General features: G+C 42.4%; 4 protein-coding genes, 1 non-coding gene and 1 pseudogene across 8 annotated transcripts; 3 read left to right on the top strand and 3 right to left on the bottom strand.

The window, feature by feature from the left end:
* Nucleotides 1–24,476: 24,476 nt before the first annotated feature.
* LOC123947256 lies at nt 24,477–25,114 on the bottom strand (annotated as a pseudogene).
* A 34,799-nt stretch (nt 25,115–59,913) lies between these two features.
* On the bottom strand, nt 59,914–99,661 carry HSD17B6 (hydroxysteroid 17-beta dehydrogenase 6). Its single transcript, XM_046011422.1, has 5 exons — nt 99,573–99,661; nt 70,210–70,539; nt 68,154–68,412; nt 63,680–63,843; nt 59,914–60,518 (listed from the first exon to the last, which is right to left on the bottom strand). The coding sequence occupies exons 2-5, from the start codon at nt 70,520–70,522 to the stop codon at nt 60,301–60,303; spliced, it is 954 nt and encodes a 317-aa protein (XP_045867378.1). The 5' UTR covers nt 70,523–70,539; nt 99,573–99,661; the 3' UTR covers nt 59,914–60,300.
* Nucleotides 90,281–90,385, bottom strand: LOC123947772. The gene has a single exon (XR_006819814.1). It is a non-coding gene; the product is annotated as a U6 spliceosomal RNA (small nuclear RNA).
* A 109-nt stretch (nt 99,662–99,770) lies between the features above and the next one.
* PRIM1 (DNA primase subunit 1) lies at nt 99,771–122,561 on the top strand. 2 transcript variants are annotated; one of them, XM_046011419.1, is made up of 13 exons: nt 99,771–99,932; nt 100,595–100,752; nt 106,195–106,301; nt 106,373–106,446; nt 107,813–107,949; nt 108,524–108,582; nt 109,589–109,698; nt 110,383–110,471; nt 110,637–110,778; nt 113,188–113,257; nt 114,153–114,244; nt 120,333–120,431; nt 122,355–122,561. In XM_046011419.1, exons 1-13 carry the CDS (start codon nt 99,830–99,832, stop codon nt 122,372–122,374), a joined length of 1,260 nt encoding a protein of 419 aa, XP_045867375.1. In that variant the 5' UTR covers nt 99,771–99,829; the 3' UTR covers nt 122,375–122,561. The 2 variants fall into 2 exon arrangements, with proteins under 2 accessions (XP_045867375.1, XP_045867376.1); XM_046011420.1 differs by lacking the exons at nt 108,524–108,582; nt 109,589–109,698; nt 110,383–110,471.
* Nucleotides 122,562–127,302: 4,741 nt separating this feature from the next.
* LOC123946165 (nascent polypeptide-associated complex subunit alpha) lies at nt 127,303–140,860 on the top strand. Of its 3 annotated transcripts, XM_046011425.1 has the most exons (8): nt 127,304–127,427; nt 128,221–128,382; nt 138,115–138,200; nt 138,351–138,428; nt 139,293–139,439; nt 139,884–140,012; nt 140,425–140,547; nt 140,736–140,860. In XM_046011425.1, exons 2-8 carry the CDS (start codon nt 128,313–128,315, stop codon nt 140,748–140,750), a joined length of 648 nt encoding a protein of 215 aa, XP_045867381.1. In that variant the 5' UTR covers nt 127,304–127,427; nt 128,221–128,312; the 3' UTR covers nt 140,751–140,860. The 3 variants fall into 3 exon arrangements, with proteins under 3 accessions (XP_045867379.1, XP_045867381.1, XP_045867380.1); XM_046011423.1 differs by lacking the exon at nt 140,736–140,860 and having other exon boundaries at nt 127,303–127,427; nt 140,425–140,589; XM_046011424.1 differs by lacking the exon at nt 140,736–140,860 and having other exon boundaries at nt 127,324–127,427; nt 128,311–128,382; nt 140,425–140,589.
* LOC123946162 (nascent polypeptide-associated complex subunit alpha, muscle-specific form-like) lies at nt 130,476–138,105 on the top strand. The gene has a single exon (XM_046011418.1). The coding sequence runs from the start codon at nt 131,130–131,132 to the stop codon at nt 137,052–137,054; it is 5,925 nt and encodes a 1,974-aa protein (XP_045867374.1). The 5' UTR covers nt 130,476–131,129; the 3' UTR covers nt 137,055–138,105.
* Nucleotides 140,861–143,596: the final 2,736 nt, after the last annotated feature.

Genomic DNA, 143,596 nt, shown 5'->3' with positions numbered 1-143,596 from the left:
AGAAAGATGGGAGAAAGAAAACATGGGAACCATCAGGCCACTGCTCTGCCCCACTTCTCAGCTGAAATCACACCGTGGTCTAGGTCACTCTTAGTTACATTGGCCAAAGTAAGGTCTGTAAATATTGTAAACATTGACTGTACTTGACACTTTTTTTTTCCTGGTAGCAAATGTAGAGTAAGAATTAAATTTGGTAAACTCCTGGGTAGCCCATAGTGTATTTCATTTTGAATATATATTACCAGCCTTGGCAAAGTTTCTCCTCTTTCTGGAACTTCTGGAGCTACAAAGATTAAATTTAATAAGTGTGGTGTTGGGGGATGCCTGGGTGGCTCAGTCATTAAGTGTCTGCCTTTGGCTCAGGTCATGATCCCAGGGTCCTGGGATTGAGTCCCACATCAGGCTTCCTGCTCAGTGGGAAGCCTGCTTCTCTCTCCCACTTCGCCTGCTTGTGTTCTCTCTCTCACTGGGTCTCTCTCTATCAAATAAAGAAATAAAATCTTTTAAAAAAGCAAGTGTGGTATTGATTTGTTAATAAGAAAGGAAGGAGAGGGACTTCCCTAGGCAATTTAAACCCCATGCTGCTTTTGACTCTTTTGGAGTAACTCTAACCAATAACGGAATTGGAACAAACGGTCTGTGTCTTTGTCTGTATGTTCTTAGCATCTTACACATAGTAGGTGCTCAGCTCATGCTTGCTCCATTCAATTAAACCTACAGGGTAAAAAGAAATGTGCTAGGTCAAACACTCAACTGGGAAGAAACACACTGAATCTTATAGCTGAATTTTTAAAAAATATTTTATTTACTTGATAGGCAGAAATCATAAGTAGGCAGAGAGGCAGGCAGAGAGAGAGAGAGGGGGAAGCAGGCTCCCCGCTGAGCTGAGAGTCCAATGCGGGGCTCAATGCCAGACCTTGAGATCATGACCTGACCCAAAGGCAGAGGCTTTAACCCACTGAGCCACCAAGGCGCCCCACAGCTGAATTCTTTTTTTTTTAAGATTTTATTTAATCTTTATTTAAAGATTTATTTATTTAAGATTTATTTAATCTTTAAAAAAAAGATTTTATTTATTTATTTGTCAGAGAGAGAGAGAGAGCACACAGGCAGGGTGGCAGGCAGAGGCAGAGAAAGAAGCAGGCTCCCCGCTGAGAAAGGAGCCCCATGCCGGACTCAATCCCATCAGGACTTGAGCCAAAGGCAGCCACTTAACCGACTGAGCCACCCAGGCTCAGTCCCATCCCACAACTGAGCTCTTAATAGCAGTTATCTTTGGGAGGTGAGATTCGAGTGCTCTTTGTTTTCTTCTTTATACTTTTGATATTTCCCCCAATCACAGCATACGTCCGGCTGCCTCCATTCTGGTTGCCAAATACAGAAAGAAGACTGAGCTCAGAGTTTCAGCACTGACTATGTACATTTTCACTTCATCCCATTTTCAGAACAATATTCGTGCCCCCCACTCTTATCTAAATACTCATTGTTTTTACCCCCTCTTCTCTGGTGTGAGAGGGACAGTTGCTGTACTCATCTGGGAGGAGGTCTGGTGGTCAGTTTCTTAAATAAGTTTTCAAGCAATCCTTCTTTTCTCAGGCCTTGGCCAATCCCCACTTCCAGAGACATCTAGGGCCCTAATTCTTCAGCCCTATGGGAGTTCCTCAATTAAATTGAGATGCTTGTCAACCCATTGGTGACAGACGTGTTCAGTATTTTCAATTCTGTTAAGTCATTTGTCATTTGCCCACTTGCTTTCTCCTAATATTTCATTGCTATGAATCTTCTCTTCTTCCTTATGGGTTTATAGTCTTTATTTTAAAAGGTATCTTACTAGGGTACCTGGGTGGCTCAGTGGGTTAAGGTCTCTGCCTTCGGTTTGGGTCATGATCTCAGGGTCCTGGGAATGAGTCCTGCATCGGGCTCTCTGCTCAGCAGGAACCCTGCTTCCCTTCTTCTCTCTCTGCCTGCCTCTCTGCCTACTTGTGATCTCTGTCCAATAAATAAATAAAATCTTTTAAAAAAATAAATAAAAAATAAAAGGTATCTTACTTCATTTAAGGGGATTTTCGGTGGAGAATAGATACAAATCTGTGTGCTAGAGCTGCCAATATGTATTGTTTTTCTTATTACCCGATTATAAAAGTCACATGTACATAAATAACTTCTGACAAACCGCTTTTGAAGGTGTTCATGACATCTACCCTCAATACGCTGAAAAGCAGAGAGAGGCTGCTTATCACATGGTTTAGAACCTTGCTATTCAAAACATGTTGTGTAGACCAGCATCATTGTCATTACCTGGGAATTTATTTTAAAATGCAAAATCCCGATTCTGCATCAGACCTCCTAAATCAAAATCCACATTCTAACAAGATGACCAGTTAATTCATAGCTGAATGAATAGTGGACCATTACAATAGTCCTTATCATTCCATTCAACAGTTTGGTTTTTTTTACTTTTTTTTTAAAGATTTTATTTATTTATTTGATAGAGACACCCACAGCGAGAGAATACAAGTGGGAGAGGGAGAAGCAGGCTTCCCGCTGAGCAGGGAGCCCGATGAGGGGCTCGATCCCAGGACCCTGGGATCATGCTCTGAGCCAAAGGCAGAGGCTTAATGACTGAGCGACCCAGGCGCCCCCATTTAACAGTTTTAGATTATGTTTGAAAATCAATTGCCCAGGATCTTTCGACTTAAATTCACACAACTGTCTTTAGGGATATGACCTAAGGGAAATAATGGTTAGCCACAAAAATTGAATGCTGATCCAAAAATAGGTCCAGAGACTTCGAGCTCCGACCATAATTATGCCAATTAGCAGGGTAAAGACTGTCTAGGTTACTCAAAAAGAATGCCAAACACAGACAGAGTTTACACTAGCGGAAAAAGTGTAAAGGCATAAATGTCTTATCCATCTTATTGGGAATCAAATTTTTTTTTAAAGGATAGGTTCTTATTATAAGAGACAGATAAATAAGTGAAATTTCCAAAGATTAGAACAGTCAGTCCACCCTTGTCTTTGCCAACACTTTGACTTCTAAGAATTAGAAGAAAGCACCTACTTCCATGAAAATAAATTCATCTATTCTCTCAAATCCAGGTCCCATCCAGATCCAAGAGATCAAACTTCAGAAGAGAAGCTAATAGACTGGAATCTGGTCATTCAGGGCAAGGAGTGGGAGGAAGTATGCTCCAGGAGATCTCCCTGAGCTGGAAGAATGCAGCTATTAGCTCCATACCATTTAGGCATAAAGGACACTAGCTACAAAATGAGTGCATTGACCTTAGATGAGCAAGGCTGGCACCAGTGAGCTGAAGATTAGTAAGATTAGCCAGTTCTCTGGGATAAGGGAGACCATCAGGTTTGCAAGACAAGTTAATGCCATGAGGGTTAGAACTCTTGAGTCAGCTGGCTGAGCTGGATTACTGGCCACCGTGAGTACAGTCGAGAGTAAAGAACTTGTGTAGAATCGGTCTGGAAAAGGCAAGCAGGGAGAGCGTGTGGCCGGAAGTCTCACTGTGAAGTTACGTAGGGACATGGTCAGTGTCCAGTCCTGCCGCACCTGCTGGAAGAGTTCTAGGCTGAGATCTGCAAGAGGGGCTTTTCCTTGAGCCGGCAGAGAGTCGGTGAACAGAAAGAGAACCATGTGATTGGCAGAAGCATGCCGAGGCTGGTGCTTCTGGGGAGTGTTGGTCAGAAACCCGATGCCAGGGTATAGCCAGGTAGATGAGGCAAAGGACAGCCTGGCAGCCCATGGGCAAGGGACGTTGGAGGCATGCTGGACCAGGTATGCGGAGATGGGGGAGAGGGGCACAGAACAAAGACCAGGAGGGGTTTCCCTTGGTTCCTGTGAACTCGGTGGTAGCTACTTTAAAGAGCTGCCTGGGGTCAGATCATCAGCTGATGGGCATTTCCACCGGACAAGTTCCAGAGAAGGAGGGAATGCCTTCTGCGGACAGGGTCTCTAACTTGGAAAATGGACATTTGGTCAACAGAACATTACACGTAATCACCGTGAGCTAGCACCCGAAGCTTATCAAAGCTCTTTTTCAGCGTCAAACCTGTTCCAGATGGAATCCTTTTCTCCCTTGGAAAATGGAAAATGAGTTGAGTCCTCGCTTTAACAAGGCAGAGCATAGGGGTGAAAGGGCGTTTTCTTCCAGGGAAGGATCCCATACCCGTCACCCGGGGATGGAGGCAGTCAGCACTAGGACCATGTGTTAAGGCGAGAAAGCGAGATTGTCTTCATTTGTACAAAGGAAGTTGCTGCTTGTCCTCCAAGGCATAAAGTTATTTTGTTCTTTTATAGAAGCTCAATGCACACAGAAAGATTGAGCGGGGCTGAGCAGCTGAAGGGGCGGAACGCGCTGGTTCTCTGAGCTACGTTCTCTAAGCTTCCACCCGTCTGTGTCTGTTTACGTCGCTGTGCCTGGAACTCTACAAACCAGACTTCTCTTCTGCCAGCTCGCCCTGTTAAGATCTTCTCATAGAGGCTCTACAGGGCAGCCAGAAGCCTGGAGGGGTGAGGGATTTCTTCCTTTCCGTTTGCTTTCTGGAACAGTCATTAGCTGAAAAAGAGCTTCGGTAAACCATGCTAGCTCACGGTGATTACTGCACCCGTTAAGAAACGTCCGTTTTCCCAGTTAGAGACCCTGTCCACAGAAAGCATTCCCTCCTCTGGAACTTGTCCGGGGGAAATGCTCATCAGCTGATGATGTCAGCGCCAGCCTAGAAACCATCCTTCCTGTGCCATCAACACTTGACTTCAGCAGCAATGGTGACTGCAGGTTGTAGCTCTTTCCTACACCCCCCTAGATGGGCCCAATGATGTCCTCAGAGATAACCACCACCAGCCAGCTGGCACCTTCTCCTGAGAGGTCCCGGACCCTGCGTCGGTGAGACCTCCTCAGAGCTGCGACCACACCAGCACCAGCCAGCCAGTGCCCCGTCCGCCAGGGTCTGGCTTCCAGCTCCCTGCGCATCTCTCCTTGGAGCACAAAACTCCACATTATCCCAATGGCCTGGGAGGGGCAGTGGCTTGCTGCAGTTTCCCTCCAGAAAATGGCAGTGTTCCCTTTCATCTTTTCCATCTCTCGATCACTGGTTAATATTCCATATGCTAAATTCTCTCTCTTAAAATAACTATGGTGGTTTCTCTTTTTTCTACTCAGGTCCTAACTGATACTTACACCTCTGGCTTTTCGAACATCCTCACACACTCTTTTAGGAGATTAAGCCCTCCCCCCAGCTGAAAAATCACTGTTATAATTAGGGTACTCACATGTCTCAGTGTCCCTGAAACAAAACTGGTTCATGCATGTTGTCTTAGCATAATTAGTAAGAGCGTCCTGAAATACATAGTTCCCTTTGATCGTGGGAACCACCGTTATTCACAGGAATGTTGGCTATCCCTCAACTATATCATGGAACAAGAAAATAAGAACCACTGCTATAAAGGTATAGTCATCAAAACAGTATGCTACTGGCATAAAAACGGACTCATAGACCAATGGAACAGAACTGAGAGTCCAGAAATAATTTCATGCATGAACTGTCAAATATTTGACAGGGGAGTCAAGAACACTCAATGGGGAGAGGATAGTCTCTTCAGTAAGCGGCCTTGGAAAAACTAGATATTCACATGCAAAAGAATGAAATTGGACTCCTGTCCTACACCAGTCAAAGAAATTAACTTGAAATGCATTAAAGACTTAAATGTAAGACCTGAAAACTTAAAAGCTTCTCGACATTCATCTTGGCCACAATTTCTTAGCTATGACACCAAAAGACAAAAACAAAAACAGGGGGCGCCTGGGTGGCTCAGTGGGTTAGGCCTCTGCCTTCGGCTCAGGTCATGGTCTCAGGGTCCTGGGATCGAGCCCTGCATCGGGCTCCCTGCTCAGCAGGAAGCCTGCTTCCCTCTCTCTCTGCCTACTTGTGATCTCTGTCTGTCAAATAAATAAATAAAATCTTTAAAATAAAAAAAAATAAAAAGCAAAAACAAGACACTGCAATACCAGGGTTAAGTGTTCACTGCCAAAGAACTTGATAGAGAGGTGACACCCAGAGCTGAGCCTCTGTGAGCAGCCCAGACATACTACTGTCTATCAGGCTGTAATGGGCAGGAGAAGCTCCTGGTTGGCTGGGAGACTGGCTTGCAAAGATAGCTCTGTGCTTTTTCATCTCCAGAAGTAAGTTCAAAGGTTGCTTAGGCAAAAATCAGTTATAGAAAAAAATTATGATGATTATTTTTAAATGCTTGACAGGGCCTATTTTATAATTGTACTAAAGGAAAAATGAGTTTAAAGTCCACTATAGAAATTACATAATGGAGAGAGAAAACCACCAAAAAAATGATGGGCAGGAAAAATGTCTCTCAAACAGAGCAGTTAATGCAAATGGATTAATTCTCATGTACAAAAAGGAGAAGTTAAAAATACTTTTTTTTAAAAAGGAAGAGTTAGGGATATTTTTAAGTGATCCAATTATTTGCTGGCAACAAGATTTGCAACTTAGAAAGACACTAACGACAATTAGAAGGTCTAAGATCTATCATGTTGGTATAATTTAAGAAAATCAGGTGTTGTGTTGTGTCCTTGAACAGAATACTACGTGCCACGATCTTTAGGGTTTCATCTGTGGTTTCTCCATTATCTGCACTGGACAGAGCTGGGAATCCAACCTTTCAATGTGTCACTTAGAATTGCACAATGAGGTAACCTTACTCAGCAAACCAAAAACTCGTTCTGTGGGATACTAACGAGAATTTGCAAAATCTCTTCTTAGTAAATGTTTATCACATCCTCCCTCCAGGTGATTGTATGTTGTCAGTGTGTGGATGTCTTGCTGCCACTGCTCTTTCACTCCCACAGCTCTGGGTGGAGTTGTACTGAGTGCTGGCCTAGATACACATGATTATTGTTCTGTGTATTTGTTGTCTGCCCAGTGTCCTTGTACCCTGAATTTCCCAATGAAATCTGCCAATACATTTTCTTTTTGCCTATGCTCTTTGAGTTGGAATTCTGTCACTGGCAAATAAAGAGTCCTGACTAATGTTCCTGGTAAGCCTTGTTCAAGGTCTCTGGCTTTTCTTAAAATGGAGAAAGTAAAATCTTAAAAATTAACATTTATTTTTTTCCCTTGGGGAACATATGTATGAATGTGAAATTATTTTCTTTTTAGTTTTTTAAAAAAGATTTTACCTATTTATTTGACACAGAAAGTCACAGCTAGAGAGGGAACAGAAGTTGGAGAAGTAGGAATGGGAGAAGCAGGCTTCCTGCTGAGCAAGGAGCCCAATGCGGTGCTCTATCCCAGGACCCAGGGATTATGACCTGAGCCGAAGGCAGATGCTTAACGACTAAGCCACCCAGGTGCCCCTATTTTTTTTTTAATTTAGAAGGATACACATCAAACTAATAATAGTGGGTTACTTCTGGAGACAGAGTTAGAGAGCAGGAAAAGCCTTTGGTTTTTTTCTGCAATGTTCCATTTAAAGAAATAAGAATGTAAATATAGTTGTGACTTTTCAATTAGTAATAAAATAACCATTTTCAAAAGCAAGGTTCATTTTCCCTCTTCTGTACCAGCCCATTCCTGAGTCATTCCGTCCTAAAAGAAGGTTAAGCCTCCACATTGGGTGGAGATGGTGGCTTAGAGCAGGATCCACAGCAGCCAGAAAGGAATGTCAGGATCTAAACTGGTTAGAGAGGGAATCCATGAAGGTAGGCTGCCTGGTGTGAGGTATTGGAGCCCAAAGAGGGATGTGAAGGGAATACACACGTAAGAGCGGGCACAGAGAAACATGTTATATAGAAGGAGTTTGCTCAAATAAGTAAGTCTACTAAGGAAAACGAAAACAAGAGTTCTCCCTGAGAAGGGAGTAGGAAATATGGAAAAGGAGGAAACTAGAAGGAACTCGGAGACATTGGACTATAATTGAAGGTATCTGAGTGAAGTCAAGTTTTTCAGTAGTGATAGATGATAGATGATGATGATAGATAGATGATAGGGATTTTCAAATGAGTAGTGTGTGTGTGTGTGCGTGTGTGTGTGCGTGCGTGTGTGTGTGTGTGTTTACATATGCCTCTGTTCCCTAACTGTCTCGCCGAGAGATCCTGGGAGCAGCAACATCCCAATAACCATGAAACACCTGGCACCCAGATCCTGGCTTTAAATACCATTCACCAAAAAGAAACATACTGATTTCAGGGCTGATGCTGGAAAGTACAACATAAGCCTGGGGTAAAATTTTGTGCCAGAAAGTAAGGAAGTGCTCAAAGAATGACAGGGACATGACAGTTGGACACTGAACGTGGTTTGAAGGGAGTGGGGCTCACTGGTTAAACAGATGACAAAATTGAGCATCAAAATAAATATTAAAGTTAATAGAAAAGAACCAGTGGAATAAAATAGGAAACCACAGGGCTCCTGGGTGGCTCAGTCAATTGAACATCTGCCTTCAGCTCAGGTCATGATCCCAGAGTCCTGGGATCCAGTCCCACATCGGTCTTCACTCAGTGGGGAGCCTGCTTCTCCCTCTCCCTCTGCCTGCTGCTTCCCCTGCTTGTGCTCACGCACTCTTTCTGCCAAATAAATAAATAAATGATCTTTTAAAAAAATAAAATAGAAAAAATAGTAATAAAATAAAATGGGAAACCACAAGTCCATATTGATAGTAATTAGTTAATGGGGAATAGAATATTTACCTAGTTTCATAGTCACCTCCCCACAAACTACTTACATGTTATCAAGGAAAAGAAAGTAACTTTACAGGGGAGGAGTTTCTCCGAAGCCACCTGAATCAAGTGATGGAAGTGAGTTTTGTCAGTAATGGGACACCCTGAAATCACGCACCACCTGAGAAGATACAATGAGAGGAACGTAGCTTCACCTGTGAGATACTCCTGCCAATGAAGCTTAGCCAGGATCCAGCCATGAGGAAAAAGCATAACATATCCAAACTGAGGTGCGTTCTACAGCAGAAATGGTTTGGAATCTTCAAAAGTGTTCAGGTCATGGAAATCAAGGAAAGACCGAGGAACTGTTTCAGATGAGAGTCTAAGATTATATGGTGGTACTGTAACAATGTTAATTTCCTGATCCTGACGGCTTATGTAGAATGATGTTCTTGGTACAAAATACAACTAAAGTATTCAAGGATGATGTGGCATCGTGTTAGCAATTTACTCACAAATAATTCAGGAAAAAATTGGTTTTTATACAGTGTTTGGAGGTTTTCTGTATGTTTGAGATATTAAAAAAAAACAAGGTACATAACAGAATGTACCACAAAACAATATTTATATTATCGAAGAAATTAGTAACACTGACTGTTTCTAGGGAAGAGAACTGGGGAGCTAGCAGACAGTTCTGAGGGGAAAACTTACTTATCATTGTACATTTCTTTTATTGAATTTTTTTTAACCATGTGCATGTATTTTCCATGAAGTTTTTAAAAGTAAAATTTAAAAATAAATCAATAATAAATACATGGTTGGGGGGAGTGTGACCAGAAATTCCATTTCTAGGTATGTACTTTTTAAGAAATTGCTATGCCCAACATGGGGCTTGAACTCATAACCTGGAGATCAAGAGTTGCATGTTCTACCAACTGAGCCAATCAGACACCCCTTTTAAAAAAATTAAATCATTTTTCATTTCTAGGTATGTACTAGAGAATCATTTGCATATATACACAATGAGGCTTATAGAAGGATGTTCACTCTAGTATTGTTTATAATAATGAAAAATAGGAAACAAGTTCCATTGACCTAAAAAAATTGAAAATTAATTTAATGGCAAACTATGCAGAAGTTAAAAAAGACACAGTGGATCTACATGTATTAATATAGGTAGATTGATAAAGCTATATTGTTGAATAAAAGTGTCATGCTGCAGAATATGAACCATATGATACACTTGATGTAAAAAAAAATCAACATATTCAGAGTGTATGTGTTTGTGAACGTGTATATAAATGAATAGCAAAGTTTTGACAGTAATGGTGTTTGTCTGACAAAAGAGTGGCCAAGGGGCCATGCTTTAGCCTTGTTACTTACTGCCAAATTGTTTTACAGAAATAGCAAGTCAACCTATTACCACAACAGGGTAATCCTGCTAACTGGACAAAGAAGGACAGAGGCCTGCCTGGTAGGAGGAAGGGAAATTAGTGGAAAAAGTGTAAAGCAGAGGCACCTGGGTGGCTCAGTGGGTTAAAGCCTCTGCCTTTGGCTCAGGTCATGATCCCAGGGTCCTGGGATTGAGCCCCACATCGGGCTCTCTGCTCAGCAGGGAGCCTGCTTCCCTCCCCGCCCCCCCCTCCCCCCGCCTACCTCTCTGCCTACTTGTGATCTCTATCTGTCAAATAATTTTTTTTTAAGTGTAAAACAATCTGTATAAGAAAGACCTTGGGGTGGAGAATGGGAATAGGGAATGAGAGGGGATGTAGGAGGTGATTTGAAATAGCAGATCGGAAGATAGAAGAAGTATCAATGAGAGAGGAGAAAACTGATCAGTCAGGGTCATCGAGGAGCCTGAAAAGTTGGGCTCTGTGTCCAGGGATAGACGAGAGAGCCTGTTGTTCCCTTTTTCCGTGGAAAGCAAGTAAGTGTGAGGAGCTGCTAACAAGTCGGTGGGATACGGAGAGGGAAACTGAGAGATACAGACAAATGGCTCTGATTCCTCAGTGAATTAGAAGACAAAATTGTCTCCTGAAAAAGAAGAGAAATAGGTGGTGGGAGTTGAGAGGAAGGCAGGAGAGTGAACATGTGAGACAGGTGTTTGGGAATGTGATAGGAGCCTAACTAGGGACATGGAGTAGTAGTGTACAGCCGAGGTCCCAACCGTGAACTTTCAATGACATTGACCCCCACATAAAATAGTCCTCTGTCAGAGCTCGGCAGTTGGGATTATAGGAGAGAAGAGGGCTACTGGGTTAAATCGGAATTGAGGTTTTCCTTGGCAAGCGACTCCAGGATGTGAAAGATTTTTGCTGGAGGATTTTCAGAATGATACAGTCTTTGGGTATGGGCTTCAACTGGTCAGGGAAGGGCCAGGAGAAAACTAAGGGCCCATTCAGGTTAAGGTCTTTAATTAACTGCCAGTGAATCAGAGATAAGTTGGTGTAATTAAACTCAACGGGCAGTGTAAATTAGTACAATCCTTTAAAAAAATATTTTGAGAACACCCATCAAGATCTTTCATGTTTTATCATTTGTATTAGCATTTTCACCTTCTGTTATCCAAACTTTGAAAGTATACAAATGGACAAAATATACAATTGCACGAAAGTGTTCATTAAACCATTATGTATTACCTAAATGATCTACAGTACTTTAAAAAAATATACTTATGTAGGGGCACCTGGGTGGCTCAGTCCATTGTGCACTGGACTCTTGATTTCGGCTCAGGTCATGATCTCAGGGTTGTGAAATCTGTACCTGCATTGGGATCTTGCTTAAGCCTGCTTAAGGTTCTCTCTCTTCTTCTCCCTCTGCCCACCTTCCCACCAAGTGTATACACATGCACTCTCTCTCTAAATAAAAACAAAAAACAAAAAATTGTTAATAGATTATTACACAGCTATTACATTCATGGCATGAAAAATAGGTATTAAAATAGGAAATTGCTTCTGTTAACAGAAAAATATCAGGTTATAGAACTGTGTATACAGTATGAGTTCAACTCATAAACATAAGCATTATAAGGAAATCTGGAAAGAATATACCAAAATTTAAATTATAATTATTTCAGGGAACCTGACTGGCTCAGTCAGTAGAGCATGCAATGCTCAATCTCGGGGTTGTGAGTCAAGCCCCATGGTGAGTGTAGAGATTATTTAAAATTAAAAATATATATACAGTAAATAAATAAAATATATCCCAACATTTTTTAAAAATAAAAAAATCATAATTACCGTTTGCTAATAGGATTGCAGATTATTTTCGTCATGTATTTTGTATTTTTGGTAATGCACATAAAAAATCTCATACGTACTTTATAATATAAGATACATTTTCATTTTAATTTTAAGATTTTATTTTATTTGTCAGAGAGAGAGTGAGAGAGAGAGAGAGAACAAGCAGGGGGAGTAGCAGACAGAGGGAGAAGCAGACTCCCCAAAGAGCCTGATGTGGGACTCGATCCCAGGACCCTGGGAACATGACTTGAGCCAAAGGCAGATGCTTAACCAACTGAACCACCCAGACATTCCAAGATACACTTCATTTTAAAATAAAACAATTTCAACTTTTCACTAAAAAAAAAAAACGAAAATACAACTGGTTCTGTATTTAACACTTGTTCTGAAAATGTTAATTTATTCCAATGAGATTAATATGTTGTAGGATAATTAGAACAAAATCCAAATTTCTCATTTGCTAATACACAACGTCCTGTGCCAGAAACAGTAAGTGAGCACAGAAGCTGCATCCAGCTGAGCCCAGCCATGTAGGAATACCAACGCCCACGGGCACAAAAACAGCAATCGTGAACACCTTTCCAAAAATCAAAGAGAAAGCATTATCTATTAAGAACTGCTGAAATGGCTCCTCTGTGTGGCTGGTTTAGTTTAGACACCAGACGACTTCCATCCAACTGCCAGACAAAACCAAAAATGCAGAGGAGAGGGGCACCTGGGTGGCTCAGTGGCTTGGGCCTCTGCCTTCAGGCCAGGTCATGATCTCAGGGTTCTGGGATCCAGCCCCAAACTGGGCTCTCTGCTCGGTGAGGAGCCTGCTTCCCCTACCCCTCTCTGCCTGGGGCTCTGCCTACTTGTGATCTCTCTTTCTGAAAAATAAATAAAATCTTTAAAAATAAATAAATAAAATAAAATCAAGCTTCACTGAAGCTTAATGCAGCCATTAAAAAAAAAAAAAAAATGCAGAGGAGAAAGCCACAAAAGGATTTCCGGCAGTGATGCAGAAGTTAACGGAAGACCAGGTTTATACATTGGATCAGAAGTTCAATTCCTATGAAACAGCTATTTATTAGAAATGCACGCCTCAAAGAACCTACATGCCAAGGTCAGAAAATCATGTCTCAGGATTTAAGGCTAGGAAAGATGGCTTAACCGTATCGTTTAACCTCCATGCCCAACCGAGGGGCATGAGCCACACTGCTCCATATCTGGTGTTAGAACTTTCCTCATATTTCAGATAATCCTCCTTCTATCACTTACCATACCTCACAAACCCCGATTCTTCTACAGCAAATTTCAGATCTTTCTCAAGGTGAGGTGCCCTATTGATTGGAGTGTTTATGCATTCTTAACCATTCCACATGTGTTAAACTGTGTTAGTGTTTTCATTAGATTCCTCTTTTTAAGAAATGTGTTCTAAAAAAGATTTTCAGTGTTGTCCCTAAACCCATTTCCCAATAGCCCTGTGGATTACACCGCGGACTTCTGCATAGTACAGCGATTTTTAAGGAGTATGTATTGAGTTACTGCACAACTGAACATCCCTGGATAGGAGGACACACGGTTATCATCCTGCCAAAGTGAACACACAAAGATAATGCAATTCCATTCACAATTCAAATGTGATTTATTTCGGATCTTGACAAATTGGTAAGAAAGTTAATCTATAAGGCTTTCTCAGCCTTGCCGCAATTGACATTTGGGTCCAGATAATTCTTTGTTGTAGGAGGCTGTCCTGTACATTATAGGATTTTTACAGCACTGGTGGCCTCTACCCACCAAATATCAGGAGCCATCCCCTCTCCTTTGTGACAACCCAAAATGCCCCTGGACGGTGCCAAAAATCCTTTGGTGGACAAAATTACCTCCTTAAGAACTACTGATTGATTGATAGCTTGAGTGATTGATGGGTGAGACTACTTATTTCTTTTATTTAACTTTAATTAATTAACATATTGTGTGTTATTAGTTTCAGAGGTAGAGATCAGTTGTATATAAAACCCAGTGAAGAACTACTGATTTAAAGGAACAAATTTGAGGGCCCGGATAGCTCAGTATGTTGAATATCCAACTCTTGATTCCAGCTCAGGTCATGGTCATGGCATCGAGCTCTGTGTCCAGCTCCCTGCCCAGCCGGGAGTCTGCTTCGCCCTCTGCCTTTACCCTGCTCGTGTGCTCTCTTGCTCTCTCTAATAAATAAAATCCTTAAAAAAAGAAATCACTCAGGGGCAAATGCATGCTAACTTTTATGAAAAAACAAGAGATGACTCACAGGGTGGGCTGCAGGGTCCAGAGTGAGGTACCAAGACCAGACTGTGAAGAGCTCAGAGGATTATTCACAGGCCTTGAAACCTAAGGGAGTTTGCCTGCCTGCATTTCAAAACGACTTTGTCCTGGTGACCCCCCTTCTTTTTTTTTTTTTTTTTTAAGATTATTTATTTATTTATTTGACAGACAGAGATCACAAGTAGGCAGAGAAGCAGGCAGAGAGAGAGAGAGAGAGAGAGCGCAGGAAGCAGGCTTCCTGCCAAGGAGAGAGAGAGAGAGAGGAGGAAGCAGGCTTCCTGCCAAGGAGAGAGCCCAGAACCCTGGGATCCTGACCTGAGCTGAACGTAGTGGTCTTAACCCACTTGAGCCACCCAGGCGCCCCCTGGTGACCCCTTTTTAACCTTCCACTTCCCCTCTCTTGGAGTCAGAATTTCTGTAACTTTACCTTATGCCTCTACCACCATTCACTATGCATTGGGAACAGGTAACTTCTTTAACTACCCAAATCCACAGACAGAGAAGAATTGTGACCAGTCATCTCACCCATACCTGATTCCATGAGACAAAATGTCATGAGATTTGGGATTTTGGAGCTGCCAAAATTTAGATGCGATCTTGTGCTTTTTTTTTTTTTTTTAAGATTTTCTTTATTTATTTGAGAGAGTGCAAGAGAGCATGAGAGGAGAGAAGGACAGAGGGAGAAGCAGACTCCCCGTGGAACTGGGAGCCCAATGCGGGACTCGACCCTGGGATCATAACCTGAGCCTGAAGGCAGTCGCTTAACCAACTGAGCCACCCAGGCACCTGATTTTGTGCTTTTCAACGGAGACTGTGACGGGATGCTACTTTGGAGAACTTGCGATGGGGTTGCATGAGTCTGGCCTGTGGGATGGACACAAAACCACGGCGATGGAAAACAAACCAGTGCTTGCCCCTGGTGTGGGTGGGTGAAGGTGTGACTCTAAAGGGAGTTTTGAGTGTGATAGAACTGCTCTATCTCCTGATTGTAGGATTTGTTTTGTATCCTGATCCATAGGATATGAGAATCTGCTCATGTGTTAAAATCCATGGAGCTGTATACCAACAGAAAAGTTAATTATACTAAATGGTAATTTAAATAATTAAAAAAGAGAAAAGAAACCGAAGGACTAGAGAGCTCCATTAATGCCATTTATGAAGTCCTATTATCTGTGAGTAATAAATATTGGAATCATCTAGAGAAAGGAAAGCTAGAATTGGGTCCCAGCCTCTTGTTCTTTTCTTGCTTTTAGCAGTTAGTTTCTGTCTATTCAACATGAGCTCTCCGGGGGCAAACTTACTCTTGTCTTTTCCTACGGCCCCAGGTCCATGGTATCTGGGCTTATCAGTTGATAGAGCATATCTCCTTTGGTAATATAAAGTCCTCAAGGAAAAGGTCCTAGGAAGGCACCCGGAGCCCAGTGGCTCTTCTCGGATTGCTGGCTTTGGCCATCCACTGGACAGGAAGAAGGAACTGGGCAGTGAATGGGTTTTGCCCACTAGGAGGAAGTGTGGAATGAAGCAAGACAACTGTTGGTTATGTGTGTGTGTTTAAGATTTTATTTATTTATTCATTTATTTAAGAGAGAGTGAGAGAGAGCCAGAGCCATGGGAGAGAGAGAGCATGAGGGGGGGAGGGGGGGTTAGCGGGGAGGCAGAGGGAAAGAGAGAAGCAGACTCCCCACTGAGCAGGGAGCAAAGGTCAGGGGATCAAGACTTGAGGCAGACCCTCAACTGACTGAGCCACGCAGGCGCCCCCTATTGGTTGGTTTTACAGGAAGGCGGGAGTTCAGGGTCCTGATTTTAGATAATTGAGTTAACTTCCTTATGGCTCAGATTCCTCCTCAGAGATAACATCTGTTTTGTTTACCCTAGGGTGGTTGTCAGAAGCAGGTGGGATAATGTGCCAGAACGCTAGTGACACAGACTTCTCTCACTCTTGGGGTACTTAACTTGGTTGGAATAATCACCAGGGCATCATTCCTTTGTCCCATTACAGCTTCTAGCACAAGCAGTTTTAAATCTCTTGAGAGAAGGATCAATGTCTCAGAGACACTTACACACGATTATTTCCACACACGCTCTCCTGAGGGGCCTGCATCACACGGAGATGCAGCCTGCATTCCCTGGGTTCTGTCCACCAGCACAGCCCTGGCACCATCCCTCACCCTCTTCCTCTGGAGATAAGGCTCTCTTAGTGGGGAGCGCCTCTGTGTGGCAGCCAGCCAGCCAAGGGCACAAACACACACTCTCACACACACACAGAGCTCTAAGGAGTGAGGATAAAGGGCACCGTTATTACAAAAGGAAAGGTAACGCCAGTGCGGAGGAGTGGTGTCCTGACCTCCCCTCTCACAGAGCAGCAATGACGATTCAGTAGTTTTGGGTCATGAGGCTGGGGACCAGAGGACCCAGCACTGTGAGGTGAGCATTGTGTGTGGAAATTAAGACGCTTCCCCTTTGTTCCAGTATGTAAATGACGATCTGTTTTCCTGGAGACTTTTTCCCTGCGTCACTGTCCAGGGACAGGACCCTCCCTGTCATCAGGGCCAGTTCACTCTGCACATTGCCCTACACCAGCAATCCTCAGTCAGGGGCTTTATGAAGGCACCAAGATGTGTCAAAAATCACGGGGAGATGCAGCAATGTATTACTTAACAAGTAATATTTGAGTGGCCAAGGCTATCCAGGCTGTCCCTCCAAAAATACATTAAAAAAAAAAGATACTTCAGAAAGGAGTTGAGGTTTCCTATGATGTCACTCTCTGTAGGTCCCTCACATTCCAATAGTTTTAAGTTTTATTTATTTATTTATTTTAGATATGTATAGAGAGAGGGTATGTGAATGGGCAGAGGAGCAGAGGGAGAGGGAGAAAGAAAATCTCAAGCAGACTGAGCCCCATGTGGGGCTCAATCTCAGGACCCATGAGAGCATAACCTGAGCAGAAACCGAGAGTCCGATCCTTAACCCACTGAGCCAGCCAGGCGCCTCTGCAGTGGAGTTTTCAAGTAGAAAGGGAAGGGAGAGACCCTGTTACCACCACCAGGAGCTGCACGTGGATTGTACTATCACCACCACCCGGTGGGAGAGGGTGAAAGTTAATATTGGAAGCAGGATGACATTCTTTTGGATGTTGCCCCCAAGGCTTAATGGTTTTCCAGATCAACAATTCCTCGTTCCTGTAGGTTAACAAGCTCTGCAGGGTTTCCAAAGCAAAGCCAGGCAACAGGGCTTCCCAGAAGCCTGAGTCCTGTCAGGTGCAAGCATCCCATTCCTGCAGCCCTACCCCTGCTCCTGCCAGCTCACTCCATCCCTCCCTGGCATCCCCAGTCTCCTTGAGCCCACCAGGACTCCAGTGCCACTGACCCAACGCCCCTTTTCACTAAGCCCCAGCCCTTGCTAGTCCCTCTTCAGTCCCCACCTACGCTCCCCGATCTATTACTATGATGCCCCACACTGGTCATGCCTGGGACTCCTTACCCCCCTCCCTCCCATCTCTCCCTTAGTGGTACTCACTTGGCCAAACCACAAGCCAGGGTCATAGCCCCTCTCTCTGCCCCAGGCCTGCCCTTGAGGGTGGTTGGAGAGAACAGAGCTCAGAGGCTGACTGGTATCAGGAGAAATCCATGACCACGGATCTCCAGTGGGCTTCATGCTCTTGGCCATGGCTGTTCTCTATTCATTCTCCCCATTCCCAGACAACCTTTCCAAACCCCTCCTCTCTCCTCCATCCTCCAACTTGTCCTCTCCTGTTCTGGCTCTGAGCTGATGAGCAACTTGACTGAGAAACACTGAAGCATTGGAGAAGCATTTCCGCAGAGTCTTCCCACACCCTCGCAGCCACCAGGGCCTGCAGCCACCAGGGCCTGCAGCCGCCAAGCCTGCCCTCCTCCCCCTGAGACCTGTCCCTGCAGCCTGCAGTAGACCACAGCCCCTCGAGCCCTCTCAGCGCACCCTCCACCAATTCCCCCTCCCTGCCCCTCCTAAGCCACCGCTCTCTCGCTGTCCACCACTTATTTCCCCCTCCTGCTCTCCCTTCACCACCACCACCACATCTTTTTCTAGTGGCCCCCAAATTCCTCTAGGGATCGGTCCGGACTCACTGTCTCCAAATCCCTTTTCCCATGTTGGATGAGAGAATGTCCATCAGGCACCCGCACCGACCACTTTTCCCAAACTGCTTCCACGGACGTGTCCAGTGACCTCCTCCCGGACAGCCAGGGTTCACTTCCTATCCTCATGCGACTTCACACAGAAGCATTTGAGTGCTCTCTCTGTCTCCTTCTGGATACACCTTCTTCCCCTGGCTTCCAGGACACCACTCTCTTGCAACTTCGTTCCTCTTGTCTCAATGCTTCCTCTCAGTTTCCTTTGCTAGTTTCCTGCACTTGTCCCAGATCCTTGATGCTGGGTGTCCCGGGGGCTCAGTTCTCCAGCTCCTGTGTAGCTATCCTTCTATGTCAGCCCGTACCTGTCTGCTGGGCCCAGACTCGATTTTCCAATGGCCTCCTCCACATTTCCCCTTCAATGTCGGGGAGACATCTCAAATTTAAGCTTAGTCAGCAAATCATTTTATTTCATGTTCTCCTGAAGGCAGATCTTGTGTAACTCATTCCCACTGAATCCAAGGTAAATTTTTAAAAGATTTTATTTATTTATTTGACAGACAGAGAGAGAGAGGGAGGAAACACAAGCAGGGGTAGTGGGAGAGGTAAAAGCAGGCTCTCCGCTGAGCAGGGAGCCTGATGTGGGGCTGGACCCCAGAACCCTGGGATCATGACCTGAGCCAACACAGACACTTAACCTACTTGAGCCACCCAGGCACCCTGAGAGTCCAAGGTAATTCTTAAGAAGTTTAATTTTCAAAAAGTATCTTTGGAGAAGTCTTAGTATCATGCATCAAGTCACACTTATATTTTGATCACTAAGGCATGTTTCATGTTTTCTGCCTATTGTGTCCTACTCGTGAGTTAAGAGGAGAATTTTTGAGGCAGCCTACAGAACTAGTAGACGCCTTGTGAACCTAATCAAGGATCAGCTTAGGAGAGAGACAGGTGGTGTTGTTTCATGGAAGAAATGTCAAGACTGATCTTGTGATGCCCTCTAAGGGGAAGAGAATACACCAGCAGGACCAGTTGCAGTCAGGAGCTCTACATGCAAATTTTACACATTCCCATGACTCCTTCCTCCTTGCACCAACCTAGCATAGACCTGAGAGCCCGCTGGCATCTTGGACAAATGCTCTGAGGTGAGAAGGATAGAAAACCACGGAGAGAGTCTTAAAGCTAAAAGATGTCCTAGGGGTGTCTGGCTGGCTCACAGGGTAGAGCATGTGACTCTTGATCTTAAGGTGGTGACTTAGAGCTCGGCCGTGGGAGTAGAGATTACTTAAAAATAAACTCTTTAAAAAATTTTTTTTAAATTAAAAGGTGTCCTAGCCCAATCAGCCTGAGATTCGAACCAACTTATAGTCCAACATAGTCAGGTCTTTTGACTTAATGCCACAAGGGAGACTGCACACCAGAAGACCCATGGGTCATTTCACCAAACAAAGGAAGAGTCAGTACAGGATTTAGGAGTGAAGCAATGTGTTGATAGGCTCCAAGCAAAGCAGGGCTGAGTGAAAAGCAGTCTACCTCAGGTCTGAACTGCAAATTGGACCCAGGGTCTCTTACTTTAGAAAGTATAGTTGAGGAGCACCTGGGTGGCTCAGTTGCTGAGCGTCTGCCTTCGGCTCAGGTCATGATCCCAGGGTCCTGGGATCAAGCCCTGCATTAGGCTCCCTGTTCCACGGAAATCCTGCTTCTCCCTCTCCCACTCCTTGTGTTCCTTCTCTCACTGTATCTCTCTCTATCAAATAAATAAAATCTTTAAAAAAAAAAAAAGGAAAGTATAGTTGACCTTTGAACAATATAGGGGCTTAGGGGCACTGACCCCCTGCATAGTCAAAAATTTGCATGTTAAGTTTTGATACCCTAAAAACGTAATTATAAATAGTCGACTTTCACCTAGAAACATTACTGATAACATAAGCAGTTGATTGACACACATTTTGCATGTTATATGTATTATATACTGTATTCTTACAATAAAATAAGCTAGAGAAAAGGACATGTTATTAAGAAAATCATAAGAAGGGGCACCTGAGTGGCTCAGTGGGTTAAGCCTCTGCCTTCAACTCAGGTCATGATCTCAGGGTCCTGGGATCGAGCCCTCTGTCGGGCTCTCTGCTCAAAGGGGAGCCTGCGTCCCCCTCTCTCTCTGCCTGCCTCTCTGCCTACTCGTGATCTCTCTCTCTGTCAAATAAATAAATAAAATCTTAAAAAAAAAAAAAAAGAAAGAAAGAAAAAATCATAAGGAGGGCCGCCTGGGTGGCTCAGTCATTAGGCATCTGCTTTCAGCTCAGGTCATGATTTCTGCTCCCCTCTGCTGGTGTTCCCTCTCTTGTTGTCTCTTTGTATCAAATAAATAAATTAAATCATTAAAAAGAAAGAAAGAAAAGAAAAACATAAGGAAAGTGCAGGAAATGGCAGAAGAGAAGTCAGGGAGACTTCCATGGTGAAAGGCATTTGAAGTGCTGTCGATGGTTCTGAGACATGAGGCACGTACCATTAATTACTGGAGAGGCTTCCAGGACTTTCTCCAAATCATAAGGATGTACACAGACAGGCTCTAGGAGCAAAGACTGGTTCCTGAAAGATAGCCAGCCAGAAACTGAAGATCTCAATCCTATAACCACAAGAAAGTGAATACGGCCAACAGAGTAAAAAGGCTTGGAAACCGATTCATACCTAGAGCCTGCAGTGATCCTATGATGGTTTCATAAATATTTATAAATGTAATATCCTTATGTCATATCCTTATCCTGACTAGCAGAAATAATATATATTTTTTAAATTTGGGGGGTATAGTTGACACACAATGTTTATTAGTTTCAGGTGTACAACACTGATTTATCACCTCCCTACTTTGCTATGTGCACCATAAATGTAGCCATCATCGGCTACCATCTGTCACTATACAACCCAAGTACAATATCATTGACTATATTCCCTCTGCTCTGTTTTTTATTCCCATGACTTATTCACTCCATAACAGGACACCTGGACCATACATAATATTGCATTAACTAAGGGGACCACCTTCTTTTCTCTGAGGTTCACAATAATGCCTCTTCCCAGCTTGAGGGAAGAACCTTCTCCTACAAATGAAGATATCATAATTTCAAACAGAATATTTAGTCTTAGGTACAGAGAGGTCCCTGCTACATCCACTCACAAGGCCATTTGGTACACCAAGTTCCAGCAGCCAAGCTGAAGGTCTGGTTTGAGTTCCCCTGGAAAATAGTCACATTACAGGTAGTGTCATGGAACAAGCAGAACTTCCCACCTCCAGACATCTGGTCAGTTCAAATCAGGCATCCATCTCAAATCCTGGGTTCTGTTATGCAAATTCAAGGATCTGATTTCAAGGGCAGTTATGTTTTCCAGAGGTACTCCTCCCTAATTTCGAGAATAGCACTTATTCGAATAGAGTCTATATATTGAAAAAAAAAAGAAAAGAAAATCATAAGAGAAAATAATTTACAGTACTATATTGTATTTATCAAATTTTTAAAAAATCTGTATGTAAGTAAGTAGACTATGAAGTTCAAACCCCTGTATTTCAAGGGTCAAGCATATAGTTAAGACAGCTGTGAAATGTTGTGTCTAGCACCCGTTATCTGAAGCTCTGTATCTGAGTCGTATATTGAAGCTGCTTCCGTGTCAGAGTGACTCAGAGGCAAGAATGGGACATCCATTCTCACTGACGCAATTTTAAACAGCAAAGTTTTGGATGAGTGATGCTTTTTCAGAGAACAAGGTTTCTCAGTAAGTGAAAACGCAGTAGTCACACAAACAAAGGGGTTGTTAAAACACTTCACGGTTGCAGCAGGTCCTTTGGAGAAAGAGTGGGCCAGAAATTTGGCAAAAATTTACTTTCTCAGCTCAAGTTAGTATTTGCTTTCTCAAGGACCAGGATCGAGCCCCGCATCGGGCTCTCTGCTTGGCGGGGAGCCTGTTTCCTCCTCTCTCTCTCTCTCTGCCTGCCTCTCTGCCTACTTGTGATCTCTGTCTGTCACATAAATAAATAAAATCTTTAAGAAAAAAAAAAAAAGACCCTTTCATAGCAATTAACATGTTTGTACTTGTTTAATACTTGTTTGTACTTGTTTAATATGCCTGTTTAATATGCAAGTTGAAATCTTTTTGAGAGAAGGAATGTTGCCATAAATATATGTGTGCACTTAATACACATAAGCAATCTTTTGGTCTTTCTCGGGAGCCCTCGGCGGTGCTGGGCACAGAAGAATCAGCAAATACCCTCCTACCCAGCTTGGTGCTGCCACTAAGACAAGACCCCTTGTCCTTTCCCATGTGGACAGAAAATTCAGGAACAGGTAGGAGGATAGGGAGACTGTAGAGCCAAAACCATATATTCTGCAAAAGGTTACCCTCTTGGCCTATGAATTTTTAACTCTTAAAAAATGAAAATAGGAAAAAAAAATTAAAAGATGAAAATAGGGAAGGGTCATGAATTTTAAAAGCAAAGCAAGTCTGGTAGTTAATTTTAAAATCAAAGCAGGCTGAGCACAAGTGACCAGACCACCCTAGAGGGGTACAGGGTGAGACACCCCAGCGAGGCCACTCTGGCATAAAGACTATTTCGACTTAAAAGTAACAAAAACCCAGCAGATGCAGGAAAGTCTCTCTGCCTCCCCTGTAACTGCCTAAATTCATGGTGGAAGGGAGAGTCTGCATCAGGAAGGGAAGTGCTCCTTTACCAAAGGAACTCAGCAGCATGAGAGAAAAATCTCGTTTTCCCCAAACATCTCCTTCTACCTTCTCACTAAGGACTTTTCTCGTCTTTGAGTCCTCAGGTCCTCAGCTTTGTCCTGAGCTCACATGAGCTTCCTGTTGCCCCATTACCTTCAGAGTTTCGTGTCTGTGTGGATTCTCCATAGGTCCGCACCTTAAATTTGATTTGCTCCTGTTAATCTGTCTCATGTCAATCTGGTCCCAAGTCCAGCTGGAAAGACCATGGGGCAGAGGAAGGTCTTCCTCCCTGATCATCCCCTACTTGTCGGTCACAAGGAGGTCAGATGTCATGGGCTGGTGGCACGGACGGGAGGATTAGGATCCAATGGATCCCCTTTGTGTCCTCATTCATTTCCTCTTCCTCCTTCTTTGCCTTCTCTTCCCCCTCTTCTGCGTGTTCCTTTCTGCTTCATCCACTCCTTCCTCTTCTTTCTCTCTCTTCTATTTTTCTCCCCCATCTTTGTGGAAATGGCAAAGTGTTTCCCAGACCCACTGCCCAGCTGCAGCATCACCTAATACCACCCCCACCCTGTGTCCGGGTGTCAGGGTGGGGACCAGGGACCTGTGCCATCTGTCCATGCGGGTATGCTCCAAGAGGCGCCTCGCAAAGCATGGCCTGTGCCGCACCCCGTCGCTGGAGTCTCAAGACATTGGTCAATAAAAAGCAGTTGTGGTATCACAATTTACCAAAGGTTTAATTACAAAGCTACAGGAGGAGGCTGACTTATCTCACCAACAACATGAGCCTCATTTGCTTATAATCCAGTTTGTTTGTTTGGGATTTAAAAAATAGGAGAGGGGTACAGGTTACACAGCTAGGAAGTCCATGGATGTAGGTAACACACATGACCGTCACCTCTTAGAGAGAAAAGTGAAGATCCAAGGCACATACTGCCCCAGGAACGTTGCCCTCAACAACGACTTTAAAAGCAAATCATCTACCAGCATTACAGTAATTTAAGTTTCAACTCATGGTTTTTCTCTGTCCAGGTCCAGAACCAATATACTCGGAATTGGGATGACTTTAGGGAGGATGAGGGCTGGGGCATGCCAGCCATGTGCCTCTGATAAGGGTGATGTCCCACAATTTACTGAGCTCAGCAAGATTCCCACAGGATCTGCCACACGCTAGGCAGTGAACACAGGTTCTTTGGAACCATTTCCTCTTGGCCTAGAAAAGTCCCTGCAATCTCCGGTCCATGAATCCTACTCCTATCTTTCCAGCTCACTCCATCCAGTAAGTAAATATCCTTAGATCCCACCAGGATAACACTCAGATTGGGTCTACCACATCCTCACTGGCTCCGTACCACAATGTATTCACTTTGATCTTCATTCTGCTTAAGTTCCATGGACAATCTTTTTTTTCTTTTTCTTTTTTTTTTTTTAATGACTGAAACAAAATAGATCTAAAACCGCAGCTTCGGGAAGAACCATTTGTTCTTGCCGGTCCTGTACCTCTCCTTGAACTTGACCTCCACCTCTCTTCAAGCCTTGTGTTTAAGAGCAGAATCTCTGAAGACAGTGTTTTTGAGGACAGTTTTGTCCAAGGGGATATCCACGGAATACCTTGTGGGCATGAGATGATTGTAGTTGCAAACTTTCATGAAAGACTTGATCTTGGGCGCCTGGGTGGCTCAGTGGGTTAAGCCTCTGCCTTCGGCTCGGGTCATGATCTCGGGGTCCTGGGATCGAGTCCCACGTCGGGCTCTCTGCTTGGCAGGGAGCCTGCTTCCTCCTCTCTCTCTCTCTCTGCCTGCCTCTCTGCCTACTTGTGATCTCTCTCTGTCAAATAAATAAATAAAAATCTTAAAAAGAAAAAAAAAGAAAGACTTGATCTTTGACTTCTTGGTGATTTTCTTCTTGCCCATGGCCGCTGTCACTTTGTATGGGGGTGGGGGGGACAGTCAATTCCAGCCACCAGAGCATGGCTGTAGGGACGGTCTGAGGTGCCATGGTCAGTGCTCTTCACAATGACCAGTTTGTACCTGGAGTGGCATCTGGCCAGGACCAGCACCACCTTCCTGGCTGTCATGAACTTGCCCATCTCAACATCAGCCATGTGAGCTTACGGCAGAAAGGAAATAATGGCACCTCCCCTTGGAAAATCATTTTAATGACTCCTTTGTTTATCCTCAACTCACTTGCCTATCTTCGGGAAAAGTGTCCTCACTCAGCCAAACCACAGCTCTGGTCGAGTCCAACTCTACCTGCTCCACACACTGAACATGGCTGAAGAACAGTTCAGCTGATGCAGATTTAAGCTGACAAACTTCCACTGGGCCCTGACCGAAGCCCCACTAGCATATTATCCTTCTGTAGCCCACTCTCTCCCACACTCCTAGGCAAGTACTTCACACCTTGTCCTCTTTCTTCAAACTTCCATGTCTTCCTCAGCTTGTTTTGAGGAAGTGATCTTGCTTCCTACTTTACCGAGTGAGTTGAAGCACTCTAAGAGATCTTCCAGCACTCCCAGGACCTCAGACTCCCAGTGTCTTCCAGCAAATATGCAGTCTCACCTATCACCAGAGACCATCCCTCCGTGTGCCTGTCAGCCAGTCCTTCCCAGGTCCTCCCACCATGATACTCACTTCATCCTCTCCAACTCAAGCCAGCCAAGTCAGCACACAAACACAGTTGTTTCTCTCACTTTAAGTTCTGCCTATAAAAAGGGTTCATGTTTTTTCCTATAAAAGAAACCATCCAGTCTGAAGTCCTGACTGTCAGTCAGGGTTTTCTAGAAGCACAGTTACTGAGGCACTGCTCCTGCCAAAATTCTCTAATACCCATGTTATGTGGATATCACTATAACGGAGGTGGGGACAATATTTCCACATGGGTTGTTTACACACTCACGCTTCACACTCCCTTCCACACCGTGCAGTGACTTGGGCTCTGTCATTCCCCCATCAGTCTGAACCTTAGTTTCTGACATACACACACACATCTCATGACCATCTTAGGAGAAAGTTTCTATGGAAAAAGAGCTTCAGACATCAGACACCTTTCCACTGTTGCACTGAGCTCCGTGCTGGTCCATAACACCAGGTGTTCCGGAGAACATCTGGAGAGTGAGTCCTATGTACTTGAGGAGTTCATGGCTCACAGAAGAGAAAGCAGGTCAATGATTAATAACTATGCAACAAGCCCACACTCTCTGAATCCAGTTGGGCTCTGAGCTCAGAGAATCAGCGGCTCAGAAGGTAAATGAACCAGGTGACCTCTGGCTTATGAGTCATGAACTCATCTCCCTAAGAGTGTGTTCATAAATTTTCTAGACCTGGGCCCAAGGTCCAGAATAGAGGTGTACAATTATTTGTTGAAGAAACATACGTGCATATATCAACTCCTTGGAGAAACAATGAGAAAGACACTTAATGTCCCTTGGGGCAAAGGACTCACAGAGGAGTTGAGCTCTAAACTGAGAAGCAGGCAAGGGGGTGAAAGGTATTCTGGGCAGAGGGAACTGCCTGTGCAAAGACATGGAAAGAAGGTTTAAAAGAGCTCATGACAGGGTGCCTGGTGGCTCAGTCCGACTCTTGATTTCAGCTCAGGTCGTGATCTCAGGGTCATGAGATCGAGCCCTGCATTGGGCTCCACACTCAGCCTGGAGTCTGTCTGTCCTCCCTCTGCTCATTCCCCTCCCCATCACGCACCCCCCCCCTTTTACATTCTCTTGCCCTCTCTTTCTCAAATAAATAAATAAAATCTTTTTAAAAAGAAAAGAAAAGAAAGAGCTCACGATGCCAACATGGCTCAGTTGTTTAAGCATCTGCCTTCGGCTCTGGGCATGATCTCAGGGTCCTGGGATTGAGTCCCACATCGGGCTCCTTGCTCAGCGGGAAGGAAGCCTGTTTCTCTCTCTGCCTGCTCTGCCTGATGCTCTACTTGGGTTCTCTCTCTCTCTCTCTCTCTCTCTCTGGCAAGTAAATAAATAAAATCTTTAATAAAAAAGGAAGTAAGGAAGGAGCGAGCTCATGAGTCTAGGAAACCACGTGGTGTTCATCATGGCTGTCTCAGGGAGGGGTGTCCATGGGCTAGTAAGAGGCAACACTAATCCCTCTCTCTGCCTCAAGTACCTTCAGATCTGACAAGGGAACTCATTTCCACCTCAGGCCTTCGAGTTGACTTCTTCCCCAGCTGCCTGGGGTTTCTCTTTTCCTATTCTTCCCAAAGCATTTTGCCTTGAGCATCTGTGGGAGGACAGGGCAGCATTTTTCATGGATATTCCTAGGTTTCCCTTGGTTCACACTCTCTTGCCTCACAAAATTTAGAAGAGAGGGCAGTCCTTTTCAGATTCGTGTAGCTGTCCTAGAACTAGACAACTCCAGATCAGGTCTCTCAAACCCGGACTATATATAGGATATTCCAGGGCTGCTGGATCCAGTCATCCCCAGAGGCAAAGGAAAGCTCAGAGAAAAGTTCTCTGAAGATTACGGATTCCCTCCTCAATTCCCCAAGATGGGGTGGCAAATGTGTTTGTTCAAACAATATTTATTGAGTATTGTTTCCAGGGTCACTTGATGCCTCTCCTTCATGCTTTGACGGATCTCTTTTCCCTGTATCTCAACACCCAATACACTTGGGCTATGTGTCAGGCCCATTCTAACCACTTTATAAGAATAACTCAGTACATTTTCACAACAACCCACTAAGGTAGGCAGTGTAATTATTCCCCTTTTGTAGATGAGAAAACTGAGGTAAGAAATGTCAAGATCACCTAGCAAGTCAGTGGCAGAGTCAGGAATAGGATCCAAACAATCCACGTAGAACCTGTGCTTATAACCCTCCACACTGATGCCTCTCCTCACATGCCTTCTGGGCAGCTACCATGCAGCCATCATGCCTGCAACAGAGATAAATTTCCTTTCTCCCTACTACAGGGAATACATTTTTGTTTTGTTTCTTAGCATTTTTTTCTTATGTGCTTTCATATGCACGTGTTAACACGTCTCTTCTAACACTTCCTTTATGTAACAGCTTATACAGTCTGAGCAAGTTCATTTCTAAAATCTAATCTCTGTGGAAGATTTGTTCCTCAGAGCTGAGCCGGAAAGAGTTGGTTTGAACCAACTCATGTGTAACTTCTCCCTGGGGTAACCATGCAGGACGTTCGTCTTCCTCCTCAGAGCACGACCCAGCCTGCAAGCTCACACCTCAGAATTCACAAGCCCCTGGACTTGTATTTGAAACATGTTGAAGAGTGAAACTTTAAGTAGTAGCATAAACAGAGCAGTCAGGAACACAAACTTCAGGTTCAAACTCCAGCCAACTTCATCACTCAGTAACTACGTGACATTAGACAAACTCTAAGCCTTAGTCTCTTTATCGCTGAAAGAGAGACAATAATATTCTTACCCCAAAGACTCTTGGAAGCATCAATCTGACTGATGCATGTGAAGAGCTTTGTATAATGCCTGACACAATAAGTACTCAAAAAAAATCCAAAAAGTTCGTTTTTAAAAAAAACATTCTCCACTCAACAAACTAGAAATAGAAGGAAATCACTTCCACACGATAGAGACCATATGTGACAAGCCCACAGCAAACATCATACTTGACGGTGAAATGCTGGAAGCTTTTCCGCTAAGATCAGGAACAAGACAAGGATGCGCACTCTCACCACTTCTATTCAACATGGTGTTGGAAGCTCTAGCCAGAGCAATTAGTCAAAAAGAAATAAAGGCATCCAAATTAGAAAAGAAGAAGTAAGATTATCTCTGTTCACAGATGACATGATTTTATATGGAGGAAATCCTAAAGACTACACACACACACACACACACACACACACACACACTAGTGAACAAATTCAGAAAAGTTTCAGGATACAAGCCCAACACCGAAGTGTTGTGTTTCTATACACTAACAATAAACAACCCAAGAAGGAAATTAAGGAAGCAGTTCCATTTACGATAGTATCAAAAAGAATAAAATAAGGGCTCCTGGGTGGCTCAGTCGTTAAGCATCTGCCTTCGGCTCATGTCATGATCCCAGAGTCCTGGGATCGGTCCCATGTTGGGATCCCTGCTCAGCTGGAAGCCTGCTTCTCCCTCTCCCACTCCCCCTGCTTGTGTTCCCTCTCTCTCTGTCAGAAAGAAAGAGGAAGGAAGGAAGGAGAGAAAAGATACTTAATAAGGTTCCTGGATGGTTTATCAGTTAAGTGGCCGACTCTTGATTTTGGCTCAGGTCATGTTCTCAGGGTCCTCGGATTGAGCCCTGCATCTAGCTCCACACTCAGCTGGGAGTCTGCTTGTCTCTCTCCCTGTCCTTCCCCATTCTTGTTCTCTCTCTCTCTCTCTAATAAATAAATAGGTTTTTTATTTATTAGATAAATAAATAAACCTGGGTGGTGCCATTGGTTAGGCATCCAACTCTTGGTTGTGGTTCAAGACATGATCTCAGGGTCGGGAAATGGAGCCTGGCATTAAGTTCTATGAGGAGCACAGAGTTGGGTTTCTCTCTCCCTCTTCCTTTGTCCCTCTCCCCCCACCCAAATAAATAGATAGATAGATAGATAATAAAATTTAAAGTAAATAAATAAAACCTTTTTTTATAAAAAAAAAACTAAAATACTTAGAAACAAACTTAAGCAGAGAAGCAAAACACTTACACACTAGAGACTACAAAATGGTACTGAAAGAAACTAAAGGCAACAGAAATAAAAAGAAAGACATCCAGTGTTCATGGATCAGAAGGTGTTAATTCTACCCAAAGAGATCTACAGTCTCAGTGCAATCCCTATCAAAATCCCAGTGATGTTTTTTCACAGAAATTAAAAAAAAAAAAATCCATCCCAAATTCAGTTGGAATTTCAATGGACCCTGAATGGCCAAAAAGATCTTAACAAAGAACAAAGTTGGAGTTCTCACACTTCCTGATTTCAAAACTTATTACAAAGCCAAGGTGGTCAAAATCGTGTGGTATTGGCATATAGATAGACATATAGACCAATGGAATGGAATAGAAGGTCCAGAAATAAAACACTGCATGTATGATCAAATGATTTTTTTAAAACATTTTATTTATTTATTGAGAGAGAGAGTGTGTGTGTGTGTGCATGTGCACATAAGCAGGAGGAGGGGTAGAGGCAGAGGAAAAGAGAGAGGGAGAGGAGCAGACTCCCCGGTGAGCATAGAGACTGATGCAGGGCTCTGTCCCACAACCCTGAGATGACAACCTAAGCTGAAATCAAGAGTTAATGCTGAACTGAATGAGCCATCCCGGCATCCCATGGTCAAGTGATTTTTGATGAAGGTTACCAAAACCATTCAAAGGAGAAAGGACAATCTTTTCAACAAATAGGGCTTAGAAAACTAAATGTCCACATGCAAAAGAATGACGGTAGACCTTTACCTTATACCATACACAAAAGTTAACTCAAAATGAATCAAAGGCTTAGAGACATAACTATAAAACTCTTAGAAGAAAAGACAGGGGGAAAGCTTCCTGACATTGGATTTGGCAATGATTTCTTGGATATGACACCTAAAGCACAGACAACAAAAGAAAAGAATAGATATATCATAATTAAAAACTTTTTTGCACTCCTAACTTTTTGATCATATATTTTGCTATAGAAACAACGGGTTTGAGGGCTTAGTCACTGATAGTGACTGTGGGGTCATGTTGGTAGCTGCGTATGTCCGTCGCAAACACATGCTTCCCTCTGCATAAGAACACGAAATTGTACAACCAGTTATCTACAGATGGCACGAACTCCTTCCTCAACATTTCTCTCTCAGATTTTCAGGGAAGCTTTTAATTTGTTTACTTAATAATAAACCAACCTATGACTATAATACTATAATTAAAGGCAAACACCTTAAAGCACTCCTGCAATGTATTAGCCAAATAGCATTTCATCAAAAGCATAAATGCAAGTTGATGATCCAAGGTCTTCATGTGGGGAAATTATTTTTCCAGACATTATCCAATAGTCCAGACAAAATTCACTTTCCCTACAAAGTGGTCAACTTACTTAGATGTAGTTAACTACTAAGTTAAGTATTAAGTACTTAGATGAAGTTAAAATAGTGATGATTAATATTATTGCTTTTAATGTCCGAGTACATTTTCCCATGTTCCAGATACAGATCTCCATGTTCTCCCAGTTCATGTTTATCCTCCTAGCCTCCCCCATCTCATTTAAACAACCAGATTAAAAAAAAGGTTATGACTTTATCTATGATTATCCAGGATAGGCAAATTGTTTCCCGATCTTCCATTGTTAAAAAACAAAATTCAACTGAGTAAATTTGAAGATCTAATTGGTTTTATTAAATGTGTCATGAATCAGGGGCACCTGGGTGGCTCAGTGGGTTAAAGCTTCTGCCTTCGGCTCAGGTCATGATCCGGGGGTCCCAGGATCAAGTCCCACATCGGGCCCTCTGCTCAACAGGGAGCCTGCTTCCTCCTCTCTGCCTTCCTCTCTGGCTACTTGTGATCTCTGTCTGTCAAATAAATAAATAAAATCTTAAAAAAAAAAATGTGTCATGAATCAGACAGCATCTCTTCTAGCAAATACAGGGGAGCTCCATGGAACTGTACAAAATGGAAGGTTTTTAAAAGCAGTGAAGAGATGTAAACAAGGAATGTATTACCAAGGAAGCACTGCTCTAGGCATGTCAGCCTCCTAAGGGGAAATCAAAGGCGCCGGCTAGGAAATTACCTCCTAGTATCTACTGGAAAATTCCAGTAGAATTGCTAAAAGGTTACATTCAGGTGGGAGTGGGGGTGGTTGAAACTGCCGTTAGATTTGGGATTAAGTCTTCATTTTGTGACATGGGGCCTTAACGTAAGTGACACCATTTGGGGACAATGGCTTTCTTTTTAACACCATCAAGTTTTAATTCTATCAAAGAAACATAATCACAGTCCTCTTAAAAGCCCATCCCAAGTAGTCATTTTTCTATCATGAACTTATCAATTACCCAGTAATCTCAAGGGTTAATCAGCACAAACTTCTTTACTCATTCTTATTTGCATTTAATGAAAAGTCATGTTATTCAGTTTCTGAATATTGGTAGGAGCTGGGAACAGGCTCCATTGAAGGTCATGGGTGGTAGAACTTGTTGGCCCTGAAAGACCTGTAAGCTCCAATGGGAAAGCAGATAAAAGCAGGCCCAAGACGATCCCTGAAGAGCCTGTACCTTGGAGTAGGTGAGTCAATAGATTGTATACATAGATGGTTCTGAGCTAAACAATCACTTCCCCAGGGGAGATTTTCTTCCTCTGACCATTTCAGTTTAGGTCCCAGTGCTTCAAACAGAATGTAAGATTTAACAGAACAATATAGATCAATTACCACCTGAATTCAAAACCACATGGATCAAAGACAGAAAAGACTTGCACTTGAGAAACCCAGGCAGAAACAACTGAACATCCAAGATGAGTTTGGCCTCACCAAGAGGGGAGAGGTAGAGAGAAAGAGCCCAAACTCGAACTCTTCATCCTGAGACAAATTGGGAAAATTAGTGAATAAATTGATTATATAACCTGTGGTTATGCTATGCTTAATCATATTGAAGCTTTGGAACATTTCTTTCTCAAATCCATTCCTTTTTTGTTTCTTAAATACGTTAATCTGACATTGTGTGAAAACATTAATTCTGAACATTAACCCATCCACCCAAGACAAATATCTGACATTAAAGGAGTCTCTTTAATTCAAATGATGCCTTGTGATATGTCTGCCAGGAGCAATGTGACTCCCATGACTAATGGCCCCAAAACCATCTATTTCAATACATTTGTCAATACGTCATGTTTGCAAAAATGTGTCAGTGTTCTGTGTTACATAAGTTGAGCTAGATAGTTTCCTGGCTGGATTTACTGAGTGTCGTCAGATAGTTAACATTTCAGCCTAAACTCAAATTATTTTTTTAAAGAAATAGAAGCAAAGAAATTTGTTCTCATGTGTATATATTAAATAATTTATAAAAGTCCAGAATTCATATGTGTAAAATGAGAATCATGACATTGGTAAAAAGAAACATCCTTTCATCAAAAAGTATATGGTAGGGGTTCCTGGGTGGCTCAGTGGGTTAAGCCTCTGCCTTTGGCTCAGGTCATGATCTCAAGGTCCTGAGATTGAGTTCCGCATCAGGCTGTCTGCTCAGTAGAGAGCCTGTTCCCCGCCCCCCCCACCCTGCTACTTGTGATCTCTCTCTGTCAAAAAAATAAATAAAATCTTTCAAAAAAAAAAAAAAAACAACAGTATATGGTAGGGATCCCTGGGTGGCTCAGTCAGTTAAGTGGCCAACTACACAAATAAAATCTATAAAAAAATAAAAATAAAAAGCTAGGGAGATAGATCAAATCGCCAAGATGTACACTTTAAATATCTTATAATTTTATGCCAATTATAACTCAATAAAGCTTTTTAAAAAGCTAGTGGAATATAAATATGAGAGAGTGAAACTAACATTCACTGACTACCTACTACTTGCCAATGTACTTGGATCTCTCTATATTCATGCTCACACACACATACACACAATCTCATGTAATCTTCAAGCAGTTCCTGCTGCTGATACGTCCCAACTTTTCCATCAACCTGATCTCCCCCCCAGAGTTCCCCAGCACAAACTCTCTCTTTAAGCATAGTCCTGCCCACACACACCCCTGCCTAAGGCTGCTCGTACACTTAGACTCCCTTGTCCAATTTGACAAGAACCGATTGAATAGCTACCAAGATAGATAATACAAATGCATAGAAGACTGAGTCCTTTATCTAAAGAGTTGCCAATATCTGGGTACCTAGCTGGCTCAGTTGGTAGAGCGCACAACACTGTTTCTCAGGATGAAGAGTTCGAGTCCCATGTTGGGCAGTAGGGCCTACTTAAAAAAAATAAAGCGCCATCAATCCCATTTGAGAAAATAGGTAGGCCTTAAAGAACTAGCCTACTCAAGGGAGAAAAGTTACGTACAACTTGGAACATATAATTTACTATCCAAACCAAGTCATTTTGAGACTATGAAGAGGGGGATTAATATGCTGAGGGAGTAGGAGTAAAAACTGGACAGAACAGAACATATAGACCCCATAAGGAGATTAGATCTGGGTAACCCTTTGTGGGCTGAGACCACGACAGACAGGAGTTTGCACACCCAGAACAGGAAGTAGGACCAAGTTAAATCAATCTACATGATAGAGAATTTGATGTTCCCAAAGGAAATTCCCAGAACGATGGGAAGGAGTCACGAAGCTGGGTGCAGGTGGAAGAGCATGAGAGAGAGAAGACCCTGGGATAAAGGTAAAAGAGAAGTTGGGGAATTTGAACCACTTATGGATTTTAAGGTGCTTTCTTTGAGGCATATGAACACCTTCTAGTTTCTCCCAACAAAATCTTCAGTAAAACCTAGGCTGCCCATCACTACTCTTTTGTAAATGGATATTTTGGGGGAAATTGGAGAGATTGAGTTCTGCTTTCAGACTGATGTGGGAGCAAAAACAGACATGGCTACCTGAGGCAGAGCACAAGAGACCACCACACCAGGGTTCATCAACCAAAACAACTCCTTGAGTGTATCCTATATGCTAAACACTAGAGGCTTTATATACTTTTTCTTTTTTTTAAGATTTTATTTATTTACTTGACAGAGAGAGAGAAGCCACTAGCAAGGAAGAGTGGCAAAAGGAGAAGGAAATGCAGGCTCCCCCGCTAAGCAGGGAGCCAGACACAAAGCTCGATCCCAGGATCCTGGGATCATGACCTGAGTCAAAGGCAGATGTTTAACTGACTGAGCTACCCAGGCATCCTCCATTTTCACTCATCTTTAACAAGCTTCAATCCTTGTGCGATGTCAAAGTGTGTGGTAAAGACTGAGTCTCCTTGCCTCTGTGACCTCACTGCCTGGTTCAAAGGAGTGCATGTGTGTTACATGGATGCCAGTTTGAAAAATAAAAGCAAAAAGAATATTAAACAAAAAAAAAAGAAAGTTTAGGGGACATCAGATTTCCTTGGGTCTCAACTAAAGAGACCTCAGCTCTGGGCAACTTTGTTACATAATCACATTAGAAGTTTTTCATGGCACTATTTTCTATTCATTTGCCTCTGTGCCCTAGGTGTTCCATATAAAACCACCCTCTTCTTACCACTTCCACCCACACCAAAAACCTGCAGCATAGCTCCATGAACAACTCTTCGTATCTGTAAAGTTCTGAAGTGTCTGTCTCTGCTTTCTCATTCAATGAATATTTATTAAGTGACTATTGTGTTCAAGGAACAATGTCTTCTGACGTCCCCCGCAACCCCCTTGAGACCCAACGCAAGAAATAAACAAGGCGCTATTACAAATGCACACCCAGACTCTGGATAATGACGGGTGAGGGTGCTTCCCGCTCTGCTTCCCCAACTTCTGCTTTCAAAATGATTACAGCCTGTACTTCCCGCATCCCGACTTTCCCTGTGCCTTTTAAACTCTTATAACTTGGGCTTTCAGCATGATCAAGGCAGCTAGAAACAGCATTTAAAAGTCAGGTTATTAAAGTGTAGGAAAACTTTGTTGTTCTTGGTATGTCCTCATTCCAGCTTCTTTGGCTAGTGAGAAGTGACTACGATACGTGAGAAGTAAAATGTGTCCTCGGACCAGCAGAACCGAGGAACTTGACCACTATGACAAGTTGCATCACTCTTCCTTATAAACCTAAACTGCATATAAATAGAAGTTCAATTTCCAACTCAATGAGGAAGTTTACGGAGTTGGTTCAGTGTAGCGAAGAGGGCTGGTGTGAGGTGGGGGAGCCTGGGAACACACAGGGATGGAGCCCTCCTCAGAGGAGACGTAGGAAGGTGTGGCGTTAAGCAGAAGTCTTAACCTTACAGTGAGGTCAGTCGATGTCAGAGCTGCCTAGCATCCATTAACTTTTTTATATGGAGGATAACAGGAGCCGGCAAAGAAAAGAGCTAGGTTGCACTAGATTGAGAAGGGCATGAGGGTAAAGAAGTGGAGAGCAGGGGCGCCTGGGTGGCTCAGTGGGTTAAAGTCTCTGCCTTCGGCTCAGGTCTTGATCCCAGGATCCTGGGATCAAGCCCTGCTTTGGGCTCCCTGCTCAGTGGGGAGCCTTCTTCTCCCTCTCCCCCACTCCCTGCTGCTGCTCTCTCTTGTCCTCTCAAACAAATAAAAAATCTTTTTAAAAAAAGAACAAAATGGAGTCATCGAAAATATTTATTTAAAAAAGTGGAGAGTGGAATATAAACTACTCTCTTTGAAGAATTTTAACTATAAGGGAAGACTAAGACAGGGCAATATCTAGAAAGAGATGCTAGGGTGAGAGGAAGTCTTCTCAAGATGGCAGATGTTGGGGCACCTGGGTGGCTCTGTGGGTTGAGCCTCTGCTTTCAGCTCAGGTCATGATCTCAGGGTCCTGGGATGGAGCCCCACATCGGGCTCTCTACTCAGCGGGGAGCCTGCTTCCCCCCTCTCTCTGCCTGCCTCTCTGCCTACTTGTGACTCTCTCTCTCTCTCTCTGTCGAATAAATAAATAAAATCTTTTAAAAAAAAAAAAGGTAGCAGATGTCTCTAGGTTTGAGGAAAGAGCTTATGACAGAAGAGGTTGAGGACACAGGCTAGGGAAGGAGTAACTGTGAGGGTAAGATGCAGGAATGGATTGGATTCAGAACAGGGGAAAGAATTAGCCTTACAAGAGGAGGGACTATTCCATGAAACTACAGGGAAGGACATTATGTTGGTCAGTGGGAAACACAGGGAAGGGAGGGTTTCCTCATTTGGTACTTTCAGTTTTCAAGATAACTAGTAGATTGTGGGGTCGGAGCATTTAAAATAATGGTGAATGTTTAAATGAATCCCTGGGGAAATGGGAGACAGCTGGTTAGGGATATAGGCGATGCTGTAGTAAGCTAGCTCAGTGTAAGACTGCAAGCTCAATATTATAGTGGCAAGACTGACTGCTGCAATCGGTTATGTGTCTGTCCTCTCCTGGGAAGAAAGTGAAGTTAACAGCCAGTTGATAGATTGGAGAAAGTGAAGGAAAGGGTCAGCAGACCTGCAGAATACATGAGGCCAAAGAACAGGGATTTAGGAGGACAAAATTGAGAGACCTAGAAATATCATACAAAGAAAGAAACAAGGCTTAGAGAAGGAATGTTAAAAGTCCAGTCTGAGTTAATGACCTGTGGCTGCCTGAAACAGAAATAGTCACGGAAGTTGGGGAGATCAAGAAAGTTCGGGGGTTCCTGGGTGGCTCCATCAGTTAAGTGACTGACACTTGGTTTTGGCTCAGATCATGAACTCAGGGTTGTGAGATCGAGCTCTGTATCAGCCTCTGCACTGAGCATGGGACCTGCTTGGGATTATCTCTCTCTCTCTCTCTGCCCCTTCTTGCCTCCCTCTTCCCTCCCTCCCTCTCTCTTTCCCTCTCTTAAAGAAAAAAAAAAAAAAAAAAAGAGGAGCACCTGGGTGGCTCAGTGGGTTAAAGCCTCTGCCTTCAGCTCAGGTCATGATCTCAGAGTACTGAGATCGAGCCCTGCATCAGGCTCTCTGCTCAGCAGGGAGCCTGCTTCTCCATCTCTCTCTCTCTGCCTGCCTCTCTGCCTACTTGTGATCTCTGTCTCTCAAATAAATAAATAAAAACCTTTAAAAAAATAAAAATAAATTTTAAAGAAAGAAAGAAAATCTTTAAAAAAATAAAAATAAAAAAAGAAAGAAAGAAAAAGTGTGAAACTAGGATATCATATCATCATGGGCACTGACGACATCTAGACTGATGGCAGAACTGTGATGGAGAAGACCATAAGTCAGATGGGAAAAATGTGGTGGATATGGTGGGCATTTGGTTTTTGACTACCCAGCTCTAATTCTTCCTCTTTAAATATAACACCTTGAGGGGCACCTGACAGGCTCAGTCAGTAAAGCACATAAGTCTTGATCTCAGGGTCATGAGTTCAAGCCCCACATTGGGTACAGATTACTTAAAAAAATAAAATCTTTAAATAATAACAATAAATAAGTAAATATTGCATCTTGATTTCTCCTCAGGGAATCACCTCTCATGGGCTGCAGGCTAGATGGGTATGTGTATGCCAGTACCTTGCCCTCCCCTAGCCAAGAGGTGGGCATAGTACCACAGGTTAGACCAGCCGAAATCTCTCTCTCTGTGTGTCTGTCTCTTTCTCTCTCTTGACTTTGAGGAGTACAGGGGAGTACAAATACAGAGGATGATCAGGACACATTTATTTCAGAGTGGCACTCTGACAAACCCATCAATGAGTTCTTGCTACTGAGACTCTCCAAGCCTGGCTCTTTAGCCTGGAGCTCTACACCCTCTGAAAAATTCTTCCCATAAACCATCTTTTTGTTTGGGTTAACCAAAGGTAGTTTCTGTTGCTTACATCAAGAGAACCCTTACTAGGACACTTGTAAGGTGACTATACATCTTGGTTAGACTGGGGCAGTCCTGGCTTATGCCTATGGCCACAGTGTCATACCTGGTTTAACATTTATCCAGGGTTTTTCCTTTTTATTACTTTTATTATTTATTAATTATTAACATAAACACAAATGGGTTTGGAAGAGTTCATTTTGTATTCATACCTTCTGCCATGCTTGTCTAGTAGCATTGAAGAGAATTCTTGCTTTCCCAGATAGTTAAATCTACCAAAAACCCAGAATGAAGACAGCTCTCTTTTCTCAAATCTTCACAGGGTGTTCAATGATAAAACAACGCACCAAGTGTGCTTGGACATCTGCTCGTCTGATGCTCCTCTCTCTCTGCCTGCCTCGCTGCCTACTTGTGATCTCTGTCTGTCAAATACATAACTAAATAAATATTTTTTAAAAAATAAAATAAAAATAAAAAGTTAATGAAACTTGCAAATATTTGTTGATACCTAGAGGCCTTACAAATACCACTGGCCAACCCAGGAAGGTTGAAGAAGCATCTATATCTTCTTGAAAAGTTAGCCTTATTGGGGCATCTGGCAGGCTCAGCTGGTGTCACGTGCAGCTCTTGATCTGAGCGTTGTGAGTTTGAGCTCCACACCATGTGCCATTATTTTATGAAGACTGTACTCAAAGACAAAGACTTAACACCTGCAACTGCAGATGACGCATTTCCATCTCACTGTGTGAAGAGTCACTCTGCATTTTGAACAAATGACAGTTTTGATTCCAAGTTTTCTCATCCACATGCGATAAATGAAACCACAGTTGTTGATGTGTCAACTCATTAGCAGAAGAATTTCACTAATGGCTAATAATGCCATTTCATGTCAGTATTATCATGTGGCTCAAGTAGAAAATGAATTAATTACAATAATGCTTTGATTTTTTTATCCAAGTATTAAAATGAAAGTAAAGTTTTTGAAGTTAATTCTGTCAAAGGTGAAAACATGCAACATTGAAAAAGGAACTGTAAATTCAGCTTAAAAATCCAACATTAGGGGTGCCTGGGTGGCTCAGTGGGTAAAGCCTCTGCCTTCAGCTCAGGTCATGATTCCAGAGTCCTGACATCGAGCCCCACATCAGGCTCTCTGTTCAGAGGGAGCCTGCTTCCTCCTCCTCTCTGCCTGCTTCTCTGCCTACTTATGATCTCTGTCTGTCAAATAAATAAATAAAAATCTTTTAAAAATTAAAAAAATCCAACATTAAAGATAAAATTATTTTTGACAGTAATAATTACAAGTACAAAAGTTGAGAGAGTCCACTGTCATGATGAGAACAATGTTTTCACTAAATTAAAAATCTGTGGTGGAGGGGCACCTGGGTGGCTCAGTGGGTTAAAGCCTCTGCCTTCGGCTCAGGTCATCATCCCAGGGTCCTGGGATCGAGCCCCACATCAGGCTCTTGCTCCGTGGGGAGCCTTCTTCCTCCTCTCTCTCTGTCTGCCTCTCTGCCTAGTTGTGATTTCTCTCTGTCAAATAAATAAAATATTTTAAAAAAAAATCTGTGGTGGAGAAATGCACTTGGTCTTGGTTGTGGCACACATATCATTAATGACTGCTTCCCAAAAAAATGTGATCTGCTACCAACTAATGTAAAAGTTCTATCTGTCAACTTTTACAAATATTTTGATTTATATACAGAGTAACTAAACTAAACTACTGAAATTTGGATGTTAAACAGATGTTAAAAGTAAATACCCATAGAGCACTGGGTGTGGTACATAAACAATGAATTCTGGAACACTGAAAAGAAATTTAAAAAAAAAATTTTTTATCTAAAAAATTAAAGCCAATTTTAAAAGTAAATACCTTAGGGGCACCTGGGTGGCTCAGTCGGTTGAGCGTCTACCTTCAGCTCGGGTCATGATCCCGGGGTCCTGGGATCAAGCCCCACATCAGGCTCCCTGCTCAGTGGGAAGCCTGCTTCTCCCTCTCCCACTCCCACTGCTTGTATTCCCTCTCTCGCTGTCTCTCTCTCTCTCTCTCTGTGTCAAATAAATAAATAAAATCTTTAAAAAAAAGTAAATACTTTATTCTAGTAATTCCATTATAGAGTATTTTACCCAAAGGATACAAAAACACTATTTCAAAAAGATATATTCACCCCATGTTTATCGCAACTTTACTTACAACAGCCAAATAATTGGAAGCAGCCCAAAAGTCCATCAGTAGATGAATGGATGAAGAAGATGTGGTATACTGTACAATGGAATATTATTCAGCCATTAAAAGAACAATGAAATCTTGCCTTTTGTAACAACATAGATGGAACTAGAGAGTGTAATGCTGAATGAAATAGTCAGAGAGAGACAAATACCATATGCTTCCACTCATATGTGGAATTTAAGAAATAAAACAAAGGAGGAATAAAGGCAAACCAAAAAGCAGACTCTTGACTACAGAGAATAATGGTTCTCAGAGGGGAGGTAAGTGGGGGGATGGGTGAAATAGGTGAAGGGGATTAAGAGTACATGTATCATGATGAGCACTGAGTAATATATCGAACTGAATCACTATATTGTACACCTGAAACTAATATAAATCTGCATGCTAACTATGCTGGAATTAAAATTTTTTAAAATAATTTCAAAAAGAAGAAAAATAAATGCATGATTTGTGTAAAACTTGACCATATATAGTATGCCATGAAGCAAGTCTCAACAAATATCAACTACCTCTGCTGGTAGTTCTCTCATCAAAAGATAGTTATTCTTTTTTTTTTTTAAAGATTTTATTTATTTATTAGTCAGAGAGAGAGAGGGAGAGCACAGGCAGACAGAGTGGCAGGCAGAGGCAGAGGGCGAAGCAGGCTCCCTGCCGAGCAAGGAGCCGGATGCGGGACTCGATCCCAGGACGCTAGGATCATGACCTGAGCCGAAGGCAGCCGCTCAACCAACTGAGCCACCCAGGCGTCCCTCAAAAGATAGTTATTCTACAAATCAATAAGCAAATGGTTGCTAGAAAATCCTCATGAGTTGGAACACACGGTAATCAAAGTGAAGAAACTACTTCCATGTACAACGCTACAGGCAAATTGTGTAAGTGTAATCCTGGGTAAGAGAAGCAAGATGTGGGAGAATTAAAATAGGTGAAACAAGACTCTACTTTTTAGGAATACAATCAAAAATAGTTCTGTAAGATCTCACCTACATGTGGAATCTTAAAAACAAACAAACAAACAAACAAAAAAACCGAGCTCATAGATACAGAGAACAAATTGGTGGTTGCCCGGTGTGGTGGGGGTCCCGGAGGGGGTGCACAGAGAAGTGGATGAAGGGAGGCAAAAGGTGCAAACTTCCAATTATAAAATGAGTAAGTCCTGGAGATGTAACGTACTGCAGGGTGACTATAGTTAATATGGTGCAATAATAACGGTATCGCATATTTGGAAGTTGCTAAGAGAGATCTTAAAAGTTCTCATCACAAGAAAAAATTTTTGTCATCATCTATGGAGATGGATGTTAACTAGATTTACTGTGGTGATTATTTCACAATACATACAAATATCAGATCATTATGTGGTGCACCTGAAACGTCTAATACGTGTCAATTATATCTTAATTTTTAGAAAGGAAAGAAAATCGGGAGTAGTTCAACTAAAAACTAAAAAGAAAACCAAGGAAATGATTTTGACAAAAGTCTTGGTAGTGTGTCCCCCTAGATGATCAAATGAGGATAGTATGCATTGGGTAGCAGTGCTCCGAATGTTGACCAAAGTGAGAGTTCCAGGGGTATTCACTTTATATTCATTAAATTATATATATTTTTTAAAATTATATATATATGCATATATATGCATTTCTTTGTATATACATTATATTTCACAGTAAAAAATCAAGTTAAAATTAAAGGAAACAAAGAAATAAATACTTTGAGTACAGGGTTTCCTTTGAGGGAGATGAAAATGTTCTGAAATTAGACACCGGTTGCACACCTCTATAAACATACTAAGCACCACTAAATTGTACACTTCAAATGAGTGATTTTTATGATATGTGAATTATATGTCATTGAAAAGACGTGACCACCGGTTAACCCATGAGGTGGGCCCCGGTGATCACAGGATCCTCACTCCCTCCCCTGTGCTTGGAATGTGGGTTCCCCTTGACTTTCCCGCACCCAGAGGCTGCTCCGAGGACACAGCCTTGAGATAGCGATGTGGTGTTGACAACACATGCACGGTATCCGTGACTGAACCCAGTTAGGGCCTCTTTATAAACCCTAAAGATGCAGTGGATGGGTGCAGGGATCCATTCGTCTTGCTGCCGCCTAAGACAAGTCTCATATGGAAGTTCCTTTTGCTTATCAAAACTGCCACCCACCCCCCTGGAGTGGCCTGCCTCTTTCTTCAGTCTCTCCCCTGAGCTCTGAGCACGGGGCCAGTTTTAGATTTCACCTGGGAAGCTCCCAAAAGGGTTTCAAATCAACAAAAAATCATATAATTTTAAGTATTTCAGCACCAACTTTCATTCCCAAAAATGTCCCGGTTTCAACAATAAATTATTTGTCACCCTATATTTGGAACTATATACCTTTTCACATGTGTTTTCTTTTTCCCATAGACATTATATCCTTAACATTTTTCTATGTTCAAAACCTTGAAAACATCCCATGGAGTTTTCCATTGAAGACGTGCACACCCACCACTCTGTCCTTGTCCCTGTCCTTCCTTGACAGGAGTTTAAAACAAACAGCTTATCTTGAAAGTCAAAGACAAATATTTAATATGCTGTGCCATGTTAAGATTTGTTCTTTTCAACTGACGTATTGGTGCCTGAAAACTGTTCATATCCAAACCATTCCACAATTATTTATTGTGTTTGTATGTGACTAGACCCAGGGCCAAGTGCCCTGTGTACCAGGTACCTGGTCCCTCTCCAGAATGTTATAATCTACTGTGAGAGAGAAGGTGGTGGCTAGAAAACAGTAAGCAGCTCGGGAATAGTAACAGTGTTGATGAAGTGCCACAGGAATTCCCAAGAGGGAGAGGCCACTTGGGCAGGTCATTCCAGACGGGAGGGATAGCATGTACTAAGGGACAGGATTTGGGATATTATTTAAAACCATAATCCAACTCCAAACCCTTATTTAATGTAGGTGTAAGGAGAGAACCAGCTCTATGGTGTTCTTCCATTTTGCAGACTTTTCTTTATCTGTGTGAGTGTATGTGTGCTCTTGTGTATCCTTTTTTATTTCTTTTTTACTTTTAGGGAGAGAGTTATGGGGGAGGGGCAGAGGGAGATGGAGAAAAAAATCTCAGGTGGACTCCCAGCTGATCATGGAGCCTGATGCAGGGCTTGATCCCATGACCCTGAGATCATGACCTCAGCAGAAATCAGGAGTTGGATACTCAACCAACTGAGCCACCCAGATGCTCCACATGAGCATCTTTTTTTTTTTTTTTAAGATTTTATTTATTTATTTGACAGAGATCACAAGTAGGCAGAGAGGCAGGCAGAGAGAGTGAGAAGCAGGCTCCCCACTGAGCAGAGAGCCCGATACGGGGCTCGATCCCAGGACTTCGGGATCGTGACCTGAGCAGAGGCTTTAACCCACTGAGCCACCCAGGTGCCCCATGAGTATTCTTTTTTTTTAAATCAAAAGTAGCAGTACTTGGGTGGCCTCTACTTTCAGCTCAGGTCATGGTCTAAGGGTCCCGGGATCGAGCCCCATGTCAGGCTCTCTGCTCAGCAGGGAGCCTGCTTCCTCCTCTCTCTGACTGCCTCTCTGCCTACTTGTAATCTCTGTCTGCCAAATAAATAAATAAGATCTTTTTAAAAATTAAATTAAATTAAATTAAAAGTATATTACAATATTCAGACTGTTTTGTAGTCTTTTTTCACTTTTGAAGAATATTGTGAATATATTTATGAAATTATTATACTAAATATAAAGGATTTTTTTGTTTTTTGTTTTTTAATTATTTATTGGAGAGAGAGAGACAGAGAGACAAAGATAGTGAGAGAAAGCAGGAGGAGGGAGGAGAGGGGAAAAAGCAGGCTACCTGCTGAGAAGGGAGCCCAATGCCGGACTTGATCCCTGCACCCCAGGATGGTGACCTGAGCCAAAGGCAGTCACTTAACCAACTCAGCCACCCAGGCACCCTGGGTTTTTTTGGTTTTTTTTTTAAAGATTTTATTTATTTTTTTGACAGAGACAGCAAGAGAGGGAACACAAACAGGGGAAGTGGGAGAGGGAGAACAGGACTTCCGTGGAGCAGGGAGCCCAATGCACAGCTCGATCCCAGGACTCTGGGATCATGACCTGAGCTGAAGGCAGACGCTTAACTACTGAGCCACCCAGGCGCCCCTAAATATAAAGTTTTGATCATTTTATTTAATAATATTAATATATTACTTTATACTATATAAATATAAATTAAATATTCTTAAATCTGTGAAATATTTAATATTATTAAATATATTGGGAATATGTATATTAAATAGTCTATGATATAGTTGCTTCATTTTTCTTATAGCTTTTCAGCATTTTTGGAAATTAAAATTATTTCTCATTTGTTCTTTATTATATTTTTAAAATGCAGCCGCAAGCATTCCTTGTAGCTAAGTCATTGCTTGGCCCATACTTTATATCCACAGACTAAAGTCAGTTAAATTGCTGAACGTAAGAGTATTTAAAACATTATAAATTCTAGGGGCGCCTGGGTGGCTCAGTGGGTTAAGCCACTGCCTTTGGCTCAGGTCATGATCTCAGGGTCCTGGGATCGAGCCCCACATCGGGCTCTCTGCTTGGCAGGGAGCCTGCTTCCTCCTCTCTCTCTCTCTGCCTGCCTCTCTGCCTACTTGTGATCTCTCTCTGTCAAATAAAATCTTTAAAAAAAAAAAAAATTACAAATTCTAATGATGTGTAATCAAACCTGCCCCCAACAGGCTTGAAGCGATGTACATTCCCACGAGCAACAGGTGAAAGTGCCCTAAGCAGGGACTTGAGGCTTCCTTACCGACGACGGGCTGCCTCCATTTGGAGAGTGGTAGTTAACTGCGGGGCTCAGAGGTGAACAGTCCAGATCAAGAAAAACCCTGAAGGGGCGCCTGGGTGGCTCAGTGGGTTAAGCCTCTGCTTTCGGCTCAGGTCATGATCTCAGGGTCCTAGGATCGAGCCCCGCATCAGGCTCTCTGCTCAGTGGGGAGCCTGCTTCCTCCTCTCTCTCTCTGCCTGCCTCTCTGCCTACTTGTGATCTCTGTCTGTCAAATAAATGGATAAAATCTTTAAAAAAAAAAAAAAGAAAAACCCTGAAAACCATTCCAGGGCTTGGCTTCTTTTAACTGGAAGTGAAAGTATGAAAACATCTAGACCTTTCTACTTTGTCCTCTTGCAATGAGAAGCTATTGAGAAGGTGGTAAGACATCAGCTTGGCCCTTAAATTATTGCAGAGGTTTTGGGTTATGCTCTCCCCAACTCCCACCCTATCATCAACCCCCAGTAAAAGGCACCCCAGTGCTTTGTCCTACTCCCTAAGAACCAGAGCCTCACCACACTGATTAACAGACTGGTTTTGGGGGCACCTGGGTGGCTCAGTAGTTTAAGCCTCTGCCTTCAACTCAGGTCACGATCTCAGGGTCCTGAGATGGAACCCCGAATCAGGCTCTCTGCTCAGCTGGGAGGCTGCTTCCCCCTCTCTCTGCCTATTTATGATCTCTCTCTGTCAAATAAATAAATCTTTAAAAAAAATAGACTGGTTTTCTGGCCTGCCAGAAATAGAAATATAAAATATCCCCATCATAAACACAACATAAATTATAGAAAACTCGGGGCGCCTGGGTGGCTCAGCGGGTTAAAGCCTCTGCCTTCAGCTCAGGTCATGATCCCAGGGTCCTGGGATCGAGCCCCGCATCAGGCTCTCTGCTTAGCGCAGAACCTGCTTCCTCCTCTCTCTCTCTCTGCCTGCCTCTCTGCCTACTTGTAATCTCTATCTGTCAAATAAATAAATCTTTAAAAAAAAAAAAAAGAAAACTCAAATATTACAAAAGTGTGCAATGCAGAAAGTTTAGTTCCAACCCCCATCCTGCCTCTGAGACAAACCAACAATTGGGATTATTTCTCTCTCTCTCTCTCTCTCCCACACAAACTACATGCTTGCATGTATGTATACATACATGTATAAATTTATTTTTTATGTGTAAATTTATTTTTACAGAGCTTTCATAATATACATGCTACTCTCTTTTTTAATTGATAATGTTCTTGGACACAGCTTTCTATATAGATAAGAAGTTAATGACTTAGAGGTTTTGCTTAAGCCTTTCATTAACAGAAAGATCAATGTTTTGTTTATCCTGCCCAGCACATCTAAATGAATGTCAGCTGTGCAAAATAGTGTAGCCATGGGAAAACTCCTAAACATGCAGAGAGAGTGCTCACTCTTTCAAGTTCCAGACAGCAATTAAATGGATTTTTGTTCCCACAACTGCTAACTTCTCAAAAAAACTTTCCCCTCAAAGCATCAGAAAAACAGCCTTTACACTTCACATAATCTTATACTTCCTTTATTTGCTTCATTCAACAAATATTTATTTAATGACTACTAGATGCAAGGTCCTAGAGATTAAAATTTTACTGTCACATTTATTGATTGCTTTCCTTGGCAAGGAATATTTTGTAATGCTTCACTAAACCAATTGAGAAGATAAATAGGAGTTTCTGTTAATGATCTACTTAAACATATTTTTTAAAACCGTATTTGGGCACGATAAAATTTCCAACGGTATCTACTAAAAGGAGAACCTAGAAAAGTAGATTCAAATTATTACTCCCTTTTGAAAAAATGTGGTTTGTTTTTTACATTCAAGATGTGCTTTTTGACTGTTTATTATACACGAGGTATAGTAATAGGTAAAGATGTAGTTCCTATAGTTTGAGATTATACAGACTATGCCTTCTTTAAATTTCATTTTTGTTATTAAATATTTGTGCCCTATAAAATAGTAAATAGAGTATTAATTAGGGATGCCTGAGTGGTTCAGTCAGTTGAGCAGCTCAGGTCATGATCTCAGGGACCTAGGACCCAGTCCTTTATCGGACTACACACTCAGTAGGGAGTCTTCTTGGGATTTTCCTTCCCCTCTCCCTCTGCCCTTCCCAACCCCATGCTCTCTCAATCTTAAATAAATAAATAAATACATCTTTAAAAAAATAATATTAACACCTATGCCTATATATCTAACACGTAGTTTAAGAAATATAACGTTACTTCAATTGACATCTCCAACATAATCTTCCTCAATCCACAAAGGTAACTACCACCAGGAATTTGGTGTTTATTAGTCTCATAAACATACTAGTTCTTCTACTATATATATTTATATCCAGAAGCAAGATATAGGACTTTCTGCATGTTTTAACACTTTAAACAAAAGATATACTACTGTTCAGATCTTCTGCAACTTATTTTTATCACTCATTATGTTTTTAAATTTCACCCACATTGACATATGTAGCTTAATCCTCATGAAGATTCATGTTAACTATCAGATGAATGGATGGTTGGATGGATGGATGGTTGGAGAGATAGGTAGTTGGATGATAGGTAGTTCGACCAACCATTGTTTGAACATACTACAATTTATCCATTATCCTGTGAATTGACAGATAAGTTATTTCCAATTTATCATGATTCAAACAATAGAATACTCAAGATTTTTGTACAGGTCTTCTTGTGCCCATGTATGATATTTATGGTTTGTGTCTAGAAGTGAAATTGTTGAGTCATAGGGCAAATGCACTTCAACGTTATCAGGTATTTCCCAAATTGTTCACCAAAATGGCTCTACAAATTTAATCTTCCATGGAAGTGTAGAATCTGCCCTTTATCTATAGCTTCTCTTCTAACATTGGCTGACTTTCATTTTTGGCAGTATTATGGATGTGGAACTATATCTCTCTGTGGTTTTACTTTTCATTTCTCTGATTACTAGTGAAAATGAATATATTTTATATATTTATTAGTCATTCAGCTCTTCATTTCCTCTGTCCACTTTTCTTTTTTCTTTTCTTCACTTTTTTAGAGAATTAACAATTATATTGAGTCTTCTGACCCACGTGTAAACACAGTATATCTCTTCATTTATATTGAGGCCTTCTTTATTTTTTTTTAATATTTTATTTATTTATTTATTTATTTGAGAGAAATCACAACTAGGCAGAGAGGCAGGCAGAGAGAGAGGAGGAAGAAGGCTCCCTGCAGAGCAGAGAGCCCGATGTGGGGCTCGATCCCAGGACACTGGGATCATGACCTGAGCCGAAGGCAGAGGCTTTAACCCACTGAGCCACCCAGGCGCCCCGAGGCCTTCTTTATTTTTTTTAATTTTTAATTCCATTATAGTTAACATACAGTGTCAAGTTAGTTTCAGGTATATAAGACAGTGATTCGACAATCTTCTATATTACTCAGTGCTCATCGTGATACATGTACTCTTAATCCCCTTCACCTATTTCACCCATCTCCACACCCACCTCCCCTCTGGTAACTGTTCTCTGTAGTTAAGAAGAGTCTGGTTTTTGTCTCTTTTTTCTTCTCCTTCTTCCCCTGTCTACTTTTCTATCATTGTTTCTTTTCCTTTTCTTTTTTTAAAGTAATCTCTATACCCAAGGTGAGACTCAGACTCACAACCTTGAGATCAAGTCGCATGTTCTACCAGCTGAACCAGCCAAGAACCCCATCATTGTTTCTCTTGCTTATAAACTTCAAGTTCTTTCCATTTAACAATAAAACTTTGTGATATATATGCAACTACAAAAGACCCCTGATAGCCAAAGAAATCCCAAGAAAAAAAGCAGGAGGCATCATACTTCCTGATTTCAAGCTACACTATAAAGTATAGTGATTAAAACATTATGGTAGACATAAAAACAGTCAACTAGACCAATGGAAAAGAATCGAGAGCCCAGTGATAAACCCAAGCATATACAATCAGATTACATTTGACAAGAGAGCCAAGAATACTTACTGGAAAAAAGACAGTCTCTTCAATAAATAGTGCTGGGAAAATTGATTATTCATATGTAAAAGAATAAAACTGGACCTTTATCTAACACCACCCACAAAAATTAACTTGGGGGTGCCTGGGTGGCTCAGTGGGTTAAAGCCTCTGCCTTCGGCTCAGGTCATGATCCCAGGGTCCTGGGATCGAGCCCCATATCAGGCTCTCTGCTCAGCAAGGAGCCTGCTTCCTCCTCTCTCTGCCTGCCTCTCTGCCTACTTGTGATCTCCGTCTGTCAAATAAACAAATAAATAAATATTTTTTTAAAAAATTAACTTCAGGAAAGAGTCAAGATGGCGGAGAAGAAGCAGGCTGAGACTACATCAGGTAGCAGGAGATCAGCTCAATAGCTTATCTAAACATTGCAAACACCTACAAATCCAACGGGAGATCGAAGAGAAGAAGAACAGCAATTCTAGAAACAGAAAATCAACCACTTCCTGAAAGGTAGGACTGGCGGAGAAGTGAATCTAAAATGACGGGAAGATAGACCGCGGGGGAGGGGCCGGCTCCCGGCAAGCGGTGGAGCAATGGAGCACAAAATCAGGACTTTTAAAAGTCTGTTCCACTGAGGGATATTGCTCCAGAGGCTAAACCGGGGTGAAGCCCACGCGGGGTCAGCATGGCCCCAGGTCCCGCAGGGTCACAGAAGGATCGGGGGTGTCGGAGTGTCGCAGAGCTCGCAGGTATTAGAACAGAGAAGCCAGCTACAGAGACAGAGCTGAGGACTGAACTCTCAGCTTGGGGTTACCTTGAACTGGTCGCGGGCCAGGTGAGCTCGGAGCGCAGCTAGAGGCTGGGGACAAGGGAGTGATTGGGTGCCGTCCTCTGGGGGCTCACTGAGGAGTGGGGCCCCGGGCTCTCGGCTCCTCCGGGCCGGAGACTAGGAGGCCGCCATTTTCATTCCCGTCCTCCGGAACTCTACAGAAAGCGTTCAGGGAACAGAAGCTCCCAAAAGCGAACACGAGCGGATTACTTAGTCCGGCCCCCCGGTAAGGGCGGTGCAATTCCGCCTCGGGCAAAGACACTTGAGAGTCACTACAACAGGCCCCTCCCCCAGAAGATCAACAAAATATCCAGCCAGGATGAAGTTCATCTATCAAGGAAAGCAGGTTCAATTCCTAAGACAGCAGTGGAATTCCAGAGGAGGAGAAAGCAAAGCACGGAACTCATGGCTTTCTCCCCATGATTCTTTAGTCTTGCGGTTAATTCAATTTTTTTTTCAATTTTTTTTCTTTCTTTTTTCTCCTTCTGCTAAATTTTTTAAAACTTTTACCCTTTTCTTTTTTAACGTTTTTTGACTAGTTTATCTAAATATATATATTTTTTTCTTTCTTTTTTATATTTTTTATTTGTTTTATTTTTTTAATTTTTTTCTTTTTTTTTTTTCTGAACCTCTTTTTATCCCCTTTCTCCCCCCCCACAATTTGGGGTCTCTTCTGATTTGGTTACAGCGCATTTTTCCGGGGTCTTTGCCACCCTTTTAGTATTTTATTTGATCCTTCATATCCTCTTATCTGGACAAAATGACAAGGTGGAAAAAATCACCACAAACAAAAGAACGAGAGGCAGTACCGAAGGCTAGGGACCTAATCAACACAGACATTGGTAATATGTCAGATCAAGAGTTCAGAATGACGATTCTGAACGTTCTAGCCGGGCTCGAAAAAGGCATGGAATATATTAGAGAAACCCTCTCTGGAGATATAAAAGCCCTTTCTAGAGAAATTAAAGAACTAAAATCTAACCAAGTAGAAATCAAAAAAGCTATTAATGAGGTGCAATCAAAAATGGAGGCTCTCACTGCTAGGATAAATAAGGCAGAAGAAAGAATTAGTGATATAGAAGACCAAATGACAGAGAATAAAGAAGCCGAGCAAAAGAGGGACAAACAGCTACTGGACCACGAGGGGAGAATTCGAGAGATAAGTGACACCATAAGACGAAACAACATTAGAATAATTGGGATTCCAGAAGAAGAAGAAAGAGAGAGGGGAGCAGAAGGTGTACTGGAGAGAATTATTGGAGAGAATTTCCCTAATATGGCAAAGGGAACAAGCATCAAAATCCAGGAGATGCAGAGAACCCCCCTCAAAATCAACAAAAATAGGTCCACACCCCGTCACCTAATAGTAAAATTTACAAGTCTTAGTGACAAAGAGAAAATCCTGAAAGCAGCCCGAGAAAAGAAGTCTGTAACATACAATGGTAAAAATATTAGATTGGCAGCAGACTTATCCACAGAGACCTGGCAGGCCAGAAAGAGCTGGCATGATATATTCAGAGCACTAAATGAGAAAAACATGCAGCCAAGAATACTCTATCCAGCTAGGCTATCATTGAAAATAGGAGGAGAGATAAAAAGCTTCCAGGACAAACAAAAACTGAAAGAATTTGCAAACACCAAACCAGCTCTACAGGAAATATTAAAAGGAGTCCTCTAAGCAAAGAGAGAGCATAAAAGTAGTAGATCAGAAAGGTACAGAGACAATATACAGTAACAATCACCTTACAGGCTAAGAATGGCACTAAATTCATATCTCTCAATAGTTACCCTGAATGTTAATGGGCTAAATGCCCCAATCAAAAGACATAGGGTATCAGAATGGATAAAAAAACAAAACCCATCAGTATGTTGCCTACAAGAAACTCATTTTAGACACAAAGACACCTCCAGATTTAAAGTGAGGGGGTGGAAAACAATTTACCATGCTAATGGGCATCAGAAGAAAGCTGGGGTGGCAATCCTTATATCAGATCAATTAGATTTTAAGCCAAAGACTATAATAAGAGATGAGGAAGGACACTATATCCTACTCAAAGGGTCAGTCCAACAAGAAGATCTAACAATTTTAAATATCTATGCCCCTAACGTGGGAGCAGCCAACTATATAAACCAATGAATAATAAAATCAAAGAAACACATCAATAATAATACAATAATAGTAGGGGACTTTAACACTCCCCTCACGGAAATGGACAGATCATCCAAGCAAAAGATCAACAAGGAAATAAAGGCCTTAAATGACACACTGGACCAGATGGACATCACAGATATATTCAGAACAACAGAATACACATTCTTCTCTAGTGCACATGGAACCTTCTCCAGAATAGATCACATCCTGGGTCACAAATCAGGTCTCAACCGGTATCAAAAGATTAGGATCATTCCCTGCATATTTTCAGACCACAATGCTCTGAAGCTAGAACTCAATTGCAAGAGGAAAGCTGGAAAGAACCCAAATACATGGAGACTAAACAGCATGTGTCTAAAGAATGAATGGGTCAACCAGGAAATTAAAGAAGAATTGGAAAAATTCATGGAAACAAATGATAATGAAAACACAATGGTTCAAAATCTGTGGGACACAGCAAAGGCAGTCCTGAGAGGAAAATATATAGTGGTACAAGCCTTTCTCAAGAAACAAGAAAGGTCTCAAGTACACAACCTAACCCTACACCTAAAGGAGCTGAAGAAAGAACAAGAAAGAAACCCTAAACCCAGCAGGAGAAGAGAAATCATAAAGATCAGAGCAGAAATCAATGAAATAGAAACCAAAAAAAACAATAGAAAAAATCAATGAAACCAGGAGCTGGTTCTTTGAAAGAATCAATAAGATTGATAAACCCCTAGCCAGACTCATCAAAAAGAAAAGAGAAAGGACCCAAATAAGTAAAATCATGAATGAAAGAGGAGAGATCACAACTAACATCAAAGAAATACAGACAATTATAAGAACATACTATGAGCAACTCTACGCCAACAAATTTGACAATCTGGAAGAAATGGATGCATTCCTAGAGACATATAAACTACCACAACTGAACCAGGAAGAAATAGAAAACCTGAACAGGCCCATAACCAGTAAGGAGATTGAAACAGTCATCAAAAATCTCCAAACAAACAAAAGCCCAGGGCCAGACGGCTTCCCAGGGGAATTCTACCAAACATTTAAAGAAGAACTAATTCCTCTTCTCCTGAAACTGTTCCAAAAAATAGAAATGGAAGGAAAACTTCCAAACTCATTTTATGAGGCCAGCATCACCTTGATCCCAAAACCAGACAAGGATCCCACCAAAAAAGAGAACTACAGACCAATATCCTTGATGAACACAGATGCAAAAATTCTCGCCAAAATACTAGCCAATAGGATTCAACAGTACATTAAAAGGATTATTTACCACGATCAAGTGGGATTTATTCCAGGGCTGCAGGGTTGGTTCAACATCCGCAAATCAATCAATGTGATAGAACACATTAATAAAAGAAAGAACAAGAGCCATATGATACTCTCAATAGATGCTGAAAAAGCGTTTGACAAAGTACAGCATCCCTTCCTGATCAAAACTCTTCAAAGTGTAGGGATAGAGGGCACATACCTCAATATTATCAAAGCCATCTATGAAAAACCCACCGCAAATATCATTCTCAATGGAGAAAAACTGAAAGCTTTTCTGCTAAGGTCAGGAACACGGCAGGGATGTCCATTATCACCACTGCTATTCAACATAGTACTAGAAGTCCTAGCCTCAGCAATCAGACAACAAAAAGAAATTAAAGGCATCCAAATCAGGAAAGAAGAAGTCAAATTATCACTCTTCGCAGATGATATGATACTGTATGTGGAAAACCCAAAAGACTCCACTCCAAAACTGCTAGAACTTGTACAGGAATTCAGTAAAGTGTCAGGATATAAAATCAATGCACAGAAATCAGTTGCATTTCTGTACACCAACAACAAGACAGAAGAAAGAGAAATTCAGGAGTCAATGCCATTTACAATTGCACCCAAAATTATAAGATACCTAGGAAGAAACCTAACCAAAGAGGCTAAGAATCTATACGCAGAAAACTATAAAGTACTCATGAAAGAAATTGAGGAAGACACAAAGAAACGGAAAAATGTTCCATGCTCCTGGATTGGAAGAATAAATATTGTGAAAATGTCTATGCTACCTAAAGCAATCTACACATTTAATGCAATCCCTATCAAAATACCATCCATTTTTTTCAAAGAAATGGAACAAATAATCCTCAAATTTATATGGAACCAGAAAAGACCTCGAATAGCCAAAGGAATATTGAAAAAAGAAAGCCAAAGTTGGTGGCATCACAATTCCGGACTTCAAGCTCTATTACAAAGCTGTCATCATCAAGACAGCATGGTACTGGCACAAAAACAGACACATAGATCAATGGAACAGAATAGAGAGCCCAGAAATAGACCCTCAACTCTATGGTCAACTAATCTTTGACAAAGCAGGAAAGAATGTCCAATGGAAAAAAGACAGCCTCTTCAATAAATAATGCTGGGAAAATTGGACAGCCACATGCAGAAAAATGAAATTGGACCACTTCCTTACACCACACATGAAAATAGACTCAAAATGGATGAAGGACCTCAATGTGAGAAAGGAATCCATCAAAATCCTTGAGGAGAACACAGGCAGCAACCTCTTCGACCTCAGCCGCAGCAACATCTTCCTAGGAACAACGGCAAAGGCAAGGGAAGCAAGGGCAAAAATGAACTATTGGGATTTCATCAAGATCAAAAGCTTTTGCACAGCAAAGGAAACAGTTCACAAAACCAAAAGACAACTGACAGAATGGGAGAAGATATTTGCAAACGACATATCAGATAAAGGGCTAGTATCCAAAATTTATAAGGAACTTAGCAAACTCAACACCCAAAGAACAAACAATCCAATCAAGAATGGGCAGAGGACATGAACAGACATTTCTGCAAAGAAGACATCCAGATGGCCAACAGACACATGAAAAAGTGTTCCACGTCACTCGGCATCAGGGAAATACAAATCAAATCCACAATGAGATATCACCTCACACCAGTCAGAATGGCTAAAATTAACAAGTCAGGAAATGACAGATGCTGGCGAGGATGCGGAGAAAGGGGAACCCTCTCACACTGTTGATGGGAATGCAAGCTGGTGCAACCACTCTGGAAAACAGCATGGAGGTTCCTCAAAATGTTGAAAATAGAACTACCCTATGACCCAGCAATTGCACTACTGGGTATTTACCCTAAAGATACAAATGCAGTGATCTGAAGGAGCACGTGTACCCAAATGTTTATAGCAGCAATGTCTACAATAGCCAAACTATGGAAAGAACCTAAATGTCCAACAACAGATGAATGGATAAAGAAGATGTGGTATATATACACAATGGAATACTATGCAGCCATCAAAATAAATGAAATCTTGCCATTTGCGACAATATGGATGGAACTAGAGGGTATCATGTTTCGTGAAATAAGTCAATCGGAGAAAGACAACTATCATATGATCTCCCTGATATGAGGACATGGAGAAGCAACATGGGGGGTTAGGGGGATAGGAGAAGAATAAATGAAACAAGATGGGATTGGGAGGGAGACAAACCATAAATGACTCTTAATCTCACAAAACAAACTGGGGGTTGCTGGGGGGAGGTGGGGTTGGGAGGTAGGAGGGGGTTATGGACATTGGGGAGGGTATGTGCTATCGTGAGTGCTGTGAAGTGTGTAAACCTGGCGATTCACAGACCTGTACCCCTGGGGATAAAAATACATTATATGTTTATAAAAAATTAACTTGAAATGGATTAGACTTAAATATAAGACTGAAACCATGAAACTCCTAGAAGAAAACAAAGGGGAAAAGCTTCTTGACATGGATCTTAGAAATTATTTTTCTGGAAGTCACACCTAAAGCACAAGCAACAGAATAAAAAATAAGTAAGTGGGACTATATCAAACTAAAAAGCATCTGCACAGAAAAAAAATCAACAAAGTGAAAAGACAACCTACTGAATGGAAAAAACTAATTTGCAAACAATATAGCCAATAAGGAATTAATATGCAAAATATATAAAGAACTCATTCAATTCAATAGCAAAACAAAAACAAAAACACTCAAATAATCCAGTTTTAAAGATGGGCAAAGGATGGAAAAGTCACTTTTTTCAAAGATACATGAATGGCCAAGGGTACATGAAAAGATGCTCAATATCACAAGCCATTAGGGAAATGCAAATTAAAACCACAGTGAGGAGGCACCTGGGTGGCTCAGTGGGTTAAAGTCTCTGCCTTTGGCTCAGGTTATGATCCCAGGGTCCTGGGATCGAGCCTCTTATCTGGCTTTCTGCTCAGCAGGGAGCCTGCTTCCCTTCCTCTCTGCCTGCCTCTCTGCCTACTTGTGATCTCTGTCTGTCAAATAGATAAATAAAATCTTATAAAAAAAAACACCACACACACAGTGAGGTATCACCTCATATCTGTTTGAAAGGTCATCATCAAAAAGACAAGAGATAACAAATGCTAGTACGGATGTGGAGAAAAGGGAATCTTTGTGCCCTACTGGTGAGAATGTAAACTGATACAGTCACTAGGAAAAACAGCATGAAAGTTCCACAAAAAATTAAAAAATAAGGTAAAGCCACAATATGACCCAGCAATTCCACTTTTGGTAATATATCCAGAGGAAATAAAAACACTAACCCTGAAAGATATCTGGACTCCCATGTTCATAGCAACATTACTGATATTGCTCGAGACAGAGAAACAACCTAAGTGTCTGTGGATGGATGAATAGATAAAGTTGTGGTGTGTATATATAATGGAATATTAGCAGCAATAAAAAAATGAGGAAATTCTACCATTTGTGATAACATGAATAGACCTCAAAGGCATGTATGTCAGAAAAAGACAAATACTGTATGATCTCACTTATATGTGAGACCAAACTCATAGAAAAGAGTTTAGATACATGGTTATCACAAGCAGGGGTGGAGGGTGGAGAAATTGGAGGATGGAGTGTGTGTGTGTGTGTCTGTGTCAGTGTGTGTCTGTGTGTGTCTGTGTGTCTGTGTGTCTGTGCGTCTGTGTGTTTCTCCTTGCCTGAGTTGGGAAATGTTGGGAACTTGTCCAGTGTGTGGCAGGTTCTAACTGGGTGTGCTTTGGTCTGCTTGTTAAAAGAGGGTAGACTCTATTTCCTATTTGCCCCAGAGCTGAAGCTTTGCAGCACTCTATGGTCAGTAGACTTGGTGTGTGTAGGGGATTTGTGCTGGTCTTCTGGGGGAGGGCCCACTGCTACTCTGACTCTCAGGCACACTTGCCCTAGCAGAGGGCTGGGGCTTGGTATAATCGGCTCAAGCCTCCACTGTGGGCACTGTGCTGATGGGGGCGGGGGCCGGGGGAGGGGCAGGCAAAGTTCACACCACCACTGTTTAGGAAGTCCTCATAGAAGAGTGAACAATCTCCCCTCATGTGTCCCAGGCAAAGTTCACAGCACCACTGTTTAGGAAGCCCTCATACAAGAGTGAACAATCTCCCCTCATGTGTCCCAGGCACATGATCCCCTTAGATCCCTGCCTTCACCTTGTCTTTGTCTAAGCCATCTGCCCACCCAACAGGGCTGTGCTCCTATGTTTTATCTGAGGTCCACTGGCTGGGTTTCAAAACTCCAAATTTTAGGAAGCCAGCGAGGCATGGACCCATGCTGATCCTCTGGTGGAGAGTCTTGCCACATTGTGGCTGGTGCCAATCTGTCCTAGAAGGGCACACGAATGCAAAGGCGCTTGGAGTTAATGGTAAAGCGCAGCCAAAAGCAGTTGGTTAAGCATTTGACTCTTGATTGCAGCTCAGGTCATCATCTTAGCCTTGTGAGATCCAGCCCCACATCAGCTCCACGCTCAGCACGGAGTCTGCTTGAGATTCTCTCTCCCCCTCCCTGCCACAGTCTCTCAAATAAATAATCTTTTAAAAAAATAAAGTTGTACAGATATAAGATATAAATACGAAATACATAATGACAGAAATGGCTTATAACTAATTAAACTAAGAATCCACGAGTCCATTCCTTTTTTTAAAGATTTTATTAATTTATTTGAGGGGAGAGTGAGCGAGGGAGAGAGAGCACAAGCTGGGGGAGAGGCAGAGGGAGAAGCAGACTCCCCACTGAGCAGGGAGCCCAACATGGGGCTCAATCCCGGGTCTCTAGGATCATTACCTGAGCCGAAGGGAGAGGCTCAACTGACTGTGCCACCCAGGTGCCCCCCATGAGTCCATTCTTATAATAAATAAAAAATAAAGGAGATGGAAATTTCAACTTGTAAATATAGATGGAATGAGGGAGATAAAAATCATTCATAGTCATCATAGTAATAACTGATTTTAAAAAGAATCATTAATAATTCTAAAATTAGTAGGTAAAAGTTTGATGAGGAACAGGACATTTATATAATCTCAAAATATCCTCATGAATTATTTATTAGTTACAAAAGAAAAAAATTAACTTTGCAGTGGAGAGACTTGGCAGACTCCATTTTTTTTTTTAAGACTTTTATTTATTTGAGAGAGAGACAAGCCAGAGGAGAGGGATAAGTAGACTCCCTGCTGAGCTGAGAGCCCAATGTGGAGCTCGATCTCAGGATGCTAGGAGCACGAACTAAGCTGAAGGCAGACAATCAACTGAGCCACCCAGGTGCCCCTTGACAGACTCTATTTTAACCAAGGGTTCAAACTTAAAAACATCACCAATAATGAGATAAACTGACATCTATGCCCACTGATATGATGCATTGAGAGGGACTCAGTATTACTTCTGTGGTATTTCTGCCAAAATGCATAACCCAGATCTGATCACGAGGACATGCTTTACAAAATAACTAATACTCTTCAAAAATGTCAGTATCATAAAAGATTCTTTTTTGAGGTTAAGAAACTATTAGAGGTTAAATCAGAGTACAGGGACATAACAACTAAATCAAAGTGTGATCCTATATTGGATCAGTTGAAATGGAATGGATAATCTGTTTAACTATCTAAAAATACTACTGATAGTGTTCTGACATCTGCGAGAACCAAAAAAAATTAAAGTAAATTTAAAATACTGCAAGTGAAAAAGCAAGGCAATAATTAACTCTAAGAAAAACAAAAAAAATGGTACTATAAAGGAAAAATACTTGACTGAACAATAAGCAATACTGTTCACATACTTAACAATGCAAAAGTGTTCACATACTTAACATTGTAAACACTATTAATTACTGAAAATAAGATAAAATTTTATTTAAAAATATTAGAATACAGGAAATGGTCAGGAAAGTGGTATAAATAAACTAATAGGAAAATCAACAGGATTTTTCTTAATGGGAAATCAATTGAGAATGTCTAAACTTAATAAATTAAGAAATAACAGTATACTACTTAGAAATACAGAGGTTGATACCAGAAGAAATAGCTAAAAGTTGAAAGCATTTACCTCTGAGGAGCAGCAATGAAGGGTAGGGAACTGCTGTTTTTTATTTTTAAGCTTTTGAGTATTAATGGAACATTTAACTGTGTGTGTGTGTATGTATTATTTTCATTTACAAAATTAAAAAATCATTTATTTTTAAACAAGGAAGAAACATCATCAAAAATAGCTAGCAAACAGAGAAGAAAGCAAAATGAAATATTTATTAAAAGTACCAGAGTACAAAAAAAAAGTACCATAGTACAAATAAGGATAAGGAAGCCCATATATCTCTCAATAGTCCTCAAGCAATAGTGTATCATAGCCCAGAACTATTCATTTACATAAAGAAATAATACCAAAACAAGTTGAATTATTTTCGGTTTACTTTGTTTAACAGGCAAAGAAGAATGATGTATTTTGGAAATATTCTCATCAAAAAATTCTTAAAATAGTAAAAATTCCTCAAGGAATAAGCTTTGGGTATCTGGACTATAAACATGTTAGTTCCTAATAAGAATTACTGAGACACTAATTATCAATTTCAGACTTTCTTCTTCATTTCGAGAGCAATCAACCAGTTTTCTTTAGACGGCTTGGGCTGGTTTGGGCCAAGATCTAGTCAGTATATAGTCTGACAGTGATGTAGGTAAATAGGAGAGAGGAATGAAGAAAAACTGAGAATCCCAACCAGCTGAGTATCGAGTGCGGGGATACACAGACGTCAAAGCATGTTCCATGCAGTCAGTGACCAGGTTCAGGTTTGTGCTACATTTCAACAGCTCTTGTTTGACGCCATTGTAATCTGTATACAAACAGAGAAATGGTGGTCAGCCATCTTATTCCTTGCGTTTTTGGGTTTTTTTTTAAGATCTTATTTATTTATTTGAGAGAGAGAGAGAGCATGAGTGGGGAAGAGGGGCAGAGAGAGATGGAGAATCAGGCTCCCCACTGAGCAGGGAGCCTGACACAAGGGCTCGATCCCAAGACCCTGAGGTCATACCCTGAGCCAAAGGCAGACACTTCACTAACTGAGCCAACCAGGTGCTCCAATCTTATTCCCTGTATTTTAGGGGTGCTTAGGTGGCTCAGTGGGTTAAAGCCTCTGCCTTCAGCTCAGGTCATAATCCCACCAGTGTCCTGGGATGGAGCCCTGAACTGGGCTCTCTGCTCAGCAGGGAGCCTGCTTCCTCCTCTCTCTCTGCCTGCTTCTCTGCCTACTTGTGATCTCTGTCTGTCAAATAAATAAATAAAATCCTTATTCCTTATATTTTAATGTTAGGACCCTGCTATACAGCCACAGAAATCTAACATTTGATTTCTACAAGGATTAGGCTGTAGATCTATGCTTCCCAGTGACAGCCATTAGCCAAATGTAGCTATTGAACACCTAAAATATAGCTAGTATGACTAAAAACTGAATTTTTAAATTTTAATTAATTTTCATTTTAAAACTCAAATCTATTTCTGGAAAACATTTTAGTATTTTTGGAGTTGTCCATGGATCAGAATAATTTACAGTGTTATCCAATAGAAATAATAATGAGAACCACGTATGGAATCTTAAATTTTCTAGTTGCCACTTAAAAAAAAAAAAAGAAAACAGGGGGTGCCTGGGTGGCTCAGATGGTTGGGCAGCTGCCTTCAGCTTGGGCCATAATCCCAGGGTCCTGGGATCAAGATCCAAATCAGGCTTCCTGCTCAGCAAGAAGCTTGCTTTTCCCTCTCCCACTCCCCCACTTGTATTCCTCTCTTGCTGTCTCTTTCTCTGTCCAATAAATTAATAAATAAAAATCTTTTCAAAAAATAAATTTAAAGGGCGCCTGGGTGGCTCAGTGGGTTAAAGCCTCTACCTTCGGCTCAGGTCATGATCCCGGGGTCCTGGGATAGAGCCCCGCATCGGGCTCTCTGCATGGTGGCGAGCCTGCTTCCCTTCCTCTCTCTCTGCCTACTTGTGGACTCTGTGTGTCAAATAATTAAACAAAGTCTTTAAAAAAAAAAAAAAAACATGAAATTAATTAATTTTAATAATACAATTATTTGAGGCACCTGGGTGGCTCAGTGGGTTAAAGCCTCTGCCTTCAGCTCAGGTCATGGTCTCAGGATCCTGGGATGGAGCCCCACATCGGGCTCTCTGCTCAGCGGGGAGTCTGCTTCCTCCTCTCTCTCTGCCTGACTCTCTGCCTACTTGTAATCTTTGTCTGTCAAATAAATAAATAAAATCTTTAAAAAAAAAATAGTTATTTAATCCTCCATATCCAAATTACTACCATTTCAGTATTTATTATCATTGTGAAATTGTTAATAAGATAATTTATATTCTTATAAATAATGCTCCAGCGACTCTAAATTTTCTTAATCTACAGATGAAGTATTTCCTAGGAAAATTTAGCATCCGAGTTGAGATATGCTATAAGTGTAAAATATACACCAATTTTAAAGGACCAATAAGAAAAAGAATAGAAAATACCTTATTAACAACTTTATATTGATAATAACTCTTTGAACAATTCCAACTCTTTTTATATTCTTTTTTTTAAAGATTTTATTTATTTGTCAGAGAGAGAGCATGACAGAGAGTGAGCACAAGCAGTAGGAGCAGCAGACCAACTCGGGACTCAATCCCAGGACCCTGGGATCATGACCTGAGCTGAAGGCAGACACTTAACCGATGAGCCACCCAGGCATCCCTTAATTACTTTTAAATCATAACAGACATATATATATGACATGATATATATCATGACAGATATATATATCGACTATATATATATATATATATATATATATATATCCTTTTATATGTATGTACTTTTATGTATAGTCACTATAAATTCTATTTTCCTCTTAATTTCTTTTGTCAAACTCTATGTATCCAGATGGGAAAAAAATTCCCTAATACAGTTTAAACCTCAGACAGGGAAGAGTTTATAACTACAGCTGGCCCTCTGCCATGTTGGGAACGATATTTCCCTAGCTTACTATGAATTCTGAGAGGCTCAGGGACTGTTCTGTGCCAGCTTTTTTCTTGATTCAGTTTTTCTCCCCTCTGCTAATGGTGACCCTCTTAGGCCTGATGCACCCAGAAGACAGTGCTGGAGGTCGGGAGTCTTCTGTCTGCATCTCTCTCTGCCTTCTTTTCTCTGGACTACAGCATCACTCAAAGCCAGTGCCCGGGCTGCTCGGACCCACCCATCACAGGGTCCCTTTGTGAAAGGCGAACTGCTCCCTTTGGCCTTGGCAAGCTGCTGACTCCTTTGTGTGAAGAAAAACCATCGCTTCCCCCAGGAAGATGGACCCCCACACCAAGGTGAATGACTTACTCCTATGAAGAAGGCTGCTTTACCTCTACCCCCAAACTGCCTCCTCTTCCGGGTCATAAGAATGCCATTCTTACAGACATTGAGCCATCTCACTCCCAGGAGGCTCCTGAAGGCTACACATGGGGTCCAGTCTCTGGGCTCAGCCAATAAAGCCTTGCAAAGCTGGCCCTCACCTAGTCCCCTCTACCCACCACACACCCTCCCTCCCCCAACAATAAGGCATGGAGTTTGTGCCTGGGCCCTTTGTTACTAAAGGGGTAGACGATACTGAAGGCTGTACTTCAGTTGTGCAGGCCTCCCACACCAGTCCTGCCAGACTACAGAGGGGCACACTCCTCTCCAGACCCAGAGGTTCCGGGTCTCTAGCCACGTAATGCCTCCCTAGTACATAGATGGCCCAGCCCATACGAAACAGGGCAGAACAAGCATTGGCCCTAGGCTGTCCATACAACCTCTTCCTCAGCCATGAAAGCCATCACCAAGCCAACCATGAAGGCAATGGGACCTTACCCATTCACTCCTATCCTGCGAAGGCTTTGTTTAAGGAGTTTTGTTCTCAGAGGACCTGCCCATCATTCTTCACCAACCCTCTTTTCCCCTTCTCAGGCAAAGAAAAGCTTATCTTAGGCAAAGAAAAGCTCACGGGCATCAAAAAACTTCTGTCCATAGGCTTCTTTAACATGTGCAGGGACTTCTTCCCAGGCTTGCTTGAGCTTCTCCAGGCACCGCTGCAACTCTGTCATTCCGGTTCTGAAGTAACCAGGCTCAACTATGCTGATTTTCACCCCAAAATGTTGAAGCTCACGCCTGAAAATACAAACCCTGGAGTTAACTCTTTTGATTGAAAGACATGATTTCAGTGCTCTCAGGGAGGAAAACAAAACAAGTTTTAAAAACATCTCTACTGAATATTTTGAAGGATAAAGAAATGGAGAGGGAAAAAAAAAATGTTTTTAATGTCCTAGGTCCAACAATGGGAACATGATTATACAAACTACCAGAACCATTCAGTTCTACATCCACTCTTTTCGCAGAGTCATGAAGTCCCTACCAAGTGTTAGACAGGGGAGCCATGAAAGGCAAGGAAAAACAAAGACAGCATTTTTATGGCAGCTACTGTGCTAAGCATCTTACATGCACAATCTCAGAAAACTAAGACTCAGTTGCTTGCCTCAAAAGCTCACAATGAGTGAGTCTGACAAGTAAGCAAATCATTGTTAACACAACTCAAAAGAATTACAGGGACACCTGGGTGATTCAGAGGGTTAAGCATCTGCCTTCAGCTCGGGTAGTGATCCCAGCCAAGCAGGGAGCCTGCTTCTCCCTCTCCCTCTGCTGCTACCCCTGCTTGTGCTCTCTTCTCTCTCTCTCTCTGTCAAATCAATAAACAAATAACCTTTAAAAAAAAGAATTATAAAGGAGAGATATTCAAGGGGCTACATAAGAAGAGAGGAGGAGGCAGAGAGTTTCTGAGGGAGTCAAGGAAGGCTTCAATGAGGAGAGAATGTTTCACTTGAGCCTTGAAGGATAAAGAGGAAATTTCTGAGTGATAAAAGAGGAAGAACAGAATACCAGATAGTGGGAACTGGACCTGCAGAAGCATGGACCTGTGAAGAATTACCATATATTCAAAGACTACAAAAGACCATTAATGGAATCTGAGGTGGGCATGAAAATTACAAGTCATTGGTCATTCTAGAATATTCAGGTTAGTTCAACAAAGAGTTCCAGAATCCTTACCGGGGGCTGGGTATGTACCAGGCACTGTGCTAAGTACTGCCTTCACCAAGTGAAATAAGATGGCATTGCGTATCATGGGAGAGGTATAGTCTAGGTGTTTGGGGACAGTGATGAGGGGTGTTCCCTAATCTGAAGGTTGAAGTGGCCTCACTGAAAAAGGTGAAGCCCAAGCTGATTTCAAGGAGAAATGTTTGAAATAATTGGTCCATAAGAAGGTAAAACACATAGCATCATGACCCCCTAAAGCTCTGAGTGGTTCTCAAAGTGTGGTCCCCAGATAAATGGCAATATCAGCATCTGGGAGTCTGTTAGAAATACAAATTACTGGGCTCTAGTCCAGATTTATTAAGTCAGGAACTCTGGGGGTGAGATGCGACAATCTGTGTGAATAAGCCATTCAGGCTCTGAGGGAACCTAGAGGTTCAAAACTACTTTTCTAAAGGAAAACCCTCCCTTATCAAAGCAAAATCTAAAACCTTCCATGGTAGAGCCTCAGAGAAAGACTGTCCTGGTGGCTGTGTGTGCTGGAGAAGAGAGAGGGCTGTGTAAGCCCATGGTGCCTCTGCCCTAGAATTTCACTTCCCCTTGTGGCTTCCTCACTGTGATTCCATCACACCATGAGATCCGCGTTCCCTCTAAAAGACCAGCTCATGTGTGGGCCAGAATTCCTTTCCCTGTTCAGCCTTAGCACAATTAGAGCACACTGGAATTTTCTAAGATTTCTAAGAATTCATGATTTGCACATTGGAAGGCCATTCTTTGTTCTTGGTCTGAGAATGAGTCAAGGGGTCTGAGACACCAGTGAAATACAGGCAGCAGCCCCATGGAGGCAGACAGAAAGTCAGTTAGGCTGGAAGCCAAGCAAGGTGCCTGTCCCATGGTGACAACTCGCATGACTTCAATTATTTCCCTATTCCCTTCCTAGGCAGATAATACAATATGCGTATTATAAGAGATATCTACCAGTCATGGCACATGATAAGCTAAATAATGGCCCCCAAAGATGCTGGGTCCTAATCCCTGGAACCTATGTGGCACCTTGCAGTTGTGATTAAATTAAGGATCTTGAGACAGGGAGATTATGCTAGATAATCTGGGTGTGCAATCACAACTACCTTTTTTTTTTAAAGATCTTATTTATTTACCCGAGAGAGAGAGAGAGAGATAGCAAGAGAGAGCATAAGCAAGGAGGAAAGGGAGAAGCAGACTCCCTGCTGAGCAGGGAGACCGATGTCGATTCTGATCCCAGGACCCTGCAATCATGACCTGAGCCAAAGGCAGACGCTTAACCGACCGAGCCACCCAAGTGCCCACAATCACAACTATCTTTATAAGAGAGACAGAGGCAGATTTGAAGGCCCACAGAGGAAGAGAAGGCAATGTGACCTTGGAGGCAGAGACTGGAGTGATATAGCAACAGCCAAGGAATACCGACAGCCCATAGAAGCTGGAAAAGTCATGGAACAGAGGCTCCCCTAGAACCTTCAGAAGGAACCTGGCCCTGTCAACAACTTGGTTTGGGCCCAGTAACACTGATTTCAGACTTCGGCCTCCAGAACTGTGAGGGAAGAAATATGTGCTGTTTTCAGACACTCCAAATTATAGCAGCCACAGGACACCTGGCTGGCTCAGTCGGCAGAGCATGTGACTCTTGATCTTGGGGCTGTGAGTTCAAGCCCCACATTGGGTGTGGTAATTACTTAAAAAATTAAAATCTTAAAAAAAAAAAAAAAAAGAGGGGCGCCTGGGTAGCTCAGTGGGTTAAAGCCTCTGCCTTCAGCTCAGGTCATGATCCCAGGATCATGGGATCGAGCCCCGCGTCAGGCTCTCTGCTCAGTGGGGAGCCTGCTTCCCTTCCTCTCTCTCTGCCTGCCTCTCTGCCTACTTGTGATCTCTCTGTGTCAAATTAATAAATAAAAGCTTTTTTAAAAATTTTAAAAATTAAAAAAAAAAAAAAAGAATTACAGCAGCTATAGGAAGCTAATACATGGTACCTAAAATATTCACAGCTCATTTCCAAGAATGAAACTGCCCTAAAGTCAGTTCCTGCTTAACGGGGAGTCTGTGTGGCAATATTTTGTGCCATGTGACTACCCCATCGTGTCTCCAGCTAACTGGACCGGGGAGGGTACCTGCTGGGAAGGGAGAGCCCTGCTTAGCCTTGAAGAGTGGCTCTGTCTATTACTACCTGTGTTATGACCATAGCAACCTACTAATCTCTGCCCCTGTTTCCTCACACATACACTAAGGATAAAAATAAGACCTTCCTCATTGGGTTGCTATGAAAATTAAATGACTTGTTAGATGTGAAGTTCTCACAACAGTGCCCCTGGCACATAATAAAGCACACGAAAATGTCACAGAATAGGTCACCTGGCACACACAGAAAATAAACAAAGCTAACAGAGTACTCCCTCTTAGGAATGAAAAGGTAAAGGGAAATATAAAAAGGAAGCAGCTGACAGAGCGACACAAGGTTGAAACAGTGCCTGAAAAAAGCCAGGAGGTAGGCCCAGGGCCATAATGGGCCATGGCAGGCGAACTGAAGGTCTAAGAAAAGAAGTGCTTAGATAAAGAAAAGAAATACAGAGTAAAGCAGATGAGTGCCCAGAGAAAGAGTCACCATGGAGAGACAAGGACAGGCTCACTGTAAGGAGGAAAGAAGACAGTCATCTTCTCTTCAGAAATGAAATTTTTAAAAAAAGATTTTATGGGGGTGCCTGGGTGGCTCAGTGGGTTGGGGCTGCTGCCTTCGGCTCAGGTCATGATCCCAGGGTCCTGGGATCGAGCCCCGCATCGGGATCACTGCTCGGCAGGGAGCCTGCTTCCTCCTGCTTCCTCCTCTCTCTCTGCCTGCCTCTCTACTTGTGATCTCTGTCTGTCAAATAAATAAACAAAATCTTTAAAAAATAATAAATAAATAAAAATAAATAAAGATTTTATGTATTTACTTGACACAGAGAGTACAAGCAGGGGGGGCAGCAGGCAGAGAGAGAAGCAGACTCCCCACTGAGCAGGGAGGCCAATGTGGGGCTTGATCCCAGGACTCTCGGATCAGACGCTTAACTGTGTGAGTTACCCAGGTGCCCTGAGAAAGGAAATTTTATCAAAGCTAAATCTTGAGAATTAAAGTGTGATGTGGTGGAAGGAAACAGAGACCTACGGTCAAAACACAGTTCTGCCAAATCTGGGTTGCGGCAGGTGAACTTTAGGAAAGAGACTTAAATCGGAGCCTCAGTTTCCTATATAAAACAAACTAGTAATAATATCTATAAATCAAGATTTTTGGAGTAATGAAATAAGATAATGTAGGCGAAAGCAATTAGCACAGTGCCTATGACATATTTGTTGCTTTTGTTTTAACTTAAGAGTGTTACCTCAGAATATCTGAAAAGGCTTCTACTCCATACTTGGAGCTACAGTAGATTCCTCCAAAGGAAGCAATTCTTCCCAGAATGCTGGAGACATTAACAATCCTCCCATGTGCTCTCCTCACCAAGGGAAGCATGCTCAAGGTCAACTCAATCAAACCAATGAGGTTCACTTTGAAGACATCCATATAGGTTTCCATCTTCAGCCACTCGATGTAGCAATGTGGGTGGAAGATGCCTGCATTGTTGACCAGGCCCCAGAGTCCTAAAACAAAGTCAAAGCGGAAGTTCAGTTTCAGACAAAACCGACAGACTATTTACCTTAATCCGTCTTCCGGCTGACAGCAACTAAAAATGTTAGACAAAATGTATTTTTTTAATGTTCTTTTTTTTTTTTAAGATTATTTACTTATTTATTTATTTGACAGAGAGAGGGAACACAAGCAGGGGAGCAGCAGAGGGAGAGGGAGAAGCAGGCTTCCTGCTGAGCAGGGAACCCCATGCGCAGCTCAATCCCCGGACCCTGGGATCATGACCTGAGCCAAAGGCAACACTTAATGACTGAGCCACCCAGGTGCCCCTGTTTTTTTAATGTTCTTAAATCTATCAGTTAACAAGAAAGTAGAGGAAGGTTAGGGCAAAAACTAGGAAAAGGCAGGAATCCAGAGACAATAAAGAGAACACTGGTGCCGGCTTTTGATTTGAGGGAATTTGCCAACCAGTGTGAACTTGAATTTCAATATTTATAGCCTCAAAAAAATACACAATAAGATATGAAGTCCAGAACCCACCTAAGGTAGGGATTCTAATAAAAAATACTTTCTTCATTAAACCGGGATCTTTAATGGCTATGCTATCTGTATAAGGGTGAGATAGAAAGTCCTTCCAAAGGACTGAGAGTAACACTGTCCACCTTGAACTTTACCGTTGTGGGGAGGGAGCAAGAATCATCCCTATCAACCCTGAGGAATCATTACTACAAGCCATCTCTCATCAGAGTTTGCAGCCCAATTCCCACTATCTGGATGTTCCAAAAATGTCAAGCCAAGAATTAAGTTCAAGGTGATCAAGGCTTCTGAGCACCCCTGGCACATGATAGAAGCAAACATGGATCCTCTCTGGAAGAATCTTTATGTAAGGCATCAGGGAATCACCAGAGCTACTAAGAAAAATTGTAGTTCATGGTCATAAATCAAAATACAGAAGGAAACAAAACACCAAATGCAAGAACCAGCAGAATCAAGAGAAGCAAAACAGGGGCGCCTGGGTGGCTCAGTGGGTTAAGCCGCTGCCTTCAGCTCAGGTCATGATCTCAGGGTCCTGGGATCGAGTCCCGCATCGGGCTCTCTGCTCAGCAGCGAGCCTGCTTCTCTCTCTCTCTCTGCCTGCCTCTCTGTCTACTTGTGATCTCTCTCTGTCAAATAAATAAATAAAAAATCTTAAAAAAAAAAAAAGAGAGAAGCAAAACAAGACTCACAAAGACATTAGATACCAGAATTATAAGACATATCATATAAAATATGTATGCTAAATATAACTTAATTTTTTTAAGATTTCATTTATTTATTTATTTGTCAGAGAGGGCACAAAAGCAAGGAGAGTGGCAGGGGGAGAGGGAGAAGCAGACTCCCCGCTGATCAGGGAAACGCCCTCTGCCCCCCATGTGGGACTCAATTCCAGGACCCTGGGATCATGACTTGAGCCAAAGACAGACACTTAACCAATTGAGCCACCCAGGTGCCCAGGAATAACTCTATTTTAAACAGTAGCCGGGGGGAGAAGATGACTTTCTTAAGAATACCTTGAAAATTCTTTAAACAGAAACATAAAGAACTATGGTTATAAATACTCCACTGGCAAGGTGAGATAATAGCTTCAAATCCATTTGGCTCATTTTTCAAGGTAAACATTGTTAAGGAAATGAAACACCACCAAAGATCACAACTATCCTTCAAATGAAAAAGACAGCCTTTTAGGCCCTACTTTGGGGTATTACATGTAGAGAGAAAACTTTAACAACTTCATGCCCAAGTAAATGAAAGGAGAAACTACTTCTCCTTACCTCTGTCCCCTACTCGCTCCTTCACCCAATGGGCGGCCGCAGAGATGCTCTCTGTCTTGGTGACATCCAGGATCACCGTCTCCAGCCTGTCTGACGTCTGGCCTCTCAGCTGCTGGGCCCCCTCCTCCGTCAGACACGCGGCCAGCACCCTCAAGCCTCGCAGGTCCAGCTGCCGGGCCAGCAGTTTCCCGAAGCCCGAGTCACAGCCCGTGATGAAGACGTACTTGTCTTGGAGGTAGCTCACCACCTGCCTCTCCCGGTACCAGCGCAGGAGGAAGTAGAGGCCCACGAGGGCCACCAGGCACAGCCACATGGTGAGGGGATGCCCTTCTGTTTCAAAAGAAAGAGACCAGCTTTCACTTCCTTCTGTCCTTTTCTCTTTAACCAGTTATCTACTGAGGATATGCTATGTGCCAGACACTGCTCCTGGAGCTGGGGACTCTACAGTCACCAATATTCCTGGAGCCACAGTCCAGAGAGGGTATCAGAGGTAACAGGATGAGTGCCAGGCAGTATGGCCAGTGTCCTAACAACAAACACACAGTGTGATGAGGCTGCAAACGAGTGGGATTTGAGGCCTACCAAGTTAGAAATGGCTTCACAGGGGGCAGTGTTTTGGCAACTACTTCCTGTAAGACAGCTAAGAGTTCAAGAAGCAGACCAGGATGAAGAACATTCCAGGAAGCCACAGCATGTATTTAAAGGAAGTGGTGGGCAGCATGACTTCCCGATGCCTACAAGCCCTTCAGCGTGGTGCGGCATAGAGCACACAGAGGACACAGACCTGGTCTGGGCATTCCTTCTGGGCCACACTAAAGAATCTGGACGTTATCTTACAGGCAACCAGAGTGTGCTGTTATCGGGAGGTATTCCATTGAGGAGTAAGATGAGCACATTTAGCTCAAGAGAGATCTGCCCCACAGCGTGAGTGGAAGGTATATTTAACAGGGCTGTGAGGAAGGCAAAGAGATGGGTTGAGAGACCCAATTGTTTGGGGGAGATACTGCAGCCAAAGTAGTTTGTAAATAAAGACCAATCAGATGCGTTGTTGAAATGAATGTTCAGAGAGGCCTACATTTCTTCATGTAGTTCTAGAGAAACAGCCACCATTTGGGGGCAGCCTATAGTGTTGGGTGCAGTAACATATGATTCATAACGACATAAGACACCATCACAGATGGGCGTGAGCCCACCAGCACATCATAAGGCTTGTACATGACACCTGCATGAGGTGAATCTATACCATTCATACTCTTTGGCTTGGGATTCAGGCCATCGAGGGGTTCAGGCCTTTGACTTACTCCTTAGGCTTCTTTTTTTGGCCACATCCCTCTTGCACGAACTCTTCAGTCATAGCAGCTTCCAGTACCCCACACAGTACAGGCCTTTCATGGCCCAGTACACAATTCTCTCAACAATCCCTTCTTTCCCAGTCCTCATCCATTTGGCCAATAACACTCATCCATTAATACTCAGCTGAACGATCATTTTGATTCAACAAACACCAATTCAATACCTACTATGAGTCAGACACAATGTTAGGCACGGATAAACAACGGTAAACCCAACAAGGTTCCCATTATTCATTGAATTTACCATCTAAGGGTGAAGGCCGACAAGAAAACAAAGCAATGGAACAGAATTAAGGACAAGATGCTGCTGGAGCACTCTAGGGAGATCTGAGGTTTCTGGAGAGAGAGTAAATAGAAGTTGAGATCTAAAGGATAATAAAATAATCGTAACAATAGCTAACAACAACAATAGCCTAACACTTGCTGTGTACCAGGCTCTTTTCTAAGCAGTTCCCATACACGAACTCACTAAATTCTCACAACAGCACTCTAAGGCAGGTCCTGTCATATCCCTGTGTCAGGTTCAAATGCCAAAACATTCAGGCACTCGAGTGATTTGGTGGGGAAAATACCACGAGAGGATAAAGGGGAGAGTGCAGGAGTAGGTGATGATGCAGGTCTGATAGCCTCTGAAAGAAGAAAGAGGAGGGAGGGTTTGCGAGGAGGCTCCTTAACATATAGGACCCTCAGAAAGTCTCAGCCAGGCAAATGGGGGGCCTTTGAGCTGAGACTGTCCAGTAGATCCCTGCACTGGGCAGAACTGGCGGGGCTCCATTGCTGCCACCACGCTCCGTCACTAGCTGGGGGTGCCCAGGAGAAGCGTGCCTCAGTATACAGGCCATCGCAGATCCAAAGACAACAGCTGGGGGCTGTGAGTCAACTTCACTCCTCAAAGCAGATTCTCTTGAAAAAGACATCTGAGCAACACACCTCCATAACCGCCGCATTATTTTATAGATGAGCACTGAGAGATGAAGTATAGCTCATCTATAAAAGAAGTATAGCTCAAAGCAGGGGGAGAGGGGTCCAGGCAGAATACTTTTGGACCCTTCTTAACCCGATCCCTGGTCTAACAAAAGGGACCACTCCCTCCCCCCCCCCCCCGCCCCTCCCCACATCCCAGCTGCAGCCTGCACTTGAGCGTATCATGACATCACACTGCTTCCTCCGACTTTTGGACTATGAAGCCCTTGTGAGCCCAGGCTATGGATTCCTCTGCAGCTGGCACAGTGAAGGGTATACAGCCAGGGCTGTGTAGTTGGATAAATGCTGTTAGATAGATAAATGAAACAAAAATATTAAGGCCGGGGGCGGGGGGAACAAAGGGAGAAAAGAATAACAGGATGAATGAGTCAGAGAAGTAGTAGAAAGAAAGCCAAAGGAAGCCAAGGGAAGAGGGCTTAATGAGGATCAGCTCTCAACACGGAGCTCCACTGAATACTGGCAGGTTACTGGTGATTTTATTAAACAGAACTCTTAGGGAATTAAGAGTAAAAACCAGCCAGCAGTGGGCAGATGAGTGGACTGGAGGAGGGCAGGAAGTAGAGCCAAGTAGAGACTCCTTTTAAAAGAGTCTAGGAAGGAGAGGAAAGAAGGCAGTAGCTACAAGGGAATGAAGGGCTGTGATGCTGTGATTTATAAATAAAAATATATATGTGGTCTTTGTCCATTTCCTGCGCAACGCTTAAAACATTTCCTAAGTGAGGAGAACAAAGCTGTCTTATTATGTTAATGAGGCTACCTTGGGGTCACTCCTAAGGATGAGGGAACCAACAATGTGATCAGAGAGTTGGAATGAGTCCCACCCAGCCCTCTACCTCTGGGAAGGGGAGGGGGACTGGAGATTGAATCCAATCACTAAAGGTCAATGATTTAAATCAATCATGCCTAGCTTCCATAAAAACTTCCATAAAAAAAGCTTCCACAAAACACAAAAGAATGGGGTTCAGAAAGCTTCTGGGTTGGCGAACACATGGAGATTGGAAGAGCCGCATGCTTGGAGGGGGCTTGCAAGCTCTATGTCCCTTCCCCATGTCTTGCCCTGCGCATCTCCTCCATCTGGCTGTTCCTGAGTTATATTCTTTTATAATAAACCAGAAATCTAGCACAAAAAATATTTCTGTGCGTTGATTTTTTTTAAATTCCAGTAGAGTTAACATATAGTGGTACATCAGTTTCAGGTGTACAATATAGTGATTGGACAATTTTCCACATTACTCAGTGCTCATCATGATAAATGTGCTCTTAACCCCCTTCACTCCTTCCGCCCACCCGCCCAAGCCCCTCCCCTCTGGAGACCTCCAGTTTGTTCTGTAGAGTTAAGCATTTCTGTGAGTTCTGTGAGGGCCTTTAGCAAATTAATAGAACCCAAAAAGGGAATCATCGGAACTTCCAATAATCTTGGAACTTCCAATGTGTAGCCTGTCAGTCAGAAGTACCGGTGATAAGTTGGGCTGGCGGCTGGCATCTGTAGTAGGGGCTGGGGATGGAGCGGGGGATGGGGGGGGCAGTCTTGCAGGATTGAACCTTTCACCTGTGGGATCTGATGCTATCTCCAGTAGATAGTGTTGACGTGGGAAACAAAGGCAGAAGAAAAATGATTAAATTTCCTTACTACTTACAGCCCATTGACAGGCGGAGTGACATTCCTCTAGGAACTCAGCTGCCTGGATGTTGACAGTTCATTAAGGCCAAAAGGCAATTTCAGCCTGACCCCCAGGACCCTGTAAGTCTACTTAAACATGTGAAAATTCTGGGGCGTCTGGGTGGCTCAGCTGGTTGGGCGACTGCCTTCGGCTCGGGTCATGGTCCCGGAGTCCTGGAGTCGCGGGATCGAGTTCCGCATTGGGCTCCCAGCTCCACGGGGAATCTGCTTCTCCCTCTGACCTTCTCCCCTCTCATGCTCTCTCTCCCTCTCTCTCTCTCAAATAAATAAATAAAATCTTAAAAAAAAAATTCTTTCAGAAACTTCCCTTATGTCTGCTCCCCAAGATCCATGTTGGCAATCATCCCCCAAGCCTATGACCCACTGACAAACATCTTAAAGGGTCTCATAACTAAGGTTTTACTAGACAGTAATAAATGACCTTTTCCCAACAATAGCTATTGCCCCTCAAGGTCCTGGAAACCCTGCTTCCAAAATTCCTTAGAGACTTACACTATCCCTAGCCCCCTCCCAACTTTAGTATTCCCTCCCTCTCCCCTCTTTCTTTTTTCCCCTCTCCCTCCACCTCCCCATGATCTCTCTCTCATTCCCAACTTTCTTTCTGCAACCTGAGAGCTTTCCATTGCCTAGTCAGACGCTTCTGTTCCTCCCCACCCGCATTCTGCATTCTCCAGTGTGCTATAGTAACAGGGCTTCCTCCTGCCTGTTTATGGACTAAGAGTCACTTTCTTTTTTTTTTTTTTTAAGATTTTTATTTATTTATTTGACAGATAGAGATCACAAGTAGGCAGAGAGGCAGGCAGAGAGAGAGGAGGAAGCAGGCTCGCCGCTGAGCAGAGAGCCCGATGCGGGACTCGATCCCAGAACCCTGAGATCATGACCTGAACCGAAGGCAGCGGCTTAACCCACTGAGCCACCCAGGCGCCCTAAGAGTCACTTTCTGATGTTAATCAAAGATGAAAATCCAGGGGCGCCTGGGTGGCTCAGTGGATTAAGCCACTGCCTTCGGCTCAGGTCATGATCTCAGGGTTCTGGGATCGAGCCCCACATAGGGCTCTCTGCTCCGCAGGGAGCCTGCTTCCTCCTCTCTCTCTGCCTGCCTCTCTGCCTACTTGTGATCTCTCTCTCTGTCAAATAAATAAATAAAATCTTTAAAAAAAAAAAAAGATGAAAATCCATTTCCCCCATCAGAGAGCAGCTCAGGCCACGCAGCCTTCCGGGGTCTTACTCTTCAACCGCATACCCAGCAGCAAGAAGACTGCACTCATGGAAGAGACATGGCAGGCCAGAGAGACTCTCCGTGCGCCAAACCTGAACATGAATCAAATTCCCTAAATATGCCTTGAGTACTTCAAAGATCAAACCCCAAGTGGCCTGCTTGTTTTTATAACCATTCATCTGCAAAAGCCATGCGATCACTTATGTTTCTGCCTTTGACCCAGGAGATTTATACGCTTATACTACTATTTCTTGACTTAGCACCTCTAGACATTTTCTGACTTCCTGTCCATCAACTGAACTTAGCTTTCTCACACCGTATTGTCTCTTTCCTTCTCATCCACAGGACACCACCTGGTTAATTTTCTTTAAGGAGTTTTGAAGTTGAACTCAGAAAACACCTTCATAATCGTAATGCATAAATTAAGATTTACTCTTTACTTCAGACCGGACCCTCGCCACACTTGGTCTTCATCATCGTTTGAAACTGCTCTCCCACAAAGATCTTGAAAGCTGAAACTGCCCTCTCTGACTACAGCCCCTTCGTATCTCTCCCCCTCCTTCCCTCACCTCTCCCTGTCTCCTTCCTCCTGCAGCGCCCTCCCTTTGTTCAGTCTCATATTACTACAGTCCTCTTATGGCTTCATTTGCCTCCTTATTCAGTGTAGGTCCTGGGGCCAGCCACTTGAGGGGTGTTTTATTGGTGTCCCAAAGCCTCTACTATCCACATTCCCTCATTGCCAGCTGCCAAGTGGCATTAGAGAAAGGCTGGAAAACAAACCAGTGATTTCCACAGCAAATCAGTAATACCCAGTCTCGGCTGGACTTTGCCGACACAAGGCAGACCTTCTGTTTGCCTCCATCTGACCCTCCCCTCATGTGTTCCCAATAAGACCCATTCCAAATCTCCAACCTTCTCAATTTCCCAGCCTCATGTTCATTGGGCTCTCCTTCCACAAATGAGCTCACCTCTTGCCTCCCCTGCAAAATCCAGAAAAGCTCTACCTTATCATCCTCATTTCTAAACCAACAGCCTCACAGTCTAATTCATACCGACATTTTGTCTCTCATTTCGGGGGCTGCCATGTCCACTGAGGACATCCTTGCTTTAAATGTCTCTATATTGTCTGTCCTCTGGGCTGCCTCTTTTGTCTTTCCTCCTCCCTAAGACCATGCTACCCTGCCACCCTCCAAATGATATCCTCTCTTACCCCATATGGTCAGAATATTCAAAGAACATATGCACAGGTCCTCTATTGTCTCCCTGCCCAATGCATTCCCAAACCCTTGTACTCCATCTCCCATTCCCATCCCTCTCCGGAAACTCAGGGCTCACCAAGGACCAAGCAGACGATCCCCAAGGCCTTTTATCTCTCCTCCTTCTCAGATATCACCACAATAGCTAGCACTTTCTTTTTTCTAGTAATTGTATCTGGTTCTCAAATTCCAACTGGATCTTGGATGAAGGAGGAGATTGCTTTCTAACCATGCCATGCCCTTGCTGGAGCCTGTCCATGACCCCATCACCCACAGATAAAAGTCAAAACTCCTCAGCTTGGCACATAATCATGATAGTGAACAGTAATTAACAGTAATTTAGAACTTTCCTCGTACCAGGCACTGTTCAAAACAACATACACACACATACAACCTCACAACATACATGCAAGCATTATGCCTACTTTTCAGATGAGGACACTGAGGCACAAATTAAGGCAAAAATGAAATGAAATGCCCAAAGTCAAACAGATAGTGAGTAGTAGAGACAGGATTAAATCACCATGCTATACTATCTCTCCCCTAGAAGACTTCCCATGGTCTTGCTCTGGCCTACTTTTTCCACCTAAGCTCCCTGCTCTCATAGTCGGAAGCCACCACCTGCTCCATTTTGACCACCCAATTCTGGGAACACGTTCCTCCCTTGACTTCCGAGATACTCCACTCTCCTGGTTCTCCTGCTTCCATCACAGCGCCCCTTCCCTTGCTCCTAGTCTGCTCCTCCTCTCCTTCCTACACCCTAAGTGCAAAGATTCCCCAGTGTTCTGTCCCTGAATCCCTCCCTGCCTGTTTCTCACTCTCTCCTTGGCCATCTTGTCCCCTCTTAAGGTTCCAACTCTCACCTCCACACAGCTGCCCAGATCTGTATCCCCAACCTGACCATTTCCTGGGGCTTTGTCCTATAGTTTTAATTTCCTGAAGTACTCTCCAGCCAGACGTTTAGCTAGACACTCAGTATACCCAAGGCAGACTCATCATCTTATCTCCTAAAAGTGCTTCTCCTCTAGTATTCCCAATTTCTATTTGTATTATTTTAGTCTTAATGCTCTGATACTTTCTCCTCCCTGCCCAATGCATTCTTTGAGGAGATGAGGCTGTAGGGTCAGGCTCGGTTGTGTCCAGAGCACCTGTCCCCTCCTCTTCATTCCTACAGCCACATCCATTGTTCAATCAAGCCTTCAACACTCATATGTTGCCTGGCCGATCATATAAGCCTTCTCACCATCCCTACAGGATCAGTCGCTTCCCCTCTCATCCACATGGTGCTGTCTGCTTAATTTTCCCAAAGCACAGCTCTGCTGATGTTACTACCTGAAAAGCATTGAACCTACTAAAAATAATCTAAAACTTCAGTTGGGTGTATAAGGCCTCCATTATTTGGCCTCAAACTTATCTCCCCTTCTTCCCACTCATACAATTTATGTTCCAACCAAACCAAAGAGTTCGTAGTTCTCCATGTAGCTGTGCTCTGCTCTTTCCATGCTCCAGGTCTGTGCTCTTCCCATTCCCTTTGCCCTAAATCCCCATGTATGCTCATCTCTACATGTCAAATACTCCATTGTCCTGCTAGGCTCAGCAATTCACACGTCCTCCATATAAAGCTTTCTCTGAGTCATCAATAGATCTGCTCTCTCTTAACATCTGTTCACACCTCTCCCATGGAAGTCACCTCTCCAACTGGACTGGTACCCTTGGCGCAGTTGTGTGTGTGATTCAGCTTAGTACGTGACACAGCACCTACTCCAGGGCTTTGGTCCAGGATAAATAAACAATTACCGCTTCTGGAAGAGCCCATTTGTTTTTAGCACCATCGAAAAATGGTGCCACTGCACCCAATGGATTGACTACAATTATGTGTCATGGCTGTACTCCCTGCATCATTTTTGTTTTTCTTGAAGATTGTAATTATAATACATTGTAAGTGTTTCTACAGGCTTTTTCCTTCTCTATAGATGTTTAAAAGTATCTAACTCCACCAAGACACACGGAAGCAAGTATAATAAGCCAAGACTCCAAGACTGAACCTAACTACTCTGACGGGCACAAGGCTGCAAAGTCTTGCCCAGTCTTTGGCTCCTCCATCTTCCTCACTTTTCACTCACACTCAGTCCCTCTCCGAGCCATACAGATTCGTGTGTGTGTGTGTGTGTGTGTGTGTGTGTGTGTGTGTGTGGTAGTTTATACCTTTATTTGATAATCAGCAGTTGGTTAGTTCTCATCCACATTAACTGTGTAGATTTTTTAAAAGATTTTATTTATTTATTTGAGAGAGTGAGTAAGATCACGAGCAGGGGGAAGGGTAGAGGGAGAAGCAGACTCCCTGCTGAGCAGGGAGCCCAACACAGGACTCGATCCCAGGACCCTGGGATCACGACCTGAGCCAAAGGCAGATGCGTAACTGACTGAGCCACCCAGGCACCCAACTGTCTGTAGATATTTGAAAGTGGTGACAGGTACATAGGCAACCAACATACAGAGCTAGTGTGGTGCATCTTCATCCTTGTTACATTTTCTGGACAACCACACACGGATATGGCATGGAGCATTCCTCCTCATTCCTTTGGCCCAGACAGTTTTGTTGAGCCTGGTGTCAATGCACACATCTGGAGTTCCCATCTCCTTCATGGCAAATTTCCAGATCTCTCTGAGTGCCCAAGGAGCACACTTCTTGAAACCCACTCCATGAGTGTGCTAGTGAAGGTCGACGGTGTATTCTCTGGTTACTACCACAGGATGGCACAACAGCCCTTCGTTGTGGGAACTACTCAGCCAGGCCCTGGTTGGAAAGGAAACCAAACCCTACGCATTCTTTAATACTGTTTCCTCACTCCTCTGCCCTTCCTGACACTCTACCTAGGATTTTACCTTCATTCTTCTCACCTGGCCTAAAGCCTCCTATTCTGTCTCCCACCTTCTAGTTCATTCTGCACACCACTGCTGGGTTCATTTTTCTCAGGCCCAGCCTCAGTCATGTTATTCCCCTTCAGCAGTCCCCAGTGGCCCACCAGACAAAGTATAAACCCCTCACCAGATGATTTTAGGCCCTGTACCTATAGTCCAACTCACAAATGTCAGTTTGCAGTTGTTAAAAAAGAAAACTACAGGGACGCCTAGGTGGCTCAGTTCATTAAGCGGCTGCCTTCGGCTCAGGTCCTGATCCCAGAGTCCTGGGATCGAGTCCCATAATCGGCTCCTGGCTCAGCAGGGAGCCTGCTTCTCCCTTTCACTCTGCCTGCTGCTTTCCCTGCTTGTACTCTCCCTCTCTGTTAAAAGAATAAATAATATCTTTAAAAAAAAAAAAAAGGAATAAAGAAAAGAAAACTACAAGCCCTAAATGGAGTCACTTACCTAAAGCTCCACATCAGTAAGCCAAGACCTCATACCTAACCTGCAGTTTCAACCCTCCACCCCTCAGGAAAGTAATCTTTATCCAACCAAGCTGGATTTCCTGTAAGTCATCCCCTGATGGCTACATTCTTCATTAAAAGGGCAGCCCTACCTAAATAATTCGTTCATTTTGATGATAAATTTCTCTTTATGTAATGCCCTCTCTCTTTTAAAACCTATCCTTTATTGAAGCTCAGTGGAGCTCCCCTACTACTTGCTAGATGGGATGCTGGTTATTTAAGAAGGGAAAACTTGGGACGAAATCTGAATGTAAAAAAAAGAAAAAGTTATAAAATGGTTTTTTGTTTGTTTTACTTTGTAAGAGAAAGTTGTAAAAGTTTTATGGAAAAGGAATCTTTGAAAATGAATTTTAATGTGTGGTCACACTGGCTAAGATTAAAATGAATTTATTCAAGACTGAGTTATGATGCTAAGAGTACACTATGCAGGGGCGCCTGGGTGGCTCAGTGGGTTAAGGCGCTGCCTTCGGCTCAGGTCATGATCTCAGGGTCCTGGGATCGAGTCCCGCATCCGGCTCTCTGCTCGGCAGGGGGCCTGCTTCCCTCTCTCTCTCTCTGCCTGCCTCTCTGCCTACTTGTGATCTCTTTCTGTCAGGTAAATAAATAAAATCTTTAAAAAAAAAAAAAAGAGTACACTATGCAAAATTAGGGTTTGTTTATAGCAGCAATGTCCACAATAGCCAAAAGAGTCCAGATGTCCACTGACAGATGAATCGGTAATGAAGATATGGTACACACACACACAGACACACACACACACACACACACAGAGGAATATTATTCAGCCATCAAAAAGGATGAAACCTTGTCATTTACAATGACATAGCTAGCACTGGAGAGTACTATGCTAAGGGAAATAAATCAGTCAGAGAAAGACAAGTACCATATGATTTCACTCATGAGTAGAATTTAAGAAAGCAAACAGGGGTGCCTGGGTGGCTCAGTTAAGCGTCTGTCTTCAGCTCAGGTCACGATCTCAGGGTCTTGGGATCAAGCCCCATATCAGACTTCCTGCTCATTGTGGAGTCTGCTTCTCCCTCTCCTCTGCCCCTTCCTCCCACTTGTTGAAGCAGTGATGGTAAAGATAACACCATCATCCACATCTCCTGGGCCAGGTCTAAGTGTGGAAATCTTCATCTTCCAGACTACTGGATTTGTCACCAAAATCTCCTATTTGTCCATTAACAAACAGGGCTACCTTACTGGAATTGCTTTGTGCTTTGTCAGGGTTTGCCTTTGTCTGTGGCCATTACCATTCTCTTTGGGTCTATGAATGACTAGACAGCTGGCACACACTACTGGGCAATGCTTCTTAGGGTATCTAACTGTGTCCCTAATTTTTCACAAGTGAAATAACACATCTCACTAATCGGTTTCCCTGGACTGACATCATCAAATGAGAAAAAAACCTACCAGGGGGCATTCATGACTCAGGATTCACTTCCTTCGGCAGAGTCAGATTTCCCTGCTTAGGAGTAAAAGGAAATGAGACTATGATCAGAAAGCTCTCCTTAACTCTTGAAGATACTGCAGAATTTTGCTAAAATAAGAGCTGCCCAACAAGGATCCCTAGACTATCTGGTCAAAGTTGTTCTTCCTAGTAGGATAGCCCTTGGTTATCTGTTAGCTGAACAAAGTGTCTCTGCTATGGCCAACACTGCGTGCTATACCTAGATTAACACTTCCAGGGAAGTTAAAACTCGATTACATAAAATCACTGAATAAGCCACTTGGCTGAAAAAGGTGACTCCTGGGGCACCTGGTTGGTTCAGTTGGTTAAACAACTGCCTTCAACTCAGGTCACAATCCTGGAGTCCCATGATCGAGTCCCTGCATAGGCTCCCTGTTCAGCAGGGAGTCTGCTTCTCCCTTTGAGCCTCTCCCTTCTCATGCTTTCTCTCTCTCATTCTCTCTCTCTCTCTAATAAACAAAATAAATAGATAAATAAGAAATTTTTAAAAAAACGAAAGGTGACCCTTTCCGTAAGGTCTTCGACTTACTTGACTTTGACTGGTTTGGGTCTTGGTGACCATGGCTTCGAAGTACACGTCAAACACTGGGAATTTTCTTCCTTATAATAATCATAATAATCTTCCTAGTGTGCCATATTCTCTCAAAAGTTTTACAGGCACGTTCACAGCCACTAACCACCAAGCAAATGACCTCCCTGAGACTAGAACATCAAAGAAAGCACAAAGAGGATGACCAACTCAAAAATCGTGAACCTGAGGTTGTAACCTGTGGATCTCAGAGATTAAGCAAAAAAAAGTCATGACCTGTGAATACCAAACAAAGGATCAACAAAAGCTATGAAACCACAGACCCAGAATTGTGCATTTAGTTAAGGCACCACACCAGGGCTTAATACCTAATTTAACTACAGTTTTAACATAGCCCAGAAATACAGTCTTAATCAGGAATTTGTTGATGGGCACCTATGAGTCAGCCACATGGGCCCTCTCCATCCTCCAAAGAAGATAGGATGATCTTCATGGTAAGACCCCCAGCTTTTCCCCCTAAGCGAAAGCAACCTTGCCTAGAATAATCCTTTTCTTTTGCTAATAACTTTCTTGCCCCACCCTCCTTCCTATAAAAACCTTCCATTTTGCACAGCTCTTCTGAGCTCCCCTCTACTTGCTAGATGGGATGATGCCTGATTCATGAATCATTTAATAAAGCCAATTAGATCTTTAAATTTATTTATTGAATTTTGTTTGTTAACAGCTGCAAAAACTACAGAATAGTAGCTGAGTGGTGCTGATGCCTTAATTTTTATGACATCTCAAAAAAAAAAACAACCCACAACTTTTTTTAATCATATCTCTCACTGAAACTGAGGGTCCGATCAGAAGGGGGCAATGTTAAAAAGAAAACCACAGGCCCCAAATGGAGTCACTTATGTTAAGGCCCCATGTCAGTAAACCATGATTTAATACCTAAGCTAACTACAATTTCAACCTCTCCAGGAATGTAACCTTTAACCACCCAAAATGGAATTTCCGGGTCAACACTAGGAGATAATCCTCCATAGACTCTTTCTCCCTTAGGAGGGCAACATTGCCTAAAGAATGCATTCCTTGTTAACAAATTTCTTCTTCTTGTTTTTTTAATGCCTTCCCTGTGCCTTTAAAAACCTTTCTTTTTCCAAGCTTAGTGCAGCTCCCCTCTCCTTGCTAGATGGGATACTGCCCAATCCATGAATCATTTAACAGAGTCAATTAGATCCCCAAATTTACTCAGCTGAGTTTTGTTTTTTAACACAATCAAGTTAGAAAACTCACTATTTTCTCAAACCTGCCAGTGGATTTCTTGCTCCGCAGTTTTGCTCTTGCTTTTTCCTCTACTTGTTCACTGAAACAGACATTTATTAAATAGCAACCATGTGCCAAGCCCGGGTAAGTGCAGAGGATACAAAGATGAATAGAGGGGCACCTGGATGGCTCAGTGGATTAAAGCCTCTGCTTTCGCCTCAGGTTGTGATCCCAGGGTCCTGGTATCTAGCCCGCATGGTGCTCTCTGCTCAGCGGGGAACCTGCTTCCTCCTCTCTCTGTCTCTGCCTGCCTCTAATAAATAAATAAAATCTTTAAAAAAAAAAAAGATGAATAGAACAGTGACAGTCCTTAAGAAGCTCACAGAACTAGGAGGGGAAATAGAAATAGAAACAAAATTATTAAGAAAATGTGGAGAGGGTGCCTGGGTGGCTCAGTTGTTTAAGCGACTGCCTTTGGCTCAGGTCATGATCCTGGAGTCTTGGGATCAAGTCCCACATCAGGCTCCCTGCTCGGCAGGGAGTCTGCTTCTCATGTTCTCTCTTTCTCTCAAATTAATTAATTAATTAATTAATTTTTAAAATTTTTTTAATATTTTATTTATTTGACAGAGAGAAATCACAACTAGGCAGAGAGGCAGGCAGAGAGAGAGGAGGAAGCAGGCTCCCCGCGGAGCAGAGAGCCCGATGCGGGGCTTGATCCCAGGACCCTGGGATCATGACCTGAGCCGAAGGCAGAGGCTTAACCCACTGAGCCACCCAGGTGCCCCTTAATTAATTTTTTTAAAAAAGAAAATGTGGAGAGAACAGCAAGAGAAAGCACCTATTACGCCAAAGGTTTAAGGGCAGAGTAGAATTCAAGGTGAACAGAAGCTCAGCACACTAAGCAGAAGGACCAGAAGTATACCTCAGGCTGCAAGAACAGGATGGGAGAAGGCAGAGAGGTCTGTAAGACTAGAGGCCATGGAGTAGCCACAGATGATGCTGGGAAAATAGGTAGGGACCTGATCAGGAAAGTCCTTGGATGGCATGCTAAACAATGTAGATTGTGCCCTACATTTTCTCATCCATACATTTAATAAACATTTAGCTTATTAAACAAAACATAAACTAATTAAACATTTAATTTAATTTAATTAATGCAGTATCAGCCACTGCATTAGGTGATCGCCCCTCATTCACTGCTGGTGAAAATGTAAAATGGTACAGTTGCTTTGGCACCTTGAAAACATTACACTCAGTTAAAGAAGTCAGTTGCAAAAGACCATGTACTGTATGATTCGACTTATAAGAAATTTCCAGCATAGACAAATCTATAGAAACAAAGAGTAGGTGAGTAGTTGCCTAGGGTTGGATTCAAGGAGTTGAGGGAAAATGGGAGGTGATGGCTAAAGAGTAAGAGAAGTCTTTTTAAGGTAATAAAAATATTCTAAAATTGATGATCCCACAACTCTGTGAATATATTGAGAGTTACTGAATTGTAAACTTTAAATGTGTGAATTGTATATGTGAATTATATTTCAAGAAAACTTTTAAAAAAGTAAAATAAACAATAGATATAATAAATATGTTAGATGAGGATATGCACTTTGGAAAAAAGACAAAGAGCAGAATAAGGGGGATCAAGAGGACTGGAGGGAGGACAGTTTATAGCATTAAATATAGTTGTCAGGGGGCGCCTGGGTGGCTCAGTGGATTGAGCCGCTGCCTTCAGCTCGGGTCATGATCTCAGAGTCCTGGGATCGAGCCCCGCATCAGGCTCTCTGCTCTGCGGGGAGCCTGCTTCCTCCTCTCTCTCTGCCTGCCTCTCTGCCTACTTGTGATCTCTCTCTCCGTCAAATAAATAAATAAAATCTTTTAAAAAATAATAAAATAAATATAGTTGTCGGAATAGGCCTCACTGAGAAAGAAACATCTGAACAAGACATGCAGGACATGAAAGAGTTGATCATGCAGTGAGTATGAGGAAGTATGGAGCAATTAGAAATATACAAGAGGCAGATGCCCTAGGACCTAGTGATTGGATGGGGTGGGGGGTCCTAGGATGATTTCCAGTTTCAAATCCCTGAAATGCAAGGATGGTTCAACATATATAGAAAATTCTAGAGGTGGGTTTGGAGCTACGGGGAAAAAAAGAAAAAAAGAAAATCCTAGATTCCACCAAGAAACCCTTGGAACTAATAAACAAATTCAGTAAAACTGCGGCATAAAAAAAATCAACCTACAAAAATCAGTTGCATTTCAATATAATAATAAACTACCTGAAAAAGAAATAAGGAAAGCAAACTCACTTACAATAGCATCAAAAACAACAAAATACTTAGGAATAAAATTAACCAAAGAGGTGAAAGATCTATACAATGAAAACTATAAGACTTTGATGAAAAAAATAGTAGAATACACAAATAAATGGAAAGATATCCCATGTTCATGGATCAGAAGAATTAATATTATTGGGGCTCAGTTGGGAAGAGCATGCAACTCTTGGTCTCTGGGTCAGGAGTTCAAGCCCCACATTGGATGCAGAGATTACTTAAATCAAAAAATGTTTTAAAAAAGAATTCATATTATTAAATGTCCATACTACCCAAAGCCACCTACAGCTCAAATGCAATCCTATCAAAATTCCAATGGCATTTTTCATAGAAGTAGAAAAAACAACCCTAACATTCTTAGGGAAGCACAAGAGACCCTAAATAGCCAATTTAATACCAAGAAAGAAGAACAAAGCTGGAGGCATCACACTTCCTGATTTCAAACTATACTACAAAGCTATAGTTATCAAAAAGATAATATTACTGGCATAAACACACACACACACACACACACACACACACACACACACACACACACACAGACCAAGAGAACAGAATCAAGAGCCTAGAAGCAAACCCACATACACAGTCAACATACATATAGGAGCCAGAAAAGACAAGAAATAATAAATGTTGGCAAGGATGTAGAACAACCTGAAGGAGACTAGAAGGAGAAAAGGGAAAGCCTGGAGGAAGTTTCAGGGAGATAATCAATACTGAGGGCTGGGTTCTGCTTAGGAAGTATCTTCACTGACCCACCTCCTTGGGCAGGAGATGCTTGAGTCCAAACATGACTCTGTAGGAAACACCTACAAAGCCTATTCTTTACCAACAGTGCAGTCATTGGCCCATTCTGCCTTGGAGACTTGGTCCTGAGATTATCTCCCTGAACTACAGAGGTCATCTGGCCATTTCCCAGCCTGAGATTTTCTTCCTCATCTCCCCATATAGAGCAACCTCTTTTCAAGGGAAGGTTATTTATATTTGTGGATGGGGCAATGTAAGTACAAGGGGAAAAGGGGAAGCTAGGGGAATGGGAAACAAAGATATAAAAGGGTGTAGGGAAGTGGAACATGTCCAGGGGCTCCTAGAGGAAGTAAAGATGGTTTAATCTCCACCTAAGCACCCATTAGGGTGTCCCTCCTTTGTTCCTCCCTCCCCATTATCCGTCTCCAGATCCCACCCTCCAGCCCAGGTCTCAGTGATAGGACCCCTTTGGAGCCCCAGGAATTGACCTCTCTGGTTGTCTCAGAATCTGGGGCAAATACAGGGTCCCTAGCCACTGGCATGGGTATTAGAAATGTAAATCATATATGATTTAGTATCATAATATATGAACTGCTGTCCCTGGATGGTTTCTCTACAACCAGGAAACCCAAAAGAAACTAGCTATGATACTCATTATCTATCCCTCAGTAGAGCAATCATAAATACCTGACACAGGTGTGAGACGGAGGAAAGACTGGCAATCCTCAGTGTTAGGCTCTCTGCTAAACCGGGCTTCCCTACTCAGCCATTGTGCTTGCTGTGTGCTAAAGACTCTCATATCCAAACCTGGAGATGTTTCAGGCTTCCACGGTTTTCCCCTTCATCAACAGTGCAAATGTATTCCATTTGTCAGAACACGTTTTTGGGAGCCTGTTAGTTGATACCAGTGAGACTACCTGGCTAATTCCTGCCTACTTTTCCTTTTCTTCCTTTCCAAGAATCTGTCTGCATGAGTTCTCCTGCCCCCAACCCTAATTCTGTGGTTAGCATAAAGTCCTGAGCATGGATTCTGAGGCCAGATTACCTGGGTTCAAATTCAGGCTTTATTTGTCACTTACTTGTAGTGTGGCCTTGGGTAAGTGAATTAACCTCTCTGTACCTGGGAGCTCATCTTTAAAATGGGAAAAGAACACCTCGGTGATTTGTTAAGAAAGTTAAATGAGTTAACATACATAAAACACTATAAAATTATTAGATATTATTAGCATTATTTTGGTGGTCATTGTTTTATCAGTGCCATTCTAGGCCTTTCTCTATGAGCCCTACCTCTTCCTGCAGGCTTTAACAGAAGGAAATTTCATCATGAGAACTCAAACCATCTGGTGCATTCAGAAGTCAAACTCCATGTATGACAACATGCTTCATCACTTCTACCAGCTCTTTGTCACCATACTGGACAACGCTAATTCACCCTGACTTTCTTCAGTCTCAAGCAGACGACCCATCTCTCTGCAGTATAGTGCATTGCAAAATAAGGAATAGCCTTTATTCCCTCTTTTCAAATCTTCAGACCTGGGTTTATCTACAGACTCCTATCAGTCTCATCACTGATCGTAAGAGCTAGTCTATGATCAGCACATGGGTAGGGGGAGGACCTGTGTGACTCAGTCAGTTAAGCATCTGCCTTTGGTTCAGGTCATGATCCTGGGTCCTGGGATCAAGCCCCGCATCAGGCTCCTTGCTCAACAGAAACCTCCTTTTCCCTCTCCCTCTGCCCCTACCTCTTCTCATGCCTGCACTCTCTCTCTCTCCCAAATAAATAAATAAATAATCTTAAAAAAAAAAAAAGATCCTCTCTCCCTCTGCCCCTCCCCACTATGCTCACATGCTCGCTCTCTCAAATAAATAAAATTATATATATATAAAATCAGCACAATTCATGGACTGATCCACCACAACACTCTTTATTCCCATATTAGACATACAGACTAGGTGGTACTCAAGTCAATAATCATTCATCATAATCAGATGCCACTAGGCACCCACCATTATGTTTTAACTGAAAAAAAGTTGGCAATGTCAAGGGCTGGCAAGAATAGGGAACAATCTAGCATGTACAATGAAAGAGTTAATCGAGTCAATCAATTTGAAAAATGGTTTGTCCTTATCTACCAAAGATAAAAATCCACCTTCCTTAAAATAATTGATTCTACTTTTAGATACATAACAACGACAAAATATGTGCACATGTGCATCATAAGATGTGTTTGTAGCAGCACCAAAAAGCTGAACACAGCCCAAATATGCAACAACAGTTGAATAAATAAAGAAGTTGAAATGTGTGCACACAATGTAATGCTATACAGTGACAAAAATGAACTACACCTACACACAACTGGATGTATGAATCTCACAAACATAATATTGCGACACAAAAGAACTTTGTGTAGATTCCACCTACACAAAGTTACAAAGAGGCAAAACTAACCTATGTCACTACAAATCAGATTGGTGGTTACCCTTGGGGAGGTAGGTGGGGTCAAAGACCCAGGGAGGTATTAGGAGGTTGTCTGTGGTATCGGTAATGTTCTATTTCTTGCCCTGTGTGATTGTAATGTAAGTATTAATTTTGTGAAAATTCACTGAACTGTCCACTTAAGATTTATAGTGTTTGACTCAAATTAGAAAAAGAAAAATAGATCTTTGATAAAAATTCTGAAGAACTCTGCATTTGCTTATGAAATTCTTATCAAGAACAATATGCGGGGGCGCCTGGATGGCTCAGTGGGTTAAAGCCTCTGCCTTCAGCTCAGGTCATGATCCCAGGGTCCTAGGATCAAGCCTCCTCCCCGCCCCCCCCCACCTGCCTCTCAGCCTACATGTGATCTCTGTCTGTCAAATAAATAAATAACATCTTAAAAAAAAAAAAAAAGAACAATATGCAGGGGCGCCTGGGTGGCTCAGTGGGTTAAAGCCCCTGCCTTCGGCTCAGGTCATGATCTCCAGGTTCTGGAATCGAGCCCCACATCAGGCTCCATGCTCAACGGGGAGTCTGCTTCTCCCTCTCCCTCTACCTCTCTCCCTGGTCATGCTCTCTCTCTGCATCTGTCTCAAATGAATAAAGGAAATCTTTTTAACTAAATAAATAAATCCTGTCATTCATTCAGCACCAGGGGAGATTTTATCTTTTCTTTCTTTTTTTGAGACTTCGTCTAAGTAAATAGTATGGTACTGATTTTTTTTTTTTAAGATTTTATCTATTTATTTCAGATAGAGCAAGTGAGAGAGCAGGAGCAGGGAAGTAGAGAGAGAGGGAGAAGCAGGCTTCCCAGTGAGCAAGGAGCTGGACGTGGGGCTCAACCACAGGACTCTGGAATCATAACCTACCAAAAACAAGCAGAGTGGCGCAGCGGAAGCATGCTGGGCCCATAACCTACCAAAAACAGATGCTTAACTGACTGAGCCACCCAGGCGCTCTGCTACTGATTATTTTTAAATTACCCAGTTCTGGGCCTGGGTGGCCCAGTCATTGGCATCTGCTCAGGTCATGATCTCAGGGTCCTGGAATAGAGCCCCGCATCTGGCTCCCTGCTCAGCAGGAAGCCTGCTTCTCCCTCTGCCACCTACCCTGCTTGTGTTCCCTCTCTCACCATCTCTCTGTCAAATAAATAAATAAAATGTTTCAAAAAAACACTTTAAAAAAGTTCTTCATATTATCTTAGAAATTCAAAGCCAAATTTAATGTTCAATCAGAGTAATTCTCTTAGGCTTTGTGGCAGCATTTTTCTTTGCTCTTCTATCACTTTGATTTTCTTTTTTCTTTTTCTTTTTGTACTCCATTTGCATTTTACTTATTTTTTTAAATATGGAACACTTCATGAATTTGCATGCCATCCTTGCACAGAGGCCAAGCTAATCTTCTCTATCGATCCAATTTTAGTATATGTGCTGCCAAAGCAAGCACTCAATTTGCATTTTATTATCCTTAATGTCTATGTGTCTTTTACTTTAGGTTACCTCAAACTCTTTCTGAAGATGCTGCATCTGTCCAAGAATAAAACTTAACAGATTCTCCAATCTCAGCCTCATTCCAACAACTGATTTCACCTCTGCCAAGTAGGGGAAAATAAGCGAAAACTCCAGCAACTGCTGCCTTGTGCGGGCAGTTTTTGGTTATATCACACTTCATCTCCTATCAGCATATAATAGTCCACAAAGAAAAAAGAAAAATGTTACCTGAGAAATTCCTGTTTGGGACTGACTATATGTCGGATTTCAAACATTTCTTGTTTAACCGCTTTTGGAATTTTACTTCTTTGTTCGCCACAGAATTATAAATTTAACAAGTGGGAAGGAATAATGGGACTATTAAACTGTGTTTAATGGCCAAGTGAGTAAAAAATAAAAAGAAAGAAAAAAATTTTTTCACCACTGCCACTGCAAAGAGCTTGCCGGCCACGGGAGGCGGGTGGTGTTGGTGGGGGGTCGGGTTAGAGCAAGACCCAGACGAGACTACCAACCTTCAGCAACACAATTCTCATGACTTAATTAGAGAAGGCTCCTTTTGCTTACCCACAGTTTCACGAACTTACCCCACAGCTATCAGCATGAACTACAGAGAGCTGATTTTCCCCACTGTCAAGAATCTCAATTTATAGGCATACCCAGAGGATCTTATTTGCAAGGATAAAAATCACACTCAACTTTTAAATCATACTCTCCCAAACTCCAAAGGAGTGCAGATTTAAAAAGCAGAAGAAACAATGGTGATGAAATTTCTTTCAGGAATCATAGTTGAAAGACCTTTCAAGAAAATTTAAAAAATCATTATCAAGACCTCTCTCCATACAGACCTTATCTCCTCCCTGTCCTCAACCCAACACACACACACTACTGGCTCAGGCAAAGTCCAGTCCTAGAGGCCTGAAAGGACTTCATGAATCTGGGGGCCAGGGGCCGGAGAGGGGCATGCTGGGGGCAGGGGCAGCGCAGCACCTTCTGCCCTGCTTGCACAACATCTCCCTCTTGCGGTAAGGGGGGGGCACTCCACGCCCTTGGACCAAGTTCACAATCCTCACCCATGTCATCCTTGCTCAGCTGAAGAACCAGACCTGTTATAATAAAATAAAAAGCAGAAAGAAAAGAGCTGCCCTGGCCAACCAGAGCAATTCCCACACCTTCGGCCCCCATCCTCTGATTTAAGTTGGAATATTAAAATATGAAACCCCTGCTGGAGTATGGAGTAAGGAGGTCAGCTAATTTAAGCAGGAGCCCACCCAGACTGCCAATCTGAGATCAGCTGCACAAACCTGGGATCTCAGCCTTCATGGAGTCAGACACCTTTACTGACACAGTTCGCATACCAGACAATTAACCCTTTCAAAGTATACAGTTCACTGCATTTTAGTATATTCACAGGGTATCTCATTTCAGAACACTTTCTTCACCCCAAAAAGAAACCCTGTACTCCTTAGCAGTCACCACTCTTCCCTTCTCTAGCCCTGGGCAACCTCTTATCTACTTTCCATGTCTGTGGATTTGCTTCTTCTGGACATTTCACATACATGGAATCCCACAATATGAGGCCTTTTTAAGACTGACTCCTTTTATTTAGCATAACGTTTTCAAGGTTCATCCATAATGTAGCATATATCAGCATGCAATATTGTGAATTCTAAGGAATATATATTTGGTCTTTCAGATGACCAAATATTTATTTTTCATGTATGTTTGGTCTTTGTCCATGTTTCTGTCTCACAGCTCCCAAAGCCCTTGGAACTGCCTGAGGGATAAAGAGCAATGGAAAGGATGCCTGGATGGCTCAGTTGGTTAAGCGTCTGTCTTCAGCTTAGGTCATGAAGGGATCCTAGGATTGAGTCCAGCATCAGGCTCCTTGCTCAGTGGGGAGCCTGCTTCTCCCTCTGCCCACTGCTCCCCCTGCTTGTACACACGCTCTCTCTCTCTCTGACAAATAAATAAATAAAATTTTAAAAAAAAAGAAAAAAATCAACAGGAGCATCTTTCCTTATAATGTTTGGCTTTTTGTCCTCAGTCCCTGAAATCACTTCAGAGCCATGAAGGTAAAATGATTTACTGTTATTCCTAACAAGCCCCTTTCTACCACAACTGGGCTTATGTTAATGAGGTGATTTTTGGAAAGCACTTCATTGGCTGCCAGGGAAACCAACGAGGAACCGAAGCTGGAATTTTCAGTCCCACGCCAGACCTCAGGGAGAGAGAGGGGCTAGAGATAGTTTAATCAACAATGGCCAATGATTTACTCTATTGTGCCTATGTAATAAAGCCACCATAAAACCCAAAAGGGCAAGGTTCAGAGAGCTTCCAAGTTGGTGAACACACGTAGATTAGATTCAGGAAGAATCTGAAGAGGGCTTGGAGCTTCCAAGCTCCAAGGGGAGCTCTTTCCCACACACCTTGCCTTTTCTATCTCTTCATCTGGCTGTTGTTTCATTTCCTTTGTAAAAATTGGTAATCTAGTGAGTAAATGGGCTTCCTGAGGTCTGTGAGCAGTTCTAGAAAAGCAATCCAACCCAAGGAGAGATGTGTGGGACCCTCTGATTTGTAGCCAGTTGGTCAGAAGCACAAGTGACACGCTGGGCTTGTGATCAGCATCTGAAGTGGGGCAGTCTTGTGTGGTTGAACCCTTAACCTATAGAATCTGAGGCTATCTCCAGGTAGCTAATGTCAGAATCAAGCTGAATTGTAGGACACCCAGCTAGTGTTTGAAGAATTGGTTTGGATGTGTGGGAAACACTCTCCACCCACACTGGAACTAGTATCAGCATCCTTTCACAACTCTCCCCGCTTGGTGCTTATGAAGTGACCCTTTCCAGCTCTTTTTCTGTTTATATTCCTATTCATTTATACTGTCCTTTGCTGGCTCCCCTTCCTCTCCCCAGTTTTTAAAGTCAGTATCTTTTAAGAGTTCTATCCTAGCCTTTCTTCTCTTCTGACTGTATGTATCCTCAGTCATCACCAGATTCAACCCTGATCTGATTGCTAACCACTTGCAAATCTCTGTCTTTAGTCCAGATCACTCCTGAGATCCAGCTCCTCAGATCCAAGTACCTGCCGGACATCTTCCACCTGGTTTCACCCATATCTTCCATAAACAGAGTCCCAAATATGTGCTAGGTCCTATCAAGTTACTGGACACAGTAGAGATGAGTAAAGTAGACATGATATTTGAAATCTTCGTCTTAGCAGGAAAGATAGACATTAAATATATATTCCCACAAATAAATACATCATTACATATTGATGGGAACTATGAAAGAAATACATAGGGTGGGGCACCTGGGTGGCTCAGCGGGTTAAAGCCTCTGCCTTCGGCTCAGGTCATGATCCCAGGGTCCTGGGATCGAGCCCCGCATCGGGCTCTCTGCTTGGCTGGGAGCCTGCTTCCTCCTCTCTCTCTCTGCCTGCCTCTCTGCGTACTTGTAATCTCTATCTGTCAAATAAATAAATCTTTAAAAAAAAAAAAAAAAAAGAAATACATAGGGTGCTTAGGGCGTATCACAGCAGTAACTCAAATTAAACTTTCCAAAACTGTATAATCACACTTCATTGCTATCTGATCCTCCTCATTTTCATGTTATTTCCTATTCCTAAATCCATTCAACATTCAACAAATGTAATGAGTGCCCGCTAGAAGACTACTCCCTTCTCTCCAGTTGCCCAAGCCTGAAACCTGAGAAATCACCCTAGACCACTTCCTCATTCCCCACATCCAATCAATATTAACTCTACCTCCTTACGTCAGCTATGTCCACCCAATCCCCTCCATCTCCACTTTGCTGCCTTACTTCAGGCCACAAGTATTTGTCACCTGGATTTCAGCAGCAGTTTCCGGGGACTGCTCTGCCTCTGGCTGCTCTCTCCCCTCCTATCTGCCCTCCTCAGGGCTCCAGAAATTATTTCTAATACACAACTTTGGGGCACCTGGATGGTTCAATGAGTTAAGTGTCTGCCTTTGGCTTGGGTCATGGTCCTGGGGTCCTGGGATCGGGCTCTGCATTGGGCTTCCTGCTCAGTGGGGAACCTGTTTCTTCCTCTCCCTCTACCCTTCCCTCCCCATTCATGCTCTCTCATACTCTTTGTCTCTCTCAAATAAATACATGAAATCTTCTTTAAACATAAATAAATAAATAAAATACAACTCTGATTATGCCTCTCCACTGCTTAAAAGCCTTCCACCTAAAAGCTCCCCACTGTCTTCCGACCAATCGAAATTCCTCTGGAAGAACAAGGTTTGTTGTGCTGATTCTGTATCCTTTATTGGATACAGAATCAGATTCTGTATCCTTTATTTTACACAGTCTACAAAGAGAAAGTTAGCCCCAAAGAGTATGCAGCTTCATGACTTATATGAAAATCCATACAGTATGTATACTGGCTGGTTACTTACCAAAAACAAAAACAAAAACTGGTGGGTTAACTTATAGTTTAGGTGAAAAAATTCAATTTTGTATATGAAATCCAGTGTAGAGATTAAAAAACAACTGCAATGCCCTATAACACATGGGTTTTTTTGTTTGTTTGTTTTGTTTTGTTTTTTTAAAGATTTTATTTATTTATTTGACAGAGAGAGATCACAAGTAGATAGAGAGGCAGGCACAGAGAGAGAGAGAGAGGGAAGCAGGCTCCCTGCTGAGCAGAGAGCCCGATGCAGGACTCGATCCCAGGACCCCAAGATCATGGCCTGAGCCGAAGGCAGCGGCTTAACCCACTGAGCCACCCAGGCACCCCTATAACACATGTTTTATTGGCTTTGTGGCCATCATTTGCTTTGTGGCTAGAAGAAGCATCCTTGTGATGCTTCTCGATTCATTAGAACACATTCTCTAATCTTCTCTTTCTTACCTTATTAAAGAGGAAAACAGGGCGCCTGGGTGGCTCAGTGGGTTAAAGCCTCTGCCTTCAGCTCAGGGTCCTGGGATCAAGCCCTGCATCAGGCTCTCTGCTGAGCAGGGAGCCTGCTCCCTGCCCACCCCCCACCCGCCTTGTAATCTCTGTCAAACAAATAAATAAAAATCTTTTTTTAAAAAAGGAGGAAAACAACTAGCACATAAGTATTTCAAATTTCCTACTTGCTTGTTTCAACAAGATTATTTACTCCCAAGACGTCTCATCAAATACTGATATGATCAATATTTTATCTTAATTTTAACCAAAGTGGAAGAAAATGGAAGATGAATAATTTTTATTTCCACACTCCTTAGCTTGGCATGCAATGCTCTGGCCATGGCTTGCCCCTTAGCCCCATCTCTCACAGGCCTTCCCTTCAAGTCCGAGCTCTGTCCATACGGGGCTATTGGCAATTTCCAGAAAGTGCCATGCCATTTACTATTTTGTGGCTGTGCTTCCTGTACCTATCTTACCCAAGTCTTAAGGAAAATGATGATGCCAAAAGACAGCTGGTTATAAATGCATCTATAACACTTTTTTTGGTGTCCATTGCCCCTACTAGGTTATAACTTTCTCAGAAACAGAAACCATGTCATTATTTTTTTTTCCTCCCCAGAACCTAGCTAAGTGCCCAACATAAATGTTCATTAACTATCTGTGGATCTATCATATGGATCATCTTTTACATGCTAAAAACATCCAGAATAACAATAGGAGTTGAACTGGAAGGGATGTCCATGAGTTAAGTATCCAAGTCCGTAAATAACTTGGGGAGACCTAGGACTGATGGATTACCCAAAGAGGATGACAGTAGATGTATAGGAAATGTAAAGAGGATGGCATATAGTATAAGGCTTGAGGGACAAAGGGGTTTTGCACCCATGTGGATGAAAGCAGAAGGGGAAACCAACTGAATGGCAATACTGCCTCCCAGTGGCACGTAGGATAACAGCCTCCATACCAGAGCATTTGTACAGAATTCTATAGCTTACTGCCACGGTGTGCTTGTGGCCAGTGAACTGTTAGGGACCTCTCACTTTACCTCATTTAATTCTCATGACAACCCCTTGGAGAGACACAGCATGTAGCTTAGGGGTTAACTGCACAGACTCACTAGCTGGTGTGACCTTGGACAAAGTATTTAAATTCTCCACATATTTCCCCATCTATAAAATAGGATAATATTAGTATCTACCATATAGGGTTCTTATGAGGGATAAAAAAAATTTTTAAGTAGGCTCCACGCCTACCACAGAGCCCAACATGGGGCCTGAACTCACGACCCTGAGATCAAGACCCAAGCTGAGATCAACAGTCAGATGCTCAATGTCTGAGCCACCCATGTGTCCCAAAAAATTCTTTTTTTTCTTTTTTAACAATTCTATACATTACCCAGTGCTTACCATGGTAAGTCTTGTCACCATCTGTCACCAGTGTTATTACAATCTTATTGAGTATATTCAGTATTTTTTTTAATTTTTTTTAATATTTTATTTATTTGACAGAGAGAAATCACAACTAGGCAGAGAAGCAGGCAGAGAGAGAGGAGGAAGCAGGCTCTCCACGGAGCAGAGAGCCCGATGTGGGGCTCGATCCCAGGACCCTGGGATCATGACCTGAGCTGAAGGCAGAGGCTTTAACCCACTGAGCCACCCAGGTGCCCCTGCGCATTCCTTTTTTAATTAGTGCTTCCATTTTCTTTTTTTAAAATTTTTATAAAGATTTTATTTATTTGAGAGAGGGAGAACACAGAGGGAGAGAGCACATAAGGAGAGGGAAAAGCATACGCCCCACTGAGCAGGGCGCCCAACGTGGGGCTTGATCCCAGGACCCTGAGATCATGACCCAAGCCAAACGCAGGTACTTAACCAACTGAGTCACCCAGGCACCCCAGTGCTTTCGTCTTCTTTGGGTAAATAGCCAGTAGTGGAATTACTGAATCATATGATATTTCTATTTTTGATTTTTTGAGGAAACTCCATACTATTTTCCACAGTGGCTGCACCAATTTGCATTTCCCTCTACGAGGGTTCTTTTTTCTCTACATCCTCGCCAATACCTGTTACTTCTTGTTTTGTTTTTGTTTTGTTTTGTTTTGTTTTTTAGCCATTCTGACAGGCAGAAGGTGGAAGAATAAATTCTCAAAAGGGCACCTGACAACAGAGCAAATGCTATATAAACATTAGCTATTACTATTCCCTTTTTCCTGAGAAAACTAATGTTAAATAAATCAAGCATACAGTAGGAACTCAAAAAATATAACTTCCTTTGCTTTCTCCCCTTTCATCTTAGCTCTTTCAGGAGTTGCCCTCCTTAGTGGTCCTGAAATTCAAAATGGATTCCCAAATATCCCAAAGAAGTCAGTTCTGGGGCATCTGGGTGCCTCAGTCAGTTGAGCATCTGACTTCAACTCAGGTCATGATCCCACAGTCCCATGTTGGACTCCCTGCTCATCGGGAAGTCTGTTTCTCCCTCTACTTCTGCCCCTCCCCACCCACGCTCATGTTCTCTCTCACTCCCTCTCTCTCTGTCTGAAATAAATAAAATCTTTAAAAAAAAAAAAAAAAGGCAGTTCCTAAAGGCAGCAATGAGAAAACTGAGAAATCTCCATTAAACAATCCAGAGGGATATGGTTCTGCAAAAGAGCACTCCCCAGGGCACTTTTGTCATCATTATTAGAGTGAAGACATCCCCAGTTATGAAATTCATGCTACCCAACACAAGATGCCTACAGATTGTGAAAATCAACTAAGATCTGTGCAGGAAACCAACTTTCAAGAAATATTCAAATAAGCATGATCTGCCCAGAGCCCAGTTTTGACCAGTTTGCCCAGAGGAGCTGAGAGACCCTGATCATTTTTGAGATTAAGCTAATAATAACTTCCTAGAGACTCTGTTCTCTCCCTGCTCTCTTACTGTTACTGCAAACATAAAATTCATGAAAATGATGGTTTTCGAGTGACATGATATCTTTGTGATTATAGACTGTCCACCCCAGTCCACATTTGCAATGAGGTTTATCTTTACCAGGTTAGACTGATGGGCAGATCTGCACATTAGCAGCAAACAGCCTCCTTTTATACTCGTAAATCTCTCCGTGATTCTGCAAGATTCCTATAATTCAGATTTTAGCATTCCTGGGTGTTCTATTTGAGAGACTGAATATACAAACCATGGCCAGACCATATATAAAAACAGAACTCTGAGGGCTGCTGGCAGGCTCAGCTCACAGAGCATGCAACTCAGGGTTGTGAGTTCAGCCCAATGTTGGGCGTAGAATTTACTTACAAACAAAAACAAAACAGAACTCCAACCTACAACCTGAAGAAGCCAACGAAGGAAACCAATCCCCTTATCCATAATAAACAGCTCGGGAAGCCAGCCTGCTATAGGTCAGACTTGCAAAAGTCAGACGGTTGCCTCTAGTGATACTTCAGGAAGCCAGACCATAACCCCAAATGGCCAGGACTTGATTAATAAATATCAGCTTCCCTGATTTTGTGTTTAGTTCCAGTTTAGGACCAAATGGCCAGGACTTGATTAATAAATATCAGCTTCCCTGATTTTGTGGTTAGTCCCAGTTTAGGACCAATCAGAGAAAGCCAAATTAGCGCTCCTAACCAATCACACAGAATGCCCCTACTCCAGTTAGCCCAGCTACAGCTTTCCCATGTAAACAGCCTTGAATCTAGGTACACCTGAAACCTCCTCTTCACCCAGTATATAAAGCTTCCCGACTCCTCTGCCTGCCTTCGACTCTCTGCCAGAACCCAAGTGTCTGCAGCTGACCCCCTGCTATATAGCAAGCTCTGAATAAAAAGCCTTTGACCTTATTTGGTTGGTCTTCCTTTATTTCCACATAGTGGACCTAGTGATTCTATGAAGAATTAATTTTCACACCCTCTTAAAAAGACACTGGCGCTTGGGTGGCTCACTCTATTAAGTGCCTTGGTCTTGGGTCATGATCCCAGCGTCCGAGGATAGAGCACAGCATTAGGCTCCTTGCCCAGCGGGGAGCCTGCTTGTCCCTCTCCCTTTCCTTCTGCCTGCAGCTCTGCCTGTTTGTGCTCGCGCTCTCAATCTCTCGGAAATAAAATCTTTTTTTTTTTTTTTTTTTTGTGTGGCTTACATTGTTTAAATGCGTTTCCAAAACATTCATAAAGTTAACAGGGAACATCATTTTTGACGTCATCTTAACGAAGTCAACACGCTCAAGGGCTCACCTTTCTGTACGACACCTTCCTTCCTGAAACGGGAGCGGCTTTCTTCTACCCTCCAGGGCAGAGGACCTAGTGAGAACGCTGATAGGCCGAGACCAAGCCGCGCCCAGGCCAAACCCATAAGTGGGAACTACAATTCCCAGCGGCCCGTAGAGAGGTCCGGTTGCGGCCACAGCGCGCCTGCGCAGTGTCCGGGGCTCCGGGTGTGTGATTCCCGCCAATTTTTGCGGTACTGCGACAGACAGTGAGTCGCGCCTTCCATGGAGACGTTTGACCCTGCCGAGCTGCCCGAACTGCTTAAGCTTTATTACCGGAGGCTTTTTCCCTACGCCCAGTACTACCGTTGGCTCAACTATGGCGGAGGTGATGGAAGCCGGGAGCGGAGTGGGTAGTGGTTCGGCGGGGAGGATGAGGGGGTACTGGGAGGGTTCCTCGGAACGACAATACGAAGTATCTCCTGTGCGCTAGGCTTTGTGTCGGCGCCTTCGCGTATTATCTCGAGCCCTCCCCACCACCTCAGAGATATAAAGGGGCCGAGAGAGGTTACGGTAAGCAGCCACACAGTGGAAGAAAGAGTCGCTGCTCCTACCATTACGTGGTGGGACTCCCCATTCAGCACCGCGTTCACCTGCCGCGGCGCCTGAGCCCGGGAGATTACTGGATCGTAGCCGGAAGCTGCAGAGGCGCGTTCTGTATCGGGGACGGCGGGGCATCTCCCGAAGATGAGAGGTACTGAACTCTTCGCAGCTGAACTTAGTAGTGCTCGCCGAGGAGAGACAGCTGACATTACATCTTTAGAATATGTCTGCATCTTTTTCCTCATTTTTTACTTTTTCCTTTCAGATACAGGATGGTATGCACCTTCAGAGTAGGAACTAGTTCTTTTTTTTTTTTTTTTTTTAGCATGTAGCACAGCGTTGAGCACAGAGGGCTGATTAAAAATATCTTATTATTGGTTAATGTTTTAATGCCCTGAGCCGAATCAAGTGCCAAATTAACTATAAAATGGTATATTTATTTTGCAGTAATAAAGAATTACTTTCAACACCGTGAATTTTCATTCACATTGAAAGATGATATTTACATTCGCTACCAATCCTTCAACAACCAGAGTGAGCTGGAAAAGGAGATGCAGAAAATGAATCCATACAAGATCGATATAGGCGCAGTATATTCTCACAAAGTAAGAAATCGGTTTTTTATGTATTTTGTAGTTTTGTTTTTTAAACCAAGAATGGATTGGTGTGCCCATTGTTTTGAGGTTAAGTTTTTAGAATTGATTCTAGTTGAGTCCCACTTTAACTTTTTTGCAAGTAGATTGTAATAATATTTTGCTGTTCTTTCATACTCCACATTACTGACTGGAAATCATTTGGAAGTGAATTGGTTGTATTCTCACTAGGACAGAAAAATTGAGTATCTGGCCAAAAGAGTAAACGAGGAAGTCAGCGTGGTTTAAAGGAGGGTATTTTAAAAGAATTACATTGTCTTCCAGCATTGGAGGTGTTTTGTTTATTTGTTTTTAAGTAATCTCTATATCCAATGTGACCCCAGTATTTAGAGTCACATGCTGTACAGACTGATCCGGACCAGGACCCCTTGGAGATATGCTTGATTCCTCTATTTCTCTCACACTCCTATATCTATTCCATTAGGAAATCTCTTTAGCTCTACCAGAATATTATCTGAAATCCAACCACTGGTACCAGTACTACTACCATCTTTATCATCTTTCATCTGAATTACTATAAAAACTTCCTAACAATTTGCTCCTATAGACTCTAGAGTCTCTTCTCAAAACAGTTGCCAGAGCAATCCTTTTAAAACAAGTTAGACTCTGTGATTCCTCTGCTCAAAACCATTCTCTAGTGGCTCCCCATTTTGCTCAGAGTAAAAGCTCCTCTCTCCCCCTCACTCAGTCCACTCCTGCCACACTGCCCCTGCTCAAGCAGTTTCCACTGCCCAGAACCCATTCCCCAGATATCTCCTTGGTTCCTTCCCTCACCTCCTCAAGTCTTCACTTTGAGGCCTACTGCAACCTGCCACTCCTCCTACCCATTGCCACTGATACAGTCTAAATGTCTAGATTAGTGCCTGCCCAAGAGAGTATATCGTATTTGTTGAATGAATGAACATACCAAAATTGCCTTTCTTTCCTTAAAAATACACACATGGGGAGGGGCACCTGGGTGGCTAGTCAATTAAGCATCTGCCTTCTGCCTTCAGCTTGGGTCACGGTCCCAGGGTCCTGAGATCAGGCCGGGTGTCAGGCTCCATGCTCAGTAGGGAGTCTGCTTCTCTCTCTCCCTCTGCCCCTCTCCCCTGCTCATGCTCTCTTTAAAAAAAAAAATCTTACAAAAAAAATTCATACATGGGGGGAGAAACACACTCATGGGATGATAGCTTTTGTATGGAACTATTTCTTCCCCTCCCCCCCAAGATTTATATATTTATTTTAGAGAGAGAGCAAGCACCCAGCAGGGCGAGAAGCAGAGGGAAAAAATCTGAAGCAGACTCTGCAGAGCATGGAGCCCAAGGCCAGGCTCAATCCTGTAACCCTGAGATCATGACCTAAGCCACAAACAGAAGTCAGACACTTAACTGACGGAACCACCCAGGTGCTCAAGGTTTTTTTTGGGGGGGGGGTGTTAAAGATTTTATTTATTGGGGTGGCTCAGTGGGTTAAGCCTCTGCCTTTGGCTCAGGTCATGATCTCAGGGTCCTGGGATGGAGCCCTACATCGGGCTCTCTGCTCAGCAGGGAGCCTGTTTCCCCCTCCCTCTCTATGCCTGCTGCTCTGCCTACTTGTGATCTCTCTCTCTCTCTGTCAAATAAATAAATAAAATCTCAAAAAAAAAAAAAAGATTTTATTTATTTATTTATCTGATCAGTTTCATCCTGAAGAAATTTCACCTGCAGCTTCCTGACCTCCAAGCTGGACTAATTGCGCTCTCTAAGCCTCATGGATAAATATGATCTTGTAATCACCCTGATTTCCTTTCACCTCCTATTTTAGATCCTATGTTCCCTGAATCCTTTGTTCTCTTTTTGGTTTACTTTTCTTTACGTAGAGCACATCCTCCAGGAGCTTCCTGAGAAAAGGTGCATGGAAAAGAAAATATAGGACAATTTCTGTATCTGGAAAATGACTTCATTCTACCTTTGTACTTAACTAGTGGTTGTTTGTAAATCAGTTTCCCTTAGAATTTTGCATTATCTGCTAGCTTCCAGTGTTGCTGTTAAGAAGACTAATGCCGGGGCACCTGGGTGGCTCAGTGGTTTAGGCCGCTGCCTTCGGCTCAGGTCATGATCTCAGGGTCCTGGGATCGAGTCCCGCATCGGGCTCTCCGCTCTGCGGGGAGCCTGCTTCCCTCTCACTCTCTCTCTGCCTGCCTCTCTGCCTGCTTGTGATCTCTCTCTGTCAAATAAATAAATAATCTTTAAAAAAAAAAAAAGAAGACTAATGCCATTCTGATTCTTATTTCACTGTGTTGGAACTGAAAGCTCTTGGGATTTTCTACCTAGCCCCTCTATCCCTAATGTACTAAAATCTCACAATGATGTGCCTTTGTGTGCATCTTTATTGTACCTGTTATGCTAGATACTTGATGGGCTCTTATGATCATGAATTCATGTCCTTCAATTCTGGGAAATTTTCCTTTTATTTTTTAAGATTTTATTTTGAAGTTTAAAAAAAAAAAAAAGATTTTAAGTAATCTCTATCCCCAACATGGGGCGTGAACTTAAAACCCAGAGATCAAGAATCTCGTGCTCTACTGACTGAATCAGCCAGGCACCCCTTTTTTTTTCTTAAATATAAATTTTTCTATCTATAATTCTTCTCTGGTCTCTCTACAAATCCTAAAGTCAGATGTTATGTGTCTTGGACTGGTCCACCAATTTTTTTTCCCTCTTATTTTTATTTTGCTCTACTTTCTGGGGAATTTCCTTAGAGGTTTTCATTTCTTTTTTTTTTTTAAAGATTTTATTTATTTATTTGTGTGACAGAGAGATCACAAGTAGGCAGAGAGGCAGGCAGAGAGAGAGGAAGGGAAGCAGGCTCCTGGATGAGCAGAGAGCCCAACGCAGGACTCAGTCCCAGGACCCTGGGATCATGACCTGAGCCAAAGGCAGAGGCTTTAACCCACTGAACCACCCAGGCGCCCCGAGGTTTTCATTTCTGCTATTAAAATTTACAAGAATTTTTTTTAGAGCATCCTGTACTTTTTTCATTGATATGTCTTATCTTTCTGAGAGTATCAGTGATAGTTTATGTTTTGTTATACAATCTGTTTTCTCAAAGTCTCTTTTTTTCCCCATTTTTTTCTCCTCTTTCATATTAGAGGCTTTCCTCGTAAGTCTGATCATTTCTTGCATGTTGTTTATATTTTAAAATAAAGCACTAAAAAAGCTGATTGGAAGTTGTGTATACATGGCTGAGATTTCTTTATTACAGGGTGATCTGGCTAGGCCAATTTTGGGAGAGGAAGCACTGATGTCAGTTTCTCTAGATCTTTGCTTGAATGAAAACTTCACTTGCGCAGGGATCTTTGTTTTGATCACAGATCTTCTATTCCTAGAGCCTATAATAGTGCCTGACACTCCTGATCAGGTTCTTCAGTGAGGAATCTTCTGGTTTCCTGCGTAGGATGGCAGTAATAGGGTATAAAAGTGGGGGAGAAGGCTGGGTCTCAACTTTCCACATGTAAATGTTTGTCCACTTAATCCGCTATATATCAGTATAATACACTTTCTTCAACTGTGCCTATTGTTCCTGCCCCCCGTCCCAGTCCAATTTGAGGTTCTCCAGATAATAATTCAGGTGTCTTTGCCAGGGAAATGAAAGTGCAGTCACCTAGCTCTGCAGAGTAAATGGAAGAATCTGGGGAATTAACTGCTTCATAAATAGATTTTTAACTGATTCTCCTATTTTTAATCTTAGCTTCACCACTACCACACACACTCTCTCTCTCACTCTAGAGATACCCATTATCACCTGAGTTTGGGAGATGCTGAGGTGTGAATTGGATTGCTTATCTTTCCTTACTGAGAGTTTAAAATTCAGCCCTTAATGGTTATCCTTATAAAAATTTTAGTGGTATTTTCTCCTCTCTGGTACTTTTTAATTTTTCCCCCATTCTGGTCCTTTTTTAAAGATTTATGCCTTTCTTAAGAAAACCTTTATTATCATTTTTGTGCAGGTTTGGAAAGAGCAAGATAAGTATCTGTATTCAGTCTGCTTTTTTCCTCTGGTGGCCCATAGCCTCAAAAGAGGCTACTTACAGGGGTGCCTGGGTGGCTCAGTGGGTTAAAGCCTCTGCCTTCAGCTCAGGTCATGATCCCAGGGTCCTGGGATTGAGCCCCCGTGTCGGGCTCTCTGCTCAGTGGGGAGCCTGCTTCCCTTCCTCTCTCTCTGCCAGCCTCTCTGCCTACTTGTGATCTCTGTCTGTCAAATAAATAAATAAAATCTTACCCAAAAAAAAAAAAAAAAAGAGGCTACTTACAGCTTGAGCCAAAGGCTCAGTTCAGACTAAATTCAGATATTTTGAATTATTGAAAATTTTAAATACCTTTTTGTTACTTATATGTCCAGTAATAATTAAAAGTCTTTAAAACAGCTTGCAATAGGGCATTAACTATTTATATGTTGTTGTTTTTTTTAAAGATTTTATTTATTTATTTGACGGAGAGATCACAAGTAGGCATAGAGGCAGGCAGAGAGAGAGGAGGAAGCAGGCTTCCCGCTGAGCAGAGAGCCCGATGCGGGGCTCGATCCCAGCACCCTGAGATCATGACCTGAGCCGAAGGCAGCGGCTTAACCCACTGAGCCACCCAGACGCCCCTATATGTATTTTTCTTTATGAGAAACCTAAAAAAGCCTTATTGGGATTTCTATTGGTTAACAATTTTTTTTTAGTTTGTTTGTTTGTTTTTTTTATTTTATTATTTATTTGACAGACAGAGAGAGAGCACAAGTAGGCAGAGAGGCAGGCAGAGAGAGAGAGGAGGAAGCAGGCTCCCCGCTAAGCAGAGAGCCCGATGCAGGGCTCGATCCCAGGACCCTGAGATCATGACCTGAGCCGAAGGCAGAGGCTTAACCCACTGAGCCACCCAGGTGCCCCTGGTTAACAATTTTTTTTTAAGATTTTCTTTATTTGTTTGACAGAGAGACACAGTGAGAGAGGGAACACAAGCAGGGGTAGTGAGAAAGGGGGAAACAGGCAGAGCAGGAAGCCCAGTGTGGGGCTGAATCCTAGGACCCTGGGATCATGACCTGAACCGAAGGCAGACGCTTAACCAACTGAGCCACCCAAGAGCCCCAATTAACAAATATTTATTATTCAATGTTACATATCAATTATATCTCAGTAGAACTGGTAAAAAACAAGTATCTATGGTAATATGTATTTACCAAAACCTGTTTTAAGTAGATAAACTTTATATTGTCATCCATTCTGGATATATAAAATCCAAACTAGTGAACTTTTAACTGAGTAGAGTTGGCATTATATTATGGTTTTTCTTTTTCATTTCTCTTTGACCACTTTCTTTGTGTGGTTAGAAAATAGCATAATTGGCAGCATGACAGCTCTTACAGAAACTGATTGATATTTTCTCCTTGTAGCCCAATCAGCACAATACAGTGAAACTGGGAGCTTTCCAGGCTCAAGAAAAAGAACTGGTATTTGACATTGATATGACAGACTATGATGATGTGAGAAGATGTTGTAGGTAAGCACTGCCTGCCTTGCTGGTAGGGTGGGTGATATCACTGACAGTGAGTAATGATGCCTCTACTCCAGTTCTGCAGACATATGTTCTAAGTGCTGGACCCTCATGACGATGGCCATACGCATAATTGACCGAGCACTGAAGGGCAAGTATTGGCAGTGTCTGAGTGGGGTCAAATGTAAGAATCTGTTTTCCTCTGAATATTTGTCTATGTATACCATTTTATAATCAAATCTCATAGATTTCTAACATGTTTCCTTGAAACATATGTCTGGAAAATAAAAGGAGATTAGAATAAAGTTGTAGTTGAAACGCTAATAAAGCTGTTGATCAAACCAGTGAGTTTTTATCCAACTTAGTCTGTGTGCTACCCAGAGCACCTCTGTGTGCTACAAACTATCCTAGATGAGGGAAATATGAAAGATAATGATTGCCTCAAGTAGGTTATACAGTCTAAGAAAGTGACAAATAAAATTGAGGATTACATTTAGTTTAGTAATATACACAAGGTACCATGGGGATAGAGAACAGCAGGAGTGCGTGTTGGACTAGAAAGAAATTAGATCAGAAAAGGTGATGATAAGGATGACAATGATATTAAAAAGAGGGGCACCTGGGTGGCTCAATCAGTTGATTGTCTGCCTTAAGCTCAGGTTATTATCCCGGGCGTCCTGGGATCGAGCCCTACATCAGGCTCCCTGCTTAGTGGGGAGCCTGCTTCTCCCTCTGTCTCTGACTTTCCCCATGCCTTGTACTCTCTCTCTCTCCTCTCAAATAAGTAAATAAATAAAAGGCTGCTACCTTAAAAAAAAAAATAGCTAACTCTTGGGATGCCTGGGTAGCTCATTTGGTTAAACCTCTAACTCTTGATTTCAGCTCAGCTCATGACCTCAGGGTCCTGGGATACAGGCCCACATCGGGCTCCTGGGCGAGGAGCCTGCTTGGGATTCTCTCTCCTTCTGACACCTTCTGCCACTCCTTGCCCCAGTGCATGAATGCTCACTCACTCTGTCTCTCAACAAAAAAAAAAAAAAAAAGCTAACTCTTGTCCTCACTTCAGCAATGCATATACTAAAAAGAGCTCTTTTTTGGGACGCCTGGGTGGCTCAGACAGTTAAACATCGGCCTTTAGCTCAGGTCATGATCCCAGGGTCCTGGGATCGAGTTCCACATCAGGCTCCCTGCTCAGCTGGGAGTCTACTTCTCCCTCTGCCTGCTGCTCTCCTTCCTTGTGCTCTCTCTCTGACAAATAAACAAATAAAATCTTGAAAAAAAAAAAAAAAGCTTGAGAGGGAAAAAAAAGGGCATGAAGAAATTCTTGGCAGAGAGAACAGGATAGGTATAGACATGAAGGCAAGACCATGGGAGACAGGAAACTACACATAATTTAGTATAGTTAAGATGAGTACATGTGGATAAGAGGTAAAAATGAAGCCAAGGAAGTAAGCAAGAATCAGGAGTTTATAAATTTATTTATAGATTTTATAACGTATTATTTCTCCCCCCCTCAGAGGACTTTGGATTTAAGCATCGTCTCTGGGTATATTCTGGAAGGAGAGGTGTTCATTGTTGGGTCTGTGATGAATCGGTTAGAAAATTGTCCTCTGCAGTACGTTCTGGGATAGTTGAGTATTTGAGTCTTGTAAAGGTAAGATCTCAGTAATACTTTACATTTCTTTGTTTGCTAAATGTTACCAAGCCTGAAATGTTTAGTGAAAAAAATGAAACTATATTTTATAGCATCCATATTCCAGAGTAAATGACCTTACTAGCAAATCAAATAATCATAGTAGCTACATTTTTTAAGATCTTTCATATTTTGCTGTAAGTATCCTCCTTGTAGCAAGAGGAAAATGACTTTTCTGGTTCAATTATGTCAATTAATATTGACATAATTAAAAGAATTAAATTCTTGGGGCGCCTGGGTGGCTCAGTGGGTTAAAGCCTCTGCCTTTGGCTCAGGTCATGATCCCAGGGTCCTGGGATCGAGCCCCGCATCCAGCTCTCTGCTCAGCAGGAAGCCTGCTTCCTTCTCTCTCTGTGCCTGCTTCTCTGCCTACTTGTGATCTCTCTCTCTGTCAAATAAATAAATAAAATCTTTTAAAAAAAAATTAAATTCTATATTTTGACAGAATTTAATCTATATTTAGAATAATTAAATTTTTTTAATTTTTTCATTTGTGTCATATACAGAAGTTCTTTTTTGATGGTTTATTTTTCAGGGTGGTCAAGATGTTAAAAAGAAAGTCCATCTAAGTGAAAAAATTCACCCTTTTGTCAGGTCTGTTGGAAAAGATTCCATGCAGTTTAAGTTGTGTCTGATTTACCTACATGTGCTTTTAGAATTACATTGTTACCAGTTTCTCTATTGGGGTACCATTTTACTGATAATAAGGCTAGAGTTAATTGAATGACTGTCTTATGCTGCAGTATTCACGATAGGTGCTTTACAGATGTTCTTATTGGTCTTAACAGTAACTTCACATTAACTTCATGTAACTTCAGGTTAACATGATGGTATCTCCATTTATAGTTGAAGTAGAACTTAGTATAATTTCTTTGGTACCACAAAAGTAATTGTTAAATTTAGGAAGCATGTCATAGTCTGCCTAATTTCAAAACTCAGACTCTTTCCACTAAATTCACTACTTCTCTAGATGTAAAGAGCATTGCGTTAAGAGTAAGAGTTTCTATTCTGTGGCTTTCTAAAACCCTGATAAAATATTAGAGCCTCTATCTCCTTAAGTGTATGATGGGGAGAACAACATCTGCTCCATCTATCTCAGAGTTGTGGCAAAGATTAAATGAAACGATAGATGTGAAGTCTGTTTGCAAATTGCTAAGCACTACGTAATTGTTGAGATATTAATGCAAGTAATTCAGAGTAGAAACTGTAGACTCTATCCCACACTACTACTGATGTATTATTGTGTTGTCCTGGCCTGTTTCTACCCTTGTTAGATATTTATGATGCTATTCATCTGCTAAGTTGTGGAGTTTAAGAAGAAAACATTCCTTGAATAGCTATTCTAAGCCAGGTGCTATACTAAGTTCTTCCCCCTTAGAATGTCTTAGTTAATTCTCATAACCCTGTGAAGGCATATTATTCCCATTTTGCATAGCTAATTTGTTTGTTAGCTAATTCTGTTTGTCTTATTAGACTAATATATGCTCACTAAAAAAAAAAAAAGATTCAATAGAAGCAAGCACTAGCCTCCCTTCGCATGAAAAACTATGCGGTGTATGTTGCTAATAGTATTAGGACTGTGCTATTGTTATTCCTACAGCAAATCTATAAACATAATAAAAAAATACTTCCAAGAATATGCCTTAGTTGATCAAGATATTCTTGAAAATAAAGAAAGCTGGGATAAGATTTTAGCCCTTGTTCCTGAAAATATCCTTTCCCAAGGCCATTTCTATGTGAGATATATGTATTGATCTCTATTATAAATGTGTTCTGCCTACATATTCTTATAAGTTTAATCTTTTTATACAAAACGTCTCCTGTTTTTCTGCATTTTAGTATATCTGTATTACTGGAATACAGTAAGAAATGAGACCATTTTGGAAATAAACCTCATCTTGGAAGTTGATCCTCATAGAATTAATGGAATTAATGGATACTTAAAGAATGCTGAATCATTTTGTCAAAATATGTACAGATCAGGGAAAGGTTTTACATTAAACTATATAGAAGGGACACCTGGGTGGCTCAGTTGGTTAAATGACTGCCTTTGGCTCAGGTTATGATCTTGGAGTTCCAGGATCGAGTCTGCTTCCCCTCTGACCCTCCCCACTCCCATGCTTTCTCTATCTCATTCTCTCTCTCCCAAATAAGTAAAATCTTAAAAAAAAAAAAAAAAAAAAAAAACCTATGGTTATTTTGGCATTCTTTCTGTCATATCAGTATATATTTTTACAGGGGACTTTTTTAAGGATATGTATGTAATTAATATTTGCATTTTTGAAAACAATAATTACTTTCTAGTAAACTTTTGATATCCTTGTGGTAGTACAAACTGAAAATAAATTGTTCATCAATGGCTCTAAATGACTGTGTTCCTTAATGACTCATCACCAATTCATGAGACACTTCAGCAAAACTTCCCGAGGTATCACAATTCACTTCAGCGTTGGGAATATTTGACGAAAGCCATCAGCTCGCAGGTATATTCCATTGAAACCTCTATTATAAATATAATGTAATTCTTAGTTAAATTCTAAATTTTTTGCTTAGTAAGTTAAAGATCACTGAAAGCCACTTTTTAACCTCTTAAAGAAATCCTCAAAAGTTCTTACTGATCCTCGTGCTAGAGTTTCATCTGCTTTTAGGATAGTACCAAAAATGACAAATGTGGACCCTGGCTGGAATGGGAGATCATGCTCCAGTACTGTTTCCCACGGCTGGACATCAATGTCAGCAAAGGAATCAATCATTTACTGAAGAGCCCCTTTAGTGTTCATCCTAAAACAGGTACAATGTAAAGAAAGTAAAGAAAACTAGAAGAAAAATGAGTTATTTTTTGTTTGAGTAAGCATGTCACTGGGTATGAATACATATGATAACTAAGTTATTTTTTAATTACCGACTAGTAGCTACCAGATCAGTTTCCACTACATAAATAATTTCCTCTGGGTTTCTGAAGTTTAGTGTTGGAACTATAGAGGAACTTAGAAATCTGAGGACAACAGCTCTCATTGTACAGATGAGAAAACAGTGGTCCAAGAGGTTGATGTGACTTGTTCACAGTCTTAAAACAAATTGTGTCAGAGCTAGGAACAGAATTCACTTCTTAAAACTTGAAAGTTCTGTGCTTTTCCTGCTATGCCTCCTCCCTCAGTTCTTTTTCCATAGTTTTAGCTTTCCTCCTTCACATTTCTCTTAGATATGTTTTGATGGACTGAAACTGACTTTAAAATAAATATAATGGTTGTTATATTGACATAAACTTTGCTTCATCCAACCAGGAGATATATACAGTTGTATGTTGTTGTCCTTTTTCATCTAACTCTACCACTCACTGCGGGATGTTAGGCTAATTATTCTCTGTGTCTTGGTTTCCTCATCTGTAAATGGAGATGATATAGTACATACCTCACTGGGTTATTGTGAAGACCTAAAATGTAAAGTGCTGGGGCGCCTTGGTGGCTCAGATGGTTGGGTGTCTGTGTTTGGCTCAGGTCGTTGTCTCTAGATCCTGGGATTAAGCCCCAAGTCGGGCTCCCGGCTCAGCAGGGAGTCTGCTTCTCCCTCTTCCTCTGCTTCACCCTCTGCTTGTGCTCTCTCTGTTTCTCTCAAATGAATAAATCTTTAAAAAAATAAATAAATAATAATAAGATGTAAAGTACTTAGAAAAGGGTCTGTCACACATTCAATTCTCCCAAGTTGCCTAGTTTTCTTTAATAATCTGTAATGATTCTCTAGTGCATATATTTGAATAGCCCCTTTCTAAACCTATCAACTATGTGCTTTTAGCTTCTTTTGGCAATAAGCTTAGTATTTCTTTTTTTAATTTGTCTTATTAGTTTCAGAGGTAGAGTTCAGTGATTCATCAGTTCCATATAATACCCAGTGCTCATTATATATTTCTTTTTTAAGTTTTTGAATTAATTTTTAATTTTTTAAAATTTCTTAATTTGATTTGATTATTATTTTTAAATTATGTTCAGGTAGCCAGTGGCTGAAAAGTTGTGGGTTTATTTATTTATTTTATTTATCACCATAAAATACATCATTAGTTGTTTTTCGGGTTTTTTTCTAAAATTTTATTTATTTATTTGACAGAGAGATCACAAATAGGCAGAGAGGCAGGCAGAGAGAGAGGGGGAAGCAGGCTCCCTGCTGAGCAGAGAGCCCAATTCGGGGCTCGATCCCAGGACCTTGAGATCATGACCTGAGCCAAAGGCAGAGGCTTACCCTACTGAGCCACCCAGTCGCCCCACATCATTAGTTTTTGATGCAATGTGCATATTTCTTGTTATTTTTTAAACATAACTCTAAAGCTATAGTGGGTATCCCCTTATTCTAATACTCAGAGTTTGGGTAAATAATTAAATAATTATGTTCATAAGTATACACATTTGATTATATTCTTTTCCCATAAGTAGCTGTAGTCTTTTTACTCTGTCTTCAAACAACAACTCCCAGTTCTCTTAATTATTTTACTTGTTATTTACCTGGCATCCTTTAGATTAATTATCTCATTTTTGAGATGTAATGAATTTTATGAGGTATCCCAGGTGTGATTATTGTGAAAGGGGAAGTATAATGCTGTCTATTTTATTTCCAAAATGCTTTCTAAAGATGCCCAACATATAGGTGTCTGTTCTGATCTCAGCAAATAAACCAAGTTAATGAAATGAACTATATCTATGTTATTTCATTTTTCAGGACTCACTAAATTTGATATCATTCTGTCCTTACATATAAGGATATTAGGAAGAAGCAGATAGAAATAAAAGTGGAAATAAGAGCACTAGACTATAGCTCAACATTCTTTCATACCTATTTTTTTTGTTTTTAAGAGAAATTAAAAACAGCTAACGTGGAAGTAATTTCTAGCTATTGTTTTTAACAGATAAGGGGCGCCTGGGTGGCTCAGTGGGTTAAGCCTCTGCCTTCGGCTCAGGTAATGATCTCAGGGTCCTGGGATCGAGTCCCGCATCGGACTCTCCGCTCGGCAGGGAGCCTGCTTCCCTCTCACTCTCTCTGCCTGCCTCTCTGCCTACTTGTGATCTCTGTCAAATGAATAAATAAAATCTTAAAAAAAAAAAAAGGCAGATAAGTCTAACCCTTTTTCTAAGCCTTAGATTAAAATTTAGCCAAAATAACACATAGGATTATATTTTACATTCATCAGTTTATAACTTTTGATTCTTACAGGTCGTATTTCTGTGCCTATTGATTTACAGAAAGTGGAACAGTTTGATCCATTTACTGTTCCGACCATAAGGTATGTTCCAGATCATTGATCATTCATTTTTTGTTTGTGATTTTTACTCTGAATTTGAAGTAGATTGAATTAGATCCCTTTCAGAGAGGCAGCTGCTCTGAGGCTATATGACAATGCCTTTGTAAAGCAACATTTCCTAGTGAGTACCACAGAACACAAGCTGCTGTTCTCTTATAAAAAGATTATAAGTTCAAATAAGTTTGGGAAATAACAATTTTAACAGATAAAATGTTCTTTACTGCAAGATTTCCCAGTTTTTATTATGCTCTTATGCATGGAAAATTCCCAAGAAGCAATTGTGATTTTTAGAATATCCCAAATTTAGTTGGTCACACAGTTTTTTCACAGAAAATTTTGTGGGATTCTTGTGCTATCATACACTGGGTGATGTTGACCAAGAACCAACTTTAAAATTCTTATTCTGGGGATGTCTGGGTGGCTCAGTGAGTTAAGCCTCTGCCTTCAGCTCAGGTCATGATCTCAGGGTCCTGGGATCAAGCCCCACATCGGGCTCTCTGCTCAGCAGGGAGCCTGCTTCCCCCTCTCTCTCTGCCTGCCTCTCTGCCTACTTGTGATCTCTCCCTCTATCAAATAAATAAGATCTTAAATTCTTATTCTGGGGTGCTTGGGTGACTCAGTTGGTTAAGTGTCCAACTCTTGATCTCAGCTCAGGTCTTGATCTGTGGGCCATAAGTTTATGCCCTGAACTGGGCTCTACACTGGGCATGGAGACTACTTTTTAGAAACAGAATAAAATTCTCTTATTCTGGAGCACGTGACTCGTTCAGTGGGTAGGGCATGTGACTCTTGATCTTGGGGTCGTGAGTTTGAGCCTGACATCAAGTATAGAGTTAAAAAAATTTTTTCTTAAATTCTCTTATTCTATTGTTTGTAGCTCTCTCTGCCGTGAATTGGATGCCATTTCCATTAATGATGAGGGAAAAGAAGGAAATGAAGCCGAATCTGATATCAAACGTAGAACCAGAGGTATGTTAATATGTTGAAGTCTCATTTTAATATAAGTTTCTTACACAGATGTCTTCTGTCAGTCCAATAATTAATTCTCCTTGGATTCAGCCCAGAATGGATCAATGTTTATCCTAAAACCAGCTCAGTAACAAATAATATCATAGCAATGCTTCTGTCCTTTCTTCATCAATTCCCCAAATGGTGCTGAGTCTGAGGCTGAATCCAGTCTGAGTCAACAGATATTTACTAAGCAACATCTAAATGCTAAGATTTATACTATAAGATTAAATTGTCATTTTATGTTGATAGTTGTTTGACTCTCACAATTTTAGATTCAACAGCTACTTATTTAACAACTACTACATATGCATGCTTTTGTTCTTTGTTCTTGATGTATCCAGAGAATGTTGTGGTAAATCTATATCTAAACTGTGGTTGAATTGTATGTTCAAGAATTTGATGAAGCTAGGAAATTTATAAATCTTCCTGCTAACAGAAGCCAAATCTTCATATACTAACACCCAAAAGACACTCTGTAGCTACAGAACCAATAGAACTTCCTGTGTGGTAGAAATGTAAGGCACTGCCCAGTGTGGTACTTACTAGCCACATGCGGCACATTCCACTTGAATTGTGAGAAACCTGATTTTCAATTTCATTTAATTTTAAGTAGCCACATGTGGCTAGTGACTATTGTAACACAGTGCAGATCTGTGTTATCTAACTGACCTTTCTCGGTCAAATGTTGCCACCTTCTTTCAAAACCCAAGCTCAAATATCACTCCATAAAACAAAAACAAAACAAACAAAATCACTTCATCTGTTCCAGCTCTAACATAATACCTAAACATAGTATATTCCACTATTAATGTTATAGTGATTACAAGCACTCTGCCTAAGGTATTTGAGGGGCTTCTGAGTCACTCGGTCAGTTGGGCATCTGATTCTTGGTTTTGGCTAAGGTCTTGATCTCAGAGTCATGAGATCCAGCCCTCCATCTGGCTCTGTGCTCAGCATGGTGTCTGCTTGTCCCTCTCCCTCTGCCCCTCCCCCCACCTCTCTCTCAAATAAGTAAGTAAATAAAATATTTTTTAAAAATAAAGTATTGGGGGGTACCTGGGTGGCTCAGTATGTTAAGCCTCTGCCCTTGGCTCAGGTCATGATCTCAGGGTCCTGGGATCGAGCCCTGCATCAGGCTCTCTGCTCAGCGGGGAGCCTGCTTCCCCCTCTCTGTCTGCCTCTCTGTCTACTCGTGATCCCCTCCTCTCTTTCTGTGTCAAATAAAAAAATAAAATCTAAAATAAATAAATAATTTGAAGAACATCTCCAACATGAAAAATCAGAATAAACTGGAAAAAGGAACTCAGAGAATACAGATGATGCAAGGAACAAAGAAAACCCTTTTTTTCCCTTTTTTTTTCTTAAGCAATCTCTGCCCAACATGGGGCTCAAACTCACATACCAGAGAAGAAAAGTCACATGTTCTACTAACTGAGCCAGCCAGGCACCCTGAAGACCTTTTTCTAAAAAATTATTATCCTAGGAAAATATGAGAAGATAGTGTATCCATGAAGCAGTACCTTCATGTTTCTGAAAAAAAACATTCAGAGAATAAGAAAAAGGTCTTAGAAATCAGAAACATAATCATTAGAATACAAAATTCAGTGGAAGGGCTAGAAAAGAAAAGTTAAGATTTTCCAGAAAGTACTACAAAAAAAGATAATTTTTTTTGTTTTTATTTTAAGGAGGAAAAAGATAAAATTAGAAGAATGGTTCAGGGGATTCCTGGGTGACTCAGTCAGTTAAGCGTCCGCCTTTGGCTCAGGTCATGATCCCAGGGTCCTGGGATCAAGTCCACATTGGCTCCTTGCTCAGCCAGGAACCTGATTCTCCCTCTGCCTGCCATTCCCCCAGTTTGTGCTCTCTCTCTCTCTCTGACAAATAAATAAAATTAAAAAAAAAAAAAAAGAATGGTTCAGGAGGTCTAATACCTAACTATGGGAGTTTCAGAAAAACAACAGAGAGGTAAAAAATATATATATATCAAAATTATATAGGAAGCCATCGCAGAAATGAGCCCTTTACTGAAAAGGCTCAGCATAATAGGAAAACAGACTGGCACCAAGGCACATCATTTTGAAATTTCAACACATTGAGAATTAAGGAAAAATCTTAGCCTTCTGACCCTTTCCTACTTCTCTCCCCAAAAAAGCCACAGTCCTAGGAAGAATGGTTTTGGATTTCTAAACATTGGAAGTGTTCATCTGTTAAAAGTAGGTGCTAGAAAGAGAAAGTGGTTGCCATTCAAGAGGATGGAGAGGTCAGAATTAGGGCAGAAAGCTATTTTTTCCAACCTGTTAATACTATTTCATTCTTTTTAACAACATGTATACATTACTTCACAATTTTTTAAAAATATTGTCTCTTAATGAACATCTTTTTCTTTTGTTCAGAGATTTTTGTTTTATTTTTTAAAGATTTTATTTATTTGATAGAGAGAGAGAGAAAGCACAGGCAGGGGGAGCAAGAGAGGGAGAAGCAGGCTCCCCAATGAGCAGGGCTCCATCCCAGGACCTGAGACAAAGGCAGTCACTGAAACAACTGAACCACCCAGTTGCCCCTGTTCAAAGATTTTTAAAGAGAAATTTTCTAATATAACTATTCAAAAATAAACTAAACTACCTGTCATTTCAAGTATTCATAAATAGCCTAATAACCATCAGTCAGGGTGCTTTAGAGATGATGGGGGGTTGGAATGAGTGATGTGTAAGTTCCCTACTATCGCTTTAGTTTCTGTAATTTTAAGCCTTTGTCCTTTATCACACTAGTACCATTTGTTCCCACCCTTCTTCTTTTTTTTTTTTTAAGGTTTTATTTATTTATTTGACAGAGATCACAAGTAGGCAGAAAGGCAGGCAATGAGAGTGCGGGGCGGGGGGGCAGGCTCCCCAACGAGCAGAGAGCCCGATGTGGGGCTTGATCCCAGGATGCTGAGATCACAACCTGAGCCGAAGGCAGAGGCTTTACCCACTGAGCCACCCAGGTGCCCCTGTTCCCACCCTTCTTCACGAATCCTGGTATGTTCTATCTACGTATGTCTTTTTTCTTTTTCTTTTTTAAAGATTTTATTTACTTATTTGAGAGAGAGTGCAAGCATGAGCAGGAAGAGGGGCAGAAGAGGGAAAGGCAGAGAATCTCAAGCAGACTCCACACAGAGCATGGAGCCCAGTGCAGGGCTCAGTCTCACCACTCTGAGGTCATGACCTAAGTGGAAACCAAGAGTCAGATGTTTAACTGACTGAGCCACCCAGGAACCCCTAATTATATCTTTTTTCTAAGACCCACCTCACAGCCACCTTGTTCAACACTGACAGGTGGATTCTTTGGCCTTATAATTATCCATGTGCCTCTTTGGTCTTTTAATTATATATTGTTTTCTATATACTACATATAGGACTTGTTTTACCAGTTCATTTAAAAACTTCTTAAAACCAAAGAGTTTGGCATATACTTTTTTTAGAATTTAGCAGAGTACTTAATATATAATAGGTAGTTAGTAAATATTTAAGTGATTATTGAATGCCTGTTACATATTCCATGGATGGTGAAATAAACATATAGACTTACGAGCAAGGAGGGGCACCTGGGTGGCTCAGTGGGTTAAAGCCTCTGCCTTCAGCTCAGGTCATGATCCCAGGGTCCTGGGATCGAGCCCTGCATCGGGCTCTCTGCTCAGTGGGGAGCCTGCTTCCCCTATCTCTCTCTCTCTGCCTGCCTCTCTGCCTACTTGTGATCTCTGTCTGTCAAATAAATAAATAAATAAAATCTTTAAAAAAAAAAAAAAAGACTTGCAAGGAGCTTAGAATCTTGAATTAAAGGTTCTAAGTACTATGGGGCTGATCCCAAACTAAACTGTTTCCTTGGTGTACATTTTATATTATTATAAGAAAATTCCTATATAAAAGTTTAGGACAAAATACAAGGTACTTTCATGATTGCCACAGTTCAGATATTCATCCTGAATATCCTCATTAAGATTCCTTTTCTAGTCCCAAGTACATCAGATAATGTTTATTAAAGATTATATTTATTTATTTACTTATTTATTTGAGAGAGAGAGAGAACATAAACAGGGGGGGAATGGCAGAGGGAGAAGAAGAAGCAGACTTCCCGCTGACTAGGGAGCCCACAGGGCTCCATCCTAGGATCTCAGGATCATGACCTGAGCCAAAAGCAGACACTAAACTGACTAAGCCACCCAGATGCCCCTTAAAAAAATTTTTAAGTATAGTTTCTTTTTTTAGTCTTTTGAATGAACTATTATGAGGACTGGATATCCATCCAGATATAGCACACTACTGAAATCCGAATCTCATCTTGTTCTCAGATTTTCTCCCCTATTGGGTATTATAGATTGTGTAATTAAATAGATGATTAAGATTCTGTATTCAAAATTTTGTTGTGGGGGTGCCTGGGTGGCTCAGTCATTGAGTGTCTGCCTTCGGCTCAAGTCATGATCTCAGGGTCCTGGGATTAAGCCCCATATCAGGTTCCCTGCTCAGTGGGGAGTCTGTTCCTCCCTCTGCCTCTCCCCCTGCTTGTGCTCTCTCTCTCTCTCTCAAATAAATAAATACATAAAATCTTGGGGAACAAGATTAAAAATTTTTTTGTTGTGTACATTTTTTAAATTTAATATAAATTAAAAAATACCTATACTTAAGGCACTATGACTATAAACTTCTGGCTGTCTCCAGGTAGAATGCCCCTGACATTTTTAATGTTTACTCTGTTGGTAAAACTATTTATTAATGAAGCCACAATTTGTTAAAAAAACAAAAAAGAATATTGTATGGGATTTAATACAGAGCAATAGATTATGCTGTTCTAATACCAGAAAGCCTGACTACTGAAGTAGATATGTACACGTGGTTTGGGTATTTTCAGGCAGCACTGTCTTAATACAGCAGCCACATGGCTGTTAAGCAGTTGGAATGTGGCTAGTATAAACAAGGAACTGATTTTTTAAATTTAATTTTAATTAATTTAAATTTTAAAACTGATTGGAGTGCCTGGCTCAGTCGGTAGAACATGCAACTCTTGACCTCAAGGTTGTGAGCTCAAGTCCCATGTTGGGTATAGCAATTACTTAAAAATAAAATCTTAAGGAATGTCTCTCTAAAATAAATAAAAATTTTTAAAGATTTTAAAAATATTTTTAAATAAGTAATTTTTTAATGTTGGGTTTTTTTTTTTAAGATATTTATTTATTTATTTGACAGAGAGAGAGAGAGATCACAAGTAGGCAGAGAGAGAGGAGAAGCAGGCTCCCTGCTGAGCCAAGAGCCCGATATAGGACTCGATCCCAGGACGCTGAGATCATGACCTGAGCCAGAGGCAGAGGCTCAACCCACTGAGCCACCCAGGTGCCCCAATAGATAAATTTTAAAACTGATATTTGATTCAATTATTAGAAAACATTGAGGTATGTTTAGGAAATTTGAATATGTGAGCCTACTTTTACACTCTCTATAATTCAAATCTAAATATAGATCAGGTATTTCTCATGATAATGTATCATCTAAATTGAGATGTATTTTAAGTACAAAATGCTAGATTTCAAACACTTAGTATGAAAGAGAATAAAATATTTCAATTTTTATTATGTATTAATATTTTAGATACACTGGATTAAATAAAATATTAAAATTAGTCTTACCTTTTTAATGTAGCTACTAGAGTATTTATTTATTTTAAGATTTTTATTTATTTATTTGACACAGAGAAATAGAGAGCACACAAGCAGAGGGAGTGGCAGGCAGAGGGAGAGGAAGAAGCAGGCTTCCTGCAAACCAATGTGTAGCTCCATCCCAGGACTTTGGGATCATGACCTGAGTGGAGGACAGATACTTAACCAACTAAGCCACACAGGCGCCCCACTAGTAGAGTATCTAAACTACATATTTCTCATTATATTGGACAGTACTGTTCTAGAGAATTCTTTTTCTTACTGTTGTTCTAGAGAATTTTTTTTTAAAACTTAAAGTTATACTCTCATGTTACTCTGCTTCCAAAATTCTGATTATAATGCATGGCCTTTATAATTTAGATTACAAGAAGACCAGTCTAGCTCCTTATATAAAAGTTTTTGAACAATTTCTTGAAAACCTGGATAAATCCCGAAAAGGAGAACTTCTCAAGAAGAGTGGTAAGACTCTATACCTTTCCCTTTTAGCTATTTAGATCTTAGTGTAGGAAGTTTAATCATCTAGTACATGAGAAATTTTAGAGCTCTAGCTTTTGCCCTCCTAAAACAAGTTATTGATTTAGCTTACTATCCTTAGTGTTTTAAAATTGAGCTCCCTTAATTCAATTCAGCAGATACTCATTAGACACCTTCTGTGTATCATGTACTATGAGGGAAACAAAGATTAAATATACAAAGATGAATTCCACACCATGCCCCCCTGCCCTTTAGAAGTACGACTGATACAAAACAAAGAAGCATAAAATGCTAAGAGATCTCATCTGACTGAGAGAACCTGAGAAGATTTCGTATGAAAAGAGTGGTATGTGAACTCTTTACAATGAGGGACTGTACAGATTCTAATTCCCAATGCCAATATACCATGCCTTGAGGTATGCATAGGATTTCTACAAGCAGAAATTTGATAAGGGTACAGGAATGGCAAAAGGGGATAGGTTGTTCATTCTTGAAGGAATGGCAAAGGCATTAGATAGGAAAGCATCAGGTCACTCCAGAAGCCATCAAGTAATACAGCTAATCTGGAAAAAGATGCATCAGGCGTGGATGGAACTAGAGGGTATTATGCTTAGCGAAATAAGTCAGAGAAAGACAACTATCATATGATCTCCCTATTATGAGGAAATGGAGATGCAACGTGAGAGGTGTGGGGGTAGGAAAAGAATAAATGAAACAAGATGGGATCAGGAGGGAGACAAACCATAAGAGACTCTTAATCTCACAAAACAAACTGAGGGTTGCCAGGGGAAGGGGGGAGGGAGAGGATGGTAGGGTTATGGACATAGGGGAAGGTATGTGCTATGGTGAGTACTGTGAGGTTGTAAACCTGGCAATTCACAGATCTGTACCCCTTGGGCTAATAATACATTTTATGTTAATAAAAAAATATATAAAAATTATTAAAAAAAAAAAAAAGATGCGGCAGGAATTGAAGGGATAGAAATTTGAAGAAGCAGACTGAATCCAGGGTATAGATGGCCTTTGAAGTCCAGTCTTGAGAGTCTGGGCTTAATTCAGTAGGGACGAAGAATCTAGTAAAGGTTTTTGAGGGATGGAGTACCATGATTTATAGTTTTATCTAGCAAAATAAAACTAGCAACAATGTGTCTGGGGAGAGGTTGGGGATAAAATAGTCAAAGAGGCCAGTTGGCCTATTACCATTATGACACTGGTACTGGATATCTCCAAAAGGAGCAAATACTAGAGCCCTAGAGCCATCCTTGAGAGTTGGTAATGATTTGGAAGTGGAGAGATGAAAAAGGAAATTAAAAGTGTCACAGAAGCCAGGGAAAGGAAATTTTCAAGGAGATTTTCAAGTGTCAAATGCACTAGAGAACTGATAAAATCATGTTGCATATTGGGACTAAAGGGAGATACTAAGAGGACAGCAGTGTCCTTTGAATAAGAGAGAACCAAACATATGTGTAAGCCAAAATGAAAGAAATCAGCAGTGAATATTATTCAGGATATCGATCAATACCATAGAAAACTGTAGTAGTGTTACAGAAATACAAACTTCCTTTCCACTTTATTTTTTAATAATATGCATGATGGTTAAACAGTAGTGCCCAAGATAATGCTGAACTCATAGCAGACACTCAGATATGTGCTTATTGAATGAACAATGATGACTCTGAACTTGGAAAGCTTCAATGAACCTGCCATTCCAACTGGCTATATTAAGTCCTTTGTACTCTTGTTCTGTACTAGCTCACCCTATAATGTGGGCTTCAGCAAAAGTGAAAGCAAATCTTTATGCATGATGTGAATTTAAAAGAAGCATTAAGCAAATCAGAATGTGAAAATAAATGGGATTTGTCTTGTCTTCCTTTACTATCCCTTTGATAACAATCTATTCTATTCCAGATTTACAGAAAGACTTCTGAAGATAACAACTCTCCTCAAACCAACGTAGATATCTTCTAGCTTCAAGAATCGAGTACTTCCGTCACCTGGGTAGCTTAGTCGGCTGGGTGTCTGCGTTCGGCTAGGGTCATGATCCCAGGGTCCTGAGATCAAGTCCCAAGTCAGGCTCCCTGCTCAGTGGGGAGTCTGCATCTCCCTCTCCCTCTGCCCCTCCCCTCCCACTCATGTGCGCACGCTCTCTCTCTCTCTTTCAAATAAATAAATAAATCTTTAAAAAATCAAATACATCAAGAGCAATTTAATAAATATTACAGAACCATAATGTGTCTTAATGCTCAAAGCAAAATTTCCTTTCCTTTCCTTTTCTTTCTTTTTTTTTACTTGACATAGAGAGCACAAGTAGCCAGAGCAGCAGGCAGAGGGAGAGGGAGAAGCAGGCTCTCCACTGAGCAGGGAGCCCCATGAGGGGCTCAATCCCAGGACTCTGGGATCATGATCTGAGCCAAAGGCTGATGTTCAACAGACTGAGCTCCCCAGGCACCCCCAAAATTTCCTTTTCTTGAAAAATTATTATGTTGAAAAGATTCCTGAGGCCACCAAAGGAGAATATCCACGTTTCTAGAAGGAGCAATAATAGGAGGAATAAGTGAACTGTAGATATATTTTGTAAAAGTTAATATTATATGGGCTCCTGGGTGGCTCAGTCAGTTAAGCAGCTGCCATCAGTTCAGGTCATAATCCCAGGGTCCTGGGTTCCCTGCTCAGTGGAGAGCCTGTTTTTCACTCTCTGCCTGCTGCTCCTCTACTTGTGGGTGCTCTCTGTCAAAAATAAGTAAAATCTTAAAAAAAAAAAAACTAATAGGGGCGCCTGGGTGGCTCAGTGGGTTAAGCCTCTGCCTTCAGCTCAGGTCATGATCTCAGGGTCCTAGGATTGAGCCCCGCATCGGGCTCTCTGCCCAGCAGGGAGCCTGCTTCCCCCTCTTTCTCTGCCTGCCTCTCTGCCTACTTGTGATCTCTCTCTGTCAAATAAGTAAATAAAATCTTTTAAAAAATTAAAATTAAAAACAATGAAAAACTTTTAAAGATTTTTTATTTATTTATTTGACAGAGAGAGATCACAAGTAGGCAGAGAGGCAGGCAGAGAGAGAGAGAGGGAAGCAGGCTCCCCGCTGAGCAGAGAGCCCGATGCGGGACTCGATCCCAGGACCCTGAGATCATGACCTGAGCCGAAGGCAGTGGCTTAACCCACTGAGCCACCCAGGCACCCAAAAACAATGAAAAACTTTTAAAAACTAATTACACAAAGATAATTCTAAGATTTTTTGATATACCTTTTACCAGTTGCCATATATGTTTTGGTATACTTCTACCAGTTGCCATTTGTAGAGGCAAGTGAGCAATAATATGCCCAAAACTTTAATCTCAACTCACTGGATATAGCCTCCTTATTTCTGGACTGAATATTGTAGGTATGTGAGAGCTTTGTCCTTAAGTCTTAGACATTTATACCTGGAGTGTGTATTCTGTCACTTCTAATTTTACTTACTGATATTTTTATTGGTCAGGCCACACCCCACTGCCTATCTTTAAAAATTTTTTTTTTAAGATTTTTTTTTTTTTTTTGACAGAGTTCACAAGTAGGCAAAGAGGCAGGGGGGATGGTGGGGGAGCAGGCTCCCTGCTGAGCAGAGAGCCCGATGCGGGGCTCAATCCCAAGACCCTGGGATCATGACCTGAGCTGAAGGCAGAGGCTTTAACCCACTGAGCCACCCAAGCGCCCCTTAAAAATCATTTTTTTTAATATTTTATTTATTCATTTAACAGAGAGAGAGAGAGAGAGATCACAACCAGGCAGAGAGAGAGGGGGAAACAGGCTCCCTGCTTAGCAGAGAGCCCAATGCAGGGCTCGATCCCAGGACCCTGAGATCATGACCTGAGCCAAAGGCAGAGGCTTACCCCACTAAGCCACCCAGGCACCCCTTAAAAATCATTTTAAACTGGGCATCTAAACATACCAAACTTTAATTCAAAACATATGAGTTACTAGATTACAATAGGGGATAGTAGAATACTTTTTACAGCTGTTGGATTTGTAGCTCCTGACTTTTTTCCTCAGAGAACAATTGGGTTAGTCTGCACCATAAAGCAGCAGCTTAGAATAACCAATTTCACCAACATAAAACCTGTTTTATTTGTCAAAACACTTCCCTTTCTACATATCCAGATACTTAATTTTAAAGGTTTTGTTTCTTCCATAGGTTGGTTTTTGTTTTTGTTTTTTCTCAAAGTGTCAGATTTCTTTTGCCTGGTTTTATAAACCAGTCTAAACAAAACAGTCACTCTGGAATATAGTCCATCTTCTGAGAAACACTGAGATGGCAAGCTAACAGGTTGGTGTTTTCTATGATTTTATTTTCTTTCCTTTGAGTTTCCTTTAACATTGTTTTCTCTTTAGCCATACAGTCTTCTCTTTTTTTTTTAATCTTTTGGTTTATATATATAAAACACTTTACAATGCAGTCAACACACGGCAATGCCTTGCATTTCCTTCTCTTTTTCTAATTTTTTAAGAAAAAATATTAAAGACCATTGTGCAAAATTCCTCATTTGAGTCTCTATTTACTATGTATTGTTCAGTTTTTAGGTTTGGAAAACAGTGGGTCAGTTAAAATTCCTGAATACAAAATTACTAAAGACTCAATCTACCTTAAGAACTCAGAACCAGAGGGGCACCTGGGTGGCTCAGTGAGTTAAGCCTCTGCCTTCTGCTCAGGTCATGATCCCAGCGTCCTGGGATCTAGCCTGGGATCCAGCCCCACATCAGGCTCTGCTCAGCGGGAAGCCTGCTTTCCCCTCTCTCTGCCTGCCTCTCTGCCTACTTGAGATCCCTCTCTGTCAAATAAATAAATAAAATCTTTAAAAAAAAAAAAAAAAAACTCAGAATCAGAGTATAAAGACTGGTATTATGCTTTCAAAAAGAGATGTTTCAAGTTTCCAATATGCCTACCATTAAAGTATTTTAATGCTTTAATATTAAAGCTCTTGGATAAAGCGTAACATATTGTACTCATGTAAAAATATAAATGTTTTGGGGCACCGGTGTGGCTCAGTCCTTGAGTGTCTGCCTTCAGCTCTGGTCATGATCCCAGGGTTCTGGGATTGAGCCCCAAGTCAGGCTCCTTGCTCAGCGGGAAGCCTGCTTCTCCCTCTCCCACTACGCCTGCTCCTGCTCGTGTTCCCTCTCTCACTGTCTCTCTCTCTGTCAAATAAATAAAATATTTTTTAAAAAATAAATAAATGTTTTTACACTGTTATGCTAACTGGAATTTAAATAAAAACTTAATTTTTAAAAAATTAAGTCTTTTTTTTTTTTCAAAATAAATATTTGGTTCTTCACAAATCACAAACCACAAAAATATTTGGTTCAGCACAAACATGCTCAAAGATCATTGACTTCCCTATTCTCTGATTGTACCAACTCATCCATTTGTGAGAATTGTAGAAACAAAGGTCACAGAACTGACTTCCATCTCCAAACTTGCCCAATTTATAAAGAAATCCAAAGAAAGAAAATACATCCTTCCTTAGTCATTAACAACAGAGAGAAGAGTCAGTGGGCTTGAGGGAAAAGAAAGTGAAATGGTCAAAATAGCTTTACTTGTCTATGAAGAATGATTGGCTATTGCTGGCTCTTTCTTCTGAAGTTAAATGGACTGTGCTGACAAATCTTCCAGATCACACATTTACTTAGAAAAAATAATAGTAAGCACTTTCCAAGTAATGTACATATATTACCTAATCTTTCTAACAATCCTATCAAGTAGCTACTATATCCCCATTTTTAGATGGGGAAACCGAGGCACAGACTGGTTAATTAAATTGCCCAAGGTCACTATGAGGTGACAAAGCTGTGATTCAGACCAGTATAGCTAGAGTCCATGTTCTGTGTGGGGGTGTGTGTGTGTGTCTAAGTTTATTTAATTGATCTCTACACCCAGCATAGGGCTTGAACTCATGAACTTGAAATCAAGGGTTGCATGCACTTCCAACTGAGCAAGCCAGGCACCCTTACAGAGTTCATGTTCTTAATCGTTCCACAATACTGCCTCCCTATCTGAAAAAATTTTCTGAATTTCTCATTCCTGGTAAACTCCACTATTTCATTTAATCCTAATTCACTAATCCTCACATAAAAATAGTTTTTAGAGCATAACGTCAATGCTTCCCTTAAAAGGCAGCCACAATTGTCCTAAAGCCTTTAGTTCAAATAGTTTTGCTGGTTTAGGTAATGAATTTGTTGAGTCTTTTTGTAGGGCTGAGAGGCAAGGGAATCAGGACCCACGGCCTTTTCATTAACAAACCACTGAATTTACATTCTACTCTCAGGAATCTTACTGTGTAAAGCAAGAGTTCTTAACTTGTGGTCTGGGACTACTAGCATGGATGAGTTTCAGGATATCTATTTGCCCAAAACAGCAGGCAAAAAGAATTGTATATACGCCTATGTGCTTTTCTCTGAGGAGTGTAATCTAATAGTTTCAACATCGATCTAAATTGTGTATTCCAAAAATAAAATAATTGAGGGTTAACCTCAGTCACTGCTATATTACAATGATGTGACTACAATCTGTGGCGTTCGGTATTATTTAGTATCTCCTATTTCCCTGCATTAGTTGAAAAGGGGAAATCAAAAAGTCACTATAATAACCGCTGTGGCTACTTTACTGGCCAGAGGGCAGAGGTTGCTTCTCTCACTACACTTTCTTTTCGGGTATCAAAAATGCCTCGACTCAGGGGACGGGAAGGGGTCGGCTATCTAAGGAGCTAGAGGTTGAGGTTCCTGCCAAGCCAGCGCGTCCTGTTCCGAATTCTTACCCTTATTTAGACCTCGTCACCACCCCCGTCCGGGAACAGTAAGACGGGTCACTCAAAGGAAGTGACTGCCGGCAGCTCCTGACCCGGAATCGGATCCTGGTCCCGCCCCCTCCACCAGGCTTCCTTCTGCAACAGGCGTGGGTCACGCTCTCGCTCGCTCTCTTTCTGCCGCCATCTTGGTTCCGCGTCCCCCGCACAGTAAGTCCTGTCTTCGCCGCAACTCTCTATCCGCAGCCATCCTCTTTTCTTGCGGACTAAGCCGCCCCACAGACTCGGAGCTAAGGGGAGTTGGAGGCTTTATGGGGCTGCTGAGTTTCTACTTGGCCCTGGGAAGTGTGGCCTTGGGGCCTCCGGACAAAATGGGGTCTGCGGTTGATGTCCTGGCAAAAGCAGGGCAGAAGGGCCGCCTGCTGCGCCTGGAGGCCAGGGCTCGCAACACAGAGCCGTTGTGGTGTGGGGGGCGGAAGCGGAGTGCGTCTGGTGTTGGGAACGGCTTCACGAGAATCCAAAGGAGGTTAAGGGGGTCACAGCCTTGGAACACCCCCACCCCCGCGCGCGCACACACACACACACACGCCGTTCTTAATTGTGACAAGCGAGTGTGGGACTTTGGGCACTCTCTTTCCCCTCCTGGTTCCCGAAAGTCCGGCAAACGGGAGACCTGGTGGTCCCAGCCCAGGCGGCATGAGTGTGGGAGGTGGTGCAGGCTAGCGTCTGAAGTCACCCGTGGTCGGGAGCCAGACCGGGATCCTTTCCCTGGGGTTGAGAACGCAGTGCTGAGTGTTGCCTCTGTGGGATTTGGAGTGTAGAGTAAAAACAAACCCCTTGGGCACTGAAGGTTCGTTTTCTGCGGAGTAAAGAGAGGTAGAAGGTGATTGATTCGCTTGATCCGAGATCTGAGGGTCATGTCTTATTTCTTACCTATTCCCAGCTGCTTTGGGGAGGATTGTCCTGAAACATCCTCGTAATTTTTTTTTTTTTTTCTTAACAGCCCTTCGCAGAGTTTTTAGGAATATTTGACTCTGGGTTGGGCAGCAGAACGGATCCCAGTCGATTCAGGCCTCCTTTTTATTCCCTTCAGAAATGCCTGGTGAAGCCACAGAAACCGTCCCTGCTACAGAGCAGGAGTTGCCACAGCCCCAGGCTGAGACAGGTAGGTTCCCCTAGTCCCCTTACTGTTCATTAAAATTTTAAAACTGACCCTAAGACCATTTGGTGGGTAAAATGGCAAAGGGAATACCCTTGGTTTTTCCAGAGTTAACTCACTAAAGATGGCTGTAGCTTTACCAGGGAGGAGAATCCGTGATACTAACTGCGGTCCTGGAGGGACTTCATTAAGGAATGGACTATAAACAGTATATTTAAGATCCGAGAGCATAAAAATCTCCCAGGCCTGCATTGTAGATTATGGCAACTGCCTCACAGGTCGTGCTGGGGATCCCTCAACTCAAAGTAAAACTGAGCAGGGAGGAGGCTCGGTGATTCTTACCTATTGGAACTAGATGACACACTTGCAGGCCAAGGAGACCTGAGCTTTGTGAAGATGCAGCCAGCAAGTTGCATCAAGGTTTTAGATGGCAGAGCTTGGCATTGTGCCTTCATCACATGTCTGGATGAGATGTGTGCTGGTGGTAATTGTGTCCTACTGGGCCGCAGGGCCCTGCTGGGTTGGTTCACTTATTTTATGGGTTGGTGCTAAGATGTTTATAGTGTGCTGGAATCAACAGCTTGCCCGGAACCCAAGATTGAAATAAAGTTTTCCTTTGAATGCCCTTCAGCTTTGAAATTAATGGATATAAACATAGTATAAAGGCAGGTTTCAAATGCTTGTTAAAATACTTTAGAAAACTTGAGAGGTTTAGTGAAAAAATATTTAATGATGTTCTTGCTGTGTCAGTTGTGCTGAAATAAATGAAGAGAATCTTCAGGCTGTAACTTCCATCCTCACTTTTTCTTACTGCAAACTTTTTTTTTTTTAACCCCACCTGTCACTTAAGCAATTCCTTTCCCCTTCTGGAATTAAAATAGAGTTGTTTATAGTTGAAAGCATTGAGGTTCTCTTTCCCCACCTGTCTGATTTTAGCAGCTGAAGGGATTAATACAGCTGCTAGAAAAGAAAAAGGAAGGGGCCTCTAAGCTAGTGAACAAGCTGTATGAAATCCTTGAAGTACAGGGGACTTAATGGAAAGAGAAAGGACTGATCTCTAAAGATCCTATAATTCAGTACTAATCAAAACCTTATTGAACAACTTGATTTTACAAATGTGGAGACTGAAATTTAGATGAATCTGTTTCAAGCCTCATGCCATTTGCTTCTGAAGTCATCCTTAATGCTGTTAAGCTTATTTCTGAATAGTTAGAGGTTGCACAGTAGGTTTAGCAATATTAAGGGAGGGCCAGTGGTAAAACACTGAATTTTTTCTATAATTAGGTAGTTGTTATAACAAATGTGAAAACGAGCCCAAGGAGTTGGTTATGGTGTCTAAACTAAAGCAAGTAAATTGGGCTTTAACTAACCATCTTGGAAGTCCAGTCAGAGGAAAACATTCTAAGTTTCAAATTCTGATTCATATGTTTGGAGGCATTTGCCCTTTAATCGCAAGATTTTGATCTACCAATTCTCCAGGAAAACCTGGTTGAGCCACCTGTCCTTTCTGGGGTTGGATACTCTAACAATTTTAGAACTAGTGGTTGAATAAATTGTGAGTTTTTATCATTCAGAAAATCTTACTGAGCTTTACTGTAGTGCTGAACATTGGTCTATTTTGGCAGAATGACATACTTATCCAGAGTAAGGGGTGGAGAGCCAATGTATTCTCCACTCCAGTTCCCTACTTCGAAAATAGAACCACAGTCTGGTTTAACAAGTTGGCCTACGGTTTCATAATACAGCCCCTACCCTTGTGACTAAGCTCTCTCCCTAGCAGTCTAATTCATCTTAAATTGATGTCTGAAGAGCTAACAATACCTAGGAAAGTGCGTGGACATTACGAAGTACAACCCATTTGTGGTTGGTTTTTTGCTTGCTTGTTTTGGGTCAGGTAAACTGAGGCATAGGGAGGCAAAGTGACTTAGTATTTAATACTTAAACACAGAATTATATGTCAACACCACCTTCCTAAAACTATTCTTTTTTTTTTTTTTAAGATTTTATTTATTTATTTGACAGACAGAGATCACAAGTTGGCAGAGAGGCAGGCAGAGAGAGAGCCAGGGAAACAGGCTCCCTGCTAAGCAGAGAGCCCGATGTGGGGCTCGATTCCAGGACCCTGGGATCATGACCTGAGCTGAAGGCAGAGGCTTTAACCCACTGAGCCACCCAGGTGCCCCCTAAAACTTTATTCTAAGAGTCAGGTTTTTCTTGGCCTAGTGAAAGCCTGAGCATAGAAAGACTTGGTTTGTTTCAGGGGTGAGGGGAGGGTTGTTTTTTGTTTTTGTTTTTGTTTTTCATTCAGTTCCGACTCCCCATCATTATCACCACTCACTGCCTGCCTTGTTCCAATTTTCAGTATCTGTTTCAGTTAGTTCATGATCCTTGACAGTAGAACATCTATTCTACTGGTATTCTGTGGCCTGTAAGAAAGACTTTGGGTTCATTCAAGGAGGGGAGGGTGGGCACATCTGGGAAAGGGTGGAAAGCATGCTGTTCCCAACCCACTCCGAGGTCTGTGCTCCCCATTTAGAGACTAATAGGCTGCTTAGACTATTCTCTCCACATTAAAATAGTTTGCTTGTGGGGGGGGGGTCGAACTTGGGAAATATGAGAAATGGGGAGAGGGATGTATTCTTAATCGACCACTGAAGTATATTTGGGGAAGGTTGCTGTTGCCTGTCACCTTTGTCTAATCCTGTGCGGTGACTTTCATCCTCGGATTAAAAATTCCATGTTTCCTGTGAGGCATGTTGTACCAACTTGGGCTGCATAACTCACCTTTGTTTTTTTCCTTCCCTTTCCTTCTTTATCCCCTTTTTTGCTTTTCTCCTCCAGCTGCGCTTCCTGTATCTTCAGCCTTGAGTGTCACTGCTGCCTTAAGGCAGCCTGAATCTACCCTTCCCCCTCCTTGCTCCTTGGCCCCCCAACAATGCCCTCTGGCAACCCCTAACCAGCCTTCCCCATTCCTTCCTCCCTCTAGTGTTGTCTCAACCCCCTTTGAAGCTCCTTTTCCGCAATCATCCTCTGGAACAACCCTTCCTTTGGGAGTTGCCCCTTCCCCCACTGACACCCCAGTTTTCCTACCAAACCTAATAGGGCCTCCCATCTCCCCAGCTGCCTTAGCTCTGGCCTCTCCCATGATAACTCCAGCTGTGAAAGATGCCCATTCCTCTTCAGCTCCCTTGGCTCTGGTGGCCTTGGCTCCCCACTCAGTTCAAAAGAGCTCTGCTTATCCACTTAACCCTCTTAATTCACCTCCTTTGATTGCTGGGGCTGAGTCAGGGTCAGTAACATGTCTGCCATCTCCCATTGTTTCCTCAGAACCAAAGACCTCTTCTATTCAAATTCCCATGCAAGTAGGCCCTAATCTAAAAGGCACCCCTATCCCTCCAGGTATAGTCAGTGCTGTTCCTTCCCATCTTGGAACTCCCTTGGCCTCTGTTCAGTCTGGAGCAGCCGCATGTCCTCAAATGCCACCCACCACTCCGCCAGCCATAACTCCCCCTCAGTTCAAAGACATCCCTGTTTCCTCAGCTCTGACTTCTCCACAAAACCCTGAAAGCCTCAGCCTAAAGGGACCCCTTAATTCAACTGCTACATTACCTCTTTCAACCCAGTCTATATCTGTGGCTCCCAGCGTCACTCCAGTTTTCCTAACTTCTCTGGGCTCTCATCTAGCACCTTTACATCAGGGTTCTCTTGATTCTCCTATTCAACCCTTAGGTCAAACAGGTCCTAATGTTCTGTCAAATCCTAAAGTGGATGCCAGTTCTGCAGCTCATTCTCCCATTGGGGCCTCTTACCCTTCTCAGAGATCTGTAATTCCTCCACTTCCTTCCAGAAATGAGGTGGCTCCTACTTCGGGGGCTCCAGCTTCCCCTCTGGTTCTTTCTATTGAAAAAGACCTCCCCGCTGTCACTGCCATAGCTTCCTTCAGTCCTTCTGGCTCATCAAACGTAGCCACCTCTTCTCCATTATCTCCTACAGCCTGTCTCATTCTGAAAGGCTCTCCTAATGCCACTCCTCGTCAGCCTTTGGTGACCCAAATTCCTCCTCCTCCAGGGAGTCCGAGCTTGAAAGAAGCTCCTGTTTCTTCTGTTGGAACCATCCCATTCGTTATGACTAACCCCTCTACAATTTCTGCGACACCTACTACCCTTGAGGTAGCTACTTGCATGTCTCCTCCAGTTTCATCAGGTTCCATAAGTAGTAAGGACTCAGCTTCCCGCACTGCCTCGGTTATGGCTCCTGGGGCTCCCAGAGAGCTTTCTACTCCTCAAGTAACCCCTCTGGGATTACCAGTCCCCCCTCCTCTCTCAGTCTCTGAGAACCCCAAAGGTCTCCCTACATCAGCATTGGTAAAGTTACCAAAACAAGGAAATATCCAAACTGAACTTCCCTCTCCTCTTGGAGCCCCTGTTTCACCAGAACAGGCAGGACTCCCTACCAAGAAAGACACGACTCTAATACCATTAGTACTGGCAACCCCCAAAAATCCCCCCTCTCCCCAAAGTATATCATCATCTCTGGAGATAGCTCTTTCTCCTGAAGCCTCCTTTGCAAAGAAAAGCCTTGTAGAGCCTCTCCCTGTAGTTACGTCAGCAAGTACTGCTCCCTCTCCTCTGGGTGTTAACTCCCCAGCCTCTATAATCAAGACAGACCCCAGTAGTCTGCCTCTCAAAAGTTCTCTCACCACCCTAAGCACAGCTACATTTCCTCTGGAACGTGTTGCTACTGCGGAAGTGGCTCCTGCAGTTACCAAAGGTACCTCCACTCCTGCCACTACAGCCAGCCCTTTTCTAGATGTCTCTTTATCTCATGAAAGCCATCCAGGTAAGAAGGGTAGTTCCACTCTTACTTTACCTGTGGTTCCTCCAGTCTCTGAAAGTTGCCCTATGGCTCCAGCTGTGACTTTATACCCCCAGAATGTTTCTGCTTTTCCAGCTGCCATAGCACTAGCCCCGGAAATTCCCAAGTCTGAGCCCTTTCCCTCTCTTCATCCTCAAGGTGCAAAGAAAGTTCACGGTATTTCTCATACCTCAACATTGGCACCTGTGGCTTCCTCTCCTGAAGGACACCCAACCAAGGACTCTGGTGCTTGTGCTTCTGTTAATGCATCTTCGAAAGGAGCCTACTTAGCTGACTCTCCATCTCCTTTAGGGACTAGTGTGTCTCCTCAAACTAAAAGACGTCCAGCCAAGAAGGGTTCAGCTCCTTCTACTACCTTAACTCTTTCTCCTCTTTCGAGAAGTGTTCCTGCTATCCCTGATACTCCTGTTGGAAATCACTCCTCCCCTGTTTCTCCAGTTGAAGCTTCCTTTCTTCCAGAGGCCAGTCTTTCTTTTCAAGTCCCTAAAGGGTCACTGGCCAAGAAGCATTCCCCCACTCTTTCCCCCAAAGAGACCCCAGATACCCCACCTCCCAAAGAGGCCTTTACTCCCTCAGCTATGGTTCCTTCCTCCCCCAAAGGAGCCCCAGCTACTCCATTTTCCAAAGGGACCCCCACTGCCTCAGCTGTGGCTCCTTCATCCCCTAAAGGGGACCCAGCAGCTCCATCTCCTGAAGAGTCCTCCATTCCGGCAGTGACTCCTTCCTCCCCCAAAGGGACCCCCAACCCCCAAGCTGTGGCCCCTCCCTCTCCCAAAGAGTCCCAAGCAATTCCAGCCCCCAAAAGAGCCCCAGCTACTCCATCTCCCAAAGGTCCCCCCACTGTCCCACCTGTGGCTCTTCCCTCCCCCAAAGGGGGCCAAGCAACCCCATTCCCTAAAGAGACCTCCACTCCCCCAGCTGTGACTCCTCCCTCCCCCAAAGGGTCTCAGGCAACTCCAGCCCCCAAAAGAACCCCAGTGACTCCACCTCCCAAAGGGGGCACAGCAACCCCATCCCCTAAAGAGGCCTCCACTCCCCCAGCTATGACTCCTTCCTCTCCCCAAAAGTCCCCATCTACCCAACCTCCCAGAGGGGCCCCCACCTCCCAAGCTGTGCCTCCTCCCTCTCCCAAGGAGTTTCAAGCAACTCCAGCCCCCAAAAGAGCGCCAGCTACTCCATCTCCCAAAGGGACCCCCATTGCCCCACCTGTGGCTCCTCCCACTCCCAAAGGGGGCCCAGCAACTCCATCCCCCAAGGAGACCTCTGCTCCCCCAGCTGTGACTCCTCCCTCCCCCAAAGAGTCCCCAGCTACCCAGTCTCCCAAAGGGGGCCCAGCAACCCCATCTCCTAAAGAGACCTCCATTCCCCCAGCTGTGGCTCCTTCCTCCCCCAAAGAGTGCCCAGCTACCCAATCTCCCAAAAGAGCCCCAACTACTCCATCTCCCAAAGGGGCCCCCATTGCCCCACCTGTGGCTCCTCCCTCCCCCAAAGGGGGCCCAGCAACCCCATCCCCTAAAGAGACTGCCACTCCCCCAGCTATGGCTCCTTCCTCCCCCAAAGGGTCTCAGGCAACTCCCATAGAGTGCCCAGCTACCCAATCTCCCAAAAGAGCCCCAACTACTCCATCCCCCAAAGGGGGCCCAGCAACCCCATCCCCTGAAGAGAACTCCATTCCCCCAGCTGTGGTTCCTTCCTCCCCCAAAGAGTGCCCAGCTACCCAATCTCCCAAAAGAGCCCCAACTACTCCATCTCCCAAAGGGGCCCCCACTGCCCTATCTGCAGCTCCTCCCTCCGCCAAAGGGGGCCCAGCAACCCCATCCCCTAAAGAGACCTCCACTCCCCCAGCTATGGCTCCTTCCTCTCCCAAAGGGCCCCCCACTACCCCATCTATGGCTCCTTCCTCCCCCAAAGGGGGCCCAGCAACCCCATCTGCTAAAGAGACCTCCATTCCCCCAGCTATGACTCCTTCCTCCCCCAAAGTGTTCCCAGCTACCCAACCTCCCAGAGGGGCCTCCACCACCCAAGTTATGGCTCCTTCCTCTTCCAAAGAGTCCCAAGCAACTCCATCTCCCAAAGGGAGCCAAGCAACCCCATCACCTAAAGAGACTTCCACTCCCCCAGCTGTGGCTCCTTCCTCCCCCAAAGAGTCTCAAGCAACTCCAGTCCCCAAAAGAGCTCCTGCTACCCCACCTCCCAAAGGGGCCTCCACTCCACCAGATGTGGCTCCTCCCTCTCCTAAAAAGTCCCAAGCAGCTCTAGCCCCCAAAAGAGCTCCAGCAACTCCATCTCCTAAAAGGGGCCAAGCAACCCCATCCCATAAAGAGTCTTCCACTCCCCCAACCGGGGCTCCTTCCTCCCCCAGAGAGTGCCCAGCTACCCAGCCTCCCAAAGGGACCCCCACTGTAGCTCCTCCCTCCCACAAAGAGTCTCAAGCAACTCCAGCCCCCAAAAGAGCCCCAGCTACTCCACCTCCCAAAGGGCCTCCCACCGCCCCACCTATGGCTCCTCCCTCCCCCAAAGGGGGCCCAGCAGCCCTATCCCCTAAAGAGACCTCCACTCCTCCAGCTGTTGTTCCTTCCTCAAAAAAAGCCCCAGGTGCCCCATCTCTCAAAGGGTCCCTTACTCCCTCAGCTGTGACTCCTTCCCCCAAAGAGTCTCCGGAAACTCCAACCCCCAAAGGGGCTCCAGGAACCCCATCTCCCAAGGGGCAGTCCACTCCCCCAGCTGTGACTCCTTCCTCCAAAGAGTCTCCAGCAGCCCCAGCCCCAAAAGGGACCTCAGCAACTCCATCGTCCAAAAGAATCCCAGGAGGAACTCCATCCCCCAAGAGAGCCCCGGCTACCCCATCCAAAGGTGCCTCCACTCCCTCATCTGAGAGTCCTCCTTCACCCAAAGAGGCCCCTACCTCTCCAGTTTCAGTCACATGTCCCCTGGGGTCCATCGGCCCTCTGGCTTCTAAAGGTCTACCAGTAAAGAAAGGCTCCACAGCTCTCAAAGCAGGACTTGTTGCCCCAGCTCCAGAAAGTATACCAGCTGTCACAGCTCCCTCTGAGAAAGGTCCACTGGCCAAGAAGAGTTCTGCTACTTCACCTTCTGTGTGCCCAGATCCTTCAGCTAAGAATGGTACTAAAGGACCCCTTCCTGCAATGGCTCCAGACCCGCTGACAGTCTCTGCTCAGAAAGTCTCTTCAAAGGCTCCCAAAACCCTCCCTGTTTCTCCATTAAAAAGCAAAGATTCATCCCATTCCCCAAAGAGCCCTTTGACTCTTCCTCTTGAGTCTGTGACTTCTCCTCCTCTAGCAACAGTTTCCTCTGAGAAGGTCCTTCCTAAAGCTGGATTAGCATCTATCCCTCCAGCACCCACCCCATCAGTCTCTCTGCCTCTCGCTCCCTCCCCAGTTCCCCCTCTGCTTCCTAAACAGCAATTTCTGCCGTCCTCACCTGGGCTGGTGCTGGAATCCCCCTGTAAGCCCTCAGCCCCTGCTGATGAGGATGAGCTGCCGCCTCTGATTCCCCCGGAACCAATCTCAGGGGGACTGCCTTTCCAGTCGGTCCTCGTCAACATGCCCACCCCCAAACCTGCTGGGATCCCTGCCCCAACCCCCTCTGCCAAGCAGCCTGTTCTGAAGAACAACAAGGGTATTTGCCTTGGTTTGCTGTGTGCATGGTGTGTCGCCCACACCCCTCCTGGAGCTACCCACCGTACTAACCCTAGGATGCGCCGCTTTCTCCAGTGTATCTGCTTGTGTTTGGACATAGGACATAGAACTATAATTTTAAATGCAAAAGCTCTAGGAATATGAATCAATCTTGGTTTTCATCACCTCAGATAGTCTGTTTTGTATCATCTTGTATAATATGGTCCAAGCTAACCCTGGATCTGCCATCTTTTTACCTGAATGATCTGACACTGAAAACCAAGACCTATTAGACCTTTTAATTTGCTCTAATCTCTACCACATAACTAACCTTGTCCCTGGGCCTGGGATTTGCTAAAATGTTGGGAAATACGGAACTATTTGAATTTCTTTTCATGATTTAGATTCAGTAATGACCAGTGCCCAGGGGACTCCCTTTTCAAGACTTTTTTTCCTAGCCTGAGAATGGTGCAGGTGTCTGCTTTTTTCTCTCAGTAGTCTTTATTGATGCTTGGCCTTTTGATTGAGGTAAACTTAAAATATGTGAATTATATTTGGAAGAAAGGGGAGAGGTCACAAGACAGGCCCTAACAGAGGTGACTGTTAGAACTATAGGTTGGCAATCTTTGAGAATCTTCAGGCTGTGTTGATGAAACCAAATTGCTAGGGTAATTGGTTTGAAAACAAGGCTAAATGTGTGTACACAACTGCTTCTGGCCTTCCCCAACTCAGTGTAAGGATGAGGGGAAAGTGTCCTCCCTGGTCTGCCTCCACAGTGTGATCCTACTGTGTTGTTTTTTTTTTTGTTTTTTGTTTTTTGTTTTTTGTTTTTTCATTAAATGTATCTGGAGATAACCTTGTCTGCCATAACCTTTTGGAGATGGTTGGGCTATCGGGTAGAATTTGGAGTTACTTAGGTCCTTGGTGTTGGCCTGTGCCAAGTGAAGACCTTAAGAGAAAAGAAACAGTTAACTCTTTATAAATTGCTTGGCTGTAACTAGTAATTACCTCTTGTTTCTGGGGCTGGGTCTTTAATAGATGTGTACACACTAGTTTATGGCTGAGTTGGAGGCTGTCAAGCTGGCTTCATACAAGTCAGTTGGTTTACATTTAACTTTGTGAGGTCTAGCATAAGCCAGTGACCTCTAGTCCACATAGGCTGTGGTGAGGTGTCTTTTCCTTATAATCTACTGTAAAATAGTAAAAGTTAAATTTGTCATCTCAGGGTCTGGAACAGAATCTGACAGTGATGAATCAGTACCAGAGCTTGAGGAACAGGATTCCACACAGGCAACCACACAACAAGCCCAGGTGGGTGTTCTACTTGCTGGTCAGAGTACTTGAGTCAAAGAAGCATTGAAGAACAAGGGTTGATCAGAGAAGCTGACTGCAGTATTTGGAACTGTGAACCTTCATAAAGGGAAAACCTCATGGGGATTGTGATATGTTTTCTTTCTTCAGCTGGCAGCAGCTGCTGAAATTGACGAAGAACCAGTCAGTAAAGCAAAACAGAGCCGGAGTGAAAAGAAGGCACGGAAGGTAAGTTTTTAAGTTATGAACAAGGGTTAAAGGTTCTGATTAAGCAGCTTTAGAGAGGGGGAACTGTAATGGTAGAATCATATTTATAGTGATAGAAATTACTATGGCAAAAAAAAATCAGGAGTCCTGGAAGCCAGTTCTGTATTACCAAGTTAGTTTAGGAAAAGGTTTTGCTTTATTTTCATTTGTTTTGTTACTTTTTTCATTTAAATTTAATTAACGTTTAATGTATTATTGATGTCAGAAGTAGAGGTCAGTGATTCATCAGTCTTTTTTTTTTTTTTTTTTAAAGATTTTACTTTACCTATTTGAGACAGCACAAGCCAGGAGGAGGGTCAGAGGGAGAGGAAAAAGCAGACTCCCCGCTGAGCAGGGAGCCCCATACGGGGCCCGATTCTGTCCTAGGATCACAACCTGAGCCAAAGGCAGACGTCCAACCGACTAAGCCACCCAGGCGCCCCAATTCATCAGTCTTCTGTAATACCCAGTGCTCATTACATCATGTACCCTCCTTAATGTCAACCCAGTTACCCCGTCTCCCTACCCCCTTCCTTTCCAGCAACCCTCAGTTAAGACTTTACTTTGGATATAGTTATTATTATGTTCTTTACCTTCCTAAAGCTACTTTTTTTTTTAAGATATTATTTATTGGGGTGAGAGAATGTGTGCAGGAGCAGGGGAAGAGGTAGAGGGAGAAGCAGAATCCTGCTAAGTGCAGAGCCTGATGTGTGGGGCTCGATCTCACAACCCTGAGATAAGAGCCGAAATCAAGAGTTGGACATTCAACCAACTGAGCCACCTAGGTTCCCCTGTGAAGCTGCTTCTAGAGAAGTTGAAAACCTGATGTTCTTTTCTATTCCTTAGGCTATGTCCAAACTGGGTCTTCGACAGGTTACAGGGGTGACAAGAGTCACTATCCGGAAATCTAAGAATATCCTCTTTGTCATCACAAAACCAGATGTCTACAAGAGCCCAGCTTCAGATACCTACATAGTTTTTGGGGAGGCCAAGGTAATGTTTTCTTGGATGCACTCTAGACCAGGGTTTCTCAACAAACCAGGGTTTCTCAACCTCAGCACTATTGATAGTCAAGAGTTGGATAATTCTTTGGTGTGAAATTTGAGGTCAGATAATTCCTTGTTGTGGGAGGGGCTTTTCTGAGTGTTAGAGATGTTTAGCAGCATCCTGCCCAGATGTGATAACCCAAAAAATCTCCAGACATTTGATAGATGTCCCTGGATGACAAAATTACCTCCCAGTTGAGAATCACTGCTTTAGACCTAAACTAGTTCTCTCTGTACAGTGATAACATAATCTTAGGGCAAATAATTTAAAGCTATATAGTAAGTTAACCTGAAGTAGCTTTAGAGTAAGAGTTTGGAAAAGATATAAATGATTTATTTCACTTACTGCAGATTGATCTTGTCACATAAATCTGTATTTTCTGCCCTGCAGATCGAGGATTTATCTCAGCAAGCACAACTGGCAGCTGCTGAGAAATTCAAAGTTCAGGGTGAAGCTGTCTCAAATATTCAAGAAAACACACAGACTCCAACTGTACAAGAGGAGAGTGAAGAGGAAGAGGTATATAGGGAAATCTTTTTTACTTTTAATCCTCTCCAGATAGTATTTTGTGTTTAAGATTTTATTTATAATATTACATATAATATATTATTATTTGTAATACAAATTTGTTATTTATCCATGAGAGAGAGGCAAAGGGAGAAGCAGCTTGGGGTTGCTTGGGGTTCAATCCTAGGACCCTGGGATCGTGACCTGAGCCAAAGGCAGACGCTTAACCGACTGAGCCACCCAGGCACCCAGTATTATCTTGTATTGATGGGTGCGTTCCACATTGCTTTAGGGTCTCAAACTCAATTGACTTAAATAGTTTCTGAGTTATATTAAGAATTAGATTTAAGAGACTCCTGTCTCCAGAGAACTACTAGAATTTTTCTTGGCCTTTGGGTTATTGTGTTTTTCTTCCTTCTCTTAGGTTGATGAAACCGGTGTAGAGGTTAAGGACATAGAATTGGTCATGTCACAAGCAAATGTGTCAAGAGCAAAGGCAGTCCGAGCCCTGAAGAACAACAGTAATGATATTGTAAATGCTATTATGGTAAGTGTCAAAGCCTTTATTCCTTGACTTCTTCAGCCCTGACCAGTTCGGGGTGACTTTATTTTCTGTACTTAAGATCAGCCAGTTTAGGAAGCATCATTCCAAACCCTATTCCAAATTACCTCATATTTAAGGGCCTGAATTCCCAATTTGCTTCTAACTACTTCTAATGATCTCTTTTCTTACAGGAATTAACAATGTAACCATCTGAAAACGAGGACTTTTTTTGGTGTTTCAAAAGAATAACTGCAGCTTGGTTTGAAATTTGTACTGTTTCTATCATTAATAAAGTTATGGCTTCTTGTTGGATGAACTCAGTGAGTGCTTGGTCTCTTCTCCCTCCTTCCACCCACCTGCCCCCCCGCCAAAAAAAAAAAAAAAACATGAAGTCTCTAGAAATGAAAACATGTAATTTACCTTAAGGCCTCAGCTTGAGTTTGAGAAGGTTTAGTGCTGCAGATTCCTCACTTAAAATGTCAGTCTTTTCATCTCTTAAAGATACTATACTAGGCTGTCTGTTAGAACTTCCTTGTCTTAAGAGAATAAAACTTAAATATAAAGTTTCTCCTTTCCATCTTCTTTCCCACATGTTAACTGTTAGCAAATCGTCTTCTATATTTAATAATCATCAGCCTCTTTTCTGGCCTACAGTCCTTGAATATATATATATATATATATATATATATATATGGGACCTACCTCATCTGGCCTCTGGGAAGCAGTTCACAGTGGTTACATCTGGATATGTAGGAGCTTGGTACAGGGTTGGAGAGGGTCGGGTGCATAATGAATATGGATGAAAAGATCGCACTTTGTACAAAATGCAGAGGTATGTCATGAAAGGAGTTTTTGACTGTTGTATACAGTGTAAACACTCTGCTGTCAGGCATACACTATAGAAACATTTTAATGTACAAAATAAATTATGATTAGGGTAACCATAATTATGCTAGGACAATAAGTGGAAAATGAGGCAAACTGATAAACAATGACTAGCCAGTGAATAAAAAATACGCATAACTCCATAGAAGTCCTAGGAGAAGAGTAAAGCGTCTGAGTTTGGGTTGTTAGGAAATGGTTTGGGGAAAAAGCAGAAGACTAAAATTTGGAAATGGGAAGGCTAAAAGTAAATGTAGAGGTTAAGAATCCTAAAACAAATAAGTGATAATACATCTAGAAGGAATGTTAAGATAGGAATAAGTCAGACTAACATGGTAGAAGGCATTGGAGACTAAAGTTTAGCCATTTCTATTCCTGAATTTAGGTTTTTTTAGGTTTATTTAATCTCTTCACCCAACATGGGGCTCAAACTCAAAACCCCTAGGTCAACAGTGATATGCTGCTCTGACTGAGCCAATCAGGTGCCCTTGAATTCAGTCTTCTTGATTACTGTGGAAGTAGTGATAGTGTTTTAACAGATATGAGTGAAAGTTGAGGACCAAAAAAGTTAAATACTTCCTCCAAAGACAGCTACTCTCTAAGTAGGGTCTTTTCATTGTAGTATGCTGTATTAGTAGGAAGTGGTAGACTATCTGGAGAACCACAAATTGACATCTGGCTAAGATTGATGACCCGCTTCCATTTTACCAGGGTAGAACGGTTGGTTAGGCTTCTGCCTTCAGCATAGGAGTTGATCCCAGAATCCTGGGATCAACTTATACGTCAGGCACTCCTTGCTTAACAGGGAACTTGCTTCTCTGCCTGCTGCTCTCCCTGCTTGTGCATGCTCTCTCGCTCACTCGCTTTCTCTAACAAAATACTTAAGTTTTTTTTAAAAAAGGAATGTACAGGGCGCCTGGGTGGCTCAGTGGGTTAAGCCGCTGCCTTCAGCTCAGGTCATGATCTCAGGGTCCTGGGATCGAGTCCCACATCAGGCTCTCTGCTCAGCAGGGAGTCTGCTTCTCTCTCTCTCTCTCTGCCTGCCTCTCTGTCTACTTGTAATATCTCCCTGTCAAATAAATAAATAAAATCTTAAAAAAATAAAAAATAAAAAAGGAATGTACAACTAACTTTCTCTGTCACAGAATGATAAAATTTTTGGTTCTCAAATTAGGGAATGTATAGGATGAGCAAATTTTTTGAATTACTTTCCTGGTTCTTAAAATGATTAAGTCTCTACTGAAATACTCAATAAAATTTTTTTTTGGGGGGGGCACCTGGGTGGCTCAGTGGGTTAAAGCCTCTGCCTTCAGCTCAGGTCATGGTCTCGGGATCCTGGGATCGAGCCCCGCATCGGGCTCTCTGCTCAGCAGATAGCCTGCTTCCTCCTCTCTCTCTGCCTGCTTGTGATCTGTGTCTCAAATGAATAAATAAAATCTTTTAAAAAAAAAATTTTTTTTTAAAGATTTTATTTATTTGAGAGCAGAGGCAGAGAGAGAACCAGTGGAGGGGAGGGTCAGAAGGAGAGGGAGAAGCAGACTTGATGCTGAGCAGGGAAACTGGATCCCAGGAGCCCAAGATCATGACCTGAGCTGAAGGCAGATGCTTTAACCTACTGAGCCACCCAGGCACCCCTAAATAGACTAACAATGATATTTTAAGTAACCTCTGACCTCATCTGTTAAAAAAAGGGGGGGGGGCATCTGGGTGGCTCAGTGGGTTAAAGCCTCTGCCTTCAGCTCAGGCTGTGATCCCAGGGTCCTGGGATCAAGCCCAACATCGGCTCTCTGCTCAGCAGGGAGCCTGCTTCCCCCTCTCTCTTTGCCTGCCTCTCTGCCTACTTGTGATCTATCAAATAAATAAATAAAATCTTAAAAAAAAAAAAAAAAAAACCTGATAACCCCAAAACATATAGGACTGTTAGAAGCATTTTGCTAAGAATCTATGAAACTGGCACTGGTTATTTACTGAATGACCATTCCGATTTCTAAAGGGGAAAGAAAACAGTAGGCCAATTTAGTTAGCCTCTCTGTCTTTCCATGTTTCTCCATTAGCAGATTTTCTTTTTATTTGGGAAATAAACTTCAGACATGCAGGTAAGAACTGTATGTGTACCTGTCATTCAGCTGTTTATTTTTTAGAAATTAAACCATACAGATAGGTAGAGAGA

This window comes from Meles meles, chromosome 7 (assembly GCF_922984935.1).
Source record: "Meles meles chromosome 7, mMelMel3.1 paternal haplotype, whole genome shotgun sequence".
NCBI classification, from domain to species: domain Eukaryota; kingdom Metazoa; phylum Chordata; class Mammalia; order Carnivora; family Mustelidae; genus Meles; species Meles meles.
Note: the sequence above shows the minus strand (reverse complement) of the source record. Positions and strands in the feature narration are given on the sequence as shown.

What these genes read in the sequence shown, in the direction of transcription:
- HSD17B6 (XM_046011422.1), bottom strand. Translation starts at nt 70,522, where the DNA reads ATGTGGCTGTGCCTGGTGGCCCTCGTGGGCCTCTACTTCCTCCTGCGC. An exon ending in GGAGCGAGTAGGGGACAGAG is followed by an intron (nt 68,413 to 70,209) that starts GTAAGGAGAAGT and finishes ACTTTGTTTTAG; the next exon opens with GACTCTGGGGCCTGGTCAAC. An exon ending in GCCTTTTCAGATATTCTGAG is followed by an intron (nt 63,844 to 68,153) that starts GTAACACTCTTA and finishes TTGTATTTTCAG; the next exon opens with GCGTGAGCTTCAACATTTTG.
- PRIM1 (XM_046011419.1), top strand. Translation starts at nt 99,830, where the DNA reads ATGGAGACGTTTGACCCTGCCGAGCTGCCCGAACTGCTTAAGCTTTAT. An exon ending in AAAATTCACCCTTTTGTCAG is followed by an intron (nt 108,583 to 109,588) that starts GTCTGTTGGAAA and finishes TTATTCCTACAG; the next exon opens with CAAATCTATAAACATAATAA. An exon ending in TATCAAACGTAGAACCAGAG is followed by an intron (nt 114,245 to 120,332) that starts GTATGTTAATAT and finishes TTTATAATTTAG; the next exon opens with ATTACAAGAAGACCAGTCTA.
- LOC123946165 (XM_046011423.1), top strand. Translation starts at nt 128,313, where the DNA reads ATGCCTGGTGAAGCCACAGAAACCGTCCCTGCTACAGAGCAGGAGTTG. An exon ending in ACAGCCCCAGGCTGAGACAG is followed by an intron (nt 128,383 to 138,114) that starts GTAGGTTCCCCT and finishes TTGTCATCTCAG; the next exon opens with GGTCTGGAACAGAATCTGAC. An exon ending in GTGAAAAGAAGGCACGGAAG is followed by an intron (nt 138,429 to 139,292) that starts GTAAGTTTTTAA and finishes TCTATTCCTTAG; the next exon opens with GCTATGTCCAAACTGGGTCT.
- LOC123946162 (XM_046011418.1), top strand. Translation starts at nt 131,130, where the DNA reads ATGTTGTACCAACTTGGGCTGCATAACTCACCTTTGTTTTTTTCCTTC.